Source organism: Micromys minutus (assembly GCF_963924665.1).
Source record: "Micromys minutus genome assembly, chromosome: 25".
Lineage (NCBI taxonomy): Eukaryota > Metazoa > Chordata > Mammalia > Rodentia > Muridae > Micromys > Micromys minutus.
The window spans coordinates 16,672,046-16,816,224 of NC_137960.1; the positions used below are offsets into that span (position 1 = coordinate 16,672,046).

The window sequence follows — 144,179 nt, forward strand, 5'->3', positions numbered from 1 at the left end:
TATTTGGTATCCTTAATGTTAACTATCAACTTCACAGAATCAAGAATCACCTGGGAAACGGGCCTTGGGACACTCCTTGATGATTTTCATTATAGCAGGAAGTCCTGCCCACTGTGGGTGGAACCATTTCCTGGCTCAGAACTGGAGCTGCACATGTCCCCTCACTGCTTCTGGACTCTGGATTCCATGCATCCAGCAGCTTTAAGCCCCTGCCTGCTTTGACCTACCATCATGAAGAACTGTAACTTGAACTACGAGGTAAAATAAACCTTTTGCCCTGAAGTTGCCAGAGTATTTTAACTGAAGAAATGAGAAAAACCAAAGTTACCTTTAATGTTTCAGTTTGTAAATCATTTCTTTTGGGATGTCCCCCACCCAAATCATCTTGAAAAAATTAATTAAAGCATGCAATAAATTAAAGCAACTATTTTATCTGTGTACACCGACTGCCTCCCCCAAGTTGGAGTTTGAGAAGTCTGCATTGGATGGATCAGAAGGGCCGATAAAAGCTCAGGGGTAGGGGGTTTCCAAATGGGAAATTTTGTGTGCAAAATAGGCAGGGCTTCAGGAGCAGAACGTAAGCATAAGGAATTAGTCCTACACAGACTCCGGAAACAAAGGCATGGTTGCAAGGTGGGCATAATCATAGTCACAGCAGCGGGCAGTGATAACTAGGTAATCATAATTGATCCTATAACCTTTTGAAACCAAGGTAGGCTTGCAAAATGGTTATAAATAATTTTTAAAACAAAGGTATGATTGCCATTCCTAGAACAGGCAGTACAGAACCATTTGAGGTTTAGGTTACAGGTCAGGCATAGCCTAATCCTCAAAAACAGAGGTTTAGTCATAACCAGGAAAGAACTTAGGTTGTCTCTCCCATAAGATTGCTTTTAAGCCTAAGGCAGAAGCAAGCTGGTTCTTCACTAGTCCAGGACCATCATGCCAGGGAAGTTGACAGTGGGCAGGCTGGCATGGTGCTAGCAGACTGAGAACTCACATCTGATTCATAAGATGGATGGGTGGAAGGATGGATGGATGGATGGTTGGATGGATGGATGGATGGATGGATGGGTAGATAGATAGATATTATATTTAATCCATAAGATAGATATGTAGATAGGTAGGTAGGTAGGTAGGTAGATAGATAGATAGATAGATAGATAGATAGATAGATAGATAGATAGATAGATAGATAGATAGATAGATAGTATATATTCAAATGCTAAATTCTGTATCCCAAACCTGGTTGCTCCCAAGACTAGCAGAGATCCTCACATATACCAGTTTTTGTTATGTAAGCCTTGCTCCCCCCAAGTTTGGTTAATAAGCCTCAAAGTACTAGAGCTGAGCAGATATCAACCCTTGATGTTAGTCTACTTCCCTGTCAATAACCCTGAGATATCACTTGCTGTGTTCCAACTGGGCCACTTCTATTCCACCAGGCTGGCCCTCACGGCTCCTCACAATCTATCTACCCCATGCCAGCTTCCTTCTTCCTCTTCTTCTCCATCTTATTCCCATGGTCCCTGCCTGAAATCTCAAGCCTGGGCTTCCCAGCCCTGCCTACCTCTCTTCTGCCCAGTGTGAGGCATCTTTATTAATCAACCAGGAATAACTTGAAAGGGGGAAGAGAAGGTTTACACAATAAAGGCTAGTATATGAGAGAATCTGCTCATCTTGAAGCAATCAGGTTTGGGACACAGAATTTAACATTCAAATATATAGCAGCACCAGACCAACCCACTATGATAGATAGATAGATAGATAGATAGATAGATAGATAGATAGATAGATAGATAGATGGATGGATGGATGGATGGATGGATGGATAGATGATAGACAGACAGACAGACAGATAGATAAATAGATAGAGAGAGAGAGAGACAGACAGACAGACAGACAGACAAATAGATTAAGCTAGCAAGACAGGGGCTAGCATTGGCTGTTGAAACCTCCAAACATTCCTCAGAGACACACAAGGCTACACCCCCTAATCATTCTTAAATCGCCCATCAACCAGGAAGAAAACCAAACATGCAAATGTGTAAGCCTAATTGGGCAGGCATGTGAGATCTTTTTATCTACTGATACCATCTCCAATTTCTTTCTTCAGTGCCTTAAAGTTTTTACCACACTAGTCTTTCACTTGCATAACCACCCCAAAATATTTTATATTATTTGAGTTTATGGTGAAAGGTGGCTCCCTGATTTCTTTCTTCGACAATATATCATTTGTATATAAGAGGCCTAGTGATTTTTATGGGTTAATTTTTATACCCAGTCACTTTGCTGAAAGTGTTTATCAACTGTAAGAGTTTCCCAATGGAGTATTGAGAGTCACTCATGTAGATTACATTGTCTACAAACACATAATTTGACCTTTTTCTTTTCAAGTTATAATCCCTTGATCTACTTCAGAGGTCTTTGTGCTCTAGGTAAGATTTTAAGTAGTATTTTGAGTAGGTATGAAGAAAGTGGACAACCTTGTCTTGTTCCCAAGTTTAGTAGGATATGTATGTGTGTGTGTGTGTGTGTGTGTGTGTGTGTGTGTGTGTGTTCAAGAGAACACATGTGCATACAAACATACACACACACATATTTAGGCACATATGTTCATTTGCATTTGTCCTAAATCAGGTCTTAGCTCATAAAACTTCCAAGCAGCTCAAATGTAAAGGGATTGAATTGGGTGTGTATCTCCGTAACAAGTTCAAGCCCCCACGGAGTCATTGAGAATTCATTAACAAGAAAACCTATGACATGTGCATATGGTATTCTAAGAAAGTCCCCCTAGTGCTGCCTATGCTGTTAACTTAGATAGTATTACTGTGTGCATATATAGCTGGTCATCAGAGGCAATCTCCAATGTCATCCTCAGTTATTCTCAGCTTAGAGTTTTTAAACAGACTTTCTCACTGAACCTGGAGTGGCACTCACCAATTTGGCTCAACTTGGCTTCAACTCCTAGAGAGCCTCCTGTTTCTGTTGTCCCATCAACAGAATTACAGATGTTCCCCAGAGCTCTCAGTCGTGTATGCTGGTGATGGAGATCTAGATTTATGTTCTCCCACTTGCATGCCAAGCTCCATATCTGCTGTGCCATCTCCCTTGTCTCATGACTCTGTTTCATTAAAAAAAAAATTGAAACATTCATACATTTTTCAAAGGCAAGGAGATTGGATTTTTAAAAATTACATACAAGCAAAAACATCCCTAACATTCAATTTAACAGATGGAGGCCCTCCAGTATGATCATGTGTGGATAATAGTAAATTTCAAGTACATGCTTTTAATTACAAATTGAAAACATGACTAACAATAGGTGCTTTTAAAAATGCGTATCAAGTTAAATATTAGTAGAACATCGAAATACTGCTTGCAGACTATTGCTCTGAGACACAATGCAGTGTATTGTAACATGGGCTCTTAATTTGATGGTCTTGAGTTTAAATTCTATCACCTCCACTAAATAGCTCTGTAATGCCGGGTAAATAATTAACTCCTTTAAGCCCCAGTGATCACATCTGTTGTGAGGTTTAAGGAAGACAGCGCACAAAAAGCAGTTAGCCAGAATGCTGGCTATGATAACAGCAGCGATAAGCTGTATTTGATTGATATTCTTTTTCCTCTCAGGCTTACCCTATGTGACTGAAAACTGCAGCATGCCCGATTCTCCCAGCCCCACACCCCTGATTCTCTGCAGCAAGTTCTTCTAGCTTTTGTACGAAAACTGCATTAGTCATCGGTGAATACAGTTTCCCGTTTCTTAAATGCTGCCCTTTGTGGATTTTTACTTCTCAGGTACCGACAAAGCGCTTCCCAAAATAATAATTAGTGATTGGCTTCCATCTTGAAATCGTGCGAGGCTTACAAACTCACAGAACAGGCATTTCTAGGAGGACAAAGGTTCAGGATTTTTTTTTTTTTTTTTTTTTTTTGGTGGTGACGGGGTGTCTAGTTTGCAACAATGTCACCTAGCCACTGGACCTTGTGATTTGCTGGATATTTGACAGTAAGGCTGAGTGTTCAGTGACTGCCTAGTCAACAAAGCAAGTTCAAGGTCAAGGTTAGCCTGGACAAATTAAGGAAACACCTTGCTGCACAATGTCAGGTACACATGTTCCATTGTCTCAAATAGGGAAGGATGGTTCTTTTACTGGTGTTTCACTTCTAGAACTTTCTATGATAGTATCCCTAAGCACCTATCCGTGGTTGTTGAATTAAAGCTGAGCTTTAACTGTCCCTGAATCTGTTGCCTGTGGACCCAGTTCTCCTAACATGGCTGCCTTGCTGGGCCTCAGTGGGAGAAGATGCCCCTAGTGATGCAGTGATTTGATGTGCCAATGTTGGAAGATATCCAGTGGTGGCCTCCTGCTTCTCAGAGAAGAAGGGGAGCGGGAGAGGGAGAAGGGGTGTGTATGTGAGGGTGGGGGCCCATAATTGGTATATAAAGTTAATAATAGATAAGTTAATGGAAACATTAGCCTAAATATTGATTTTATCACTGCATATTGAAGCAGCTCAAAAGTTGGCTGTCACTGCAGCCCTCCTGACTTTGGCCCCAGCAGAGAGAAAGCTCCCTGGACACTGAGGGAAGAAAAGGCTTGTCTTACTCATGCGGAGTCTGACACACCCGGCTACCTGAAAATAGGCACTGCCCCCAACAATCGTGTGGCTAGAGGAAAAAAAAAATGGACTTTCTTGCACGTTCAAAGGAGGGGCATGGTATCTGCCAATGGTCTCAGGGGACACACCAGCAAGAAGACACCAGAGCATATCATGTCTTCTCTTCAGTTGTCCTTGACTTCCAGACGTAAGCCCATGGTGTCTGAGTGGTGATGGAGACCCCTGAGCGCCATGGTTTTCCTGAGACAGGTAAGAAGAATATCACATCCCAAACATCCATCAGGCGATCCATCAGGAGTGGACTAGCCATCTAAGGAGCTCCCTTGGTCATTTAAAGTCTCTCTGCTTTCTCTGCTTTATTCGGCAGCTGAAATACAACCAAGTTGTACCAATCAGCTCTGTCCACATGAGACCAATTATTGTCAGAGGGTCTAAGGACCGAAAGAGACAGAAGAGGCTATATCTTACCACTGTTCAGAAAGACAAAGATTACACGTGGTCTCAGCAACCTTCCAACTAATCACTGGGGTGACTTCAGAACAGAACAGAACCTACCAGAACTCTCTCACCCCACATATCAAGTTTCTATGGCAGAAGTGTTGTCAGAGGTCAGGATGGTCCCAGATCATTCCACTGAATTCCCAACACCCTTCCCTCTGTCGTCCAGCGTTTCTTTATTTATTTTTCTCCCAATCTTCAACTCTTGAGTTTTATTTTTTATTCTCAGTCTAAATTTACAATTCGTCTAGAGTAATGAATTATTTAAAGATTTTTCTAAAATATGTTTCTACATGAGAAATAAAGATATTTTTTTTCCTTAGGGTCACCTAACTGGTCAAATACATCATGTGACTAAAGTTACTATACTATATTGTACCCAAGCCATCCCTGGATCCTGGTACCCACAAGTTGGAAGGGCATGATGTGGTCGCTGTCAAATCATACGTTGGAAACAGTTGTCAATCATCCATTGAGTATAACCTATGTGAAGCATCAGTCCCATCTCATTTGTGGATCTGGCCTCTCGGCACACAGAAACAACCACCATCATCCTAAATAGAGATTCACATTTTTGTCAGGTAACATGAAAAACAGCGCCAGGAGCCTCAGGAAGGTTGAAATCATCAAAAAGATGCACAAGAACATCTTCACCACCTGCAGTGCAAATGAACAGCCCACCTTGAAGGCATTTAAAAATGCATCTCATCTGGAAAGGACCCACACAAGTGTTCAATAAAATTAGTATGTGAAGTTCGATATCATACTGAGACTGGTTGTAAGCCTACCTGCAAGAACAGTTTCTATGGATTAATTATATTTCTCATCGCTACACTTCAAATATTTATTGGAACATACAGCAGGCACTGGAACCAACCACAGTTTCAGCCCCAGACTTGAGTATATAGAATGAAGTATATACGATAAGGCCTAAGTAGGGTCGTCCTGTTTACATTGTGTAAACCCCAGTTTGGCAACCCTCTGTTAGAACTCATTCCTTGAGCTACAGAAATTTCCATCTTCAAAGGTCTCCTAGTAAAATGTAAAGACCCCAGTAGGTGTTGGGTTATATCATCTCAATCTAGGGTTGCTAACCTAGCAAGAGAAATATGCTAGCTGAGTTAGCGTGTATTATAAAAGTGCCGGGGCAGGCAGAGGGATGAGCAGTCTCGACGTGATGGATGGGTCCAGATAAAAATTCCATGAACCCATCTCTACTCCAGAGCGTTCCAAGATGATGAGATGAGGTGAGACAGTGGGTGAGCCTCTCTTTCCAAAATCCCTCCAACTCATTTCCAGTGCATCTGCATGTCCCTTCTGTCCCCATGAGACACCGGGTCAGTTTGCCCACACCCTGGGAGGTTCAGCAGCCACACCTGTTACAGTGATTCTGGTGAGCAGCTGAGCCGCTGAGGTAACTTCTCTTCCCCAGATTCATAAACATGTGTGCACACCAGAAATGCTCAATAACAATCACAGTGTGTATTTGCTGCGGGGAATAGCTCAAGCAATGGATGCTTGGGGAAATTATATGCTAATAGAATTTTCGGAGATGAAGCTTCCTTAGAGATTATCTGGTGGTTTTCGAAACTTTTTAAAGCTCAAAATCCTTCCTTGAAAAATTTGCATGAAAGCTATTATGTAAAACAGATAAAACAAGAATATATATATATATATATATATATATATATATATATGTATATATATATATATATATATATATACATATATATATATGTATGTATATATACACATAAATGGAATGAGTTGAAAGGTTCCATAGTAAAGGGGACAATTCTTGCTCAGTCAAGGTACTCGCTGGATTTACAAGAGGACAGTAGCTCAGAAAATGTATCTGAAGAACAGATGCTCTTACAGGCTGAGCCATCTCTCCAGCCCCTGAAACCATCTGGACATATATAACTTGCTAATTTAAAGCAATCTATAACTGTGTCAATATTTATGAAGGAAGAAGTCAAGAAAGGCTGGGGCTATCTGCAGGAAGAAGCCAATATTCTTAGTTCTAAATTGATCAAGGTTACCCACACTCCAAGAGATTTGTAACCATGGACGGACTGAGGGATAAGCTATTGCCTTCAATATCTTTGCTATAAAAACCCAATTATTGCTAATCTGTTGTCCAGCAGGAAGGGACCTGAAATAATTCTCTGACCTTATTTGTGACCCTTCCTTGTCAAATAATCTGGGCTTTCAATGGCCAATTCCAACGATAAGCCACAAGGCAAGAGCAATGGTAGTCCCATTTTTTGGAGCCTAGAGAGTTACACCTCTAGTACACAGGTCTATTGGACAAAGCTAGAGTGGGCACAAAAGGCAAGTGGGAAATGTCCACATACTACAAAAGGCAGAACCAGTGGTAACCCTTGAAGACACAGATGCCAGACAGCAAAGGAGGTAGGGCCTGCTGAACTTGGTGTGGCTAGGGAGGAGTGACGAAAGAGGAACAACTATTTCAATAAATGGAGCAGAAAGGGAACACCTTACAGAACCATCTTTTAAATATCTCCAGGGACAGGAAAAGATCATGAGTCCTGATTTAGAGAAAAAGACAGAATATTTATCTGAGGATCAGAAGAATCCAGCACAAAGGGAGAATGGAGGTGAGCAGATCAACCCCAATCCAGGAAAGTTGAGCATTTTGAAGAGGAGAATTATCTATGGGACCTCACTTCCACAGCCACCCTCAGTCCTGGGAAGCTACTCTTAGAATGTATGCCATGACAGCAAGGTCAGCCTCTGCATTAAGCCACTGTATTTTCATGGTGATGCCATACCCGACAGAACAACTTACTAAGGACGGTGCCTTTCAGATCACCGTTTCAAGGGGCTCTGTCATGGCTCAGAGGGCATAACTACAAAGAGCTAATCAGATGACGGCAGACAGGGATGCAGGATAAAGGGAACACTGGTCTGTAGCTGGTATTCTTTATATTTTTCTTTTGTGTTTATCTAGACCCTCAACCCAAGGGATGGCAACTCTCATATTCAGATGGGTTTTCCCCCTCAGTTAACTCTCTCCAGAAACACCTTCATACATACATACCAAAAAGTGTGCCTCATGAATCTCCTAAGGGATTTACACCCAGCCAAGCTGATAATGAGGGTTAGCTACCATAGGTGACTGCTTTTCAGTCTAATATCTAAAATGCAACACTCAAAGGCATATTTGACTTCTAGCTTCGAAAAGGGTCCTGGTGTCTCCTAGTCAAAATAGTAATATTCAGGGTAAGTCCCAGTGGTCTTGATGGTTCTAATATTGTTCAAAAATCTCTTTGAGACTTAAACCAAGCTTTTGGATTCAAAGCCTTCAAAAAAAAGTCAAGTAACAACTGACATGATTCCAATAAGCAAAGGCACAGAGTAGCCATCCCATCCAAAAGGGAGGGCATAGGAAGGAGGACCATACCTCGCCACATGCCCTGAATGCCTTTCATGAACCAAAAGCATCATCTAGTCATGGAGCTCAACATCTGGTACACATAGCGTGTGGCATAGTGATGTGCACACCAAGGGACCCTGCTTGTTCTTCCTCTGGAGTCTAGCTCTGTTCGTTTCACGGAGATGTCCACGCCACACGGTCTACAATCTTGGAGTTGACAACATCTTGAAGTTTCCATCACACTTTAGACTTCTGCTCGACAGCTTCACACACTGACTCTCTGCTATCAGTCACTGCCTGGATGGGCAGGCATTCTATAAATCTTCATGGACGAACCCATGACTCTTGAACATTTGTGTCACCAGTTCCTACAAAATCACCACGCTTATAATGCCAAGGTCTCCTATCGGCTCAAACCGTAGCCGGATTTCCCTGGACCCCAGCCACAGCAGGCTCTGAGTGCCTGGGAAAATTTAGAAAACACTTTTCCTGGGCATCTCGTTAGGAGCAAAGTGCTTGTCACCAGGGAAGGTATTTTAACGACGTTTACATTTCATACTCTGAAACAGGTGATGAGTGGGGTGTAGTATCTTCCTACCCACCTAGTGTGAAGCCCTCTGCTTCTCCGTAATGCTGTGACTCTCTTGTTGGTCTATACCCTTCTTACTTGCCAAAATTCTGGTTATTTAAATCCTCAGACTTTGCTGTTGGCTCCTAATTCTCAAGGGTAAATATGGCTCCAAGTGTCCACCAATGACCATTCCAGTGTCTACATGCTAGGCTGCTCTGAAACGTGTTATTTTTTTTTTTCTGCCTGAGTACTGTGTCTCTCAACTCTGAAGCCAGTCTTCCACAGAGTTTCAAGACAAAGATAAATTGCAGACAAAATATTTCCTGGAATATGCCACGAATGGCCTCCAGTCCCATTTGGATCAGATTACAGGGACTAGTTCTCAAAGCCTGCAGAGCACAGAGGATGTGGTCACATTCAGGCAAGGAAACCGCTTCTCAGTTGATTCAACGCATCAGTTATGTTTACTGTTTTGGTGACCACGATAACCGATTCTAGCAATTTAAGGAGGGAATTATATACTTCAGCTCATGATTTCAGAGGGGTAAGGACAGGGAACTGGCTTCTGGGTGCTTAGACTGAACATCACGGCAGAAGGAACATGGGGCAGTGGAGAGCTATGTAGTACTCATCAGCTTTTATTATTGATTGATTGATTGGTTGGTTGGTTGGTTGGTTGGTTGGTTGGTTGATTGGTTGATTGTCATCTTCTAAGCATGTTTTAGAATAAGATCTCATCAGGTCTCCACCAGAAAGCTATCTACTTAAGTTAAGACACTTTGGTGAAAGCAAAGGGTTAGCTAGAGATTGTAAAAACTTTAAATATGTTTCATAGTCGTTTGACTATTCTGTACTGGTTAGTCTTCACTGCTGACTTATTACAGTTGAGAGCTGTCCGGAAAGAATGAATCTCAACTGTAGACTTGCCCAGGTCAGACAGACCTGTGATCTCCTCTCTGGAGAATTGTCTTGGTGGATGGTTGATATGGGAGAGCCCAGCCCATTGTGGGTGACACCATGTCCCAGCAGGTGGTTCTGGGATGTGTATGTCAGAAGAAAGCAGACGCCAGAGGGAAAGCCAGCAAGCAGAGTCCCTCCATGTCTTTTTGCTTAAGGTCCTGCCCTGACTCACCTCAGAGATGAGCTGTACACAAGCAGTGTAAACCAATGAACCCATTACTCCCTTACCTTGCTTTGTTCACAGAGTTCTTTTTAACATAGCAATAAAATGCAAACTTGAATGTTTTCCTTGCTAAAAACTAAACAGATGAGTAAGGGAAACTACTTACCGATTAAATAGCTTTGTAGGTATTTTCCCTTTTATATCAAACAGCCTTGTATTATTTCAAAGCCCCGCTACAGCGTGCTGTTTAAATACAAGCTCCAGAATTCTGGATCCTCTCACTGCCACTAAAGGATGAATGTGAGAATTTCTGGCCCAATCGTCTAAAGAAGTTTGCTAGTATCAACTGATCAGTTGAAAACCTCGGGAATGACGGTGTTTGAAGGCTTAAGACCCCGTGGGTCTCATTTGTCCCATTATTTTGTGGATTGTTGAGGAACCTGTCTGATATTTAACATGAACCAGGGAGAGCAGACTCATAAAGAGTGAAGTGGAAATGTTTCTTTCTAAGAAGAAACCTCGAGGACTCAGGATCACCATGTTTGGTCACTTAGTACTCTACAAAACAATCAATATTCATCACCAGATTATCTTCTTCCTGAGCCCTTGCATGTTTCTCTGGGGTTTCAAAGCACACCCTTTCTTCAAGAGACAACCTATACTCAATACAGAACCTTCTGAAAACACTCCTCACCACAGGTATGGAGACTGGGGCACTTTCATCACAGCAAGGGCTTGGCTCATCCCACATTTTATAAATATGCCAAAGGTCAGGGAATGTTTGATGGTCTCCCTCCCTTTACAGTACTAAACCAACAATGTAAAGCCAAGATGGAGCGAACTGCAGCCTTCACTTAGAGGTTTGTAAGTTCAAGACGGGGCTGAGCAGGACGCCTTAGGTGAGCCAGCCTGGTGAGATGTCTTCCTCACTGGCCTGTCTCTCCCCCAAAAGTGGGTGCCTGATGTCAGTCCAGACATCTGAAGTTAAAGAAGTCTTTGGGCTAATGGGTTTCCAAAATTATTCTCTATCGAGTGTGGGAGGGTGGGGGGTATATTCTGTCCTATAAAATTAACTGGCTGCCTCCAAAGTCACTTCTCAATAAATTATAACACTGAATGTATTAAGGGGAACATTTGGAATTTCATGTTTCCTGAGGTACCACGCCCATCACTGACTCCCTCTTAGTGCAAAGTCCTGGGGTCCAAAGATAGAAATAACGTTGTGAAGTTGCTAAAGAGAGGGCAAATCAGCTGAGGGGCAGCTAAATCTGTTCCATCGTTGAGGAAACCACAAACAACTCTTAGGAGAAATAAATATGTTTGCAGTTTAGCAAGCACTCGATTGCAGGAATGTGAGCCGTTCTAACTTCACAGAAGGTGGCTAGTTACATTCCATTTCTTTGGAGTAAAGATCAAAAGGAAAAAAAGAGAAAAAAAAATATTAAACACTTTAATGAGTTTGGAAGTTGGTGGCTCATATTAAGTCTGGCAATAACTATGAATTGACTGTTTTTTTTTTTTTTTTTTTTTTTTTTTTTCTCACTAATTGAACACATTCTAAAAATCCTTTTAAAATGGGGTTAGAAGTCACAGCAGTGTTGTTAAGTTAATACTTTGTACTAAGGACTCAGCCAGTCTTGAGTAAAAATTCAAAAAAAATGGGGGGACATTACATCTGCTTAAAGAGATAGGGCATATTTGAACTAAGCTAGAAAAGACTCTTGAATGCAGGTGGGTTATACCAGGATTTGGGTTGTTTAAACCATGAAAAGGAAAGAAAAAACCCACTTGAGGGAGAGACATTACTATGAAGCTAAGTAAAGCAACATGTTAAATTTCCTCTGAAGGGTAATGGGAGAGAAGCCTAGTGATTTGGTAAAACTGGTTGATTTGCACAGCATGAATCCACCCCGAAAAGTTTTATACAAACACCAGCACTCTGAACACTAGGAGGTGCCAAGATCCTCTGAACATTCCTAATGCAATAATCCATTCAATCTCTCTGCAATGCTTTGACGCTGTTTTTGGTTGTGGTTTGCCTTTACACATGGGGGAAACTGACCCCCTAGTGTCTGGATTTTACAGTAAGCATCTTTGGTAGCAGCCTCCAGGCAGGTAAATGCATGGCACATCCCACAGCCAAAGGAAGCACCGAATAACCAGAAAACTCTAAATATGTAGGGTCAGGCTTGTTGCTCAGTGGTTAGGGTGTTTGCCCAGTACACAGGGGACCCCGGGTTCAATCTGCGCATGCGTAAAGTGGGTGTGGTACCCTTGATTGTAAACTCTTAGGAGGTGGAGGCAGGAGGCTCTGCAATTCAGAGTCAGATTCAGCCTGGGCTACAAATACAGTATGCATGGTGGTTCTTCATACTCCTAATAACCTGCTGTTTCCAGTCTTTTTATTATGGAAATTTCAATCACTAGCGAGAGGAGACACAGTACTAACCCCACCTCTTCCGCGATTTTAATTCACAAGTCCCGGAGCCTCCCTGGGTCTTTTGGAGTAAGCTGCAGATTTTTACTTTCATTACTAGCTAAATATGCACCTCTAAAATTAGAGTCAGTTTTTCCTCCCAAAGACCACAACACCACGATCAGACTTTTAAACGGAACAAAGAAATTGCCGAAGATCAACCATCAAGAGTCAAAGCCCCAACTCGCTCATCATCTCCCTTTTAGAGTTAGCCTTCGCTGTCAACCCCGGAATTGCTACTTAAGCAAATTTCTCAGTTTCCACTGTAATTCGAGCAGCAGGTGGCCTCGTGGTCGGTGAGTGGGCGGGGCCTGAGCTCCGGTTAGGCGTCACCCCCCCTCCGGTTGCCTTGACAATGAGGGCTGCTTCGTCTAAAGAAAACATGCTAGGGTCTTCCACTGGATTGACCTCCTGGGGAATGACCACCCCAGGGGTGACGCCAGCAGGCAGCACGACTGATTCTGAGGTATGCACCCCTTTCCAGGCACTCCAGGACTGGGTGCTCGGCTAATACCAGGGTCACTCAAGGTCAAGGCCAGAGTCACCTAGGAATTTAACCTGTAATGGCCTGCAAGCTAGTGCTTGGAGCAGGGGTCCCCAGAACCCCTAAAGCTCATCCCAAACCCGGGAGCATACTCTGGAAATGCTTCCAACAGCCTGACAAATATGCAAATCTTCAACTGGGGGGGAGTAATCTCTGATCTTAAAGGGGACCAGTCCCTTTTTGCAAGTGACACAGATTTACTGTAAAGATCAATAACCTTTCAAAAGGTGTTAAAAGATTGCAGAGATATGAGTGAATCAGGCTTAGTTTCTGTTGTCACCTATCCCAGGAACTGAGAGTCTGTTCTCTGACCCTGGCCTCCTGGCTTACAGTGAATTTGTTCCTGGTACTCCAGGGACCTCTCTTGGGTAACACAAGGTCACCTTTTAAAACCCCCACCTAGCTCCAGCTATCAGTGAGTGGGAGACATGAAGTCAGTTTGCCCCTAGACTTAACAGTTGAACGTTTATTATTATTTCACTTATTTGTGGGTGGGTGGATGAAAGCCCCAGTACCAGGGCTTGGTGTGGAGTTCCGAGGACCACTTGATGGTCGTCCATTTGGGTCCCAGTGATGAAGGTCAGGTGTTCAGCTTTGGCAGAAGGAGCCACACTCCTTGCTAAGATTTTGACCACAAGTGCATCAGCTAAGGCATCTGCTTTGTTTTGGTTTGGTTTTATATTTAAATCTCGGTGAGTCTACCAAATACGGTTTCTTAGATGTTATTTCTTCTTCCTTTTTTTTTTTTTTAAAGACTCTGAAGAGTGAATAATGAAGTGTTAATTAACACGGCTTTGTTCAGCCTCCATATTAGTCTAAACAACAGTCTTTGTGAAGAAGTAAGTGTTCGCTGCAGACTCAGCATTCAGGAAGCACAAAGCCAATAATTTCATGCCTTCCTCTCCAACAAGGAAGCAAGCCATTCCCAGCCCACCCCCTCTGGGTCCTGCAGTACTGCAGGCAGACCGCTAAGCCTGCAGGCTCTCCCATGAGCCTTTCTAAATAAAATTAGCATACATTAAATGCACATTTTAACATGATAAACTGGATTCTAAGCTCATTCCTCCCTTGTGATCACTAATGTAAGTTAACATAATTTTTAAACGAGCGTAGAAAACTTTCCAATTAAATTCTGTGTCGTTTAAACATATACAAAATCTTGTGTGACTCTATGTCCCCGTGTGCTCACAAGCTAACTTTGCAGTGGATGCAATGCTCTTTCTAAGAACACTTAGTGATTTGAAGCTTAATGAATCAGGAGAGAGAGAGAGAGAGAGAGAGAGAGAGAGAGAGTTTAATAAAAGACTGAGCTAATATGCATACATGTACACAAATATACATATATCTATATTTCAATTTTATTAGCACAGCCTTTTTATTAACAAGAAACTGAAGAAATCCAGTTGTATCATGGGCTCACTTAGCAGTACTCCTTAGCCAAGGATGATCGTTAATATTCAGAGATGGGCTCTTCATTTTCCAGCCCTGTAAAACTGAGTCCTTTCTAGTCCACCATCTGGGCTGTCTTCGGACACTGAGTTTGGCAGGAAAACATGGCAAATGACCCTTGTAGACCAGGGCCAGTGCTCCTCTGGGGAAAGATCCTTGGGTCAGATTTCTTGCAGAGGTGACCCCCCCCCCCTTAATAATGATCCAATTTAGGGTTTCTTGTAAATTTCATATCTCAATTGATTCGGCAAGAAGACCATCTAGTCATCTGAGGCATGCAAGAATAAATTATTTATTTTCTGACCAAGTCTATCAAAAATATAAAGCACAAGCTTCAATTCCTGTGGTTTTCCATATATTGGTGTTGGGCAACATCAATAATAAAAATGGTTGCCTGATTCACGTAGTAGGTCCTCAAGCAATCATGTTAGCACATTGATATCACAGCCAGCCTGTCATGAGCCTGATCATGCAGACACCAGAAACTGCAGTCTATGCTAGGATACCTTGAGCAGAGGGCATGGGGCACAGAATCAAGAAAGGAGATTTGGGGGGTGGGGGGTTATCCTATGAGCTCTGCTTGCTAATATCTGAACTATGAAGTCCAGTTTCTTCAGAAATATTGGACAAAAATCCCCCCTTTTGAAACGTGAGACTCAACTTTTAGCCTTTATTTGTATGAATGTGAAAGGACAAAAGGAAAAAAAAACCAACAAATATGGAAAATAAAGGACAGCTAGTATAGGTCTTGTGAAAATATAAATAATCATCCAGTTCAAATTCTGCAGCCTCATGGTCAGTTAGTTCATAAATCGTATCCTCAAAAATGCTGATTCTTCAAAGGGATATGGCTTAGCTGATGTCAGAGAGCTATAGGGAATTCTGTTGCTGAATATGAGTCCTAGCATGTCCACGACAGGGGGTGTGAGCCTGCTCCCTCTGGTAAGTCACCAGAATGCAGACATGATCTTACAGGGGAAAATGCTGAGCCTTGCCTTAGAGATTGTCAGTATGTCTGGTGGGGATTTGTGGGCACTTTTATCTACACTCTGATGGTCCTCTGGAATGTTAGAGGTGCTCCTCCCACCCCCTCACCCCACCCCACCCCCATTGGGCTCAACTTGAATAGCAAACCTTCGAATTTCCACATCTTCAATATCATCCTGGAAACCTCTTATTTAAAGGACGATGCTTCAATGTGAATGAACCGTTGTACGACACAAGTCAACCTGGGCACACTGTGTGATCGTGAAAAAAAAAAGATAACATAAATAGACCTCAAATGTCACCATCTGTATTAGCGTGTGGATGCGGGGCCACAGCCTGGCTCGTTTCTCCCTGTGCCTGCTACAGACCCCTTTAAACCATTCTGTTCTCCCTTGTCAGGCGAGCCCGGCTCATTTTCAATCTTCTTATATTAAAAGATCTAGGCTCTAAGAACACGTCTTTAAGAAGTCCAAATTGTTATGTTTTGGCAGGGGAGGCTCTTGCATAAGCCACGGGGCACATGTGAAGGTCAGGGGGCAATACTGAGGAGTCAGTTCCTTCCTTCCACTGTGAGCACCAAGGATCAAACTCTACTTGTTAGGCCTGAGCTACAAGCTACCAGCCCACTGATCCATCTCGCAGGCCCAATATATATATTTAATAATATATGATATTATATTATACAAATATAATATATTGTATATAATTATATATGTATGTGTATGTATATGTTTACAATTATATATGTATGTGTATGTATGTGTTTATATGTGTGTGTATATGTATGTATATGTGAGGATTCTTATATATATATGAAATAAGGATTCTTCCTGCATAGTATACCAGCCTGTCTTTTCCCATCACACATAGAACAGGTAGAGGTAATATGAATGTACCAACCAAAAAAGCAGAATGCAGGTTTTCTATTGTGTGTAAAGTATGCATTTTAAATTGCTCTCCTCGTCCACTGACTAGTCTGTCTCTGTGTGTGATTCTGTGTGTCTATGTGTGTGTGTTGTGCTTACATGTACATAAGTGAAGCCACTTCCTCCTCAGTTTGTGAGACAGGACCTCTTCTTACTGGGAAGTTGACCTTGATTCCCCAAGACCAGTGGCCCTCAACCTTCCTAAAGCTGTGACCCTTTGAGACAGTTCCTCCTGCTGTGCTGACCCTGAACCGTAAAGTTATATCCACTGCTACTTCCTAAGTGTGATTTTGCCATTGTTAGGAATCATAGTGTAAGCATCCCTGAAGACAGAGCACTGGAACAGGGGTCCTGAGCCACAGGTTGGGAACTGCCGCTTTAGACTCTCTGGCTGTGGCATTCCCGGAATCTGCCTGTCTCAGACACTGTAGTACTGGGATTATTAATGCATGTATGTATGTATATATATGAGTTCAGGAGATCTGAACTCAGGTCCTGGTGATTTCATAGCAGGCACTGTAACCCACTGAGCCATCTCCCTAGACTGTGGAGTCTGTCCATTCTTTATCAATGTTACATTATTTTTATATTGAATGTTTGAATGTTTACATCCAGTTTGGGAAGACTCCACCCACCATCTTAACGCCTTCCAAGGGTCTGTATCCCCTCCTAAGAATTTAAGAGTTATCTCGTAATGTTCTGGGAAAATCCCACTGGAGTTTAGGATCGTCTTTGCTCTACATTTATGATGTGAGAGGAATTTTATTCCTTGAATCTGAAGGAGTCTCTGCTATATTTCTTTTATCAATTCTTATCCCTCAAGTTCTGTCCAAGTTTTAGGATTTTGCTACAATTCTTATGCCTTTATTATACTCAGAACAAAGCACAATTCAGAAACTTTGGACATTTCCATTTCTAATTAGTTTCTCAAATGGAGAAGAGAAACCGGCTTTGTGTATTTACGTTCTGTATAACCATCTTACCCTGCTTCCTAGCTGTTAGTACAATGTCAGGCTTCTTAAGGACACTATGATGTCATCTTCACATAAAGGCCTTTTTGTTCCTTTGTGTCTAAGGCTTAGCCGAATATTTCTTTTTCTTATCTTCTTACCATAATGGAGAAGAATGACTCTAATGTTGAATTACAGTAAAGTTGTTCGTCTGGATCCCATTACCAGCCCTTGGTTCGACATCTCTGACTACTGTCCCCATGTTCCGTATGATGGTAGCTGTTAGTTTTGGCAAATAGTCTCTGGCCTGTCTCTGGTTTCTTTTTCCATTTAATTTTGCCAAGTGCTTTGCGGCAGAGTTTAGAAGGTACCTGGTCAGTGTTTCTGTAACATTCATGGAATCCATGTTGAATTTGACATAAACTTATGTTCCCTACCATAGGTTCTGTCCATACGGTACATCATCTTTTAATCACAAGTGGGATCCACTCTTTCGAGATCAATTTTAAACTCAGATGACAGGCCAAGTTCATTAGTGATTTGGGTTTCTCTCTTCTCTTTGCTCTCCTTTGGGCTCTTCTATTTACATGGGCAGCCTATAAACACTGAACTCCTAAAAGCCTAAAAGTATTACCATAGCTTTTGATTAACCTAGGTTCTGACCAAGTGTAATACCAGATGGGCATGGTGACTTTACAAAAGGTAAAACCCAGTTTGTGTCCCATTTGGTCAGATAAATTTTCTTCTTTATCCCTACTAAGTATTTTCTTCATTAATCTCTGTATTTGTGCACTTTATGTTCCAATCGAAGCCACTTTCTCCCAGTCCCCTACCATGTCACACAGCCCATCCCCTACTTTCCTCACCTCTGGGAAAGGCTTAACAGGATGGCACTCCTTAGTTTAAAATCCAGCATTTGTAAACAAGCCCATGGTCCTTCTGACTGGGACAGCCCTCTTTCCTCATCTGACGTATCTGATGTTTTTCCTTTAATGAGGCTTTTTAGAGACTCTCCTATATGAATCACCATCAATGATGGGTGGGTGCATAGGTACAAATATGGGGTGCTTAGTTGACACCGGAAAAGAAGAAATGAGACATAAGGTTATCTGGCAACTAACCCAAAGGCTTAACGTGTTGACTTTGGAATAGAGGCTAAGACCAAAAGGTGGTGGGAATGTAGGTGTTAACAGTGCAGTGTAAACGTGGACCTTCCAATATGGAAACACAGGGGCATAGGGAGCCAGAAACAGGTGGGCAAGTTTAGCCTGTTTATGAATCGCTGCTGTGTCTTCTGACTATGCAGATCTGGATGTGTGCACTATAAGACCAAAGATTCTCAGTCACCTAATACTCTTTCTAGTGCAAGACAGCATAAATATATATATATATATATATATATAATGTATATATGTATATATATATATAAATCTATTACATATAATAGAATACATATATATATATATATATTGTGTATATGATTATGTATATAAGAAAGAAGGAGGGTAAGAGGCCTCATTTAAAATAGGTTCAGAAATATAGGTATTTGTTTAAATGCTGCTATTACTAACACTAAAACTAACAAGAGAGGCAAACTCGCTGAAAGATGACTATCCTAAACCCACACATTTTAGTAGAACAGAGGCTCTGGTATCAGGTATCATTGCTTCAGCTCTGACTATCAAAGGGTTGATATGACTAGATTGTCTTTGTATCTATATAACTTTATACCTATATGAACTTCATACAGCTCTCTCTATGCGACCCAATTTTCTTTCTATTCTGAATTTTCCTCTCCAAGTATATGGCTCTGTATGTCTGTGTCTTGCATTTTCCTCCTACTTCTCTCTTGCCCTGACTCATCATGACCATCCGTGATTATTCAAAACACAGAAAATTTTTTTTAAAAAATTCTAATTCTAAATTTAAGATCAAATGAGTTGGCTCAGCTTATAAAATTAATCAGCAACCAAACCATCACCTTGTCTGCAGTTCGTCTAAAATCCCAGTTCCTCAACTCGGTAAAAGCACACCATCCTGGAATGGAGATGAAACTCAACAGTCCCTCATAACCCATGCTAACCCTGCAGGGCTTGCAAAATTTCAAACAGACGGGAAGATAGGAGGATCGTGTAAGAGAATGATCGGTATAAGAAAGAGTATCCTTTCTGTTAAAGGATGTGTTATGGTATGCTCAGCCAAGGAAGTGGCACAATTAGGTGTGGCCCTGTGGTAGTAGACGTGGCCTTGTTGGATGGAGTATGTGTATCATTGTAAGTGTGGGCTTTAAGATTCTCATGCTAGCTGTCTCCAAGCCAGTATTCTGCTAGCAGCCTTCAGATGAAGATTTACAAGTCTCAGCTCCTGCACTAAACCTGCATGGATGCTGCCATGCTCTTGCCTTGATGATAATGGACTGAACCTCTGAACCTGTAATTCAGCTTCAATTAAATGTTGTCCTTATAAAACTTGTCTTGGTCATGGTGTCTGTTCACAGCTATAAAACCCTAACTAAGACAGAAGTTGGTACCAAGGACTGGGGTATTACTGTGATAGGCCTGACCATGCTTTTGTTTGGAAGAATGTGAATTTAGGACTTTGGATTTGGAAAGCCATAGAATGCTTTACGTGGGGTTTGATGGGCCATCTAAATAGGAATATGGAAGACTTTTTTGCTGAGGGTAATTTGAACTGTGGGAGCCTGGCTCTAGAAGTTTCAGAGAATTTTGATAGGTGGTAGAGAGACTGTTTTTGTAAAGTTTTGGTAAAGAATGTGGCTGCTTTTTGCCCATGTTTGAAGAGACTATCTGAGGGTAAGGATAAGAGATTTATATTATCTTCCATTGACAAAGGAAGCCTCAAAATATCACAGCAGAGACTTTGTTCTCTGGTTAAGTCTCATGAAGAACATTTGAACAAGCATAGCAAGCTGAGAGAGGAAAATATAAAACATATTAAAGGGGCACCAGGAAATAAAATGGAACTGAATCCTCTGTTCAAGGATACTAAGTTGAATTAAGAAAGTAATGACCTTGTGGCAAGATTAAGGGAGTTATGACTTTGGGGTAAGATCTTACCCAGCTAAATTTAGGTCCAGGCATATGTGGTACACACCTTTAATCCCAGGAGATAAAGCCAAACAGATCTCTGAGTTCAAGGCCAGCCTGAGACAGAGATTTAAATCCAGATATACTATGTCAAACTACAGAGAAAGTTTTAGGACAGCCAAGCCCAGGCAGTGAGGGAGACAGAAAACAGAAAGCTGGTGACAATGTAATAGGACAAGTAGCCATGTCGCAGCCCCAGCAAGCAGCAGAACTTGGCAGCTTTGGCCATGTGATTCTGACTTCAGAGTCCAGAATAAAAGGAACCAATGGGAAAACTTATGCTGGTTAGCTGGAGCTAAGAAATTAGCAGTGACTAAGAAGAGATCAGCATCATCAAAGTAAAATCTTCTAGGAAGTATTTTCTGGGAGCACAAAGAAGCTGTGTTTCAGAGATAGCCAAGGTTGGACCTTGTGCTACAGCTGTACTTGGTAATGTGTAAGAGTCACACAAGTGGTACTAGTTTTGAAGGCATGCAGACATCATGAAGAACAGCTGAGGCTTGGCACTGTGAGAGGCCATGGGGCCATTGGTGAAGGTGCATTTGTAGTTGACAGCCCAGGACTGAAGGGGTCATGAAAAAGAGTAGAGGCTTGGCACCATGAATAGAATATATGAAAGACTATTGGCGAAACCTAATTGCATAGGAAGATCCCAGTGTATTGGAGATTCGAGTACCATGGGATCATCACCAAGAACAGCAGTGGTAATAGATCAACCTGAGCTTAGAGTGCTACAGAGGGAAGAGCTGGAGAAGTGACGCCAGCCCTTTGGAGGAGCCCAGAAGATCATGTGTGGATCCCAGACATTGAAACCAGAAGCTGTACCATTGAAGTTGCTTTGGAGACCCCAAGATGTTTGAGATGCCAGAGCCATGGGCTGTCTGCTGAGGAAAGCTGCTAACAGGGAGTGCAACCAGCTGGGGAGAAAGAAGCTTGTTGCAGTCAACAAAGATGAGAAAGGTGTTGGAGACCTGAAGGCTGCTTTGACATCAGCCATGGAGGTGCAGAGTTTGAAGTTTGCCCAGATGGTTGACAGACTTGCTTTGGGGATTTCAGTTATGTGATTGGCTGGATGAATCTCCAAAGAGAACTTGAACTTCGGACTTTTAACACTGTTGTATGGGGACTTTGGAAGTTGGACTAATGTATTTTGCACTATGCTATGATTAAGTATGCTCCCTCCGTAGACTCATATGTTTGAATATGCCTATGGGGACCAGGGAATGGACTGTTATGGTTTGTATATGCTCAGCTATGGGAGTGGCACTATTAGAAGATGTGACCCTGTTGGAGTAGTTGTGACTATGTTAAAATAAATGTGGCCTTGTTGGAGTAGCTGTGGCCTTGTTGGAATAGGTGTGACCTTGTTAGAGTAGATGTGGCCTGGCTGGAATAGGTGCGTCATTGTAAGTGTGGGCTTTAAGACTCTCTTGCTAACTACCTGGAAGCCAGTCTTCCAGTAGCAGCCTTTAGATGAAGATGTAGAACTCTCAGCCCCTCCTGCACCATGCCTGCTTGGATGCTGCCATGCTTCTGCTTTGATGATAATGGACTGAACCTCTGAACCTGTAAGCCAGCCCCAAGTAAATGTTGTCCTTATAAGAGTTGCCTTGGTCATGGTGTTTGTTCATGGCAATAAAACCCTAACTAAGACAGGATGTTTATAACCAAAACACATTCAAGCAAATGGAACACCGTGCGTCTGACTGAAATACTATCCTCTACCCAAACTCATCGATTTGATTGGACTTTGAAGTATCTGAGAGACCAGCAGGTGCCAAGTATATGCTAGCAGGTGCTAAAATATCAGATCCAAGCAATCCTATGACCTACTCATGTTTAATTTATTCATAGTTAATAGCACAGCCTCAGTGTAACTATCTAAATAGTAAGTTATAAGAGTAGCGTTAGCTTTGGGATTCTCCGTTAGGAAGCAGTGGTGCTGATGCTGTAGCTCAGTGGGCGGGGTGATCGTGTAATGGGTGGGAAGGGCTGGCTTTATCTCCAGCACTGCATGAACTAGCTATGGCAGTGCATACTTGGAATCCCAGCATCAGTTTGTGTGCAGCTGCCACCATCCTGGCTGCATGCCACCTCCTCTCTGTCTTGATCCCCAACCCTTCTCTTCTTACTGTGAACTGGAGCCATCTCATGCACTAACTGACATCCTTAAACTTGACCTTCCTGACGCCGCCCTTTCTAAGTAACTTTCTAAATATTTGTCCCTCGCTTTGTACAACTCACAGCAACTCTGCTGCGAGGGGCCCGGTACCACCTGCTTTAGAAACACCAGCTCTCCATGAAAAGTGTTTTAACACTCTTTTCTCTAATCCTTTCTCCTACTTCCTGACATTACCCATTTTCTCTGCATCTTCCACGGGTCCCAGTCGCGTCCAAGCATTTCCCTACTCAGAAATTCCATATATCCCCATCTTCTGTGTTGGTGAGAAAAAACCCCATGTCTCACCATTTCTCCACGGGCCGGGGTCTAAAGCATCTCTGATCCCACATATATCTGTTCTATTTTGTAAGCATTTAGGAAGTACCAATGGTCTCCTTAAACTCAGGCCCTCCCACAGCATCCTGCAGTGAGCACAGCCCACCTGATGACAACTCATCCCTGGTACCTGTCCTACGCACTACTGGGAATCTTTTGTGCAGGCTTCTGTCTATTCTGGTCCTGAAGGGTCATTCACAGATTCCCTTTCTGTGAAGTTTAGCCATGTTCCTGTCCTTGCCTTTGCTTAGGGACCAAACACCTCACTTAGTACATACAGCTCATGTCTCATGTTCACCTTTCTCTGAGATATTCCTTCCAGCTGTTTGAGAACCGAGTCCATGTACATGATGTGTTCTGATGAACTCCACGTCGACCCCTGCCCCCACCGTGCTGGGCCCACATTTTGTTACTCTGTGGTCCCCTTTCATGACTGGGCATTGAACTCTTTGGAGTGTGCAAGCCTCTCTCCTCACTTCCCCTCTCTTGAGCCTGCAGTTCAACTGGAAATATGTAGAATTTATATACATAACATGTAGGAATAGCCAGTTGGTGTCTGATGAATTGTAAAGCAGCCCTCAGCTCTGTATTTACCTAAGGATAGGCTGTCTAGCCATCTAACTGTGTGACTCCTTGGAGGTGAGCCACTACCATGTAACAACAGAAAAGGAAAACAACGAAGGTGCTGTTTTTAATATCATTGTGGTCAGTACACAAAATATCTGATTCAGATACCTCCTTCTTCTTTGATTTGCTTTAATAGAAAAATATTGAATTCCAGGAGAATGAAAGGATTCTGTCTCCAGATATACTCTCCAATGACCAGATCGTTGAGCTGCTGGGAGAAGAGGACGTGAATAGAATTCAAGAGTAAGTTACTCCAGAGTCTCAGTCAAGTAGAGATCAGTTCTAGGCCTTCGTTGCTAAGTGACCACACAGTGCATTATTTACTCATGTTAAGCTTTTAATTCAAACTATGTGCTATTATAGTATCTAACAAAATACACCAAGTCTTGAATACACACACACACACACACACACACACACACACACACACACACACACACATGCAAGAGTAATTGACTCCGTACAGCTCAGGAGCCTTTGCTGGTGTATCACATGCATTGGCAATGTATCTGTCAGTCTTGACCAAGAGAACCTGTATCTAGCCTTTGCCCTGTTCTCTTGTATGCATGAAACTCTCACTATGTCCAATAATCTAAAGGGCATCCCTTCCTAACATTAACTATGTTATATATGATACAGTACATATGTTACTAGCATTAATAGTTAAGTAGGTTATTATCTTAGTTTGGGTCACTGTTACTGTGATCCAACATCATGACCAAGGTAACTTTGGGGGAGGGGTTATTCAGTTATTCAGCCAATTCAACACTACTGTCCATTGTTCAAGAAGACACTCAAACAGGGGGGAACCTGGAAGTGAGAGCTGCTGCAGTTGCCTTAGAGATTCAGTTGCTGCTGACTGACTTGTTCCCATGCCTTGCTCAGCCGGCTTTCTTATAGAGCCCAGGTCTACCCGCTCAGGGGTGGCCCCACCCACATCGGGCTTGGTTCTCCCCCATCAATCATTAATTAAGAATATTTCCTATTGGCTTGACTGCAGCCTGACCTTATGGAGGTATTTTCTACATCGGGATTCCCTCTTCTCCAATGACTCTAGCTTGTGTCAAGTTGACATAAAACTAATCCATCACGCTTAGGATTTTGAAAATTCTACACACTAGCCATTTACCAATGATAATTACTGAAAAATAATGCTGTTCTCCAGACACTTCCAGCATGTGTTATTTTAAAATATAGCTGAGACAGAATTTGACAGTGATCCTAATGTTGCACTCTCTTAGGTATAGAATACTAAATAAATATGTCATTTGTTTAGAATATTAGCCAGATAGATCAATCAACATGATTTCCTTAAAAACATCTATTAGTGGCTAGAAAGGTGTCTCAGGGACTAAGAACATGTAATGGTTTTGATTGGGGCCGTGTTTTATTTCCTGTACCCACATTAAGAAGTCTGCAACTAACTGCCTATAACTTTAACTCCAGAGAACACAAAACTCTTTCTTGCCCCATGTGGACACCCGACTCATTTGCACATAATCCTCCAGACAGACAGACACACATGCAAGTCACTTAAAGAAAACAAAAAGATGTTTTAGTCATCCCACCTTGAAACCTGCTTGGCTACAGAGAGCAGTCCTGGGTTGGTGTGATGCATTAACCTGTACCCGAGTCCTGGACTTTGCAAGCCAGTACGCAGGATACTAGCAAGGTGTCACAGACCGTAACGGCACATAGAAAATGCCTCCATCACTGGTGGCCACAGACAGACTTTACAAGTACTGTGTGGCCCTGAGTCCATCTCCTCCGGAGAAGGAGCTAGGACATCCATCCTGGATGGCAGGGGGATCGGAGAAGACAAAGCTAATCAAGAGAAGCAAGTAACGCTGAAGGGTTTTTCTCAAGATGCACTTCACCCCCAACACTAGCAGACTCTTGTGGGAAGTGATGGCAGTGACTGGACCCAACTCCTGCATCTGCAGCCTCCGGAGAGGTGGTCAGAGAAGTAAAATTCCCACCAGAATTTACTGATTTCTTGTAACACTTTTACCATTTTTTTAAAATAAATATTTACTGAGTATTCTGATTCTGATTCTTAGGTGAGGGATGTTTAAAAAGCAAAATATACACACACATGCATACACACACATACACACACATGCATATACACATGCACACACATACACATACATACATACACATACATGCACACACATATACACACATGCACACACATACTCACACATACACACATATGCATACACACATACACACAGATGTACACACACATACACACATGCATACACACATACACACACATACACACACATGCATACACACATGCACACACATACTCACACATACACACATATGCATACACACATACACACAGACGTACACACACATACACACATGCATACACACATACACACACATACACACACATACACACACATGCATACACACATATACACACATGCACACACATACTCACACATACACACATATGCATACACATATACACACAGACGTACACACATACACACATGCATTCACACATACACACACATACACACACATACACACATGCATACACACATATACACACATACACACATGCATACACACATGCACACACATACACACATGCATACACACATGCACACACATACACACATGCATACACATACATACACATGCATACACACATATACAAACATGCATACTCACACATGCACATGCATACATACATGCACACACATACATACATGCATATACACATACACATGCATACATACATACACACATGCACATGCATACACACATGCACACACATACACACACATGTATACATACACATAACACATACACACATACACAACCTATACATACAAGTAACAAATACATACAAAACAATTTTTTAAATTGATTTCAAGTGATTACAGTATTAATAATACACATTGTGATATTATGTAAAATGCTTCCTCCACTTGAAGGCCACTATATGAAAGCGGTCTCTGTCATTGTCATATACTCAATACTAAGTGAGAATAAATCAGGGAAAGTGACAGATTTTTAATCCAGCTTCCAATTTACTTGTAATGAATAGTAAGTAAAATGTCAACATTAAAAATACCAAACATCTATTATTTAATAGTAAGCAATATTAAATAAAATGGTAGGTTTTTTTCTTAGAATCCTGGTTTTTCCCACATCGTGGCTTATGCTGTGGTTATAGATCTTACCTTATAGAAGGCTTTTTTTTCTCACTTATTGACTGTCCTTTGCTGTGATATATCCACATTCAGAAAATACTTTTGAGCATCAGGGTGCTTCTGTGGAATGAGGCACAGGACGCAGCAGGTGTCACGGCTGTCGGGGAGGGACAGGGCAGAGCAGCTCGCTCAGAGTCCAAAGCACAAGCTCAGCCCCAGTTCACAGCCAGCCTGGTTTTCAAAACACTGCAGAACAGCCAGGGCCACCTGGCCCTAGCCTAAAGATGCAACACACAACACAACGTAAAACTTAGCCACATAGGCCGTATGTACAACCACCATGTCAAAGTCAGGTTGACATTGCTAGTGTCCCGAATGTAGAGGTCACACAAAGGGATGTCAAATTTTAGGACAGGCTTATCTTGGGAGTCATTTTTTTTTTAATTTTCTTGTGTTTTTAAATATGATTTCTGTAACAATCTACATGTGTTTGCAATCATTTTCAATTTAAAACAGCGTTCTTGTAAGTGATAGTTATATATTTTTCAAAAAGACAGTAGTATAATTTAATTACCCTCTCTTGGGTGACCAAAATAGTCCAAGATTATGCAGTTTGAAAAGCTATAAACCTACTTAAATAAATTACAACAAATCACCATATTTCCCTACATTTCCCAATTATGAGTTTTCCTCTATACCAACAGGCAACCCAAGAGACATAAAGGATTATTCAAAATACATTCTGAAATAGACTTCACATGTCTGGTGTTCTCATGACTTCTAGCTGCTACCAATATTTTATTTATATGTTAACTTGGCAACACTTACAAATCTACTCCAAAGTTTCGTTGTAAAAAACAAAACAAACAAACAAAAAACAGAGGTATCTACAAAAATCAGTTAAGAGCACCAGAGATCCCGGGTTTGATTCCCAGCACCCACATGGTGGGTGTACTAGAGTCACAAAATTTATGGGTAGTCTCTACATAGCAACAGTTTTGTCGGTGACTTTACAGTCTGTAGTTCAACTCCCTAACAATGGTCGGCAGCAGCTGTGAAGTCCAAGGATCTAGCAGATGCTCAGTCCCACAAGACAAGCAGGCAAAGAGCCAGCCTTCCTCCGTACAATGTCCTTATGTAGATCTCCAACAGAAGATGTGTCCAAGATTAACGATGTGTACCTCCACATCCAGGTCTTGCACTTGCTTTGTCCCAGATGACCTTGAGCTCAACGATCTCCTTGCTTTAATTTTCTAAGATCCACAGCCTCTATGCCTCAAGATCAGGTTCACAGGTGAGCCTCCCAATTCTGGACTGTTCATTCCAGATATAGTCAAGTTGACAACCAGAAATAGCCACAAAAGTGAGTAACCACCCTCTGTAAGTCCAGTTCCAGGGAACGGGGATCAAATGTCATCCTCTGGCCTCCTTGGGTACCACACTTACCAGAGGCACCCAGACAAACATGCAAGTCAAACACCCACACACATAAAATAAAAATTAAAAACAATTTAAAAAATCTTTTTTAAACGGTAGAGGCTAGTTAAGAATAACGTCATAAACACGGAAGTAACACTGAACCTTGGTTTTGTTTAACTGTGTTTTTGGAAACTGAGCCTTAACTCTGCCACCCAGGCTGGATTCAAGCTCAAGAGAACACCCCTGCCTCACCACCACACCAGGTCTACCAAGATCCCTTCAAATAACCATCTGCGGGGCAGAACCGCTCTGAGTTGCTTAAACGCTCTGCAGAGGTGGCTTCTGTGGTGATGCACTTCAGAAGAGAAAGGTGTTCCGAGTTCCAAAGCATGAAGGATCTACAAAGTCGTTTTGATAACCCTCTCTATGCAACAGAGCAGGTGGCCTCTGGCCACATCACAGTTCCTTTCACTTCCTGAGCATCAGCCCACAGTGTCTGTAGCTCTCCATCCCTCCTGCCTCTCCGACTCCGTCCTCCCCTGCGACCAAACTGGTCAGTAGAATGCAGAAGACCTGTGTTCCAGCTGTGGCCATGGCTTGCTCTGCATGGCTCTCTGAATCTCCTTTGGAGTGAAAGAAAACACTTTATTGTAAAAAAAATAATAAATAAATAAAGCAGCCAACACTAAGTCCTGAGGATCAACCAAGGGCAGGAATTCACTGGTACTAGGAAATTGGAAGGAGGGAGGGAGGGAGAAAGGGAGAAAGAAAGGGAGGGAGAGAGGAAGGGGAAATAGAATGGGGGTGAGAATGGGCCAGAGCCGGGGTGGAGAGAGGTCTGAGAGTAGTCACCCAAACAAACTTGAAAACATCATCGTTGAGTTTATTCAAATACAAGAGCTGAAAAAAAAAAAAAAAAAAAAAAAAAAAAAAAAAAAAAAAAAAAAAACAGGAAGCAAAGAGCACAGCAAGGTATTTGGGTCAGATATTTACTGAAGAATATACAGAAAGCAGAGGGCAGATGAAGAGAATGTGGGGTCCTGGGAGGACCAAGAGAAGTGAGAAGAAACGTTAACTACAAGTCATGATTAAAGACTGATTCCACAGGCAGGAGATTAAAGAGCGGATAAGATATGCACATAAAGGAGCTGTTAAAGCTAAAAGAAGTCACTAAGCATAGGCAAGGAAGTTAATGTGGAATCTGCTTTGCCAAAAATGAAGTCAGTGGTAAGCTAAATGTAGGAGAATTCACAGCAACGAGTGTGTCACAGTTCATTGGGGGGGTATTGGGTTGCACACACTATGAAACGAACAGGAAGAGGATTACCCTTCATGGAATATACATGCTCCGGGTCTCCTGTTTCATCGGGATGAAGCTTCAGACGTCTCTTTATGTCCAGGATGAGGTGACCCCGGATGAACAATGAGCAGGCAGGCCTTGCACAGTTTCCTGTCAAGGCTGGACAGCAGCTGTCTGGGAGAACAGACGCGTCATCAGAACCTGGTTTGTGGAAAGAACAGGAATTGAGAAGCAAATTCTAGCAGAGACTGTCCAGAACGTTTTTATACAAGAAACTCAAAAACTAGGGTGTGTCCTGTGGTTTAATTGAAAAATCGACCTATCGCCTCGGGCAAGATTAATCAATTCATTATGGATCTAACATAACAAAATCCGGCAAGATTAATCAATTCATTATGCATCTAACATAACAATAATAAGAAAACTGCCACAGAGAAATTGTGATTTAAAATAAAATAAATCTCTGTCAGTAAGCACAGGACTCATTTGAAATTAAAATAAAGGCAAACAGGATAATTATAAACTAGAACAACCATTCTAGAACATTTTGGTAAAAATAAGTACGTGTGTGAGGGAGAAATAACCCAATTTCTTCCTTTCACATAAATAAGATTGGCTTTCAGAATGCTTTGTAAGCACTGTATCTAAAATATGAAGGGTCAATAGTCCTTGTTTTACACACACGCACACACACAGACACACACACACACACACACACACACACAGTGGGGTTGGAAGACATGCTGGGTGTGCCAAGGGCACCTACACTGAGATGAGGAAGCCCCAGTCACCGCCATGTTAAAGTTGGGCATCATACAACTGATCCCAGCGCAAGCTGGCAAGTTATCACCTGGTTTCTGCACACACACATATACCTAATACACGCTAAACATTTTTAAATGGATTCATATATGAAAATACTGCATGTATGTATACACATGAATATGCATAAACACAGGCCTATATTATATATGATATCTCCATAAACTCAATTTTGATGTCAAACTGCCTTCTAAGTTTCCTGACGTGGGAGATTGCATATTAGGACTACACGATGATTACCAGTAACAAAGCTACTCCTTAATTCATTTCTGGTTGTCGCATGATGGAAGAAAGCTATGTCGTCGTCGTCATGGTCATTGTCATTATGAATTAACAAAACAGTCAGATAACTGCAGCAAACCTGTCCTCTTAGACCAGTTTCATTGGCTGAACGGCATTGTGTGGCATGGGGGGGGGAAGAGGAGGGGACAAAACCGTCGCTTAAAACCATCAGACTTTATGTCGGGTGTGCAGCGTCCCCGATAGGGCTGCACCTGTGCGTAATGATCAATTTAAAAAGCTCTGCAAGAAGGCTTGGGGTTCAGTCTACTGAGGCTGCTCCTCATGCTCTTCGAGGCTTCACATTCTCTGCTGCCGCTCTCTCTGCAGTCGCCACACATTGCTCGGATTACCAGCACTTGAGCAGGACAGTGATTTGTTACATAAAAAAAAATATATATATTAACTTCTAAACTTGTTTCCCTTATCATGATTTGAATATAGTGAGGGACAAAGACCCCCCCTTTGGAAAATGGTAGGGTAAATTTGTCTCAAGTACCATCAGCCAGCTTGTCGCAAGAAACCACATGCAAGCAACAAGGTAAAGCAATCAAGGTGAAGGTCCCAGCCTTGAGCTTGGAAGATGAACCCCCATGGTTATCACAGATCATCTGGACAGGCCGGAAACAGTTTAAGGGAGATACAGCGACAGGTCTTAGAAGGAAGGCAAGATACAGGACACTTCCTGGACGGGGAAAAACAAACAAAACCACCCTAAATACTGTGCCACAAAGCCCTGTTGGCAGCGTAGGACAAGGGTGAGCAGAGACAGAGCACACATATCTATTTATGCTGAAGAAAAATGAGCCTATTTTTTTTTTTACTTCTTTTACCTCACTTACCAAAACAGCAAGAAGTGTTCCAAGCATCGGCAGAAAGTTACACCACACAGGAAATGCCCAGGAGTTTATTATCAAAGCACAGGAAGTACTTTGTATCATGACACAGGAAGTAACTAATTGTTTGTATCATAGCCAGGTCTTCACATCCATTTTATTTCCCACAATCGGCTGTCCGCAGACATCAACTACGTTCATTCAAAGATAATTAACCCATGGGGAATACGCAAGCAGAGACGTGTATGCATAACACACAGTCAGAGAAGGGACAGGACAAAGGCACCACCAAAAAGAAGTGAGCAGGAACACAGAAAAAATACAGGCAAATGTTGTGCCACAAGTTTTTAAAACCACAAGAGCATAAAACAGCCTTCGAGAAGCTGGAGGGAGAGATCGTGAAGAAGATTGTAAGTGTCAACAGAAAAATGTAGGAAAAGAAAGTCGAACAGCAGCTCAGGAAAGGACCACATGCTGAACACATCCTGGGAGAGAAGAAATAAGAAATAGACTAGAAGAAAGGAAGTACTTAGGGGGAAAGGGTACCCAACATAAAACAAGCAAAATAGTAGGGATCCCTGGAGAGAGAATACGGGAGAGAGAACAGAAATGGGGGTTGGGGAATCTCTAGGACAGAGGCTGATAGGTGGGGGGAGCCCCAGGAGGTTGACTCTAGCTGAGACTCCTAGCAGAAGGGGATATGGATCCTGAAGGGGCCATTTCCTGTAGTCAGGTAGGACTCTCAGTGGAGAGATAAGGAGCAACCTGTGCACAAAACCTTCAGCCAAAGATGTGCCCTGCCTACAAGATGTTCAGGGACAAAGATGGAGCATAGACAGAGGCAATGGCCAATCAATGACTGCCCCAAATTGAGACTCATCCCATGGGCAAGAACCAAACCCTGACCCTGTTAATGATACTGTTATGCTTGCAGACAGGAGCCTAACAATAACTGTCCTCTGAGAGGCTTCATCCAACAGTCAATGGAAAGAGATGTAGAGACCCCAGCCAAACATTAGATGGAGCTCAGAAAGTCTTGTGGAAGAGCTGGGGGGAAAAATTGAGCAAACCAAAAAGAACAGGGACTCCACAGGAAGACCAATAGGGTCAACTAACTTGACCCTTCAGGACTCCCAAAGACTGAATTATCAACCAAAGAATGAATGAGCATGGGCTGGGCCTAGGCCCCTGTAGATTTTTAGCAGATATGCAACTCAGTATTCATGCAGGACCCCCAACAACTGGAACTGTTGCCTGCCTGTGGGTCATTCCCCTAACTGGGCTGCCTTGTCTGGCCTCTGTGGGAGAGGATATGCCTAGGCCTAGTCCTACAGTGACTTGATGTTCAGAAGGTTGGGTAGTATATGGGGGGAGGGCAGTGATACCCAGAGGGGAGTATCACCTATTCTCAGAGGGGAAGTGGAAAGAGGAAGGGGGAGGATCTATGTGAGGAAGTAGAGGGAAGATGATATTTGGATGTAAAGCAAATAAATTAGTTAAAATTAAAAAGTTAGTGGAGATGTGGCTCGGTTGGTGGGGAAGTCTCTGGGAAGGGCCGTCCTCGGAGCCCCACTTGTCAGGACTGTCTCTAATCCCAGCCATAGCAACTGGACTGAGGCTGGGGCATCACCTCAAGGTCAACTTCACGACAGTCGGTACAGACTGTTGAATTTCAGGCAGAAAATGACCAAGTATTGAAGGCATAAAAAGTGGAAACAGGAAAAAAGAAGAGAGGGGGGGCAGAGACAGAGGCAAAGGCAGAGACAGAGGCAAAGGCAGAGACAGAGTCAGAGACAGAGAGAGACAGGGACAAAGGCAGAGACAGAGGCAGAGGCAGAAACAGAGGCAGAGGCAGAGAGAGAGACAGAGGCGGAGACAGAGAGAGCTCTACCCCATTCTTTTCCTTGCTCCCTTTCTTTCCTATCTCCCTCTCATCTTTGGGCCTCTGATATGTTGGAGTACTTTAAGATGAGAAGCACTCTAAGAACTTTCATTGAAATACTTGCTTTCAAAACTTCTGGAAACTGTTCACTATTCTAGTCAATCTCGTATAACATCTGCACTTTTTTTCTTTCTTGTTACAGAAAAATGGGAGTATTTCTGAATTTTAAAAATCTCCAGACTTGCCTACGAGACGCCATTCTCTTGGACTACTATGTGTCTGGGTTCTGTTGGGCCAAAGAAATGAATTTTTCTGTCGACCAGTATTCAAAATTTATGACTTTGCTGGACATGTTACTTCATAATCTTCAAAGTAAGTGTAACCCCTCACTGTCACTTTAAGGGGAGAAAAATGTAGCGTGTATAAATTAATATTCAAAAGCCAAGATGCTTGCTTCATAGTGATTTCTTTAATAAGGACTGTAGCTTGTTTCCTAGATACACAGGGCCAGCTCACTTCTCTCTGAATGGTAAATCCTCAAAGAATTCTCATTGAGACTAAACTTTTCTTTGTTGATTTGCCAAAGATAATCTAATTGGCATTCCTCACAACACAGATAACTTTGGATATGCTGATATTTTGGCCAAGTTCTGTATAACCGGAACTACTTTGAAATCCAAATAATTTGGTCTGTCTTTAAGCTGGAATACTATGTAGTTAGATAAAGGAAAAATAGAGATGGTCTCTGCATGCTGTATGCATCTCATTGGAGTGAAAGAACAGAAAACATTATCCACTTTTGTTTATAAAAATAAAAATCTGAGTATGTGTTCAGGAAGGCAGAAAGAATATGGGGGGAAAAAAATCAAAATTGTCTGTGAAGCCAGACACAGAGGCACACACTGGAATGCTGGTACTTGATAGCAGAGAGGGGGCTTGAGAGTCTAAGATGCACCTAAGACACACAAAGAATGAGTTTTTAAATTAAAAATAAGCTGCTGGGGAGGATGTGGAAAACAAGGTGTGAGCAGCATGGGCTGGAAGAAGCCTCTTTTGAGGCCTGATCTACATACAAAGTAACCCTTGACTAAGTCATTCATAAGAGAACTAAAGTGTCAAAGAACGTTTGATGTGGCTGTCACAAGCTTTGCAACTCCTGGGCAGAGTATTCTTAGTCTGAAGAGGGCAGAAAGTAAACCTTTTTGTTCTTCTCCCCAAGAGCTTCATGTTCCAAATGTGAGTATTTTCGGTTTACACCTTCCCCCCACTTCCCCTCTGTCTCCAGATGGCCTTTCGTTGAGCTTCCTTGAGCTTCACGTGGCCAGTGTTAGTTTGAACCTGGATGTTTGACCCTCTAAGAGGTCTTGTCCAGCAAAGACATGGGAGTGGAAATGTAAACGACAAATGGGGGGAAAGCAAACACATTCATTTTATTTTTTTCCTTTGGTAAGAAAACATCTTCTCCAACCCTTGGGCATAATTAGACTGTGAACCAAGAGTGCAGCTTTGGTTGGTTTCAAGGAGGTGAAGGTTTACAGTTAAACCAGGGGACAATGGGGTCTTGACCACAAAGTCACCAGTTCCCACTCTGCCATGGCTCCAGCCTGGAAGGATGACCTACTTTGTGTTTGTCAAGTGGCCCAGCCTACGTAAGACCCACTTTTGAACAGCCAAGGTTCTGCTCTGATCCTTGTCCTAAGCCTGTGTTGCATGCGTATAAGCCAGTCTGCAGAGAGCCAGCTCAAACCTAAACAGATCCTCTCAAAGATATGAAGGACAGTACTGAGACTTAGCTGAAGACCACATTTTTGTGGGTTGTACCCACTGAGGGCTGAAAATATTTCTGAAAAAAAAAAAATCACGTCTTCTCACTGGGCTCAGACTTCATCCTTGTCAGCATTTCTTGCACAATAGATAACAGCAAATAATTTATATGTTATTATTCAGAGAGAGACGAGTCAGGGTCCGTGCTCAGTGGGTTCAATTGCTTTCTAACTGCTATAGATAGAAGAAAAGTTGAACCAAATAAATCGTAAGCTAGTGTTTGCCTGTCACACCTTTCTAAAAATCATCATCAGTGATTTTTTTAGATCTGGTGCATGTTGAATGTGCATTGCAGAGAAGGGGAGGGGGAAGGGTAGATGCCTGGCTCAGCTGCTCTAGATGTGGCTGGGGCCATTCATCTCCATCTCCATTCCCGTCCTCCAACATTCCATTCTAATGCGGGAAGGTGGGTGTTTTCTCAATGGTTTCTTAAGAGATCTTCAACTCTGGGATCTTTCACAGATAATCCCCTTGGATACCTGAGCCTGGTAGTACATCTGGGAGTCACCTCTCCCGACTTTCAGCCCATACGCATTTCCCCAAGACCTTTCAACTCTGCCTTGTATGTGCTGGGGTCCAGGAACTGCCTCACAAACCACACAAATGCTGATCGCAGTCAGACGGGGATAGCTTATTGAGCATACACCCCAGGACTGGTGGACCAGAGCCATGGCCCCAGGTCTGGGAACTGAACCATGACCCCAAGTTAAGATCCTACATGGCTTTTAAGTGCCAAATCCACAAGCACCTGTGTCAAGTTATTTCACCAATCAGAGTTCAGGGACAGGGGATTTCCTTGGGGACATATCTTTGTTGTACACTTACCCTGCTCCCACTGGCTAGATTATTCAACTGTGGCAGGGGACTTGCCTTGTCTAATAGTCATGTCTTCCCTTGTTTGCCAGGATGGGACTTGTGTGACAGCCATGTTTTAAGTCGCCAACCAGGGTGTTAGTTACCCACATACATGTCTCTTTCTGCCCAATGGGATGTCAGTTCTCAGTGAGGTCTTGGGAACTTAAACTTTACTAGACCACTCCTTGAAATGGAGATTTTACTTTAAATAGTTTCTTATATTGGTGTAGATGTCTTCCTGATGTTGTGGTCCAACCCAAGGGAGGTTTATACCATAAAAGCTTATACACAGGTGCAAGAAGTGATGTTGGGTGGTTGGTTCGGGTCCAAGGTTATTATGGGTAACTATACAAAGCAGTTCTACTGACTTCTATCATGATTGGTTTCCCAGGACACAGAACATAACAGATGACACAATCCATCTTAGTATTAGAAAGTCTTCTAGTGACAGCAGAAACACATGAGAAAATTTCCTTACAATGGTGGGCTAGCCAGGCAACGGTGACCTAGGCCTTACCATTCTATCTAGGCCTAATATTTAACCTAGGCCTTTACCTTGTGCATGCCTACCCACCCGTGACAGAAAAGACCTTCTGGATGCTCCAGTTGTCAGCATCCAACCACCAAGGTGAGAGGTGAGAGGGCATGCAGATTACAGATGATATTCTACCTGCCACAAGGAGAAAAAAAAAAACCACACTCAACCATTCAGAACAAGCTGTACACATTTATATTTTCACCAAAGACAGAGGTTATTAATGTTGTTTGTTTTCCATTGAACAAGTATCACAGGAAAGAACCTGTGCAGCCCTGTTGCAGTCTGGCTGTGTGCACATGTGTTTTGCTGTTGCATATTTGTAGTTTTCTGAGAATCTTCTAGAACCACCAAGCTGCTCATTGTGGGTCATGGTGAGGAAGTTGTATCATTTCTTTCCAGGCCTGACAGTCTCACCAAGGCCCATTCTACAAACAGATTACATGACTTTGAAGTCTGTAGTGGCGGAAGTACGTTATACAAAAAAAATTCTATTTTTAATATAAATACGTAAAGGGTTTTCCAGATGGCTCAGCAGGTAAAGGCCTCTGCCACCAAGGCTGATAACCCAAGTTCAGTCCTTGGGAAACACTGGTGAAAGGAGATAGCCAAATCAATGAAATTTTACTTTACCCTGTACACAGTATATGTATGTGTATACACACATACCCAGAGACACAAAATAAATAAAAATGCAAAAATAGGTATATAAAGTTTGAAAACATCCATATGTTTTATTCCTATCAAAAAAATCTTTAGGCCAAGTTTTCACATGGTAATACCCAGTTCTAGCCAAGGGAGAAGGGGGTTTCTTATTGGCCTTCTTTCCTGAGTTCAGCACTGACTTCCACAGTGGCTGAACCTATTATCTGGGTCTCCTAGCCACCATGACAGCTGGCTTTTCTTTAAGTTTTCTATGCCTTTCTCTATCCCTTAAGCATCTGTTTTAAAATTCCCCCTTACCATTTAGAAGTGGTATTTAGACAGATACTTGGTGATTTTGCTTTTTAAAATGGAAGTGAACTGTTCAGACAGCCACGTGTATATGTGACCACCGTGATAACAAGACCAACCACTGCTGACTCATCTAAAGATCAACGATAACTTTGTCATAAAGAAACAAGATGTTTGCCCTTTCTCCCCACGAATGCGGGACAGGGTAAACTGGGGCACAGTTCGGTCCTCACAGGTACTAGTCCAGCACCCCCACTAGAGCTCTCGGGATAACGGAAACTCTCCCCTCCCCCTGGTTTCAGCACTACATATGTCCTTGGAGGACAGCATTAAGTGGCTCGGGGAAGTGATGGCGGAAATCGGACCAAACCATTCTCGGAAGAATGAGAACTTCCACATCTTCAACGTCAAGGAAGCCAATGCCATCATCGATTACTTAAGAATCAGGTAGGACCTGTGCTCGTCCCATGGACCTACTGTTCTGTGTCTCTGACCTCCTTAGAGATCTTAGATTGTGCCAATCCAGATAGCCACGGAATCTGTGCAGTAACTACTCAATAAGCAGATAACACACGGGCTCAGGAGATGGCTCAGCAAATGAAGGCGCTTGCCACCCAGCCCAGGTGACAGGTGTTCTATCCCTGAGAGTCACGTAACAGAGGGAGAGAATCAACCAACCCCTCTGAGCTGTCCCTCAGAGGCACAGAAGTGTTGCAGTAAATATTAAAAATTAAAAATAGTTTATCTCTTTACTGGCCCTGAGGTCTCACTCCTCAGGCCTGGTTCTAGTACGGAGCCCCACGCACCTCTGTTGCCCAGTCTGAGCCGCCCTCACGGCCCAAGCCTGTCTGCACAACTCCCTTCCCTGGTGGTTTTCTACCACCAGTTCTTTGCTCGGTCCTGGGGTGTTTCTCTACCCCAAAATCCCATATAGATACAACTCTACAGCCTGATAGCTTTTCATACGGGTTTATATATTCAACTCTCAATCCACAAACCCACTGCACAACAAGATTGCATCAAATAGACAAAGATACAAACTGCCCTTCTATATGAGTTATTAGACCTATAAAATCCTTAATGCTCATAGCTGTTTAATGCCAATCAATTCCATCTGTGTCTGCCTGGTCCTTGGGAAACTCCATGTTGTGACGACCTTCACCTTCTGTCCTCTGACCTCTTAGACCTCCCTTCTCTCCACCTCCCTCAACCAGCCCAGTCACTGGCTTTCCTTTATTTTACTAATGAAAATGGGAAGGTTCAGTTGGAGTCACGTGACTAGGTCGGCCTTCTTGGTCAAGTGGAATTAACATTAAAGTTATTTAACAAACAGCTTCAGGACAATCTACACAGAAGCATCCACACATCTACCTGAACACAAAGGTGATGTTTGGAAAGGAGAGAATACTCAACTTTTCCATCTAACAAATGAAAGTGGGGACCCGAGCATCCCTCCTGCTCTGTGTCCCTAAATGATTCCCGGGTGGCACCATGGTTGCATCTGTCCTGTAATCACCACTGCGAACAAACTTTCATCCCTGACTCTGTACCTAACAGCAGTTTATTTACAGAACTGAATACAGCTGTAATGGATCTGTAGTTTAGGCGGCTGGGTTTTAACCAAGGAGCCACATTTCCATTTTAAACATTCATTTCCACTTAAAAGTTGATTTTTACACAATCTGTCTTTGAAACACAAGAGTTATGGTAGAGGCCTGTAACCCCAGGTAGGGCAGGCTCAAGTATTATTAAAATATGAGTTCAATAAGCAAATTAGTGAGATCTTATCTCAACAGCATTTGCAAAGAGGGCAAGTGTCTGACTCCTTTGTAGAATATTTGCTCCTGTATGCTCAATCCTCAGTATGGAAAAAAGCTAAAAAGACGAGATTCACAGATTTCATCAAATTTGTTAAACACCCTAAGATATTTTGAAGCAATAGCCAGTTTACCTCATTGTAAAGTCATGCTCTCTACTTAGAAAATGATAGTTTATGGCATGCAAGTATTTTTACAACCCTGTTCCTGGAGCAAGACATCCATCCCATGTTTTGCCTGTCTTTGTGTAGCATGCATGCACATGCGTGGAAATGTGTTTGGAGACTCAAGTTGAGCTCAAGTATCTTCTCCACTTGCGCCTCTCTTCATTTATGGAGACTGAATCTCTCACTTGGGTGAAGAGCTCTCTGATTCAGCGTATCTTCAACCAGCCAGCTTGTCCTGGGGAAACCCTGTCTCCACCTCCTGAGCAATGGGATATATGTGATCTACCATGTTCATCCAGCATCTACATGGGTTCTGGGGACCTGTGTGTCGGTCCTCAGGTGACATTTGTCTGTATGGAGCTTATCACAGAGTGTGTGAGCGAGGCATGCTGTGCCTCTCACCAAAGACACACCTAGACTCGGCAGATACCGGAGAAGCAGATGAAAGTTACATCTCTCCACACAGTGTCCTTGCTCTCTCTTTTCAACTGGGTCTCTATTTCCCAACATCACCTTTAGCATCTTTCAACACAGAGGCCTACCCAATGTCCTACACAGCTTCAAGATTCACATGGCGAAGATCCTGATTGTCATCTGGAAGCTTCATAAACATTTCTGTGTTTAATATAATAAAGCTTACACACTGATTTCCGGTGGGGCTTACCAATGGCATATAACACACTGCTTTTTATAAGATAGCATTTAATACAGCATGATTTGATTTTATTGTTTTACTACAAAGCACGTCTCCTAATGTGCTACTCTCACTGAAAGGCATAGTTTCTCCAATAAAGAGAAAGAAATAGACAGGAGCCTGCCCCCAGGGCTGGGCAGGTGATGGTTCTATGGTAAAATGCTCACTACATAAGGCTGAGGTCCTGAGTTCCAATCCCTAAATCCACAATAAAACCCAGAAGAACCGGACAAACACATAGGGAGACAGCAGGTAGTGCCGGGAGAATTGCTAGGCGCTTCTGGAGCAGTCAGACTCCCTACGGCACAGTGAACAAGAGAGAGCACGTCCCAAACAAGGTGAAAAGCAAAAGTGAAGACCAACACCTAAAGACCAATGACGCTGTCTTCTCATCTCTAACTCTCACCATGGATTGCACACACCTGAACTTGCACAAGCATACATACTCACAGACACATGCACACACATTGACACACACATACACATGCACACACACATGTCCCAACATGTATATACAAGTTTACACAATGTATTTATACAAGCACACACATGGACACACATACACACACATTCACACATGTACACACAATGCATACCCACATAAACATGAAGACATATGCATGCACACTCACATGCCCACACATGTATACAGACTTACACCTACACAGGCACATGCACACACACACTTAAGCACACATGTGCCATGTGTACACTCGTGAGAATCCATGCCCTGAGGTCCTTCTGCCCCTTAGGGTTTGAGATACTCCAGACAGTATTTTGACCATGAATATTTGCACTGCCTTCCTTCTTCATCTATACATGCCATCTGTCTGGCAGGATACACTTTTACAGCTGAGCCCTAAGCTCAGCATTAAAGCCGGCATGTGTACCATGATGACCATTGCCTGACAATGTGGAACAAGCTGCCTTCCTTGTTTCAACTCATCCCCCCACCCAGGCAATGTTCCTCTGCACCCATCTTAACAGCTCCGCATGCCCAATCTTAGATCTCATAATGAAGACTATTTAAAGAGATTAGTCAAATCCAGAAAATCCAAATGTAATGCTGCTAAATCTCCACATTGTGATCTATGCATTTAAATATAGTTATTACACAAAAGATAAAATATCAGTTATTAGGATATCTGGAATCCATAATGGAGTTGCACGAAGCAGTGTGAGTCTTTCCAGAATGGTTAAGAATCCCTCATGGGTCCACAAATAGAAATTTAGTAGGAGTGAAATCACACGACATGTTCAATTCAACAATTATTAAGTTTTATAAATATGCTGATGACTAAACTATCAAAACTATGTGTGCTTCAGTTCAGCCTGATTTTCTGTTGATCAGACCACTGAAAGCCATACTCAAGAGATGGAGTTTTTCCACTACAGCCCATGGCAGGTGCATCCCACGATCACTACGTGAACAAATGCCTGTTCACCCCAGAGAGCGAAGAGACAAACAAAAGAGACAGTTCTGCCCAAGTCTAGCTTAGTGAAAAAAAAAAAAAAATGTGTTTATTAGAACTTCTTACAGGAACATGGAGGACTCAAAGACAGCTGAATCACCCCCACCCCCACCACCAGGATGGAGGACAACTGTGAAAGCCACATCCTTCGGGATCCTTGTACAATGTCACAGGTAGTTTAACCTGTGGCTCTCTCCAGTGACTGCCTAATGCTTATCTAGCCTTGGAATGGGGCCTCAGGATCTTATTTTCTGGATTTCTCGAGCCCCTGGTTTTAGGATCTTTTTGGCCTTGAGTGATTTGTTGTCAACCTGAGTCTTGTAGATAGTGCAGTTTAGAGGAAAGAGTCACACAGTGGTGCAAAACAAACCTTGTTAGTAAATTTGAATTTCTTTAGACACTCTCACTTTAGTCCAAATGATGTCTGTTTAACCTGTGCTCTGGAAATATTGCTCCTAAAATTTCTTCTCCACATGACTGTGGGCATTACTTCTATCTGCTTAGACAATCTACACAAGATCACACACTGAAGCCCCAGTGGATCAAAGACCTCCACATAAAACTCAATACACTAAAACTAATAGAGAAAGTGGGGAAGATCCTCAAACACATAGGCACAGGGGAAATATCCTGAATATAGAACAACAATGGTTTATGCTCTAAGATAGAGACTCGACAAATGGGAACTTATAAAATAGCTAAGGACACTGTCAAGAGGACAAAATGGCAACCAACAGATTGGGAAAAGACCTTTACCAATCCTACATCTGATAGAGGGCTAATATCCAATATATACAAAGAACTCAAGAAGTTAGACTCCAGAGAATCAAATAACCCTATTTAAAAAGTGGGGTACAGAGTTAAATAATTCTCATATGAAGAATACCAAATGACTTAAAGGAAGTACCTAAAGAGATGTTCAATATCCCTAGTTATTAGGGAAATGCAAATCAAAACAGCCCTGGGATTCCACCTCACACCAGTAGGAATGGCTAAGATCAAAAACTCAGGTGACTGCAGATGCCAGCGAGGATGTGGAGAAAGAAGAATACTCCTCCATTTTGGTGGTGTTTCAAGCTGGTACAACCACTCTGGAAATCAGTCTGGTGGTTTCTTAGAAAATTGGACATAGTACTACCTGAAGACCCAGCTAAACCACTCCTGGGCATATGCCCAAATGATGCTCCAACATATAACAAGAACACATGCTCCACTATGTTCATAGCAGCCTTATTTATAATAGCCAGAAGCTGGAAAAAACCCAAATGTCCTTCACATAGGAATGGATACAGAAAATGTGGTACATTTACACAATGGAGTACTACTCAGCTATTAAAAATAATAACTTCATGAAATTCTTAGGCAAATGGATAGAACTAGAAAATATCATCCTGAGTGAGGTAACCCAGTCACAAAAGAACACACATGGTATGCACTCACGAATAAGCAGATAGTAGCCCCAAAGCTCAGAATACCAAAGATACAATTTACAGACCACATGAAGCTCAAGAAGATGGACAACCAAAGAGTGGATGCTTCAGACTTTCTTAGAAGGAGAAACAAAATACTCACAGGAGGAAATACAGAGACCAAGTGTGAAGCAGAGACCGAAGGAAAGGCCATCCAGAGACTGCCCCACCTGGGGGTCTATCCCATACACAGTTTCCAGACCCAGGCAATATTGTGGATGCTAAGAAGTGCTTGCTGACATGAGTCTAATATAGCTGTCTCCTGAGAGTCTCTGCCAGAGCCTGACAAATACAGAGTCGGATGCTCTCAGCCAACCACTGGACTGAGAATGGGGTCCCCAATGGAGGAGTTAGAGAAAGGGCTGAAGGAGATGAAGGAGTTTTCAACCCCATAGAAAGAACAACAATATCAACTAACCAGAACCCCCAGATATCCCAGAGACTAAATCACCAACCAAAGAGCACAAATGGAGGGACCCATGGCCCTAGCCATATATGTAGCAGAGGATGGCCTTATTGGGCATCAAGGAGAAGAGAGTCCCTTGGCCCTTTGAAGGTTCAATGCACCAGTGTAGGGGAATGCCAGGGAGGGAAGGTAAGAGGGAGAAGGTGGATGGGGGGATACTCTAATAGAGGAATGGGGAGGGAGGATGGGATGGGGGATTCCAGAGGTGAAACTAGGAAAGGGGATAACATTTAAAATCTAAGTAAAGAAAATATCCAGTGAAATAAAAGAACACACACATACACACACACTATGTATATTATACATGCAATTAAAAATGCAGATGTTTACCCTTTATTCATTGAGTGTTTTTCCCCCAAGAAGCAAATCTATCCCAGTGTAAGAAAGCCATCCTCTTCCCCAGTTTGTGCCTAACAATGCATGACACTGGCCAGAGAGCTTAGACAACACTATCTAGAACCCTGAGTCAGAGAGATGCCCAATGGGAGTGATAGAAAATACCTTCCCACTGCTGAACTGCCCCTCAGTCTTCAGGCGAGGCCCCTATTTGCTCTCTGGAGAAGCTGAAGGGTGCAGAAAAGTAGAGAGGGGATGGTCCTTCAGGAAATGTCCCTTTGAATATCTTCCCTTGGGGACACATCCTGGTCCTGTTCCAGGCCCTGCCTCCTTACTGCATCATTGACCATCATATCCAACTTATGGATGCTGTTTCCATGACATCCTCTCAGCACACATGGGGCAGCCCCATTCCTATATGCATCAAGGACAGAGAGACTGAAAGATTATGTCATTTCAGAGAGGAAATTTCTTATCCTATGATCCGTGTCTAGCACAAGATGGCCAAGATGGAAAAAAAAAAATAGAATTTTCTTCTAGTTCGTTTAGAGCAGCAGTCCTCAACCTATGGGTCAGGACCTTTTTGGTAAACCCTCTGTCTCAAGAACATTTACATTACAATTGTAGCAGTAGCAAACTTACAGTTCCAAAGTAGCAATAGAAAGATGGTGGATTTGAATTTATTTTGCTGACAATTTTTTGTTGTTGTTCTTAGACATTTTGCTGTATTATGAGTCTATTAATTTTCCCAACCAGCAGAAAGAGAATTAGAAATAGAATTAGAAAAATTCAAATATTATCACAAACAGAATGTTAGAAGCTAGCTCTTCAGTAACATTTTTAACTCTCAACGATACATTGCCAAGCTCTGAACTTCCTAGAAATATTTATTTGCAAACTTGTGACTTTGAGCTCTTCGTAGTCCTCAGTCACTGACTACCTAAGCTTTCCAGTGAGAAGAAAAGGAAATGGCCTTCCTTAACGTGTGCCTGCCTTTGATGCACACAGCCCACAGGGAGGCCAGTCATCTCAGAAACAAACTTCAGACCTTGCCTGGCCATTTATTTCCTTGTGTTCTCAGAGACCAATTTACTCATGGTCCATTTTGGCAGTGGGAGACATTTTGCATAGAAAAACACATCCCAGTGTGTGCCAGGACTGAGTCAGGTCTAGCGCTAAATACAGCTAAATTTGTGAAGTTGGCCACTGCCTAAGAGGGTGCTAGGTTTCAACCTAGAAAAGACACTAGATCAGTAGTCCTCAGACTTCCTAACACTGTGACCCTCAATACACTGTCTCGTGTTGAAGTGACCTCCAACCATAAGATTATGTTGTTGCTACTTCATAGTTGTGATTTTGCTACTGTTTGTAATGCAATATCTGATATTTGAGCTATATGGTATATGACCCCCCCCCACACACACAAGAAATGGAAACCCACAGGCTGAGAATAGCTATCGTGGATGCTTCTCTACCCTAGAGACACATCCCATGTCACAGATGGATCTGCTGACACTTTCTAAGACCTACGTTATCCTGTGGGTGTCTTAAAAAAAAAAAAAAACAGAACTCAAGTCTCCCAGCATGCCAAGCAGCTTCGTTTTAGAATGAAAGATGTCTGTACTGCGGTTAACTCTCCACCTTGGCCAAAGCCCTTTTCCTTTACCCCAGATATTTTCCTCCCACTGCCAAGGGATTCTAGCTGCATGTGTGTTTCCTGTTTCAGCCTATTCCAGCACTACAGGCTCTACGAGTTTTTGTTCTACTCGGCCAGGGAAGAGATTGTCATCGGGACTGAGGTGAGTGAAGGTGGGGGAGAACTCAGCTGGGCTATTGACCCTACCTGAATCCAGAACTGCACAACACAACTCCAGGACATGCTGTTGACTCATTAATACAACCAAGCAGCAGTGAAACAAGAATACGCATGCCAGGTGAGACTCTGGTTAAGAAAATAAGCTGCCTTTTGAGTGTTGAGAAAACCGTTAGGTGCGTGTTTGACTATCTATGGATTGTTGGACAAACCGCTGTCGAATAGGATTCTCATGTCTCCTCCCAGATAAAGTCAGGATGCTCTGAGGTGGACCAGTCCTGCTCTCTCAGGCTTCTGGTTTTGTGTTCTTTTCCTCTGCTCCTTAAGGCCCGCTCCAAACCTCACTTCTTCCCTAGAGCAAGCCTGGTTTGTGGTATTGTGTTTCTAACAAAGAATTTGGGCTCATTCACGACACACAGCCTTTATGGGTTTTTCTTTTTTCCTTTTCTCTTTTTTTAAATTTTTTTTCTTCTCAGTTTCAACTGACCTTCTCTTGCAAAATTTTGGCTCCCATTAAACAAACATCCATCATCCTGTGAAATTCTCTGGCATCTCCTATGGGTTCATACAATCAAGCAACTCAACAGGAATGGTCCCCCAAGGAGAAGGTCACATGCTGCTCTTCTCTAACATGTGACAGCCTGTTAGTACCATACAGGACACAGTCCTCCTTAAATTAACCCTAAATAATCATATCAGGTGACAAACGGGAGAAGGGGGGTTATACAGTAAGTACTCTATGACAAGCCAGGGAAGCATCCTCAGAGACGTCCTAGCTGCCTCATTGCTGGGAAAGATCCCTGAGTGGGGTTCATCTCAGTGAAACAAGGCTAGCAATAGAACTGCCCAACAGTTCTTCATGTCCCTAAACAGCTCCTCTGCCTCCTAGAAGGATCAGTGACAGGCACAGTCATTGTCATGAACATCGGAGAGGGAACCCCACCATCTGCCCGCCTTTCCTCAGAATAAGCACCAAATCAAACCCTGTACTTCGGGAGCCGTGGGTTGTGACAGTGCCTCCACATTAGCAGAAGCGGGTATCTGGAAACGAGATAGAGCGTGTCACCGAGTTTGTCTCTCTCGTGTGCCCCTCTGCACTGCAAGACCAAGGTCTGATGACATCCAGGAGCAGGGAAAAGTCACACAGACGAAGTGGACCAGCTTGTTTATTGTCGGCTGTGCTCTCTCCAAGCCGGCCAGAGTGAAAGATGGTGCTTAATGGAAGGACGTTGGGTCTTCCAGAGCTACAACATGAGTGTGTCCATCAAAGATCCGTGTTTGGTTCCCAATCCCCAGTGTGACACTGTGGGGCTGAGGGGACCCTGAAGAGGGCAGAGCCTGGCAAGAGGATATGTCATCAGAGGAGCTTCCTCAGAAGGGGTTTCGGAGCCTAATGTCTCACTGATGTCCTGATGGAAGACAAGAGCTCTTCCTCCCAGATATCCTTGCCACCATGTCCCTGTCTACCTTTAGGGTCTCACGCCCAAGAGAGCAACCTACAATTGAATATCTAGAACTAAGAAACAAATATACTACCTTCTTCATAAAGTTAGTCTGCCCTGTGTATTCTATAATAATAATAATAATTATTATTATTATTATTATTATTATTACTATTATCATTATTATTATTATAGTCAGGTCAGTTTGCCCTTGTTCAAACAACCAGGGAAACAGCCTAAGTGTGTGCTCAGCTTGGCTGAGAGACCATCAGGCATTCAAACGCTAGTAGTGACTGCGTGCTAATCCATGTAACTTGTAAAACCATTATTTACGTCTCAAGGTTTGGGAATTTGACTAAGTGGAGGAACTTGAGAGGGGGTAGAATTATTCTGGGTTGCTCAGGTGGGCTCAGAAAGGATCACTTATTACCTCAGAAAAGAAAGGCGAAAGAAAGAGGTCGAGGGGAGAGATTTACTTAACGCATGCGTAGTCCTGGAGGCCCACACTCAGTCAGCTGTCCTGGCATCTGTCATGGGACGGCCTGTGACTTCTCAATGATTGTTTGTTATCGTCATTCCAAAATGCAGATACAAACTTAATGGATGTGTAGAATTCTAGCACACGGCATGGGCATGTATGAGCATTCAGAAAACAGTGTTTAGTTTCAACTTGGGTAACCCGTGCTAGACTTCACCTTATATAAAATCTTAAACCCAGTTCAACTCACTAAAGGCCTCTTTACCCATGGCAGAAACATACAGCATCAGCAGACTGTAATTCGCCCTGCCCTAACCTTTCCTCCAAGAACTAGGAAAACAGGGCAAGACGTTTTGTTTGTTTGTTTTTTTTTTTTTTTTTCAAAAAAATTAAGTATTCGAGATCTCAGCTATCAGCTCAAAAAACATTATGAATCCGGGGCTGAAGAGATGGCTCAGCAGTTAAGAGCACATTGCTTCTGCAAAGAACATTGGGGTCACAGCACCCACATCAGACAGCACCCACATCAGACAGCACCCACATCAGACAGCTCACTAGCCGTCTTACTTCAGCTCCGAGGGACTCTGGTGCCCTCTTCTGGTTACCCCAGGCACCTGCATTCATCTCGCAGGCACACGCCCCCCCACGCATATTTAGCAACAATAAATATATCTTTTTAAAAAATGTATTAATCTCAGAGGTAAGCCTGGCAGTTGGTGATGCTTTTAATCTAAGTATCTGGCTTTTTTTTAAGGAGGCGAAGACACTTAGAAAATAAGAACCAGGTCTCTAATAAATAGGAAAACGGAGTTAGAAAAGAAAGTATTAGGTGACCCCCAAGATCTGTGTGCTGCACCCCAAAGGATTACCATTGGGTAAATCAGTCCTCGTATGGATTGAATTCAAGTTAAAGATTCTCTCTAGAGTATTAAAGATTCTCTCTGGAGCATTTTAATCAACAATGTATAATTCTAACCTTCTCTAAACCAAAATGTAACCGCACTGCCGCCACTTTCCCATAACCAGAACTTGGTGGTGCACATGAAAGTCACCCATCACTGAAAATACCAAGAGACTGCAGGAGGCCCCTCTAATAGAGCAGTCACATGCAAAGCACTATCCTAAAGGAAATGGCGTTCTTCAAAAACCCCAGGATATTGTATTCAACCTTCAAGACAGGGCTGCTGGCTGACCTAGATCTCACTGATTAGGCTAGGTTGGATGACCAGCAAGCCTTGGCGTTCCGCATATCCACCCTCAGCATTGAAAGCATGTGTCATCATGCCCAGCTTCTGATGCGCTTGCTCTGAGGCTAAAACTGGGGTCCTCGGGCTTGGGCAGCAAGCCACCAGGGAGCAGGGTGTAAGTGGGAACAGGCTGGGGGATGGGGAGGGGCGTTTGCCCTGTCTGCTCCAGATTGATGCTTAACAATGTGAATGCCTTCATGTATGGCTTGAACAAGAGGACAGGGACCCCAGCCGATTTCTCAGAAGGGATGCTTTGTAAATCAAGGGCAGGTGACTGCTTACACTCCCTGTCTCCCCCCCCCCCCACCACATCCTGACAGATAGACAGCTGCTGGGCTGAGGGACATCACCTGGAGTTTTACAAGAGAAAGAATAAATGGAAAACAACTGGTACATTCTTGAGCTTCTGAATTTAAATGCTTTACAACTGTTCCACCGTATTTACCTTGTAACTACAACACTGAGTCTAGCTGAAGAGTCTCACACAGAGCAAGAAGCCGGCATCTTTTGCTATTACACACCAAATCCACCTCCACAAAGATAAAACTGTCTCCATGAACTGTGAGCTGTGTATCTCATCTTAAAATTATTCAGTTGAAGTTCGGAGGAGCGACGACACAGAAGACATTGAACCCCAGGCACACACAAAGGTCGCCATGCGTGGGCACGCACACAATCGCGCATGCACGTGTGAGCATGCTTAAACACATCCATAATGCGTGCATTTGAGAAGTAAAAGTTTTCATCAGATTCGGTCTATTTCAATACTTCTCGAAACTTCTGAACCAAGACAAGGAGGGCCAGCAGGGCCACCGCTCTGCAGGGGACGCTCTGCCATGAGTGCCACCGGGGCCCTGGTGTAGCCCCATGGAGGCCGTTCCCACTGTAACATGTGTGGTCACCGTGCAGGCCACAGCACATCCCATGTAGCCATTGGCAGAAACCCGGCTTTAAGGAGAACTGTGCCTGGATATGACCATTATACACGTGATAGATGTGCGAAGACATTTTAAAAGAGTAAAAATACACCTAAGTGCTCGCCTGAGGTTATACTTAGGAAGACTTTCAAATCCCAAAATAATACCACTTCAGGCCAGCAAATACAGGAGTTCAGGTCTTTTCCAGCTCAGCGATGTCAGTGGGATATGATTTCATGCTCTGAGTCCATGCCATTAAGTAAACACAAAATCAAGAAAACATTTCCCCCACTCTGATTTCAAAAGCCACCCAGATTATGGGTGTTAATGACAGTGTAGTTTGAGGTTGAAAATACCAAGATAGAAATGTAAAATTGTCTTCTATTCATTTAACGTATGAAGTTGGACAAAGAAAACAGGAAAGTTCTTAACATCCACTGTAGCCACTGTCTTGTGGCTAAGAAAGCAATGCAAACAGCATTTAAGTCTGAAGAGATCTGGAAAAGAAGAGTAGCTATTAGTATCTTCCCCCTCCCCCTTGAGTCTACCCTTAAAATGTACCCATTAAAAATCACAATACCTTGTAACTCCAACTCCAGGCCATCCAGCGCCCCCTTGTGGCCACCTCCAGCACCTACACTCACATACATATACCCACACAGAGACATAAACATGCATACAATTAAAAATAAAATAAATCTTTAAAACTAATACCCAAACTTACACTGATGATTTTCTTTATCTTGAAAGAGATTTCTGTCTTGAATTAGCTCATTAGCAAGCATCTGAAAAGGAATATCACACAGCATGTAATTTGTGGTTTGACCCAGTGGAATTGGGAGGAGGGGGAGGGTACTGAGAAAAATCCATCAGAAATTGTTGTGTTGAAATAACTTTATCTTCCCTGCCTGGCTCGAATGACAAAATGACTGGAGAATGTGTCACTTTAAAAAAGTGGTCGATGCTTCAGCCTACAATTCATCAAACCTCACTCTCGCCCTTTTCCCTCCAAGCTGTGAAAAAACAATCACTCTCCCCTTAAATATCAATCTCCTCCAAGAAATGTGGGCAAATTTGTCTCCAGACAAACAAATGACAAATGGCAGGTGCATAGTTTAAAGATGGTTCCCATAACAGTTCACCTGGCACCTCAGCTGGAAAGAGCCTGCCACCCAAGTGTCCCTACCCTCCAGGATGACTGTAGCATCTCAGAGGCTCTGGTCATTGCATGAATGAGGCTGGGGTTTGGGTAACCGCACCCCACCCTCTCCTCTGCTTGGATGTATAAGTTGGAGAGCAGCCTTTCTTAGCCAATCCAAAGTGATTATTCCTTCAATGTGCAGTGCTAGAGGCACTTCTTCCTGAAGGAAGGAGGAACAGAGGGAGAGAGGGAGGGAAGTCAGAAAGAGCATTGTTAACACGGCTGAGTCTCTGCCCTCAGCACTGACTCTCTTGATGGAGACCAGCAACCCCCTGTTCTGCCTCAGAAGCTAACTCCTAAGCTCTACATCTCTGCCGTGGAACTCATTACAGACCAACCATTCTCACCTCTCTCAATCTGTTCCATGTGAGCCCATCTCCATCCAACCGGTGCTCCACATTTTACCAAGTTCAGTGGTGAAGAATAAGGAAGGCAGAGTTTCATTTTAGTGTTTGGAAAATACCACCTTTTCGAAATATGATTTTCTTTGTCCGATGAGAAACCCATGATGGTCTTTAAATTATAAAGGTTCGTCCCCCCCCCCCAAATTCTTTACCGAGGGCTCAGAAGCCGCCCTTAAAAGCAAATCTGTTTCTCCTGTTCTTGTGTAATCATGATTTTTTTTTCTTTTATATGGAACACCTTTTGAAATGTCAAGATCCCAGATGTCCTCGCCTACCTCAGAATTTTAACTTGCATCTGGGGGTAGAAGGTTACTCGAGACAAATATAAAAACTGAACTTCTAAAGCAAAATCCGTTGGCATAAAGAAGTGACAATGGGAGTGACTGTGTTGCTATTGTCTGGAATTCCATGTTGCAAATTAATACAGAACCTTGTTTATGGGGCTGCAGAGATGGCCCTGCACCTAAGAGCCCACACTGCTGTTTCAGAGGACCTGAGTTCCGTTCATAGGAACTGTGTCCAGCAGCTCAGGTACCTGTAACTCTAGATCCAGGGTATCTGATGCCCTCTGACCTCTGCAAGGTATCTGATGCCCTCTGACCTCTGCAGACACCCGCATGCATGTGCTCACACGCGAACACAGACATGGGCACATACATACGATTTAAAAATGATCATTTTTTAAAGCGTATCTGTACAAGAAGACACTTAAATCACCAATAAACTCATGCAAAGGTTTTCAACATTTTCAGTTCTCAAGGAAACGCAAAGCCCCATTTGGTGGGTGTGGTGTTACAAGCTTTCGGGACTGTCACAGTTTGAAAGGCCAGCCTGGATACATGTAGGTTCACAGTGAGCCAAGGTGATAGACGGACCCCATCTCAAATCTCCCGCCCCAGGAGAGAAAGAAACGCCAGTCGAAACAGCTACATTCAGAAAAGTTTAATCTGTGGCACTCTCTCTTGTGAAAGTATGGTAAAAATCAAAAACAAAACAAAACCCACCCCCATGCTAGACTGGCATGAACAGAAATGAGTTAGCAGTCCACTGACAGCTGGGCGGTTTTGAAACATGGTTGCCTTTCATCTTTCATCTAGGTCTGTACTTTCCTGAGTTTATCTCAAACATGTAGTAAGACAAGGCGCAGAAGTAAGTGTATGTATTTGCCTGCAATATTGAAAAAGCAACATAGAATGTGACATGCTTAAATGCTCTTTATTAGAAGGACTTTGAGTGTGTGGGGGGGAGGGGTACATATGTATGTACTCAGGGGCTTGGAAGGGTCTGTATATGGGTGTGTGCACCTGTGAGCAGAGGCCAGTGAAAGCCAGAAAAGTGTGTTGGATGCCCTGAATTTAGAATTACGGAAGAAAGGAAGGGAGGAAGGAAGGAAGGAAGGAAGGAAGGAAGGAAGGAAGGAAGGAACAGAGGGAGGGAGGGAGGGAGGGAGGGAGGGAGGAAGGAAGGAAGGGAGGGAGGGAGGGAGGGAGGAAAAGAGGGAGGGAGAGAGGAAGGGAGAAGGGAGGAAGGAAGGAAAAGAGGGGAGAGGGAGGGAAGAAGAAAAACATTTCTATTTATTTTTATTTTGTGTGCATATAGACAAGGATATGTGTGGCTGCATTATCATGGAGGTCAGAGGACAAATTGCCAGAGCCAATGGGTCCCAGGGTTAGAACTTGGGTACCCAAGCTTGGCAGCAGGTGTCTTACCTTCTGAACCATCCCCTCTGCCACCTGCCATATTTTTAATATTCAAAACAGGGTCTTGTGCATCCTAGGCAGAACTGGAACTCACTCTTTAGCTGTGGATTATCTTGAACTCCCGTTCTTCCCATCTCTGCCTCCTAAATGGTACCCACAAAGAACTCTGTGGTGATTAGGAAGTGTCCGGGGCATGGGTCATATTAGTCATCTAATAAGACAATCGGTGAGACATGCCTATTGGAACTGCAGTTCCTGGTTCATCTCACACCTCCGTGTAGCATTGTAATTACCCGCTGGTGGGACAAGACTCTCTGGCCTTCAGGAAGCTGGTTGGCACCATATTTGACTACCAATTCTTTCTTTGGGAACTCTGACTTAACAGGAATCGTGGCCACCTTTGTCTTTGCCTAAGCCAGACAGAGCTCTCCCTTTGCTTTACTGTTTGCTCGTCTGCTATACAGTGGACTCTCTTCACACTAGTCTAAATCAATAAGGCTGCCAAAGACTTTCCAAATTAGGAGGATCGTGCCCCACTGAAGGGCTCAGCAAAGCTGTTAAAACTCTGCATCAGCCTTGAGGTCCCTGCTGGCTCAGCCTTTCCTTAAACCCCTCTGTAAACAGTTCTCTGGCCCAGTGACCCTGGCTTCAACCACAGCGTCTCTTATTCTGTTCTCTTTCTTATCAGCTCCCACCACAGCACCTCCTTTATGGTCCTCCAGACCCTCCTACTCGTGGGAACCTCGGATGAGGATAACCAAGCATCCCTAACAGCTAGATAAGCTGGTCTTCACTCACAGTGTCTCGGGCTACACTGCCTTTGCCCTAAGGGGAAGGGTGGGAAGTTACATGGCTTGGGTTATTTCTGCCTTCACAGTGTTCAGGCTGATCCCATCTCTTCCATCCGCTATGCCCTCACAAGCCAGGCTGCAGTGGGCTTTCTCATTTCTTGCCTACAATACCTTCCCCAATTTCAGCAGCTCAAGTGCTGACCACTTCCTGACCACCCTGGGTTCTTGGACAGGATCACTGTTAAGGCTGCCATCTTTATGTTGGGTTGTGAATATAATTTTTTCTTTTCCTTTTAAAGATCAGAGCCTCGGGGTATCATCAACTGATTTTTACTATGTTCTCCTCTCGAACCTGTGTTCTTTCTGAAGGGCTAGGGCTGCATTTCATGACCATGGGATCAGGCAGTGTGCTTGTCCCCAAAGCCAAAGGTTCTGTCGCAGATGAGGGTTCCCTGGCTATCGGGGTAGGAGAATCACGTCAGTAGTTTCAAGCTGTATAAATTACACAACACAACGAGTAGCCAGGGCAATAAAAGTAAGATCTGGAAAATAAGGGCTCTGGCCACAGCATTTTGCTCCTTAAAATGTTATCTGGTCAATAGATGGAAGGCCATAGAGGGATGAATGCCATTTGGGGGAAAAATAAAAAGAGCCACCTTGTCTCTTGTTCTGTGATCACAGGCCCACAGAATCCATTAATAACCCCAGATTTAGTTTCCAGATAAAGCAGCCTCTGCTGTGTTGTCTGGGGTGTCCAGACATGCCTCCAGCTAATCAGTCCAAGAGCTGAAAAAGGAACATTTCAAATGCTTGAGAGAAAGCAACATGGATTTTCTCTGGCCCAGAAGCCTCTGAACAATAAGAGGCTCCCGGGCCAATGCAGTCGCCACCTTCAGACCTGAAGGACAAGGAGAGGAACACGCAGAAGGGAACAGTCCAGACCGCAGAACTCCCAAGGACAAACCTGGAGCGGCGGGTCATTCTGGGGGAGGGTCTGGGCTAAATAAATGCTATCTCCTTTTAAATAATAAAATTATCGAAAAATGGAGACCTGAAGTCTTACACAGAAGGCCTTAGCAGGTAGTAATTGATCACCTGTGGACCAGATCTGAAGCGTTACAATGTTATTCTTGCTGCCATACTTTGTAGCGTTGTTCAAGGACCCGGCTACAAATTGAGCTCCTTGATTTACTTGCAAGTATGACATCATCTATCCCAGATTTGCCTAGGCAGTTGAAGCTGGGCCGTCCTGTTCTCCCCATGAGTCAATCTCCAAGTGTTCTTGTTAATAAGGCTCAGAATGTGCATTGATCCTCTCCTAGTCAAGGTAGCGAGACAGATAGGAAGGTCTGGAGTTCATCTGGGCTCTGGAGCTGGGAGCAGAGAGAGACGGCCGTTTTCATGGGCACAGCACGGCCAGCTCTAAGCCGGGGGTCCATATTCACAAACGCAGCTAGATGCAAGATCCTCCGATCTGGGATGACCCATTTTTATTTGATTGTTTTCTTACAAAGGGCTCAGTCATGCCCCTCTGGTATGTTTCCTGGTGTCCACAACTGACGGCTACCGCTGACAGGGTTTGGTGGATACTTTACAGGCGCCGGCGAACAGGCACTGAAGACCGCTAGGTCCAGAAGGTGCGGATGATGAACTGGTGGCTGTGGGACAGCAAACACACAGGAAGAGGCTGCTGGACTCTCTGGTGCTCCCGCTGTGAGCTCCAGCAACTTTCCAACAGCTGCTGTGATCAGGGGTGGAAATGATTCAGGGGCACAGGGGACAGACGGATACTTGAGTTTTGGACCCGGCACCCCTTATTCTTTCGGTTGAAACTCTAATGACAGCAGCAGGAGAAGCAAGGCTCGCTGACGGGTGTGGAGGGTTGGAGTTGTCCCCTGCCAGCTTTGGCATGATGGCATCACAGGAGGCAGGGGCAGCTTCACACCCACACTGCCAGATGTGCATACCTGGGACACCAAAAGGGCGTTTCATTCATACTTTTCTCTCCTTCTCTCCCTCTCTCCTTCTCTCCCTCTCTCTCTCCTTCTCTCCTCCTCCTCCTCCTCCTCTTCCCTCTCTCCCTCTCTCCTTCTCTCCCTCTCTCTCTCCTTCTCTCCTCCTCCTCCTCTTCCCTCTCTCCCTCTCTCCTTCTCTCTCTCCCTCTCTCCTTCTCTCTCTCTCTCTCTCCTTCTCTCCTCCTCCTCCTCTTCCCTCTCTCCCTCTCTCCTTCTCTCCCTCTCTCTCTCCTTCTCTCCTCCTCCTCCTCTTCCCTCTCTCCCTCCCTCCCTCCCTACCTCTCTTCCCCCCCTCACTTTCTCAATAGTAGTCATCTATGACTTAAACAGTTTCTTTAGCCCTTAGTAAAGGCAGATAACATAAATCAAGGACCTTTAACTGAAGAGATGGAGAATTTTGATGGGAACTGTATCCATGCTGACGTTTTCAGGGTTGGAAATGCAGAGCAAAATGGGTCTATTCCTAAATGAAAATCAGACCACATCAAGTAAACACTGTATGTTAATATTAAGTCTGGAAAGTCAGGTGTCTTCTCTGTCTTCCCAACTCCAGCAACCTGCACTGAGGCCACACGGCCTCTACAGGCCACTGCTGTTACGTGACCAGGATGTTGTCCCTTACAGGATTAGCTTATGTGTAATCTGACCGGAGCCTAATTCTGCTACACACACATGCACACACATACACACACACACACACACAGACACATACACACACACACTCAGACATACACACACTCATACATGCACACATGTGCCTCAGTGAGGTGTGTTTATGCTTTAGAATTATATCCTGGAAAAAATATAGGAGACAATGATTAGTTGAGAAGAGAGAGAGAGAGAGAGAGAGAGAGAGAGAGAGGAAGGAAGGGAGGGAGGGAAGTAGGGAGGGAGGGAGGGAGGAGAGAGCAACTTTCTTTAGGGAAAGTAGTTGTCCTTTCCTGGATGCATCCTTTACATTATTTTTAAGTGTACATTAAAGGGGGGTCTCCCACAGGGTTTAGCCTTGGCCCAGGTTTCCTATGCTAGATTCAAAAGTTCTCTGTACCCTGCCTTTGGGAGGCAGAGCTCACGTTTCTGGCTCCTAGGGTCAGGTGGAAGGGATGGGATGCTTCCTCCAAAGTTAGTCTATAGAGAAACTGCGATTCCCTCCTGGATGTTCTCTCTTTGTCCCTCTCATTTGTGTGTATTAATTGTGAAGCTTATACATTTTGTCAGGATATTTTATGTAGAAATTATGTAATGTCATTATATTCACCCTCTGTCTCCCCTTATGCGAGTCCTCATTTTCTCAAACAGTGGCCCTCTATTTTCATGTCTTCTCTTAAACCCTAAGCTACATGTGAAAGAGGAAATGTACAATGCATTGTCTCCCGGAGCCTGGATTTTCCCTCTTAACATGAGGGACTCTGGACCCAGGCCCTTTCTTAGAAAATGCATGGTCCTAATTCTTTGTCGTGGTTGGCTAGAATACCACAGTCTTGTCACATGACAGGGCATTTCCAGGTGTGGGGTTTGTAATATAAACAGATAACAACCCAGGATGACCAGAGTACAGATACCACCAAAGTCCAACTTAGTGAGCCCGTGAGCCCTATTGGGACTAGTTACTGGAATATGGCTGAGCAGTTACCTAAAGGAACAGGAGAGACTAAAGACAGCTGCATCAACAAAGCCCACCCCAGCATGGGTGACAGCTCACAAAGCTGGGAACCTGGAGCACAATGACAGCCAAGCCGGCAGCTCAACAGGCTGTGGAGTGTTGCTTTCGGGTGACTCAGTTGACCTACACCGTTGCCAGGCAAATGGACTGGTTCCTGCTGCTTTCTGGCAGCTGCTCTGGTGTCAAGAATCTTTGTTGCAGCCTCTTTTGTCTGAGAGTGACCCTCAGAAATCTTTATTGCTTACTCTGGGAACGAGAGGCCTTGTGAATCCGGTCAGTTTTAAAGACTTCGTGTAGCTACTTTGAGTTGTCTTCTCTGTCTTAAGGAGCTTCCTTGAGATGAAAGGTGCCTGTCTTAGAGGAAACTGCTACACACAAAAGTATGCATGGCTACTTTCTTGACATCTGTGCGTTGGGGACATTCAGGAACCTCTGCAGAGGTCCCATGGCATCTCAGTGTCATGTGCATGGGCTTGGAAGGGATCCCTCCTGGATGAGCCTAGTTAGGGATATAGGTCTTGTTGGTCACTTGATCACAGCCTTAAGAGTCTTTGAGGCAGGGCCCTGGTAGACCCATCCTGCAGTGCCTGTGACACAGGACTTTATGTCTCTAAACATCTATTGAAGTGGTCAGGTTTAGGGTAATTTGTTGTGGAGGCCCAGATAACATATGTCTGCCCCCTTCATGTGTGAAGCATCCCAGCTGTAAATGCTCCATCTCTGTGTCCCTACTGTCTATTCCTGTCCAGACTGCCTTGGATACTTAAATACTTGGATACCTGCCTATCACTCTTAAAACAATGGCTATGATACCAGTTCAACACCACTGCACATAACAGATGCTCAGCAAACATCTATGTGCAGCCTGACTGCCCATCCCTTTGGCTTTATGTGAAGACACCACCATCCCTTGATTGGCTGATTGATTGGTACCTTAATGACTCGCACTGAAGACCGGAGAGACATACCTAAGTGTCCAGAGCTAATTTTTCTATAAACAAGGCTTTGACCTGACAAAGCACTTCCCCTTATATCTGAGCCTTTAGACACCAGGCTGAGCTGCACAGACCTTTGCTTCTACCATGGGAGCTGGCAGACACCTCTGTTCCCACACAGGCATGGCTATGGCACAAGGAAAACCTCGCAAGGGCCTTAATGTAAGAACAGTCCCCAGCTGACAGGTATTTCCAAGTCTGGGTGTTTCATGCAGTCCTGTGCTACATGGTTGTCACATTTACTAAGCAAATGTGACAACCATCCTTAGAAATGCATGTGCTTTGGAGTTTGGGGTTTTGGTATGGTCCTTAATTTCCGGTAAAGATACTTTGACTACAATTCTCTGATGCCAGCTTGTCCTACAGCCCTGGTGGCTTGCCTTGAGAACACTGGCAGCAGAAGCTGACATCCATCTGCTAAACCCATGAGAATGTCATCACAGATGTAGGGAAGATTCAGGTTAGTAGAACAAGCTGAACCAGAAGGCTTTCTGCTCTAGGACCGGGGGATGGAGGGAATCCACTCGAGCCCAGAGATCAGAGGATAAAGTGCAAAACTGGGCACAAATACAAGCTAAGGCAAGTTATCAGAGCATTTGCCTGGTACTTCCAGATATGTTACCTCTCAAGCCACGCACACTTGCATGCAGCCAGAGGAGGTAGGCACCACTTTAAAGACCATGGAGCCCAGGAAGGTGTCTGCACACTTAACCACTGTCCCAGATGGTTGCTGGGTAGGTGATGAAGTCACTCTGGAATGAAGAGCAGTGGTACCCACTTGTAGGGTCAACCTTAAATGACATGTTGATAACCCTCAGAAGTGTCAATGGTTAAAGCACAAAATAAGCCATAGTTTGCTTTTATTGCCTTCCAAACATACACTACCTAAAAAATTAAATATTGCATAAATAACGTAGTAACAAAGTTATTTTAAATATTCATCACATTTACAATCCTTTCAACTTCTTTGTTTTCCACCCAAGAGCCTCCCAATGGTCTCGTTCACACAGTAAATAATGCTAATCTATTACGTGTGCTTCCTTGAACATAAAGTGTGTGAAAATGGACACGCTACATGTATTAAATTACAGCCAAAGCTAAGGAAAGAAAGGGGAATGTGGTTCATTAGCCCCTGATAAATAATGAATGTATTTGAAATAATATGATCATTAAGCACAAATTAGCATAACTGCTAGAAATGCAATTTTTTTCAAAAGTTAAACATTTCCTTCAGATAAACTCTTTGGCTAAAGTTTTGAATATTTAATTGTTCTGTTTTTATTAAACAAATGCAGACCAGCAGTGATTCAACATAGTGAATTGTCTACATTAGAAAAAGAAAAAAAAAAAGAATAAATGTAACAGAACATCACTTGGCCATTTTCTACTTATTTTTCTGGATTCATTCCTATCTCTCTCCTGCCTTGCCATGTTCCTCAGCTCCATACTGCATGGAAACCCTTATTAAACAGGATTCTTTCTCCTCCTCTTCTTCTCCTCTTTCTCCTCTTGTTCCCCCTCCTCTTCCTCATCCTTCTCTTCCTCTTTTTTCTCCTCTTCCTCCTCAGGCATTTCTCTGGGTCACTGGGGACATAAACCAGGACAGTGGGGGGGAAAGTGGTTTTACTCTTAGCTGCCTTGCTGCTGAAGTCACTGTCTTTTGAAATTCCACCACAGGCAACCACAATACCTATTCAGATCTCTTCTCTCTGGAAAATGGAACCTGGTCCATTCCTGACCCTGATAACCCCAGGGATTAGCAGAGGCACATAATAACCATTATTTTCCCCCAACCATTCTTCTACAAAAGGTAGCTTTACTCAGCCATCCTTTATTACTGTTGTTCACTGTGTTAAGATTTTTCTTCTTTCTTAGAAGTTTGGGAGAGAGGGGTGGGGAGAGAAGAAGAGGGAGAGAGAGAGAGAGAGAGAGAGAGAGAGAGAGAGAGCTATCCAGATAACACTGTTCAGGAGTGAAAGAAAGGCTGGCATGGAACCAAGATCTATAAACGGAGAGAGCTGAGTAGAACCTTGGGCAGGTACCAGTGTGTTCATGTGGAACCTGAGAATGCGTCTATATCACTCAGAAAGGGAACCAGCCACTAGTCTGCTCAGTTGGCTGATGAGCCCTAAGGTTGAAGGAATGATCCTAGCAGCTCAAGAAGTTAAATGCACATATAAACAGTTTACTATTTCCTGACTATTACCCTAACAATTCCCTCATAAAGATGTGAAAAATGCCTGGGAGGCAGACTCCACCATCACTGGTCACCAGGCCATCTTAAGACAACTCTGGAGTCTGAGATGCTTGAAACCATGTTTGTGACATGCTAAGGGCAGCGGTCCCCACCCATGCATTGACCAATTTTTATTTTCCTAATTCCTGAGTAAAATCCCACACTATTAATAAAAAAGAATTACTGGGATGGAATACTTGTGTGTGTACAGGTGTTCATTTGTGTGCAGGTACATACACAGAGTAGAAGGCAACATCTGATGTCATTCTTCAGGTTCAGTCCACAGAGTCTTTACTGAAAGAGTAGCTCTTACTAGGTTGGAACTTGCTGATTAGGCTAGTCCCTAGACCAGAAAGCCCCAGATATTTACCTCCCTGTGCCTTGATTACAGGTACTCTCCCAATTGCCTAAACTTTTATGATTTGGGGAAAACTCAGATCCTCATTTTTGCATGACAAACTCTTTATCACTTGATCTATCTCACTACCTCATATTTTTTAAAAGGGAAATTTTTAGCAAAAATTGGACACCAATCATCAATGCCTGTGCCCTGCACACATGATGTGAAAATCAAGGCATAATCCCTAAATCAGGTACAAGGCACACACAAAAGGTGATGGAAAGGCTTGGGTCAAAGGTCAACACACTCCTCACACATCCACAGGGGTAATTTCTCTAACATCTGCAATCCCTTTACCTCTTCTACAAAGAAAGAGAAATTCTATCCATCTCCCAGCCTTCCATCTTCACAAGCATAAACAAGATGGCACCCGACAGGGGAGAGTGACTCAGTTAACTCAGTAAGTTAACTTACCCATCATCTTTTTTTATACTCTGGTTCCTGACCTAGAGAAGCACAAAGCAGACACTTCTCACCATGTGAGCTGATTGAATTCATGACTGTGTTTGAGGAGACTACAGTGGGAATGATTACTCTATCTTCTTCTTTCCTCTGACCAAACATCATCATGGATCTCCTCCTCCTTGGGACAAGCCCATGCATGCTGCTGAGACAAAAGTGCCATCCACTGGGTGGCTTAGAAACAGCACAAATATTTCCCAAAGTCACAGAGGCTTGGAAGTCCATGATTAAAGGAACAAGCTAACTTAGTATCTTCAGAGGGCTCACTTTCTTAGGTGACACCTCCTTCCTGTGTCCTCACTAGAAAGAAAAGCTTCTTTCTGCTTCCACTGATGAGGCACTAATTTATCTGGGCAGGAGCCCTGCCCTCCGGACCTGTTTTCCTGGAAAGACCTCACCCCCAGTATTGCACACTTGAGTTAGATTTCAATGTTCATATAAGACCACAGCAAAGTTCACCCTGGAAGGAGTATTACAAGGCATAAATTACACAGGGATGAAATATGTAGAAATACAGAATACTCCATCAATCTGTTTCTCTTCCTCTCGTGCCTTTGGTATTTCAGATGCTGAACACATTACAGGCTCTGAAACAACAGCTGCAATATGCTGCTGGACGAAGCTCTCACTCCGAGAGGCCACACGCTAGCCGTTCCTTTGATGAAACTCCTAAATATCATATTACTGCCCATGGGGTTGCAAAATATTTCTATGCCTTTTATGGTTAAAATGCTCCAAGAATTTGGACTAGATCCCACTTGTGAAAGTTATTACAATAAATCTGAAATGAACAGACTCAGAAAATAGTTAACATCCAGCCGTTAAAACTTTGAAGAAGCAAGGTACACAGCTAATTCTATGCCTTATGTCTCTGCAAATTGTAATAGACAGTTTAAAGTGTTTACCCCAAAGAGGCTCAGCTAGTCATATCTAAAGGAGCATGTCAACTCATGTCACCCAAGGATTATTCTTTAAAAATGCACACATTGTCTGACTTTACTTTGAATAAACAAAAAGCTTAAATTAGATTATTGCTTAGACATGGGGCCATTAAAATTAAAATAAGGGCAGACATTTGGAATTAACTCCATTTAAAAGAGTCACCTTGCATTAAATCACGACTACAATATTTGCATTGTTTTTTAACCTTTATGCCCCAATCATAAAAACCCAGTAAAAAGTTGCATAATACACACACACAGTAGGTGCACATGCTTTTACCCAAATTCCTAAAACCAGACAGAGCCTTCAAAGGTGTCTATTTTATATCCAACAGTCAATTCGAACACCCACTGAGCCATTAAAGACAAAAACTCTAAGGTTCTAAAGGTCATTAACATCTCTAGTGCCCTGATTTCTTTCAAATTAAAACAAATGAACAGTAGACATCCCCACAAGAGCAGTTCTGTGACATCGCCCTGCCCGCCTCTCCCCTGGAACTCTGGTGTACAGCAACCCCGAGCTGATGTGGTCATGGGGGATGGGGGCGGGACATACTTTATTTATAGATGTCTGTGTGTTCAGCGGCTTTTGCAAAAACCCACATTTTTCAGACGAAGGGAAATATTTGTGGGGGAAGGATGAAAAGCTCTCCTCGCCATTCCAAAATAAGGAAGTAAGTTAGGCAGCGGCAGGCATTCCTCAGCCCGTGGGACTTGACAAGCACCCTGCAGTTTAGAAAGTGGGGCTTCTGCACCCCAGACACAGGCAAGGCGTCTTAAATATGTAGTGTGCTTATTTGCTGAAAATGAGAAGATATTTGCCTGGTCCACTGTTTTTCCACTGAGCTCTTTGTGTGCAGTTGGCTGGTGCAAAGTTTGTTGTGTGCTACAGACTTCTAATTCTAACACAGCTGTGACTGGAGATCTGAGAGGCTGCATCTGTGTGTGTGCATGTTTACACGTGTGCCGGAGTATGTGTATCCTCGTGTGTACATCCCATCGATATGTGTGTATATACATATGTACATATATGTGTGTGTGGCAGTTTATTTGTGTGTGTGTGCTTGTCTCCATATGTGCATGTTTGTATGTCTGTGCATATGTGTCTATGTGTAAATGTGTGATCATGTCTGTTTGTATGCATATGTCTTTGGGTGTTTCTGTATGCCTATGTGTCTATGTCTGCTTGTATCTATGTCTGTGTATCTGTGTATTTGTGTCTGTGTGTCTCTGGGGACACTGAGACAGTAATGACCACCTTGTGATGGTTGGCTCCCTTAGAGTCTCAGAGGTCCTCTCAGAGAAAACTGGAGGCCTACCGATGTATATATTTATGTCTATGTGCTATAGACCTAGTGTGTCAGGTGTGTGTGTGTGTGTGTGTGTGTGTGTGCTATGTGTGTGTGCTGTGTGCACATGTGTGTGTGTGGCTATGTATTGCTATGTGTGTGTGTTTGTGCTATATGTGTGCTGTGTGTGTCTGCATACTGTCTGTGTCAAATATGTTGTATGTGTGCAGGTTGCCTATGTGTGTCTATGTCTGTATACTTTCCACCTATGTGCATGTCTATATGGTGTGTCATCTGCATACGTATTCTGCCTGTCTCTGTATATGTGCTATCTGGCTATGTGTCTGTGTGCATGCCGTCTGCTTATGTGCGTGTCTGTGTGTATGTTTTTGTGTGCATGCTGTCTGACTATGTGCAGGTCTGTGCAGCCAATGTCCTGTGACAGTGACGGAAGCCTTGTGATTGCCTCTTTAGGGAGCCCTCTGAGCTCAGTGGAGAGACTGCACATCTCCAGCTGCACAGTCCAGACCTCATGTACATAAGATATTACATAATATGTAACGTTCATATTTGTTGAACGCCCTCACTCTTCCAAACAGTAGGAATAAGTTAACGTTAGAGCATAAAACTATACAAATAATTCCATATTTTTCTAGTGTAAAAAAAATACTTCCTTCAAAACCTGATCATTTTGCTTTGTGTGTGTCTTATTAGTCGGATGGTGTAGCTAGCCCAGAATACTCTCTAATCAGGGAAAAGAGAATGGGATGGCTCCCAAAGTCCATCTCAAGGCCTTGAATGTTACACAACAGTCATCCTCCTGAACTGATTTCGTCCTCCGGTTCCGTGGGTCTCTAGTAGCTGGGGTCCCAAGTCTCACCCCCAACCATGGCAGCACCAATACCAAAGGCGGGAATAGAGACTATGGCAATGGGTGGTTGGACAAGAGCAGGGGGCATTAGCAGGGATGGCAGGGGCATGAGCCCAGCCTGCCAGGCAGATCTAAGGTCCAGCAATGAATGCTTTGGGAGAGAGAACTCTTCCCCAAAGGGTTACAGCTCAGTTAAACAGCCAGTCTCAGATAATTCTCGGTGAAATAACAGGTGAACGTTATTCTGTGTGGACAGCGACTTTATAAACATGGGGGAGTAGGGTGGGGTCCAGGGGTAGATGCTTCCCATTGGCTCGGTGTGAGATGCTAGTGATGCTCTGTGTGCACGGGGAAGGACTTTGGGTGTTTCCCCTACGTGACTGATTGTCACGGTCCTCTCGGTGGGGTGTCATGGTTACATGTTCCAGAGCCAGCAGAGTTGGGCAGGAAGTTGTTCCCATGCCTACCATACTCAGTTCTGAGTTTCATGGGGTTTGGGCTCACTCAGCCTTACCAGTTCTTTTATCTGGTGGTGCGATCCACATGCCCCACAAAATTCTGTCTTAGGTTGGGTTTCTGTGGTGATGATAAACCACCCATGACCAAAAATTAAGTTGTAGAGGAAAAAAAAAGGCCTTATTTGACTTACACTTCCACCTCATGGTTCATCATCAAAAGAAGCCAGGACAGAAACTCAGACAGGATAGGAACCTGGAGGCAGGAGCTGATGCAGAGGCCATGGAGGGATGCTGCTTATTGGCTTATTCCTGCTCGCCCTACATTCTCATAGAATCCAGGACCACCAGCCCAGGGAGGGCACCAAACAACATGGGCTGGACCCTTCCTCATCATTCTCTAATTAAGAAAATGTCCTACCAGCTTCATAATCTCATGAAGGCATTCTCTCAGTGGAGGTTCCCTGCTCTCAAATGGCTTGAACTTATATCGAGTTGACATAAAGCTATTTGGCACAGGCTCCAAAATCTCAGATAGAAGCAGCGATTTCTGAGTGACTCTTACCTCTCGGTGCTACCTTACCCCTGTGCACTTAGAGGGCTCTAGCCAGGACCTAGAAAAACAGGGTACCATCCCTACAAAGCAGAGAAGCAGATAGAATGATTGGCAAGATTCCTGAGACCAGAAGAGTAGCGTGCAGGCTTACCGAAGCAGACAGGATCAAGGTGACAGGGAGGCAGGAAAAGGCTGCATTGGCAGAAGCGAAGTCACACAGCAGAAATACTCCATTCCAGGCACTGGCAGGTCCTGAGTTGTGACCAACAACTTGCTCGTGGTGAAAAGAACATCAATACAGTGGAGCAGAGAGCATAGTTAATGTTCGGAAACCAGAGGAAAGCCGGTCAGTGGGCATGATCCTGGAGCACTACCTTGAGGGTCAAGGGTGAGCAGTCAGCAGATCACCTCAGCAATTTTGAGACACAACCCAAGACAACCCAATGCATGGCCATAGAAGTGATCTCCTCTTGTTCCTGCCTGTCTAAGAGAGATAACAAGTCAGGGAGCCACAGACAACTTCAACTGGAGAGATGTTTGTGACTGGACTCAAGCAAGGAAAGAAGAGGAGGGAAAGACATTTGAAGAGATTCATATCCGAGCTTCTGAGAAGCACTCACTCACAAATCCAAGAAGTCAAACAAACTCCAAGCACTACACACTTCAGAGGAACCAAGCCACAGCATCTAATGCTAAAAACCACCAACAAGGAGAAACCGTAAAAAAAAAAAAAAGCCCAGAGAATAAGGCCACGCTGGACCAGTGATGGGGAGGAGATCAGAGCTATTGCTGAAGGCAGTGGACCACAGAAGGGGAACCAGCTGCCGGTCCAGAACTGTGTGTGCCGTGAAGGTTTTCTGAGATGGAGGCAAGTCACTTTCCTGATGTACCAAAGCTTGAAAGTTCATCATGGGCAGATTCACACTCCAGGAAATGTCCGGGCGGGTTCCTCACGCAGGAGACACGGTAGTCATGACAGCCGGCTACTGGTACAAGAAGAAATGGAAGCAACACAAACAGGCCCCGGTGTGGTTCAATTTTTAACTAACGATAAGGTATTGTCAAAAGGAAAAATGAGAGCAGTGTATGTTTTGGATTTATATCCTACAGAAAATAAAATGTGAGAGAGTCTTAGTACAGGAGCCGGCCGGAAAGATATGAGAAAAAAAAAATGCCGTTCACAAGTGGCTTCGCATAAGCTTGCAGACTATCATTTAAAGTAGACTGGATCAAATTAAGGGCGTACCATGTCCCCACATAAATAATTACCCAAAACCTACAGTCAAGAAGCAAACAGAAAAGAACAGATGAGATATGATTCTTCTCAGTCCTAAAGAAGGCAGGAAAACAGGCCAGGGGGAGACAGAAGCAGTGACATCGTGGATTCAAGCCCAACTTAATCAGCTGTCACATTAGATGCACCAACCCATTCAGCAGTGCTAAGCAGGTGATCCAACTACACCAAGCGATCGTGACACGTACTTCAAATATAAGGTCACAGGCACACAGAAGCAAAACACTTGGGGATGTGTCTGTCTCTTTTCCTGTCACTGTGATAAGACACCCTGTCAAATGCAACTTGACTAAACAAGCAAGTGTTTATTCTGACTCAGAACTCAAGGCTACAGTGTATCATAATGGGGAGCCCAAGAAAGCAGGAGCTCTAAGCTATCGGTTATATCAGGAAGAGGACAGCAATGAAGGCTCCCTATTGGACTCCCTCTCCCCATCTGTGTAATTCAAGATCTCAAGCCAGGGAATGGTGCCACCCACAGTGGGCAGGTCCTCCCAGCTCAATTAACATAATCAAGACATTCTCTCACAGAAAATCTCAGAGACCATCTTTAATCTAGATAATCCCTCTTGGATTTGCCCAGAGGCCAAACTCCAGATATTCTAGTTTCTGGCAAATTGACAATTAATACTAACTCTAACACCCAGGTAACAGTTTAAAAAAAGAAAGAAAGAAAGAAAGAAAGTAGCAACGATTTTGTAATCATCGGTTGCTGTCATGCCTAGGAAATTGCTAGTGAGAAAATTATTCCTTAATGACAGAAGACAATTCAACAAGAATATACAACAATCTTCTACACTCGTGTACATTGCAAATTGGATAAAGTAAAAGCTCAGTAGAACAACAAGAAGTGGATAAATCCACAATTGAACAGATTTCAACACCTCCTCTCAATAATTGATAGACTAGTGAGATAAAATTAGCCAAGACATAAACAATTCGATTAATAACCCAACACAATGAACATTCATAGAACAACACAGTCTACCCATTCAACTAAGCAAACAAAAGATCCTGAGAAAGCAGCCCACATCCTGGACTCTGACACAGGCCCTGAATTAATCCCATATTCCTAACAGAAACAAAGAGTGGTTTGTAATCACAACCACATCAAGTTAAAAGTCCAGTAATAGAAACCAAACGTGTACAACCAACAGCTCCCAACAGCGTAATGATACAAGAAATAAAGATAGGAATCTTGAAAGATATGAAAACAAGAGCAAAACAAAAGTTACACCATAAATAAACAGAAGAGTCAAGTCGATTTTTGTGGTGGGTGTGGCCACAAGTTGACCACCCCCTACTGGATGCCTCACCCCCATGTGCTTTTAGACAGTACCTATTAGAGTTGGTGGGTTATGGAAAGAAGAAACAAGAAGAAAGAAAGAAAGAGAGAGAGAGGGAGGGAGGGAGGGAGGGAGGGAGGGAGGGAGGGAGGGAGGAAGGAAGGAAGGAAGGAAGGAAGGAAGGAAGGGAGGGAGGGGAAAAAGGAGGGAGATAAAAAAGAAGAAAAAGAGGGAGACAGAAAGCTGGGAGGAGAATCCAGGGATCTGGGAAGAAAAGTGGATGTGATCAGAATACACAAAGAATAAATAAAACTATTATATTTTTTAAAAAATCTTAACTCTATGGCCTCACCTCTTTTACCTCATTTCCAACTTGAAATTCTAGCAAATAAGAGATTAAATGCTACTCAACAGAAGACATAAAAACAGAGATCAATTTTCAAATAAGAAGAGGCTTTAAAAAAAACTCATTAAATGTGGTATTACTATTAATGTGTGAGCAGGAAGAAGATGACAGGAGAAGAAGCCACCAAGGAAATGAGAGACGTGGCTACAGCTGAACCTCTGCAGATGTAAATATAAATATATAATATAAATAATAATACAATTAAATATAGTTTTAAAAAGCAAAAAAAAAAATGTCATATTGAACTTGAAGGAGGGGCTGTGAAAGGTAGTGAAAGATGTAAGAGCAGAAATTAAATAAATGCCATACAATAGTAACAGTAGTAAGTGGTAGGGTGGTTCTGCAGAAAATGTAATGAATCAGGAAAGCTCCTAATAAAGTTTTTAAAATATAAAGACGACAAAGACTATAATATTAGTAACAAAACCAGGTGTCTTCAGACAGCAGACGTACAACTATAAACATTACCACTGATTTTCACACTATGTAAAAGTGATAAAATTTGGAAAGTTTTAATAGCTGCGTATCAAAGAAATTAAACCAATGTTTTGCTCACAAAGAAACCTCCAAAATCCCTATTACCAGGAAAGAAATGAAATCAATATTGAAAGTTCTTGCAGGGTGTGTAAAAAGAGATCACAATGATGCTATAGCCAAACCTGACCAGGACAGTAAAAAAACAAAAAGAAAAAGCAAATATTCTCTAAGCTCCTTCCTTTATGAGAATGCATTAAAAAAGAAAAGAGAAAGAAAAAAATCACCATAAACAAAATATTAAGAGATCAAACCTGGAGCTGATTCTTTGAGAAAATCAACAAGATTGATAAACCCTTACCCAGACTAACTAGAGGGCACAGAGAGTATCCAAATTAACAAAATTAGAAATGAAAGGGGAGACATAACAACAGAAACTGAGGAAATTCAAAAAATCATCTGATCCTAGTACAAAAGCCTATACTCAACAAAACTGGAAAATCTAGAGGAAGTGGACAATTTTCTAGACAGATACCAGGTACCAAAGTTAAATCAGGATCAGAAAAACCATTTAAGCAGTCCCATAACCCCTAAAGAAATAGAAGCAGTCATCAAAAGCCTCCCAACCAAAAGAAGCCCAGGACCAGATGGGTTTAGTGGAGAATTCTATTAGACCTTTATAGAAGACCTAATACCAATACTCCAAACTATTCCACATAATAGAAACAGGAGGAACACTACCCAACTCATTCTTCGAAGCCACAATCATGTTCATACCTAAACCACACAAAGACCCTACAAAGAAAGAGATCTTCAGATCAATTTTCCTCATGAACATTGATACAAAAATATTCAATAAAATTCTTGCAAACTGAATCCAAGAACACATCAAAACAATCATTCACCATAACAAAGTAGGCTTCATCCTAGGGATGCAGGGATGGTTCAATATAAAAGTAATCCACTATATAAACAAACACAAAGGGGGGAAAAACACATGATCATCTCATTAGATGATGAGAAAGCATTTGACAAGATGTAACACCCCTTCAAGTTAAAAGTCTTAGAAACATCAGGAATTCAAGGCCCATACCTAAACATAGCAAAAAGCAATATACAGCAAACCAGCAGTCAACATCAAACTAAATGGTGAGAAACTTGAAGCAACACCACTTAAATCAGGGACTAGACAAGGCTGCCCACCCTCCCCCTACTCATTTAATATAGTACTGGAAGTCCTAGCCAGAGCAATCAGACAGCAAAAGAAAGTCAAAGGGATACAAATTGGAAAGGAAGAAGTCAAAATATCATTATTTGCAGATGATATGATAGTATCCAATATATACAAAGAACTAAAAAGTTAGACTCCAGAGAATCAAATAATCCTTTTTAAAAATGGGGTACAATGACTAAGATCAGATGACAGCAGATGCTGGCAAGGATGTGGAAAAAGAGGAACATTCCTCCATTGTTGGTGGGATTGCAAGGTGGTGCAATCAGTCTGGCAGTTCCTCAGAAAATTGGACAAAGGACTATCTGAGGACCTAGTTATACCACTCTTGGGGATATACCGAAAAGACACTCTAACATATAAAAAGGACACATGCTCTACCATGTTCATAGCAGCCTTATTTATAATAGCCAGAAGTTGGAAAGAACCCAGATGTCCTTCAACAAAGGAATGGACACAGAAATTCTTGTACATTTACACAATGGAGTACTATTTAGTTATTAGAAACAATGACTTCATGAAATTCTTATGCAATTATATGGTACTAGAAACTATCATCCTGAGTGTGATAAACCAGTCACAGAAGAACACACTTGTTATGCACTCATTGATAATCAGATAGTAGCCCCAAAAGCTCAGGATACCCAAGAAACAATTCACAGACCTTATGAAGCTCAAAAAAGAAGGAAGGCCAGAATGTGGATGCCTCAGTCCTTCTTAGAAGGGTGAAAAAAACACTCACAGAAGGAAATACAGAGACAAATAGATGAGCAGGAATTGGAGAAAAGATCATCCAGAGACTGCTTCCTGGGGATGCACCCCATACGCAGTCACCAAAACCAAGCACTATTGCTGATGCCAAGAAATGCTTACAGGCAGGAGTCAGATATGGATAGCCCTGCAGAGGCTCTGCCAGAATCATATTGATACAGAGGAGGATACTTTCAGCTAACCATTGGACTGAACATGGAGACCTCAATGAAGGAGCTAGAGAAAGGACTGAAGGAGCTGAAGGGGTTTGCAACCTCATGGGAAGAACAACATTATCAACCAATCAAACACTCCAGAGCTCCCAGGGACTAAAACACCAACCAATGAGCACACATGGAGAGACCCATGGCTCCAGTCGGAAATTCAGCAGAGGATAGCTTTTCCTGGCATCAATGAGAGAAAAGACCTTTTGTCCAATGAAGGCTCATTTTCCCTGTGTAGGGAAATGCCAAGGGACTGAGGTGGAGAGGATGGTTGGGAGAGGGAGGACCTTCATGGAAGCAAGGGGAGGGGTGGGGTGATCGGAGTGGGAATAAAGGGGATAACATTTGAAACATAAATACAGAGAATATCCAATAAAAAAAGAGAGAGAGATCAAACCCAAGAAACTACCATGACTGTAGTTTCTTCCCAGAACGCAAGGACGATCAGTCCAAACAGCTGCACATGCTAACAATGAGGGATTGTGTCATTTTCCTCAGGAGCTGCAGAGCAGTTGTCCCACAAACCCAACACCCAGTCAGTAGAAAGTATCTTAGCAAACCTGGACGGAGAGGGAAATGACTTGCTGGATGAGTAGACCTTAAAGTTTGCTGCAATGACCACGTCGAGCACTATCATCAATGGCCCAGTGCTGAAGCCAAGCTTCCTAAGAGTTAGAGAGAAGCTGTCGGCCAACGCTCACTCTGTTTCCTATACACTGGCAGCCCTGCCCAGGCTTGCAGGATGGAAGAAGCCTAGGAGTATAAAATGGAAAAGAGGGAACTGAACCCCATGCTTGTTACGCATGACACTACCCTCTATGTAGGACAGAGAGTAATGTGCAGAAAAATTACGAAACCCGTTGAGAGCATGGTAGATATACAGAATACCTCTTCAATATGCCGGGCAGAAGCAACGAGAAATAAAACTGTAAGGTGGCTTTAGAATAACATAAGAAAACATAAAATGTCGAACTGCCAGTGTCCGAGGCATACATGCAGACGACCAAGCATTATGAGCAAAACTGAATCATCACCTTGGCATTGGTATGTTTATAAATGTAAAGAATTGGGGGAGGTTGTTAGAGTTTGATCAGTGATTGGGAGTGAGTACCGCTCTAGCAGAGGACCCTAGTTCAGTTCCCAGCACCCACATTTGTCCCATAACTCCTGTTCCAGGGACTCCAACACCCTCTTCTGATGTCCATGGGCAACTGGACTCATGTGTATATACTCCTACCCAAACAAGTACACAATTAAAAATAAAAACAAATAGTTAAAAGTAAGTGAGTAAAAATAATTTAAAGAAAGGCAAAGAATAGATTTTAAAAAAACCAAAACAATGCTGGACTTAAATTAGAGGCCTTATTTTACTGACCCGTGATTTACAAATTAATAGCAATTTCGGAACCCTGATGAGTTCATACTGGCACAAATATGGGTGGATAAGCAAAAGGAAATCAAAGAGAAAAATGAACCCATACTAACATAGGTTCATTTTTTTCCCCAAGCACAGTTCCCATTAGGCTGTCTTCCTTTGAATGGGTGTTTTCAAGATTTGCTATATGATGCTATATTGAAGAGGGCACGAAGTGATATTTCTGGGAAATTATTAAGGGTCTTAAGAATACTTCTTGAGGAAAATAATGAATTTGAAATTTTAACTCATGGTATAAGAAAATATCCTTTCCATAGGAATTATAAATTTCAACATGAGGCTAAACGGCTCAAGCTTCTGGAAGACAGCAACACACCTTCAACAATCACAGACACACACACACACACACACACACACACACACGTGTGCTCGTAAATGCACAAACACTCACACCACAGCACAGTACTGGGGCTGGAGAAAGGCCCAGTGGCTAAGAACTCACACTGCTCTTGCAGAAAGAAGACCTAACTTCTAGCTCCAGGGAATCCAGCGTCCTCTTCTGGTCTCCGTAGGAACCTGAACTCACATGCACGTACAAGCGCACACACACACATCTCATAATTTAAAACGAATGGTTTTGTTAACAAGCTGTTAAGCTGAACTTGATATATGAAGGAATTCTTGTCAACAGAAGGGTCCACGAGGAGAACAGATCACGAAGTAGCTCAGAGATGACATATGTGAACAGACCCTTCCAGTACGATGTCTCTCGGAATGTTCCATTCGCCTCCACCTTCTCTGGGACCCTTATCGTTTTGGGACTCATGTCCTCTATTTTAAATAACCTTAACTACAGGCTAGTGAACAGAGATGCTCTGCTCAGAGGAGTTAGCTGAGGATCTGCATGTGTGCTGCTCACTCAAACCCAAACTAAGTATGTTTCCTCTCAAGGTTACTTGGCTCACTGGTCTCTCCTTTATACTCAATCATATTTCTTAGCCATGGGTACACAAAACAATGCTAAGTATTTTCCAGGCATAAATTGAAGGCGGGGGGGGGGGGCAGGGGGAATAGCCCTACTTAATAAGGAAAATAGCCCGGTCACAGCCACTTACCGAGTTAAGTATGGCTGGGCTCCGTTAGAGCACTTACCTGCCTGCAAGGTTGGAAAGGAAAATAACCAAAATCAACAACAAAAGAACCAGAAAGAGAAATGTGTCCTGTAGGCTCTGAACAACTCCAAGACAGGACATTCTGACGCACAGTGGCTCAAAGGGGTGGAAATGCAGGCTTCAGGAACAAACGCAGGTAGGGCTGGTGCCGGCTCCCCTCTGAATTACAGTCTACCCTTCCCACATTACCCACCCCACGGAACTATGTAGTTCATGGATTCCGTTTAAAAAAAAAAAAAAGTGCGTCAGCTTTTAGCCTGTGAGGATTTTGCAGGATTCATTTTATTTTCATTTTTATGATGCTAAAAATCTTGAAAACACCCATTCAAAGGAAGAGAGCCTAATGGGAACTGTGCTTGGGGAAAAAAAAAATGTGTTCTCCATGGGGCACACTATTATTGTATACTATTATTAGTAGTAGGGAAAAGGAATCGAATTTATGATACTTTCGTTGAGCAACCAAATCTATCGGGTGTTCTGTCCAATACCCGATGATGCTGAAATGGGAAAGCCGGGAGGGGGAATGGCAGAATGCGGATCTTGGGAGGAGCGAACTCTGTGAGGCGTTTGGGAAAAAATATAATCAAATATTTAGGTGCTTAACAGCCTCGATTGGGGTCATGAAACAAAGCTAAGGAGGGTAGGGAAGGGAGGAATCCACATGCAACCGCCAAGTAAAATCGCAATCGCGTTAGAGGAGCTGAGCGCGGAAGTGACGAAATTTAGACAGGCTACCCCGGTACTTTCCGGTGGAGATGGTGACATCATAAACCACGACTTGGAAGCCGGAAAAGCGAGCCATGACCTTTCAACCCGGCAGCCGGGAAGAGACTGCGCATGCTCATCATGCCTGCTTTGGAGAAACTGAGGACTCAGTCTAAGGACACAAGGTAGCAAGCGCTTGCAGAGCTTAAACTAACTTTTGCTCATCAGCAGGGCTCGGGCTTAGCGCAATGCGCAGGCTGAAGCCTTTGACTATGGGAATAGAGATGACAACGGTAAAGGGGACATCACTGAGGTTTATTTGTTTTGATATTTCGAACGATCTCATACATTGTTGTTCTTCATTTTTGAGACTGTATTTCAGGGACATTTCTCCCTTTCTTTTCCTCCCTCCGAGGCTTCTCACATATACCACCTCCAGCTCCTCTTCAAATCCATGGCCTCTTTTGAACTGAGTTCTGACACTGGAACGATTTTTCTTGAAGTGTGCCTAGAATGAAAGCTCCCCGCTTGTTTTCCATGGAATCAGCATGATTTGCCACAAAGGGAGTACTCTTTTTGACACAAAGCAAAGGTTCAACTCCGGAGTGTGTGTGTGTGCATCCGCCACAGGATGATGTGTTTGTGCATTTTAATTTCCAAGGTCAGGGTCAAAAGGCAGGTTATAACGAATATACAGTTATGGCAACCAGTCAAGCTGCACCCTGCAGTTCAAAACATTTTCCAAACAGGCAGTTTTCGGGTAAAATATTTGCCCAACTGCATTTAAAAATAAGTTATGAGTTACTTCATGAAGAAGTTATTCCTAAAACAAAATCAAAGGGCAGGGTCTGGGTAGATGACTTGGAAGTAAAGAGCCTTTATTGTTCCTGGAGGGGGCCGGAGTTCCATTCTCGGCACCAAGATCTGGTAGCTGCAACCACAGCTGTAGGGAATCTGATGCCTCAGGCAGGCAACTGAACCCCAATGCACGTAGCTACACACACACACACACACACACACACACACACACACACACACACACACACCGGTACACATAACTAAAACTAATTTAAAAAATAAACAGAGGTGTGTGTGTGTGTGTGTGTGTGTGTGTGTGTGTACTGGGAGGATTACTTACTTTCCTAGGCAGATTATATGACAACAGGGTTAAAAAAAATCAACTTGTCAAATTGCTGCTCCATCCCCCCATGAAGGAAAGTCACTAGAAAACTCTCAAGCAACTAAACTTAAGAGTTAATATTTGCCAGTTAATTGTGAAAAGCCACCAAGCCTCTAATGAATGTCCAGAGTCTTTCTCTATGTTTAAGAACTGGAAACTTTGCCACACCCAACTAAGTTTGACAAAATGTCTGGGACTATTTCTCACAAACACATGTTCACTTCTGCCCATGCCTCCTAGGTCCTTAGAAATTGATTTCCAATTAATCAATTAATCCTATTATTAATAATAATAATAATAATAATAATAATAATAATAATAATAATAATAATAGCTCAACGGAACAGGCAGATGAAAGGCTGGGGAATGACTTATTTCATTAAAACGCTTCAAAAACAGTTTTAGAGAAAGCCACTAGGCGAAAGAAGCCCCATTTGGAACACTCACTCATGGTCCGGAGTTATTCCAGGACATAGTTTCAGGAACCATTTCTATGACTGTGATTTCCTGAGTCATAAACCAAACACCGAATCTCATCATTGCTTCCCTGTGTCTCAGAAAGCTGACTTAGAACAGTCAGGGTGGTCCATCCTGGGAGAGTAATGATGTGAGGGTGTTTACAAAATGACTTCGTTTGACTTTCAACTTAAACTGAGGCAGTGACGCTATGTAAATGGAGCTGAGGGAGGGAGCCGAGAAGCAAGCTGATAGGACGCACCATGGCATCGCCAATGACACAGCGGAAGATCCAGGGAGCACTTGGCTTGGATGAAGTGTGCGAAGGTCTCTGTTCTTCCCCTCCTGAGGACCAGGATCTGAGTTTCATCCTGTAGAATTTAGGTGGTGGCCCTGAGGCCACCAGTTGGGAGTCACTTCATTAAAAAGAAGTAGTGTTTTTTAAAGTAGATGTACTCCGGGTTGCAAACTTGGTTTCCCACAATCAGATGTCAAGATGGGTGGAGTTCAGAAGCCATCGATGTGAAGGGAACGGGGTGGGGGAGCGGGGCAGTGGACAGAGAAAGATGCTGACACACAAAGTAGACGACGAACTACAAATTCAAACATGTCTACGGAATATCCCCGGAGCAAGGGTTAGCCATCAGAGTGACCACATGGGTCCAAATGGTCACCCTCGTGCCGTGACACAGCCCCAAGAAAGCTGATAGAGACCGCTCATTAATGGCAACAGATCGGGCCATTTTGTCCACTTGCTGTGCTTTGACGGCCTTTAACATGGGATGCTCACACATGCGTACAAACAGCCTTTATGTTCATCTCTTGGCCTACAGAAAAGGCATCATTTTCAGTAGTTTAGGAGCTCCTTAAATGCTGTACTTTTAGCTCATGAAGGACTCCTCAGTAAGTTCCGATACTCGTAGTACATTGAAAACCATCTGAGAGCAATGCTTACAATTAGGAATGAGAAGCACGCTTGCAGAGTCGTCGCACTAGGAGCAACTTGGAAGCATCTGAATTTCCTCGGGTCCACTCAGTAGCCAAAAAGTGGGTCTGAAGCAGCACCACTCGGGAAAAGTGACCTGTGCACAGAGGGTGGCACTTACATAAATAACTGAGTGTGGTCTTTGACTCACTGCCTTCACTTAGATGATAAGCTTCCTAAAGGTGGGGCTATTTATTATTGATTTGACACCTCTACAGATCTAAACATAGGAAAGCACTCATTAAACATTTATTGAATCAAACCGATCGCCTTCGAGAAACTGATGAAAAAAATAACCATCATTTTAATGCAGCTGGAATTTATAAACACTTTACATTTTCAAAGCTCTTTAGTTGCGATGAGGAAGATCCATAAATTTTCTGCTACATAAATCTCTAGGATAATTTTAACAATGGTGAGATTTCTCGGCAATGTTCTCTGAATACTGAAGAAAGCTATTTAAACTACCTCAGGTTAATTACCACATAGCTCAGAATGTTCTAGAGCTCAAAAAGGAATATACATCTAAACCCTTGCACACAGCATCCTTACAATGTAATAATAATCATAAGAATAATAATTATGTATGTTTCACACTCTCTTCAAACAAATGAGGCTGTTTTTAAAATGATCTTCCATGCATCTAAAATACAAGCAAAATGGAAATATTTTCCTGATTATTCTATTGTTATCTCCTGTAGGGTGCCTCTTTGTTAAGCAAGAACATATTCTGATTTTTCAGATGATCAGAATGGTTCAATTTAAAAATAAAGTCTAAAGTAATTCTGAGTGCCTAACCAGTGATAATTTAAAACATCCTCGGGGATGAAATAATTAGATGGTTGAACTCTGGATGCTGATACAGGAACATATCTCCCTGTTCCGCATTCATCCCTCCATACAAAGTATCTAAGTCCTGCTGTAATTATGAAAAACATTAATAGCAGGCGGGCAAAGTGTTTGGTCGAGTCCTGCGCGCATCTTTTACATTGGTATCTGGTATAGACTTACATCGAGATTTTCTTGCTAGAACCTTGAAGTCAGTGTGTGCCCCAGTATCGGTGTTTTTTAGATTATGTGGTACTAAGTCTGAACAGTTTTGAAACTCCCTTTGTTCCAAGACCGTTTTGGGTATCTCTAAAAATATGAGTTGCTTTTCTGATGCTTTAAAGTCTTCCTTTACGGTGTCCTCCATCCCTTTCTACACGGGAAGCTTTTTAGTGTGTCATCAGTTTTTTTTTTTTTTCTGCTATTCTTGTTTGTTTTTGTTGTAAATATACAATGTTAGTTCTGACCTGTGTTTGTGTACACATCCTTAATACTTGGCATGTCAATTTTCAGATGTTTGACAACAAAAATTTTCTTTCCTGGACACACGGACAGTACCAGAGTCGGCCCTTCAGAATCACTAAGCAGTATCACAAGTCGCCAGGCAATGGCAGATCTTCAGGAAAACCTATAGCACTGGGGTCTAGGATCATAATCAAGACCATTTGCAAATCCCTTGTCAATTCATGAAAAGAAATAATAGTCCCATATTCTTATCACATCTTTAAAGAAAACCCACAACAGGTTTTGAGCCCTGGGGATTATGAGGGGAGGAATTTGGACAATGTCGGGTTCTCTTTGTGCTTACACAGTTAACCTGATGACATCTTCAGAAAGTGGATTTTCAGGAGATGTAGCTAGGTTTCATCTGCCTACCTGTCAGGGACCTGGATCAATGGTGATTTCTCCGCCCCAGCTGGGCCCCCCAGACATTAGAACATCCAGCAGTAGTCCTGGGACTCGAGAGGCCAGAGTCAGGGATGCTGAGGCAATTTCCTCTCTCTTTTCTTCCTTTCTTCTCCTTCTTGGAGATCGGACCAGGTGAAGAGAGAAGATGAATGGGAACATGTATCTAGGTACTGGGCACAGCTTTAAAATGCAGTTACATATTGCCAAAAGCGAGCAAATAAATACGTAAAGCAAAGTGGGGGGCTTTGGTCTATATACAGAAGGAGTCCTAAATGTAGGTGAGGACATTAAACTCTGTAGCACTGGTAACAATGGTATAAACTAAGAAGTATTAGGGTGTAGTCCATAAATCGTGGATTCATGATATTTACATCGGTGGATATTAGATCAATGATAGATACACAGCAGTTTTTAGATAAATAACAAATGGGTAGGGAGATAGGTAGGTAATAGATGTGTTGGTAGATTGATGATAGATAGTATGGGAGAACAGAACGGATGACAAATAGGCAATGATAGATAGATATATAGGTATGCTGGTAGGTAGATATATGGTATGTAGGTAAAGAGATGGCTCTATTATATGTGATATATAGAGGATAGATAGATCTATGATTAATAGATAACAGATTAGATAGATGACAGATGGATAGATGGATAGATAGATAGATGATAGATAGATAGATGATAGACAGACAGATAGATAGATGATAAATAGATTGATTGATAGATAAATAGATTGATTGATAGATAAATAGATAGATAGATAGATAGATAGATAGATAGATAGATAGATAGATAGATAGAATATACTGGACCATCTCCCCATGTTTGTCATCTAAGAAAGTAAAGAATAACACATCTGTACAACAGCATTCTTATGTGTCAAGCTTTACCTGGAAGTCCTAAGGACTATGACTCAGCACAGCACAGCACGGTCTACTGAACTGATTACTATAATTGTTGCTGTCTTTTTCAAAATCTTGTTCAAGACACTTCTCCAATGAAAGCTCAAGTAGACAGAGGATACATGAGAAAATGCTGTCTGTCACAAATCACAACCAAAACACACATCAGAACTACAATGACACATCACTTCACACATGTTGCATGCTGTTGGCCACAGTCGAAAATGGTTCCAACTGCCACCGGAAGCAATATGAAGGTTTCTGACGTTGTAAAAAATAGAACTACCAGACAAACCAGAACCCTACTTGCAGTATTTATCCAAAATAACAGAATCTGAATCTCAAAGGCGTTTTATCCTCCCTTTCCTGCTCAGTCCAGCTACAACATTTAAGATAAGAGGAGAGCTAAACATCCGCCAGTAGATGGGTGAATAAGGAACGTGGGGCAGGCATACACCACCCATGTAATCTTTAAAAAGAAAGCCCTCTACACCAGAGATGAACCTTAAGGACATTTCGATAAGTGAAATAAACCAATCACAGCACAACACTCTCTTCCTTAAGTTGCTTTTATCGATTTTAGTTAAATCACAAGAAGGTAACTAAGACATTGCCACAAAAGAAGCACATTCTACACCTAGCTCTTGACTTCTAAATGCCAGACAAAGCCCAACCAATGTCATCTCTTCCAACTAATAAAAATAAACGACACAAATAGCATTGTAAGGACTTGAATTCTAAGACAAAGCAGGGGGTTAACAGCAGCCTGCAGCTTGTCCTCTTGGGGGTGGTTCAGAACATGAGATATTATTTGGACAAGTTAAAGTTACCAAGAAAGGGGGGAGAAGCAAATTAAAAATGTTGACCACAATACAATATGAGATTTTTAAATCCCAAGTTCGGCGTCATGGGTACAGGGGGCAGTTCATGCCAACCACTGAGGGGACGGGTTACTGCAAACGCATGGTGGTGCCATTTCCTTCCCCAGAGAGGAAGCCAAGGTACAATTCAGGACTATGACGTTCTGTGTTTGTTTGTTTCTTTCTTTTTCCCTCATGTTAAAAGAAAAGCAGTAATTGCCCCTTAAAGTACTGATTGTTTGAAATAAGTCAAACTTAGAAATTAAATGTATTTTTACACCAATGGTGTTTAAGAAATGGAGCACTTTGCTGCACTATAATTTGATTTTACTTAGACTTTTTTTCCAAAAAAGAAAGAAAGAAAGAAAGAAAGAAAGAAAGAAAGAAAGAAAGAAAGGAGGAAGGAAGGAAGGAAGGAAGGAAGGAAGGAAGGAAGGAACGGAGGGAGGAAAGATGAAGGAAACCCCAGAGGACTGTGTGTCCACATGGCACCAACACCCTCACAGGGCTGGTCAGTTCAACTGTGATCACAGTTGCTAAGGTATGAGACCAACCCAGATGCTCAACAGTAGGGAGATAAAGAAACTGACCTGTGTGTGCACGATGGATGGGAACATTTCGTTTTCCTGCAAGGAAAATGGAATCACATCATTTGCAGAAAGGTAGATGAACTGGGGACAGACTCAGTATCATGGCGTTAAGGGAGGTAAGCCAGAATCGGTAAGACAAATATGTTCCTTTTAATGGGTCCTAGATTTTACAGTGATATATAAATCATATGTGTATATATGACATACAAGGAGATGTGTCACTGTCTAGGGGAATGAAAAAGACCAGGTACAATATGGTCAAACTATACTGTGCACTGGCATCAAATGTCCTTATGAAATACATTACTAAGGATAATGGCTCTATGCCATTTTTTAAAAAGTAAGAAAATACAGGAGAAGAAAGTCATTGAAGCCAATTCTGATGCTACTGATCTGCCAAGCAAGATGTGCCCACCTGTGCAATAATGATGTGGAGGTTAGCAGGTAACCAACCACTGTGGGACTGGACCAGAGGCCTGCTTGACAAGAAGCAATTCACACCTCGTCATGTAAACAGGATCTAAACCCACAGTTTGGAAAGTCGCAGGCGAAGGGAGATGCTATTTCAGATTGTGTGTCAAATAGACATGTTGTCAAACTGCCTTCTATGGATTTATGATTATAGTCATAGATTAGTGTAGCTCTCAGGCTTAGTGGTACTCCACAAACACACACACACATACACACACATACACACACACACACACACATACACACACACACACATACACACACATACATACACACACACACACACACACACACACACACAAATAATAACAATGACAGAAGTTTTGAAAAGAAAAAAAGGGATAAAGAGAGAAAAAAGGCAAAGCAAACTAAAATGTCATCAATAAAACATTTTTGCATGCAAGAACTATTTTGAAACCACACAATGGTATGAAATCTAGTGGAAGCTGACTCAGAAGTTGAGTTAGTTTGACTTCCTGATGTCAAGACATTTCATAACAATGAATCTCTTAAGAATTTAAAGAAAGAACTTGTCTCATAAAGTTCCTGATGAACTAGATTCTGGGTAAAGGGGAAGGAGGCGCTTCCCAGCCCCCAGCATTGCACAATAATAAAATACCATAAGACATAAAATAGCATGAGTTTATACAATAAAAATCCAAAAACAACTGGTTAAATGAGGTTGAATTATTAAAGTATCTGACTACATAAGTTGCCAAATTTACATAACAATGTTTTAGATAATATGATGTGTAAGTACATATCCAAGTCTTTTTGTATTTTTAAATCTACCTTCTGAATTATTTATTGACATAAAGGTCTGTCAGTGGGAACTAAAAAGAAAAGATAAATTTAGACAGTGTGTCAAGATTCCCTGGGAAAGTTGTGAGCTAGCATTTTAATTACTAACAAATTTAATTTTTCAAACCAGATGTGAATTATCAAAAGTCAACCATTATCTCTACTTAAGCAAGTGTTTTCATGTGTATGGTATTTTTAATTTTTAAAAAATTATTTATTATATGTTTGATGTCTACATGTGTCAAATATGAGTGTGTGTGTGTGGGTAAGTGTGTGTGTGTGGGTGAATGTGTGTGTGCTTGGGGGGAGGCATGTCCATATGTGTTTGAGTGTGTATGTGTATACAACTTGTGTGTGTATTTTTGGCGTGTGTGCATGTATGTGTATTTTGTATGTGTGTGCATGTACACCTTGTGTTTATATCTGAGTGTATTTTTGTATGTGTGTGTGCGTGTGTGTGTGTTATATGTGTCTGTATGTACACCTTGTTTGTGTATGTGAGTGTATTTGTGTGTGTGTGTGTGTGTGTGTGTGTGTGTGTGTGTGTGTGTGTTTGGGGGGAGGCATGTCCACATGTGTTTGAGTGTGTGTGTGTGTGTGTACACCTTGTGTGTGAACATATTTTTGTATGTGTGTGTGAGTGTATGTGTATATATGTGTATATGTTGTGTGTGTGCATGTACACCTTGTGTTTATATATGAGTGTGTTTTTGTATATGTGTGTGAATGTGTGCGTATGTTGTATGTGTGTATATGTACAATTTGTGAGTATATGTGAATGTATTTGTGTGTGTGTGTGTGTGTGTGTGTGTGTGTGTGTGTGTTTAGGCCAGAGGACAATTTTTAGAAGTCAGTTCCATTCACCATGTGTTCTGAGGTTAACTTCAGGGTTCTGAGTGGTAAGTGCTTTTATCCACGGAGACATTTCTGCAGGCTCATGTGTGTGGAGTCTTGACAGCACCGGTTTCTAATAAGGAACACAGACCCTGAAAGTTGTCTGACTTATACTGCACTTACGCTATTCTGTTTCAACTACAAATCCCTAGACTATCAAAACTACCCACGTCTGACTGTAAGGCAGTTACGTCCCTACCACGGAGGTTCTCAGAAGACCCACGGCCCCTCCCTCCCTGCCCCTCCATTGTTAGGATTAGTCCACATGACATTTTTTGAGCAAAATCCATAATGAGATGAATAGTTTTCTTACTGGAAATGTGTATGTTATATAAACAGTTATTGAAACCATATAATCTGTATCGATATCCAGCAGGCCTGTTCCTTCTCAGATTTAATGAAGCTGTCTTTTCAGGGCGGCTGTCTCAGACTTACAAGGGTCTGTTTGTCCTCAAAATAGTAAGGCCAGGCTCACAAAGACGCATGGCAACTGCCAAGATTATAATTACTTTTATATCGATTTAAATCTAGTAAAATATTAACATTTCTTATCTCTGGGAGGACGGTTTGAAAATACAGTAGTGAAATTGTGAGTTAGGAAAAGGCACCTTTTTTTTTTTTAATCTGTATTTTGGGCCAAATATCTACAAGCATTGTAGTGGATGTTTCCTGAATCTTTATGACATTAGAGAGAACCACTCTAGCATTTCTATTTTGATTCTGTTTCTGTATTTGCTAAGATTGATTTACCTGTCTACCATCTAGTTAGCTAAATATGCCATTATAAGAAATGTATATCATTTAAAAATAATGTAATCTATGCAAACAGCTTATAAACACATCCTAATTGTAAGTAATAAGGGTACTTTTGTAAAGTCTTCCGTTTTGATTAATTAGCTTGTCCTAACACACACCAGCCATTCTAAAGCATGCCGTGGTTTTGACCTGTTTAGATTTGCTTCATTTAAAGTGAGCATCGCACCCACTTTAAAACTGTGTTTTAAGATAAAATGTACAATGACCACAGGCCTCCCAAAGAAAGATTAAATTACTTCCAGTCGTTTTAAACCGGCAGAGAAAAGCAAACTCACATGAAACCTATCATCCTGAGTTTTGACAACATAGAATTTTCCAGCTTGGGAGGGGGATGCACACTCTGTCTGAGAAGCTCCATCAAAACCGGGATAAGGGCAGGAAGGGGCCTCTGTGGCTGCAGTTGACAGCTGAGTCACACTATGGTGCCCTCCTGTGGAGGTTTCCTTAAAGCTTTATCTGCCTGCCCTTAAGAAAGATTTCCCCCCATCTGCAAAAATCAAGGCATGCAGACCTATGGAAATCCTATCTGGTGAATCACTTCATCCATTTGTAACTGGACAGGGATCTGCTTTGCAAATCCAAAAAGCATTTATGCTTCCTAGGAATTTGCAGATCAACATACAGGAGAGGGAGACAAGCTTTTCGTTTTGTTTTTTTTTTTTTTAATAAAGTCTGATTAACTTTATTTTTATTTTTTTCCTTGATCAGTTAACATATATTCATTTTATTTTTTTAACTTTATTTTAAAAAACAAAGATAAAAGAAAAAAATTTTAAACATTTTTGCATAAATGTATACAAATACATTTTTGTCAGTGCTTGGCTTTTTTTTTCTTTCTTTTTTTTTTTTCAAGGTTTGATACTCTGCATTAAGGTCTTACTAATTACAATGAGCAAAGAGTACATGTAAAACAGGATGTAACCCGGAATTAGTCAACGTTTTCTTGGTGTGTAAGGATTGAGCATAATGGTTTTTTTTTTTTGTTTCTTTTTGGTTTTTTTTTTTTTGTTTTGTTTTCTTTTTTTCTTGAACTTCACACTTCGTATTTATGTCTTAATTATTTCAGTGAAATAGCGTCCCCCTTGATTTTAACTTAAATAATGAAGTGCAAAAGGGGGCAGCCAGAAAACTCAGACCCTGAAGCAGGAAGATAAATTCTTCAGTAAAGATATTTTTTCGAATATGTTCAGTGAAAACTGTCTTAGAGTTAGAAGCATAAAGACTTGTAATCACAACAAAGCCAAGAGCCAGGAAGTTTAATTTAATTCAATTATGTACTTATTTATGTCCCTTAAATGTACAAAAGGCAACGTGACATTTTCAAACCACTTTTAGATCCACTAGGAAACTTACCCTTTTCACCCAGAATAAATCAATGCCATTTATTAGCTCTTTGTCTCAAAATTATTGGTTTGTTATTATTTTCCTACCAAAACTGAACCTCCTCTTAGGTTCTGTGATTCAGGGTATGGAAATGTGACTTGCGTCGCATGAGACAGATACACACATGTGTCCTCAGATTCACAGATAACCCAGTAACACTTCCCTCTGTGTACACATTTCTGAATAGATTTCAATCTATGCCAAATCCCCCAGTGGGCGAACTCACCCTGTTTCCTGTTGCTTCTTCTCTTTTCCTGCTTCCCTGTGCAACCTTTTCACACTTATTAATGCCAAAGGTTCCCTAATAACTATTCAAAACTCAAAGCCCACCTTCTCCTCCATAGGTGTTAAGAACCACTAGGGTATGTTGGGGTCACCCCCAATCATAAAATTATTTTCATTGATACTTCAAACTGTGATTTTTGCTACTGTTATGAATCATAATGTAAATGCCTGGTGTGCAGATTGTCTTAGTTAACCCCCTATAGAAAGGTCAAAAGAGCCCTAAAGAGGGTTGCGACCCATGGGTTGAGAAGCCCCCACCACCCTGGCTGTCTTCCAGGGGTTGGATTGACTAAAGAGAGTTCGGAGGAAAACAAGAAAGCTATCAGCAGTGTGCTACTTTCAAATACAATGAATGTTTTTGTCTCTTCGTGTAAATCTCTTTAAATCTGTCTCCTGTGGATGGAAATGGGAAAACACGGGATTTTCAAAGTCTACATGTCTGTAATTACAGACTATTAGGTAAGAGCCGAGCTCATAACTTGAGAAGTGAGTTCAGCTCTGTCTGATGCCGTAGCCATGATCAAGAGATTTTGAGTAAGCGCGTCCGTGCTAGAAGTGTAGGACCAAAAATCTTCAAAACAAAAATAACATGAGAAAATGTGAGGCGAAGTGGGGGACGGTGTCAGCTCCCTTCAGTAAAAAATAGCTTAATTAGCAGGGCCAGTTTAGATCAGAAGCGCAATTGAGAAAGTCAACCTACCTAAAGAGTCACCAAATGAAAAAAAAGAATCTGAGTAAAAGAAGGTTAGGGGCCTGGGGGAGGGGCAGAGAGGAGATGTTCAATGCGTAATATGTACTTGTATGAAGATATTGTTGTATAAACCAGTGCTGTGTATATTGAATATATATAATGAAACTTAAATAAATACTAGGGCTAAATAAATTTTAGTGCTGGGCATCTTTTGCCTTCTGGGTTTAAAAATTATATATATATATATATATATATATATATATATATATATATATATATATATATATATATATATATTCTAAGGGCTGCAGAGATGGTGATGCAGTTAAGAGCACTGACTGCTCTTCCAGAGGTCGTGAGTTCAAATCCCAGCAAGCACATGGTGGCTCACAACCATCTGAAATGGAGTCCGATGTCCTCTTCTGGTGTGTCTGAAGACAGCTACAGTGTACTTATATACATAACATAAATAAATGATTCTTTTAATAAATAAATAAATAAACCTAGAAAAATGAGATTTGCCATCAAGAAATAAGAGTGATATCCAAAGTGCTTAGAAGACTAGACTTAAAAGACATAAGATAACATTGGCTCACAGTTAGATGTCTCTCAAATAGATTCAGGATGAAGCGCACGGCATCCGGTATTTCAGGGCGTGCCCTCTCCAGAAAGCTTAGGAGCGTTAGAGAGACTGCAACCTTTCTAGACCCCAGGATAATAGGACATTTTCTGTCAGTTAGCTTGGACATCGTCACACAAGCGAAATCTTCAGCATCAGATAGCTACGACCCTTAAATATAGAGTCCACGTTTCCCACCAAGAGACTCGAGGCAAGCCAGCCTCAGAGAGCCGCAAACTCTAATTCAGATAGCCCTTGTCTCCGCGGCCCCCTTCCAGGGCATCCCTCTGTCCCAGAGGGGTCCTCTCCAAAAAGCGAAGGCCTTCCTTCCACCGCACAAGATTCAGCTGGGAATTTGAAAGTTGTTTTAGCACCGAAGTCCCTTGGGGGGAAATTTGTTTATTCCCAAATGACTCTTCTCTCTGCGTTTCCTGTCACGTGAGCGAGAACAAAGCCGGAATGAGCGAGTAAGAAAAGCAGGAGAGAGAAAAAGAAGGTGCGGGAAGACAGAGCAGACTTGAGTGGGGAAGCACTTTCCCTGAATGCGTGGGAAGTTTTGTGGTTTGAGGTTCCTGTGGTACCTGCAAAAACCTGGTCATTGGGATGAGTCACATGGAGCACGATGAAAAAGAAAGTATTGACCCCCCCAACTTCCCCCCACAGTACTTCCTGTAGGTAGCGGCTTAACACCCTTAGCTTTTGGGTAAAAACAGTCAATTAACTATATTTAAGTTGTAATTTGCTGCAACTGCATGTGACTGGCTAACATTCCCTTCTCTGGTGACACAGGAATATGGGCCCTACGGTTTATTATTTCTCAGCTGGGGCACAGAGGACAGACAGGATCTGGTAGTGGAGGCTAGGTAAATCTGAACTCAGACCTGCTTGTCTGCATAGAAAGCGCCCTTACCTTCTGAGCCATTTCTTGTGTCGCCATAGTTTTCAATATTTTATTATTTTAATTTTTTTGTTCGAGTATCAGAATCAAAACATCAATTAAATGTTCTCCTTCAAAATATCTTTTTTTTTTTTTTTTTTTTTTTTTTTTTTTTTTTTTTTTTCTGGCGTGATGGGCTTAACTCAACGACATCCATTAAATCCTGGCTATAATCTCCAGCATCTCCTACAACCGCCAGAAGAGGAGACATTTTTGTATTACCCTATCGGAAGAATTATTCTAACATATGCTCTATTTTATCTTAACTACTACACTGGAAAATAAATTATGTAGTAGTTGAGACCTTCTTTCAAATTACATACAGTACAACGCTATTAATTTAAATCCAAATCATTTTCAATTTCAGGCAATCAGTCTGACTGCAGGGGTAATAAACTCCAATCTATAAAACAATAAAGACACTTACAATTTTGATACTATTACTTAGAGCAGTTTATTTTCAGGAGTATGGAAAAACAAACTGTGTCATATGTGGCACACACACACACACACACACACACACACACACACACAGGACCTCTGTTCTCCGTTCTCTTAGATTCTTACTTCCTTAATAAGGTGGAATTTAAATGTAGCAACATTGCTGTTTATACGCGAATGGACATTGCTAATTATAAGTGGTGTTTGTTTCTGTTCTGCCTTCTAAGTCATTAAGGCAGCCCCAGAATATTCACTTGTAACATTTTGCTAGTAATTATAGTTACTCTAGCAAGCTTTTCCAACAGAGGTTCCACAAGAAATGGAGTCCTTCTGAAAACCGGTAACAATTTTGAATTCTCTGCAGGATAATATGTATAAATAGACAACAGATGCATGAGAGAGAAGTTAATTCACGACAAGTAGTGGGTGCTTGGCTTTTGCAAAATCTTGCTTGAGGCTCCTATGCGCCCCCTTGAAAACGTACATTGTCTGTTTAGAAAACATCCTACAATCCAGATGTCATCAAATTATAACCGACTCGGCAGGCCAACTCCCCTAACTAAATCTACTTAGTAAGTATAAAAGTAGCCTGAGATTTTAGGAAAGGTGAAATCATTTTAAAATTCTGTCTGTGCTAAGAGCCCTGATCTACATGTAACTGACAGCAATTTGGCTTGCAGATTTTTGAGCATGAGACTGTTATAAAAGGAGTATTTTGAGGACTGGAACTTGGCTCTGGTGCACACAGCATTTTGAAGTGAAAGCCATTGGGGACAGAGAGACTAATTAGGAAGATAAAAAAAGGAGGAATTACCAAACACGACTAGGAGATGGCAATAAAGAGGAAGAGGAAGGGGCAGCTATTACACCATGAAGAAAATTTGATGCCAAAGTTTACAACCACTTGGATGTGAAACTAAGACAGTGGTTCTCAACCTGAGGGTCAAGACTCCATTTAAGGTGGAATGATCCTTTCACGGGGGTCACCTAAGATGGTCAAAAATTATCAGATGTTTACATTATGATTCATAACCGTAGCAAAATCGCAGTTGTGAAGTGGTAATGAAATGATATTATGGTGTAGGAAGGGTCACCACAATAAGAGGAACTGTATTAAGGGGTCACAGCATCCGGAAGGTTGAAGACCACTGCTCTAGAGCATCGAGATGAATCAAAATTGGCACAGATCTAAGGAAGGGTCCAGAAGGGTCATTTCATAGAAGAGAGGATATACCGTCAACAGGATTAGTAAAACTGCGTTTTTCATAACGCTGAGCAAAGTCGCGATGATGAGTTTAGTGTTAACTGTGTCAAAATCTACACACAGAGGAAAAGCACAGCACACAGGGAGCACGGTGTCCTTCCAGTGATGACAGGGAGCACGGTGCCCTGCCAGTGATGACAGGAAGCGGGCTGGAGCAGCACAGTGGAAAGGCCATTGATTCACCTGGGAATCAGGGTAACCTTTCACAGTCGTCTTTGTGCAGGCTCCTCCTACCTTCCGCCCGCCATGACATCAGCTCACAAAGGTGCCAGATCCAAGGTCACGCTGCAGTGTGACTGTATCCTTTGTGGCCGGGCTCTGGCCACACACTGACAGCGCGGGAGAAACCAGCTCCAAGAAATATGCATGAAACTAGAAGCGAGGCTGTGGAAAATTCTTTCAAACATCGAGTGTGTGAAAAGCTATTCAAGTCTTGCCATGAGCTAAATGACATTTTAAGAACTCTAAAATATATTTTTCGAAGACTCGGAGTAAAAAAACCAAAGTGCAAATGAAATACAAACATTTGATTCAATACGTTTTGAATTTACCATTTCAACCGTAATTTGGACAGACTCTTGGAATGTTTTAGTTCAACAAGTGAGAAACGACATCTTCTGACTTGATCTCTGTGCAAGGCATTTCTTTTGTCATCTGAAAATTGGTTTATTAAGAGAGAGAGAGAGAGAGAGAGAGAGAGAGAGAGAGAGAGAGAGAGAGAGAGAGAGAGAGAGAGAGAACAACATATAATGAAAGAGGAAGCAAGAGTAATATAAATCACCAGAAGTTGTTCCAACAGCAGAAACTAAAGTATGATTTCCCCCAGACTCCTATGTTGGGAGAAACTGTAAAATCGGTAAGAGATGCTTAGAAGAGAGCCAGTGGGCGGCCTTCCTGATCCATTTACGGTCATTAACAGAGGAGAGTGGCTCATAAGGCAGTACTGGAGAAGCCATTTAACTTTCTTCGTCTTAGTGAAAAGAGTCCTACTATCTACGAGGATCACTTGACATGCATGGCTGGCCTGAACAAGGAGGGCATCCGAGGCACAAAATTGGATAATAGCTGTCACTCACTCAAGAATACAGAACATCTCAAATTGTCCCTCACATAAAAGAAACCGATCAGAACCTTCAATCCCTGGCCCCCATCTGAAGACAGCTCACTAATGTCTGCTGATGTTTTGCGTCCGTCCTAAAATGCAGTGGTAATTACCAGTGAAGACTCCTGAGGCTGATGTCCTTATACGATCAGTGGTTAAGAATGTCCCCTTTAGCCAAGATACAGGAAAGATGGAATATTTGGTCTCTGGGAAATATTTCAATACTGCTGAGTATGATCAGGGTCTGAAGCTAAAAAGCTGCAGGGATGGAGTATTAGGAGTAGACAGGGACATTGGTATGTTTAATGTAATTCACAGTTTGGTATTTTTAAAATTGGTTAGCTTTATAATGACATAAGTCATCACTGAACCACCAACCAAAGAACATACACCGAAGGCCCCCTCCCCTCAGCACATATGTGCAGCTTGGTCTTCATGTGGGTCTCGATCAACTTGAGTAGGGGCTATCCCAAAAGCTGTTGCCTGTACATGGGACAAGAGCCTAGTCTCACAGAGACTTGATAAGCCAGGGTGGGGCACCCCGACCCACTCAGAGGAGAGAAGAGGGGATTGGGGAAAAGGACTGTGGAAGGGCATCACCAAGAGAAAGGCAGTGAGTGGGATGTAGAATTAATAATAATAATAATAATAATAATAATAATAATAATAATAATAGACTTTAAAAAAACGTAAAGACACAGCATGCTATGAACCAAATGATGTCTACCTCAAATATGTTCAAATATTTTTTCCTGAAAAAAATGGAATACATCAATTCTTTCAATACTCTGTGTACTCAGATTTGTAAATTTTACATACTATGACTTGAATAAGAGTCTCTCAAGGGTCTAAATGACAAAGTTTTTGTCCCTGGAATGCTGTTACTGGGATTTGGTGGATCCTTCAGGAAGAGGGGTCTGTGGGAGATTCTTCAGCAAGAGGGGGGTTTATGAGACAACATTAGTCAGGAACAATGGCATACACTTGATTGGACCTGTGTGATCCTGGTTCGTTTTTCTATGTTTGCATCTTGGCCAAGAGGTGGATAACTCCCCTCCCCATGATGAGCCAGACCACCTTATTACAGGCCCAAGGCAATTACAGTGCCACTTGTCAATCATGAACCAGAACCTTCACACCAGTGAGCTGAAATAAATATGCACACACATGCATGCACACACACATAAATATATACAAGCGCCCAGCAACACACATACCACACATTCATACAGGCACACACACAATACACATGTATACTCACATATATGTATACACGCATACGCACATGTGCACACGTACAACATACCCACATATATATACACATACACACATAAGCTCACACACATGCATACACATGCATGCACATATGTGCACACACATTTTTGCACACACATGAACACATGCACACATGCATGCACATTCACACTCACACAGACACATACACACATTTACACACAAACACAACATTACTATCGTGCACATTTCAATGACAATCTTGTTGTGGTCCTAGCACTGTCTGCTCCGGGTGTTCTTGTCCACGGGTAAGTGAGGGAACTCAGAAGAGCAAATGCTTTGGGTGACCTCAGAACAGAGTGGACGCATAAAAGGTTGAAAGGAGTGGTTTTTTAGATACAGTCCAAAGCAGTTCTGGAAGGACTCTCTGACAGCTGGTGCAAAGGAGAAGAAAAAGGAGGGATCAAAGAAGCTTCTCGGGGTTCAGTTTGACAACTGGATAGATATCAACACTTTGACTTGGAGCGATGAGATGGACATGCTTAGCCGAAGCAGGGCAGGTTGCTTTGTCACGTGCTTCCTCCGCGTCGCCTCACCTCCCACACTGCTTGCCCAGAATACACCGGAGTCCACACCGCATTAGACCATAAATGAAGGCGACAACGGACTAATTCGCACTTACTAAGCACAAGGCTTTTTTACAGTTGAAATTAAACACATGTAAGGAATCAACTGCACAACAAGATGCTCTACTAAAACTAGATTCGAATCTCTCTAATAGATAAACTATAATGGATAAGAGCCCAGGTCAAGGGCTAAAGAGCCTTAGTTCTGTCTCTCGTAATCTGGGAGACTTGGAACAGCACCATAGCTTCTTAGAGCGTCTGATTCTGCTTTCGAGAATGAGAATGGCTACACACCTAAGATTCTCATAAGGCTAAAAAATAAAATAAAGCAACCAAAAACGCATTAGAATTTTTTATCAAGATGTCCGGCATGCTCCGGCACTTAATAAACCCCGGGGCACACCAGTGTTTGGTGCCCCGCCTACTACATGTAATACCTTCAGTATGGACACCACAAAATCAGTGTAGTGGAAAGCGTGGGGTGAGAGAAGACATATTTTGAGCATAAGATCATATCTTGGATAATTTCAGGACAAGATAATAGGTTTCTTCACTCTCGCAGCCCTAAAGGGAAGAGGGAAGGACTGAAAGGCACTGTGGCAAAAATAGAACGAATTTACCCAATTCCTCACTGCGCTACTTAACCTCTGCTTTCTTAATCATATGCGCAGCAGGGGAAAGGATGTGCTAAAACAATTCATGTGTCATGAGCAAAGCAGCCACAGATTTGAGCTCAAAAATCACACTAGGAAAACCACCAGTTGGAAGTAGAGTAATAAGGCCAAATTTATTTTCTTAATTGAGTCTTGAGTTACAAGCCACCCTTTAATTACATTAATCAAGCGGCTTCCTCTCAGCAAATAATGAGGGAGCTGCATTGTTCGAACTTTTGCTAAATTCATTTCTAAAAATTGCTGGATATTATTCAAACATATGGAAAATAGGCCTCTTGGTTTATTTTTCGTCTTCTTTTTTTTTTTTTTTTTTTTTTTTGTTCTATCTTTTCATCGTAGCCATAACAAAAGGCAAGCACACGCTAACTTCTAGACACATCTGTAAGTCCCATTTGAGGCATTTGAAACATTTACGTTTACGCTTTTTTAAACGTTAGCGGGCCTTGACTGGACTAAATTACTTTGTTCTTGTTAAACCCTAACAGCATTTTTTTTTTTTTAAATATTTTTTGTTGTTCTAATTTTGGAACTTCTGATGTATTTCCAAGAAAATTGGTTCCGTTGATTACATGACTGTCAACCAGAAGACTGTTTACCTGTGTAAGAGTCTTTGGGGAGATCAAATGAATTTTCCCAAAGGTCATGTGACCATTAGATGTCCAAGCTAGGCCTGGCCTTGGGCCCGCTGGCTTCATCTCTTTGCAGACTCCAGGTATATATTTTGCTCTGGGAGGTTCTATTCTTTAATGTGGTATCACTTTCCAGGTTGTCCATCTTTCAGCCCTGCTGGCACTCTCTTAACCCACCCTGACTCACACTGTCCACTAGGCTTCCCGGAACCTTTGGCTCTCTTCCCTCCTCTGCAAGTAAACAGCCGTGTTTCTAGGATTCTCTCCATACACGTTGAATAGTTATTTCTCCTGTCATCCTAACCTCACTGTAAACCCACACACTGTGACCTCTTTGAAAGTAAGAACACTGATGAGCCCCAGACTCACAGCACATGGCTAAAGACACCCAGGGAACGATGAAGTGAATGAGAAACTTCGTTTGAGTGAGGACCTCGCTTTGTAGCCTAAACTAGCCTCAGACTTGCAATCCTCCTGTCTCAGACTCCTCAGAGATTGCATTATGGATATATGGTGACATATCTAGTCATAAGTCAGTTTGAAAAATAGGGAGGTCCTTGCTTTTTCTGTAAAAGGAGAAACTATATAGCAAAACCTTAAGCAAATGCTTAGTGTTACACTTAACTTTTGAAGGTACATGGGAGCTACAGTGGTGGGCAAGGGGAATGTTAAAAATTTTAAACCAGTTATTTGAAATAAGCCCTGAATCAAAATGTCCAAATTTTAATACCATTACAGGAAACATAAAAAAAATCATATTTTATATTTCTGTCACTGACAGTCACACTTTGAGAGTGTAATAAAAGACAATATTTTACGGTAATGACCTTAAGCATGTACATGAAACATTTTCTATTTTCCAGCCTTTAAAAATTATCGTTGCCATATCATTTACATAGTTTGCAGCCAAGCCTGAGAAATAGAGTGTCGCATTAGCAATGTCATCAAGCAACTCAGAAATAATTTCTTTGATCAAATATTTTATAAACAAAGCTGAGACAGGTGTCCTTTCCCAGATAACCACAAGCATCCTTAGTTCAAGATGAAATAGTCTTCTGCAGATGGTAGGGCAGTACTATACCTGCAAATCAGCCTTTTGCACAGTAGGAGGCGCTAAAGAGCCAGAGCCACTGTCTTTTTAGAGGAGGAACCATTATTCCACTTTAACACACCTCCACAGCAACCCTTGATCACCTGGGAGATCATGCGAAAAAGCAAAAACGTACACAGAGCATGGGTCTGAGGAAGACAATAGAGGTAGGTGTGATCAATATATCAAAGAAATTGGAAAGTTGTATTCTAAGTAATTTGTTTATTTCAGGCTTTTTTGTTTCTCTAAGATTATTAGTCCTTTAAAAGTTTAGCAACCTTCCAGTGCTATTCCTATGTATATATAGTCCATAATTTATTGTCAAGGGCTGCTTGGGGGAAGGACTAACCACATACAGTGTCAATAGTTACCAGTATTTGGATTTTTTAAAAAAAATATTTAGTTATCAAATGTGTTTTCCATAATCTATCACCATTCTCACTAAGTATAAGCATTTTAAGAAAAAATAATCATTGGCTAACGCAGTATTTCTTCTGTTCTCTATAATCAAAGCAATGTGTATCTGAAATGATCAGTTCTACACAAATTTCTCAAGAGCCGAATCTATTGACATGGTTTTTGATTTTCTAAGTTTTTGGCATTCATTTCTCTGGCTTAGGGTCACTTGATGATAAAAAGCTGGCTGACAGAGGTGTCCCCAGGCCCTTCCTTCCTTCTCCGTGGCTGCCCCTAACTGGCACGTTGCTCCCTTGTCCCGTGCATAGAGAGGGAATAACCCGGTGGCCACCAACTGCAGCCCTTTTGCGCAGCATCGTAACTGACCATCCACACGTTTGCTTCTCCAGCCTTCTAACGACATCTCTAGACCTCTGCACTACAGCCCACCGTGTAAGGACAGAAAGCATGCTTATATCATACCTAATACACAACAGATGCCCAGATCATATGGAAATACTACACAAGAGGCAAAACTGTGTAAGACACAGGGTAGAACTTACTAGGAGAGTTGCAAAGAACCTAGCAACAGTTTGATTTGATTTGATTTGACATCAATATGTAGGTGCACATGCACACTCACACAGACACACACACCGGGGGTGGGGGGGGAGCAGAAGTGGGGAAAAGCTTGAAGGAACACTACAGGGCTGGTGAGATGGCTCAGTGGTCAAGAGTGATTGCTGCTCAATTGGATCTTAGAAACTGCAATGCACAACTCATAAATTCCTGTAATTCCACCTCCAAGAGATCTAAGAGGCCCTCTTTTGGCCACTTTGGGCATTGCACTCAAATGCTCATATACACAGAGAGACACTGACCTATACAAACACAGATAAAATAAATCTTAAAATAAAAATGCGGGAGCAGTGGGCACTGTCTGTTAGTGGATGCTCTAAAAACCATTCAGACGCCTCTGTCTCAAGCGCGCATGCGTAAGAATAAAACCAGGTCACGATACCCTGCAGAGCTACAGGAAGAAGTCTACAGAAGCTAGGCCTGAATTCCACACCTCACACCAACGGCGTTAACCCTTCACTTCTATCAACCCTATGTTTCACTCCAGCTTAATAATCATAGCAGAAAATATGATCGTAAAGCCTTGCTTATCAAAGCCTTGCTTGTCTTGTTAGGGCGCTAAGGCCATCGGGGCTTTATAGGGTTCAACTTGCACTCTCTTTAGTGATATAAACATGATAACTACATATGTGATTCACTGTCATGTAGGCCTGAGTTCTAATAATCTGACTCAGGAGTTTTCCATTTCTTAGGGAAGCAACTTGGTTAAACCCTTCCCAGTACTTCTAACTGGGGTCACATGAACTACAGTTTTCAGACCATGTGTGAAAGGGGCGTGTGTGCCTTCTGTGCAGGAAACAGTTGTAATCTATCATGGCTGGTACTGGGTCCATGGATTAGCTGCTTACAGTGTCAGACGGTGAACTAAAGCTCTGCTGTAGACCAGCTTGCAACACAATTATTTCTCATTCGCATCCCATAATCAGGCTTGATCTCCGGCAACCTGAAAGTTCCACACAGCATGTAAAGCACTTAGGTTTTGTATTAATTGTGCTGTGTGGCGCAATACCTAGAACAGTATGCCATCACTGATGCCCACAGCTTGGAAAGTAAATTTCCTGTCACTAGAACCTATTTAAGGGATAGTCTATGTTTTCACACGTGTGCGTGCGTGCGCAAGTAGCTCTTCGGTATTTATCTTGAAATAATAGGAAACGAATCTAAATAGAAACACTTCTCATATCTTATCTCTCTACAAACAACAAGAAAACCATAATTTATAATAAATTATCACCGTAGTTGTTGGTGCAACCAGCTTTGTTTTGTGATCTCACACCTAAGCTCAAGAGATGGCACTTCAGAGAAGGTACCGGTATAAGGTACCTCTGGAGGTGATGAAATCTGACAGATGCTGGGGGAATGGTGGAGTTCAGAGGCACACCAGCAGACACCTTAGAAAATTCCTGTTAAAATAATAAACCCTCTTACATAGTGATAGGAAAAAAAAAAGGGCCCCTGCTAAAGGAACAGATTGGTTACAATGTTATATACACTTATGTCTGAGACCAAGGAGAGACTATTCTTTAATAAGTGAATAGATGAACCGTTTGCTTAACAGTCGACTGTGCAGAGGAATAGGGGCTTAGGAATGTGGAGGATTGGCTTCCCAGTGTCCTTCCTTACACATCACCATCAAACCCACGGAGAATAAGGGCATGCTACACACAGAGGCCAGAGAAACCAAGTGTGTTCTCACAGCACTTTGATAGGCTCCTTACTCTTCAAAACACACCTTCAGCACCAGATCCTTGGAAGTCTTTTCCTGCCTCCCCACCCCAGGCAGAGATGGAGATCGGGTGGCTGGTGCCTACAAGACACACAATCACATATATGTTAAAGCTTAACGGCAAACTGTATAATTAGATTATCCAATTAATGAGATAGCTCGGTCTCACAATGCACCCTTATGATTTGAATCGTTTGTCTGTCCCAGTTTGGTTTTGAGTGCCACGGCACTGTTAGCTTTCTCCAGATTGATGGGGCAATGCTTGGAAGCAGCGTAGCATACGGTAGGCTGTTCTCCGGCATTCTCGAGTAACTGCGAGTGCCTGGTGCTCAGTGTTGATTTATAAATATCAGCAATTTCCTCGAAAGGAGTGAACTGACATGGAACATAGCCCGTTGCCATGCTAGCAAACTTCCGTACCGCCACCATGTTCACACAAGGGTCAAAACCAGAAAGAGCCTTCACGGGTCTTCCAGAGTTCTAAGTCCCTCACTACAGAGCAAGCGCCATCATCCTAAAGTTCCAGGTTCCTGCCAGCGTATCTTCATTTTATTTAACTCTATATAGTGTAAGACAACCGTCCGAAGAATCAAATCACGAGAAGAAATTTTTTAAATGAGTGAGCATCACCAGATACTCAAATAAGGAACAGCCTGGCTTCAGGGCGCAGATACCATACAGGGGGAGAACCTCAAAACTCTGATTCAATGTCTGTCAGGGACAATGGAGACTTATTGGCCATATGAGCTCACCCAGTGTGTTCTTAAATTTAGTTATCATACAGATACCATTACTGTCCCACTACCAGACACTTGTGTGTGCAAATACGTGAATGCTTTTAAATGTTCCTACACACCAGACATGGTGCAGGTACTTTTTACACACTGACCTAAACCTCACTTAAAACCCATGGGTGCTGGACAGTCATTGCATCTCCATCTTACAGACTGTCCCTGGCCCTAGAATCAGTGATGACCAGGCACTCCCCAGCTGCTGTCTGCCCCCTCACTTGTGACCGTGACACCTGTGTCATCACAGCAGATGACACACAGTCTGCGGTGCCAGAGCATTACATATAGTCTGTGGAATGTTGTAAACTTTTCTCCACTGTTCCCCGCTTGGGGCCAGGGGAAAATGATTTGATAAGTGAAAACTGGGAGTAGAAAATCCACAGGACAAAGTCAATACCACAGTTCCCATGGGACAACTGATACAATGCCAGGACACCCCAGAGACCTCAGCTAGAAGAGCAGCTCCATGCCATCTTGGGACCTCTTGCATCAGGGCTGGAGAGATGGCTCAGTGGTTAAGAGCACTGGCTGCTCTTCCCGAGGTCCTGAGTTCAAATCCTAGCAACCACATGGTGGCTCACAGCCATCTGTAATGGGATCTAATGGCCTCTTCTGGTGTGTCTGAAGACAGCTATAGTGTATATAAAATAAATACATCTGTAAAAAGAAAACATGGATCAGACCTAGAATTGGGGGCCAGATGGACAAGGAAACTTACTTACAACGGAATTAATATCTCATTCACCCATGCTTGACCTAAAAAATCCTATCCAGCCATGAAAAATAAAAGAAGCTATTTTCCCACTGTCTTCAGTCCTGAGTCAGTGGGCCATATTTAATTTTAATCATTAATATGTAAAAATCGTTTTTTTAAAAATTCACCAAGAAAAATCCTCAGTCAATTTTCTGATAAAGTAAAATTAGCTACCCCCTCCACCAACAGTTGTGATTTGCATGGCCTTCAGGAAGTTTTTTCTTGAAACTAAATGTTCGTTTAAAATATTGAAATAGATTTTAAGCCGTATTAGAGAGCAGGGTAGGAGAGACCAGCTCACACAACTGTACCCACTCCTTTAAAAGGAGGTTTGAACTGTCTAGGTTATTGGTTGGTTTTCCATATTTCTCTTCCTAGAGAAAACTGTGATCTTGGTTAAAACAACAACAAAACAAAACAAAACAAAAAAACAACAATGAAAACAAAGAAACAAGAATTGTCATGGCAATGGCTAGGGGGGCAAAGTGTGCCTTCCGATCACCAATGGTGTCTCTCACCTATTACACCGAGGATTTTTCCTGTTCTCAGACATCGGGATCACCCCAAAGCTTTTTATGCAGTGCCTGGTTTAAAAGAAAATTCAATCCCTCATGCCTTACTTAGGCTTAGCGCTTAATCTGGGGACAAGTTCTCTTTCTGAATATACGTGAGAACTTTCTTTTCCTGATCCTCTGTGTATGTGTGTTCTTCTAAGCTTCCATTTTCTCACCCCTAAACTACAGACAATTGTTTCAGCCAACCCAGAGTGTAGTGTTGATCCAAGGACTAGATAGTGCTGGGTTTACTATCAAACACATGTAGATTCAAGTTCTCATGAGCATTCACCATTTCCTACCTGTGCAGCTGTGGCTCAATTATCTAACATCTTCAGGTTTGGGGGGGACTGGTTAAAAAAAAAAAGATGTCACCAAAACCTCCAGAGCATGTATGTAATGTGTTTTGTAAAGCAAGCAGAACCCTGTTATCATAAGCAAGTGCTTTGCCTCCTCAGCATTTCTTTGCTGGGCAGTGGGTGGCACTGTAGTGTGTTGTGGTAAATATTAAAAAGTTGCTACCTTTTATCCTGCACTATTACTGGCACCTGGTTGGGTAGGGCATAAGGTACTGCAGAGATCTCTAGCATGGCACTCCATGCCACCTCTAGGAACTCAGGCATGGCTCACACCCCTCCCCACCCCCATGTTGCTTTCACTCACTTTCCTTCATCATCTGGTAGAAATATAACTCTACAGTGATTACCTTATAACAAACAGGTTTATGTGTTAAATTCTCAATCCACAAATTCTCTATACATTAAGCTCACAACCAGCAGACAAAGATATAAACTGCCCTTCTATATGAGATAAAAGGCTATTCCCTCTGCCCAGCCAATCAGTCAGGAAGCTCTTTGGGAACAGCTCCAGGGTGTGTTGATGACTTACTTTGACCATTTGTCTTTCTTGACCCTGCTCATTTACACCTGTGAGACCCTTGTTCCAGGGTTTTAACTTGTTTTAAAGGCAGAGGGAATAACCACTCTGCTTTGGGTCCAGTAGATGTGAAACTACTGATATCAATAAAGTAGAGAAGCAGGAAAGAGTAGGAGGCTTGAGAAGACAGTAAAACAGTGTAAGAGGACAAGCTCAGGCCTGCCCATTAAAACTCCAACAAGCACAGAACGTACAGTCAAGATATGCTACGTGACTACAGGAAAACACTGGGTCTGGCAACTTCTGCCTTGTGTACACAGAGCTAAAGTCTATTTGAAATTCAGGGAATGTGCCTTCTATAACTGGAACAGAGAGGACCTAAAGCAGCTCAGAGGACTTCACAAAGAAAGGGCTCTGGGTCTCAACAGAAGCAGGAGGAGCCAGTCTGGGATTTCAATATACATTAGGCTGGGGTGGGGGTGGGGTGGGGTGAGGGTAGCCCAGATTTCTAGAACATTCCACCCCAGAGTCTATCACCGAAATACTTCAGAGCTCTGTTTAAGACTAAACTGGCTACTAAATATAGGCAAAAGGTCTTCTTAGAGAACTTTGTGTGTATAAACAGCATTGCCCAAAGCCTGGCTTCAACTTAATTTCTCATTTGATGGGAAACTCCAGAACCTCAGATTTCCCTCACTGCTTGCCACACAGACAAACCCTCTATATAGAATAAAGAGCTGACTACGAAAGAGGAAGGACCCAGGCTCCTCCGAAGCGAGTCTGCCTTTACAGTAACAAGTTCCAGAAGTGACCTGCAGTGGCAGCTCCGTCTCCAACACAGGAAGCCCTTTCCCTGCCAGCCTGAAGACTGCACCTAATACAATTAAAGAATTAACTAGCAAAGATTAAAACAGGGAGCAGGGGGACCAAGGAGAGCTGACCAGAGAGGGAGATATTTATAACTATGACAACATGTTTCCTAGTAATAATTTATGTGCCTACCAGAGAAGAGAGAAGCACACAAACTATGAGTAAGAAAAAAGAAAGAAAGAAATCTGAAAGCTAAACACCATGCCTTTGGCAAACTTTCTTTAGTTGAAAAGGACGGCTGAGGTTGACTCAAGCAAATAGCTGTGTTTCCATGGTCTCTTGCTTCCTCGATGCTAAGGGTTATGGGCTGATTTACAACTTCCTGTGTTGTTTTTCAAATCTATATTTGTCAGCACATTTTTAATGTCAGATTACTTAAAATAGATACGTTGGGCCTTCAAAGTCAGAGACAATCACTGCTTGGATTTCTCTAAAAGTTTCTTAGCACTTTATAAACATCCTAAACGTTTTGCTTCCCGAACACTAGATTTCTAAATGACACTCATTTCACTCTGGTTTTAAGAAGGAATAACTCAAGAGCTAAGAAGATAGCCATGCGGCAATTTTTGGTAGTTAAAAATCATTATGTTTAATCTTTACACACCAAAAAAACTTTGTCTATTTCCATGTTATGTTTTGTTTTACATATACTTTATGATCTTTGTAAATAGTGAGATTTCAATGCATACTATCAAACCTTAAAAAAATCAAGCACTGACAAAAATATATTAATATATATTTATGCTAAAATGCTTTTCATAAAAAAGAAATTATGAACAATAAAATTTTTTTAAAAAGTCTCTCCCAATTTTCCAGTTTTCCTAATGATTCTAGGACTGATGTATAGTTCAACCAGAACTTTTTGAAGTTACGTTAACTGCTTTCTCGAAATAAACTCTACCTCAGCCTCATCTCACACAGGGACTTCATGCTGTCAAAATAACAGAGACGATTCTTGATCATCCCACTGCCCCTCCCCCAAGAAGAATAGAAAAATTAATTAGTATTTTCCAATGGTAATTCCATCTCTAACCACCATGCTGTGTTGTCTCCAGAAATTTCTAAAACCCACCAGTAGGTAGGTGTTCAGGAAAAGAGAAACTATTCTCCAATTTGAAAACTACAAGGTAGCACCACCTGAATGCAAGCCCTCCTCAGGGCCAATGGACATGCAAAAGAAGAAAGGGTAAAGCTCACAGATTAAGTTTTTATCTGATGATTCAAAACAGGCTTTTTGCTACGATAATATCTTACCTCATCTTGCTGTCTTTAACAGTACTGTTCAAGCTCAAACCCTTAAAAAAAAAGAAAAAGATAATCTAACATACTTAATTTTTTTTAAAAAAAGACTTATTTATTTTACTTTTATGAATACACTGTCTTCAGACACAACAGAAGAGGGCATCAGATCCCATTACAGATGGTTGTGAGCTACCATGTGGTTGTTGGGAATTGAACTCAGGACCTCTGGAAGAGCAATCAGTGCTCTAACCACTGAACCATCTCTGCAGCCCAGGTACTTCAATTTTTAATACTAAAACACTCAGAAGTAACACAACATCATAAATGAAAGCAAATGATAATGACTTTTTAAAAAAAAACCGTCATATTGTTCCCCGTGTAGAATATAACATGGTTGGGTAAACAAGCATGCTGCAGGTGGTCCAAAAAAAAAAAAATTCTAAAAAATTATTTGGTGTTTCCCAGTTATTTATAACCATGTTTTCCACTCCCGCCCTGAGAAAGTTGCCAAATAGCCACTGTAAGAATCAAAAGTACAAATCCAAATTTAGTACTTTCAAAATCGCTGATGCTCCACACTCAACAGAAAGACCTTGCACTTTTTGATTTAAAAAAAAAAAATGTGTTAAAAAGAGTGGGTGAGAGCTAGACCCTCAGAGGCCACATTTGGCACAGAAAAACAAAAGATAGACTGATAAATCAGGCAAGGGAGAGAGCAAATATCCCCTCGCCTTCGAAGCGAACAAGTTGCTTAACGTCTGATAAGGTGACACAGTTACGAAACATTCGGTGATAGCAAGGAGGATGTTCTTTGGGTCCAGGGAACTCATCCAATGAGGTGGCACTGGGTGTGTTTGACATTTGAGAGACTGTCACTGAATAGATGTCACCGTGATAACACATTGTACCGAGGGTATCAGTCGGCCCACGCAACATTACCGAACACAGACACCAGAGACCCATGTTGACAAATGTAGCTGCTGTGCTCTGTCTTCCAGTGACCCCCATCCTTCGAATAATAACAGTAATTATAAATAATAATAAGGTTTAATAATACCTCTCCCTTTGAAGGACGCCCAGCAGTTTTATCTGCATTATCTAATTTGTGCCCGAAACAATTCGATGTAGCAGCCAGGTAGCAATTACCATTACCCTTGTTTTATAGATAAATAAACCGAGGCCTGGGGGTTGTCTTCGAATCACCCAATGAGGAACGGAGCCAAGCCTAGAGCCTGTAATTCAGCTCCCCGGCTTCCAGATTATTGCGTCCTCTGAAAACTATTTGGGCATCAGAAGAACAGTCTACCCTTCAGGAAACGCTTGTACCAGAGCCAGACCTAAACATCTTTTGCTTCTAAATTTCATGACACCCAGAGAAGAGGTAGGATTCACTAGCAAGGGTCTGTCGGTCCTGATGAGAGCACACCCAGGATCTATCAGGCAGTGTCACCGTCCCCATCACCAACAGAAGAACTCTTGCAAATCCAGAAGGTGTCTAAAGACTCTAGAATCGGTTTGTTTAATTATCCAACTTTACATATATATCAAGCCTAAGATTAACATGATCAAGTCAAGATACATTTATTTAAAAAAAAAAATGGACCCAAGGTGTTAACTGGTACACCCCAAGCCAGATTGCAAATTGGTTTTCTGGGGCTTGCCAATTTAAATTCTTCCCTGCAGCTTCAGCTAGAGCAGGGCGTCTTCATTTCCCGTCCCAGCTTGTTGTGCCGTGTAACCTGGTCCCCGTTTAGGTGATTAGCATGTGTGTGGATCTGGTCTCGATGCTCTGTTAAGTTATAAATGTTCAAACGACCAGCGCGCCGTGGGTAAAAATAGCGCTCCGTATTAGATGTCAATTCGTAGCCTGCAGGAGCCTGGCAACGTTTGGAACCTTTTCAAAATGTAAATACTGCATATTAAGCATAGGAGAGAAAAATTAATCTGCTGCTTTTGCATTCCCAAGTCAAAAACCTACAGGGGGAGGAGGAGGAGATGTTATCTGTGGCAATGGGTATAGAGATACGTTTGTAATGGGGGCAATCACCAAGGGAAAGCTACTCCAGAAGTGAACTGAGTGGTTTCTCCAGTCATTGCCCATTTTGAATCTTCTCTTTTCCTGTTCTGTTCCGCCTCTCTTGTGACCTTGCAGGTGCCACTGAGATGCTGCTACCTTTGATGTAGTGTATCCTGGGCGACAGTACCCGTTCCTCGTTGCTGTTAAAAGTGTTTTATAAGCACACAAGTACTTCTTCATTAGACTTGTAAACCGAGGCGTGCCTCTCCTCTGGGGCGGGACGGGGGGGGGGGGGGGGGGGGAGTGATGAGGGGTTGGAGGAAGGGGGCGGGGGTGGGGTTGGGGGTAGACAGTTAAAACTTTACAGGAATTTTTCTGTGTCTTTTCCCTTTCACTAATAGTGGGGAAAGTTGGCAATCAAGTTCGCTTTCTGAAACTTTTGACATATTTTAGTAAGTTCTGATTTACATATGAAGTCATCCTCCAACAATTCCAAACAAATGTCTTTTCAAAGCAAGCCCACTTTTTTTTTTTTTTTTTGGTCTCTGGCTCACAACAGAACTGAGTAGATTTTTTTTTTCCTTTTGCTCTTGCTTTTTTCTACTACTCAAAATAAAAATAATAAAGAGTTGTCATCTCCTTAGGTTCTTTAATATCACAGATGATCTAATAATGGATCTGCAAATTTACTACCTTAAGAATGTGCTAATGGTACAAATGTAACCCACAAATCTTTTGTGGTTCACCCATTCTTCAAAGAGAGTCCGTGGATGGGTTGGGTAATGTTAGTTCACAAAGTCTAGGACAAAGAAGGGAGTATCACAGCACGTACCGTGTGACATTGTCACAGGACTGCTCAGGCACACGAAGATCTGGAAAAGGAGTCTGATTTCCTATAAGAATATTTTCAGAGCCAAACTGACCCTCCAGAAGAGGTCGAAATTCCTAGCATTTATTCCCATGGTAGATTTCCAATTCATATTGAAAACACAACATTTCAAAAGATTTCCAGTGATTTCATCTGGCTCGTAAGTAAAGGGCTTACATTAAAAAAAAAAAAAAAAAAAAAAAAAAAAAAGACACAATATTTGATGGTGGAGTTTTGTACTGATGAGCATTAAATTATGCCAAAATGCCATTCATTTGCTAGTCCTTAAATACCGTAGCACAAGTCAAGTTAAGCACAGATTACAAACCATCTTAAATAACATGAATGTAATACACACAGAGAGAACAGTATAGCCAACTTCAGGTAATTTCTGTGTAACAGATAACATCTGGGGGAAATGCAGAAAGTAAGTTATGCAAAACTAATTTGCAAGTGACCACATCTGTGGATATTATTTATTGCATGTTCGCTTAATAGTCCATTATTCTGTTTAGAAATCTCTTCTTTTTATTAGAGCTTTTTAATATACCCACCTTGGTTCAAATGGCCTGCTCATATATATATATATATATGGAGTTCACATGAAGCAAAGTGGTTGTTTTTATTAAATCTGTTTGTGTGCAAGCATCCAGAAACGGCAAGAAAAACACACTGATTGCTTTACATCTACAGTAATATTTAGGGGGTATTTGAAAGTCAAGCAAAACCAGTCATTTAGCCAAATGGATAACTGTGTATTGTGTATATATTAGAGAGTCCTACCTTTTAAGCTCAGCGTTATGCCTGAGGCAAATCAGTCCAAGTGTTTCTGTTCAGTTTTTGGTCTGAATATCATGGGTGCTTCAGTGGAAAGGCAGTGGGCTTAGGAGATGGATAAATTCAGACGAAATAGATTAGGGTTCATGTCTTGTTTTGTTTTGTTTTTTAAATAAGATACTTTCCCCTTTTTCTGGTTTTCTTTTTCCAGATTTAAAAGGTAACATATTAGGCTTTTGAGGGGGGAAAATATGAGAAAATTGCCATCCAAAAGGAATGTATAAAAATGGTTATAAAACTGGCTTTATTTAATTTGCTTCAACTATTCATAGACTTGAGGAAATTATAATGTTCTCCCAGAAAAATCTAACTCAATAAAGCTGACCATGTCTCTCTGTTTTAAATAGATTTTATTACAGAGCCAGTAATGTTGTAAAACATGAGGTTTTGTTAAAAAAAAAAAAAATACAAAGGCCTAATTGTATTTTCTTTAAAGAAAGTATTGCATCAGACGGCTTCATTTAAGTATGTTTGCTGGCTTCGTGTGCCCACCACAATTATTGATTCTAATTTCCCTTGGACTTGTTTTTTAAGGAAGGCGACCACTTTCCATAAGGAAAAACTCACTGTGATACTTGGGAGCCCTTTGTTTATTTCAAACTCTGTATTTAAAACTGCACCTTCGTCTACTGCCTAACACAGCTAAATTTAATTCTTCGTGAAAGAGAGAAACAGCTGTGGTTTGCTTCATTAACAGTATGCAGAGCATGCAAAGAAAAGAAATTCTCACCCCCCACTCCTGTGCATGAATTGAATCAATTTAATAGTTGTATGAACTACACACATTTAAAAAATCAAGAGAAAGAAAACCTCAACTGTCAGCCATAATTTCAGCTTCTGGGAATAAATGCAAGCCTCGATCTATCAAAGAAAGGAAGTGTGAAACCAGAGAGATCCAAGTCTCCACACGTGTGCGAGGGGTACACTCATGCCCATTAACACACACATTCACACACACACACATTCACACACATATATCCGCACACATATAATTATATATGTATGCACTGATACACACATGCACATTATGCATACATGCCTACAAATGTATACATATATATATATATATAAATTCATTTGTATAAATACATACACATAGGCATGCATACAGTTACACATACACATTTACACATATACAAGACACATATACATACACACATATACAGTCACACATGCACTCTTACATATACACACATATACACAGAAAGAGACAGAGACAACAACAAAAGAAAATGGTGGGGCAGTATTGCTCAGTGGTTACGGTTCTGGAGGATCTGAGTTCCAACCTCCCTGTAACTACAGCTCTATAGGGATATGATGCCCTCTTTCACTCAAGACACCTTAGTGTGTATACACACACACACACACACACACACACACACACACATCTTTTAAAAGGAAGTCAGTCGATGAATCCAGACCACAGAGGTGTGGGAAAGAAAACGTAGGACTTGAACACAAACATCTGTTTGCAGTTAACGGCAGAATCTGAGGACGACCAGGACAGCAAAGGGCAGATCGTGGGCTCAGCTTCACCAAGCAGAGAGGCTGTCTGTAAAGAATGTCAGTAGATGACCCCAGCCTGTGTGCCCAGAGCACAGCAGGAACACGGTGACATTAAACAAGACAGCACTCAACCGGCTGGAAACACAAAACATTTTTAATCCATCCATCAGCGCATGCTCAATGCCAGCAGCCAATCCAGTGAGCCCAGATTCTTCTTTTTCAGCGTCTACTTGGTCACTGTCACCCCCAAACACACCCTGCACTGCGTATACTCAGTGTTTCTCACAAGTTAAAGTCTATACCCCCATTTCCTTCCCAGGTCTCCAATTCCCTCAGGCAACTTCTGCATTTTACCTGTAAAGCATGGTTGGCCTCTTGATCTTGTCTGGGGAAAATGGAGACCAACAGAAGTCTTGGGAGTTGCCAAGCCAAGCATGATTGGGGGGGCGCTGGGGGCTGTTGCACATAACAGTAAAGAGACACAGATCCTTGACCCCTCACTTGGCAAAAAGTAACGAGAAAACCCCGCTGTCCTGACATCTCCTCAATATTCTGATGATCACTACTCTACCCAAGATAAACAGCAGGAATGAATCATCCAACAGAATAAAAATTGAACGCCTAGCACTGCCAATAATGTCCCAGGGTGTCCACGTGATGATAAATTACAGTTTACTGAAAAAGGCCAAAGCTTAGGGCCACTGCCGTGGGACTCTAATGTGACTGCAGTCACTAAATACCTCTCCATCGCCGTCTACAACCAAACAGCAACTTCCGGTATGCTCACGGAAAAAATTAACGATAGAAATTCCGTCCCAATCCATACACACTGGTAAGCCCACCGAACAAGTCCTCCTCCAGCACTATCCAAAACCTATAAAGGCAAAGAGTTAATATTTCAACGATGGCGTGAGACACAGAGAGCTTAGAAATGACTGTACAGTTCTCTCCTGATTTTCCCCTCCAAACAGTAACAGTACTTTTAAGATGGTATCGGGATAGGGAACGCTCCCCTATAGTTCTGAAGACTCTAGTGCTGAGGTTGTTAGCACAGAGAGAGGGACTAATTAAAAGATTCTGAGGCTTGATGCCTTTAGTAACCTCATCTCCTCTTCCACGCTAGGCCAAGGTAGCTGGACGGACCCTGCTAAAGTTGGCGTCCAGGGTTCTCTGTATCTTTCCATGGTGTTTCTGACAGTCTCCCCTCCACCAATTCTGTACCCTGTTAGCCAAGTTTCAGCTGCCCCCAGGGAAGGGTCACACTGCTGTGAGTTTTCGGTGGGTCCCTCTGATGCTTCCGTGTTCTGGTCTTATATACACACTAAACTTCAGAAATTCTAGTGTATCTACCGCTGGATTCTCTCTGTCTGTCTCTCTGTCTCACTCTTGTGTCTCTCTGTCTATCTCTGTCTATCTGTTTCTGTGTGTGTGTGTGTGTGTGTGCATCCACACACACACACACACACACACACAGCCGTGTGCATATGAAAGCCAAAGGTTAACTTTGCATGTGACACACTGTCTTTTATCTTTTCTGACACTGGAGCTTCCCAAGGCTCTTCAGGGACCCTCCGGCCGGCCTCTGCTTCCTCAGATCTAGGACCACAACCCCCACCACTATGCTTGGCTTTGGTTTTTTTTTTTTTTTTTTTTTTCATTCCAGGCTGGTGACAGTCACTCGAAAACCCCAAGAGCATGGACATCCCGCTAAACTGTGTCAACTAGTCATTACTGTAGTCAGGACCAAACCTTCTGCTGAAAATGGGGGAGACAGACAGACAGGGGGCCTGAGGCTTGACACTCTCCCTACAAAGACCTAGGACACAGGAGTGCAAGACAGGCTATGGTACAGAGGTCGAGGCAAATGAATGAGCCCTCAACCACCGTTCAGAAACAACGAGAAAGCAATGCTAGCTGTGAGAGCGAGAGGCACCGCACAGAAAGCCGCAGGCTACAAGGGCCACAACAGTATCTGTGGCCTGAAGCAGATGGTACTTAAATAAGATACCAGATTGTATAGATTGTATGCTGCGGTCTGGTGAGGGAAGTGGCTAAGACAGAGCCCCTCACCAAAAGCTCTTCTCTTCCAGCAAACCATAGAGGTTGTCAAGCCTGCAGACTACCCTTTCCCAGCCCCCCTGGAAGAAGGAATCTCGTCGGACATGTATTCAACCTTCATAGAGCCGTTGCCAAAGCCGGACACTGAACAGAAGGTAGGCTTGGGAGCGCCTTTCCTCGTCCTCCTGAAAGCAATATCGCGGTGCAAGATGGGAAAGCTCATGTCCCCACATTGTCTCGGCCCCTGTTGTTTTCCTGGCCAATATTCCTTAGACTTGATTCACACACAGGCCAGCTCATGGTGGTCAGAGGGTTGTCTTTTTCTTTTTATCCTTCTCCTCCTCCTCCTTCTTCTTTTTCTTTTCCTCCTCCTTTTCGTCTTCCTCCCCCATCCCCATATCCTATGCATACTTCACCACTGAGATCCCCCCAAACTCTCTTGTAATTCCTAAGATGCATGGTAACATAAAATCAGAGCCTCCTTCCAATTCGATACTGCCCCTGGTGGTGCCACACAGAGTAAAAGTTAGGGGTTGTCCATAAATTCCGAGCACAAAAGTGCTGCCCTGAATGGTCCTTACTTTCAATACCTGACTGTGTTTACTTCCACTGTCTTAGATGCTGGATCAAGAGCAAGGGCTTCAGGAACCCCTGCCGGAGAGTGAGACGGGAGAAGAGGATCCCTTGGGTAGTTTCACCATTGATGACGTAAAATCAGCCCTGGAGCGAGTGACAGACGAGGTTTTGATGAGCATTCAGGTACTGAGTGAGAAAGGACAGTGAGGTCCCCCTTATGCTTGGCAAATTAGGCAGCATCAGCCTCAGCATCTGTAAACACTGCTCTGCTCCGGGCCAAGCCAGCTCGAAGCTTAGGGTTCGCACACCATCTCACAAGGCTACATAATCCTCCGCTGAGTCCTCTGGAATCAGCGAGATTCCCCAAAAGGGCTGTGTGTTATCAGCCTGCAAAACCTTTTGACACGAAAACAGCCCTGGTGAAAACTTTGAGCCACACCACACTGTAAACGCACCTTATGCAAGACTTAAGTGACCCCGGGCTCCTGAAAACTAATTGTTGCCAATCAACCACCATTGCTGGACTAAGTCACCTCACCCAGCTTCAGGTTTGAAATTTTCTCCGGTACTTCCTGTCTTCATATATCGCTGATTGCTAAGCCACTTGCACCAAGGGTGCCCTGCCAATGGGTAGTAGAGACCGCCTCTGGGCAGCTGACCATCATCTCTCGGAGAGTTATTTTGTGTTGAATACTTTGCCGTTCTGTCCAAGAAACAAATACCAACTACTACCTTCATGTAACGACTTCCAGGAACCCACATAGTTTCCTAAGCAAGATGCTTAAACAAAGTGAATTGCCGATTTTGAGAAATAACCATAAATCACAGCAACACTTATGCATCTGAGGAGATTTTTTTTTTCATCTGCACTTGGGGCCATATATACAAAGCACACTATATTAATAACTAATTTGGGAAGAGCGAAAACTTAGGTTGTCTTAAGCATACCTTGTTACTCGTTTAATCGCCAAATGTTATTGCAATATTTACACGAGCATTTAATGACCTGGTGCCAACAGAATCAGCCAAAGTCCCCAGCTTAATAAGGGGTGCTTAGTGTTTACCAGAAATAGTGGAAGAACACGTTTTACACAAAGGCCTATTGTTAACGGCCTTGTGAACTTAATAACTAGTTACTGTGCACAAGGGCAGAGTACAGCTGAATTAAGCTGAGTTCAGAGCATACCTCCCTTTTAGATTTGATAACATTTCCTCTAAATATAGTTTATGTATAATCATGGCCTGGGGCTTCTTTGCAATCCCACAGCTCTGAAATTATCGCCGAGGAACTACCAGACAAGCAGGAGAATTGCTTGCAGGACCCACAATTGAAACCATCTTTACTAAAGCTGTGCTCCAGGAAGGGAGCTGTGTGTTTTTAAACTATCCGCTGATGATTTTCTTTTGGAGTGTTAGGGTCAGCAGCATCAGTACCCCTTAACAGAAGGAACAGGATCCGTCTGTGTGTCTGTTCTCTCCCCATTAGCAGGGAGCCACCCTGGAAGTTCAACAACTTCTACACCTAAATGCAGTTATGCCCAGAGGGAGAACGTGGGCCAGAAGGGAGACTCACAGACCCTGTAGGTACTGTGAGCATCTCCTACAGGGTGGATCTAATCAGCGTGGGCCAAATTACTGCTTCTTCTTTTTTCAATGAGATAGAAAAATGATAATGGATTTCTACAACATCTCCAGGTAACAAACCACTGTGTACTTTTTCTCTGAAATTCTGCTAAACTTCACACAAGCAAAGAAGGCACTTCCAAAGACAAATCAAAAGGGGGGGGGAGCAGATTGCCATTTGTCTATAGTTTCCAGGCTCTGCAGGTTTAGCAGGGGCTGTGAGCCTGGCCCCAGCTGCAACTCCAGGGCCTATCCAAGGAGCCCACACAGCTAAGGGCGACACCAGACGACTCTGATAATACATCTGTGGCTCTGTGCTTTCCCCTCACCTACCTTCCTCTTGGATGAATCCCAAGTTGGGCAATGGCCCTGAGCCTTGTTTAAGTTTTGTTCTGTATCAGATGGGCTGAGCTACTTTCCACTTTTAAGTGATTCTAGTGCTAAAACCTGCCACGTCCCCTTTCAAAACTAAGTGTCAGCGGACATTGGATATATGCATCTGCCGTATACACTCAGTGAATGCATTTTCTGCTCTCAAGAGTTTGTGATTGCTCCGTGGTTTGTTTGTTTGTTTGTTTTCCTCCTTATTTAAAAGCCACATTGTTTCTGCAGTTTCTGCAGAAAAGGCCAGTAGAAAATTCATGTTTCAGGATGTTCTCTCAGAGCTCGCTCTCTATTGGGATTCTAAGCCAGTATCCACTTCCCTAACATAGAACCTCCTAAAAATGCAGGATGAGCCCTTAATTTTTTATGTTCACTCACTTATTTTTCCCATAATTCACTTTGCAGCTTTAGAGATTTATTAAGAATGAAGTTCTCTTGGCCCTCAGATGTCAATTAAAATTACATGCAATAGACCAAACATTCTAAGCCAAGGTAGTCTAGATATTTTCATTTTAAAGATACATTTGAAATGAAATTAGTTTGGCCCCAAACTGCATGATAAAAAATAAGACCCGATGGAAGCAACTTTGATATATTTAAAGAATCATATTTTAGAGAATTGGGAACAAGAATGCTGGGCTCTTGCAGTGAAGGTTGGCTGTTGGCCCTGACACAGCAAGCGAATAAAATAATGTGGGAAAAGGTGACCATAAGTTACCACCCTGTGGTTTATGAAGTCTTACCTCACGTTACCTTACATTATGTTTGCTGTGTAAGTTACGTTATGACAGCTTTGAACTGTATGCATTAGAAAAGTCATCCGAGGTTGTGGTCAGTGAAAGCTACTGAACACAGGGCAGGGGGTTCAGAACACTTCCTAAAGGAGCTAAAAAGACCGAGCCCCAAGTTGAAGGTAACACATCTGTCTATTCAGCAGCATTTTGAAGAGCAGCAAGGGGACAGCAAACCAGCGGATTTGGGTAGACATGGATTCCTCTTCATTCTGGCTCTGCTAGTTGTAGCTGAACTGAAGCACGAATCCCCAAGGTCTGAAGATCTGTGAGTTGTCTCTCCTCCTGTTAGGTACATGCAAACTTCAGGAACCTTTTGTCCAAAGCCCACACACAGCGTGAGAAGCTATCTCAGGGAAGCACAGGAAGCGTTTCCAGAATCTTTCGAAAGCCTTAGTGAGAGGAAGCTGGTAAATGGAAGCCCAGCCATTCTTCCCCGAAAAACACGAAATGATGGGTGGACACAGAAATGCCTTCCTGAAAAGAGAAGCCAGCCACTTTTCTAGAGCTCATGGTCCCTATCCTTTTGAACAATGTCGAAATCATTTCTTCAATCCGTTTCAACACCAACATGGTGCAATATCCAATAAATTTATGTCGATTCATAAAGCGTGGTAATTTTTAATATTTCATGATCATACCTCAGTGAACTATGCCGTTAGTGAAGAATATTGTGAAATTGGGAGATGGGATTACGAACACAAAGCTGAGGTACAGTGTTAACTATTGCTTCATGTCCCTTATGAAGACTAAAAGTGGCTTGTCCAAAGTGTCATAGACTAGTTAGTTGATGGTTCATAAGACACGATTTAGTTCTGCAAAAGTACTGCATGGAAGTATCTGTATAAAACAAAAACAACAACAACAACAACAAAAAGGTAACTAGGGGACCATTTTATCCATTCCCCTGCCTCATCCTCTCAACCATCTCAACCACTAACAAAGAAAAAAAAATGCAGAAACCAGAAGTCAAAAGCTAATCGAAGGAGGAAGAGAAAGGAGAGGGAAGAGAAGGAGGAGGAAGAAGAAGAGAAGGAGGAGGAAGAAGAAGAGAAGGAGGAGAAGGAAGAAGAAGAGGAGGGGAGGGGGAGGGAAGGGAGGGGGAGGGGAGGGAGGGGGAGGGGGGAGTAGGAGGAGAGGAACCACCACCACCACCTTAAAAGCCCTGCCCTATACTCATATAAATCCTGAGTCTACAGCTGTTGACTCCAATGTGACCTGTCAGAAATATCAACTCTTCCCATGATGTGAAATTCAAACATGTAAAAATATTTTTAATCATACCTGCTCACGAAACTGCTTTTCCCCCTATTTAAAACATAGTTGCCACGAAGATTACAAATTGCGTCACCCACTTAAATGTGGTAGATTTGACTCATTGACACACAGGGGTCTATAGGGCTCTCCATAGTCTTGCATTCTTGAGTCACTCGGGCAATAACAAGCCTCCCAGCTGCCACGGTCCCCGTACGCAAGTGTGCCATTCATCCTTGATAAAACAAAAGCGTTCCCTGAGCCCCGGGTGTTGAGATGACGCGCAAATGCAGTGAGGTGCACGCCTGCAGTCACAGAGGTGGCGATGTCAGTGTGCACAGTATTACCGCCGGACACTGCCATGATCCTAAAACCTGTCACCAACTGCTTACGAGAGGTGCGTTTTGTTTTGTTTCGTTTTTCCCTGTATCAACTCTATGTTACACAGTGGCATGCATGCCTGAATTGTAATGTATGATGTATGATGAATACTCTTAATTATGAGAACTGTCCAAATTGTGAGATTCCTTGCGTTATTATTTCACGCACGGAAGATTCCAGGAATCCCATTTAGATTTGCAGTAGAGGGCAAGCCAAAACAAAGGGGTGGAGGGACCCCACAACACCGCGCCGACTGAGCCCACAGCAGTTTCTCTGATTCAGCCTTCATTGGCAAGCGTGTCTGGAAATGCAGATCAGTTATCCTGTCTTCCACCATGAGGCTGTGTGAAAAATGGCTGTCCAAATACCACTTCCTGTCCGCGGTAGACACGCTATACAACGGGAATGTGCAGAGAAATTCGATAAAGTGTTATCGAATCACCACAGGCTGGAACACGGTACTGTCTGCAAAACAGGAAGGTGTGTGCGAGGGATAATGTCTGTCTTTAGGCACTATAGAATGTCAAAACCACAAGGACAATGTGCAGCCAAAGATAGCTCCATCATAACCACTTTTTTTTTTCTTTTTAATGATTGTTTCCACAGAACGAGATAAACGAAAAACTGAAAGTACAGGAAGAGGCCTTCAACACGCGAATAGAAAAGCTGAAAACAGCCTGAGGACGCAGGACAAGCAGAGCGGTGCTGAACTTCAGAGAAACAAACAAAACCAGTCAGAGTAGTGTCTCTAGGGCACTGGAAGGAAAGCCCACTTCCTGCTATCCTGACTGATTGGCAGCGCTTTGTCCCACCCCCTCCCGTCCCACACCCACCTCTGAGTTTACAGTGCCAAATGCAAGAGCATTGCTTTGTAGGATTTTGGAGAGTTCTATACGAAGGTACAATTAATGTTAGGATGGCGTTTTGACTAATAAATACTTTTCCTCTTTCACGGGAATGAAACAAATGAAACCAACCTTCTGAAATAACAACCGAAAAGAATGTAGAAAAATAATAGTAGTTTTAGCCATTATGGTGTTGTGAGGAGAGGCCAGACATCCTCACTCTAAGGTCAAACTTGCTAAACAATGGTTATTCTGCTGTGCACTGAGGGGTGGGGGATTTGACTTTTTTTTTTTTTTTTCTTATTTAACTCATTTGGTTTTCTTATTTAAACGTTTCAGTGTGAAACCAATTTTCTGAAATTATATAATGCAGTTTGGAGCATTTTAATTTATTCTGTGCTGTATTTGTTCCCCTCCCAGGAGAACACATGACCTATATAAAAAGAAGCAATGTATAAATGATTATTAAAGGCCAACCTATATATAGATTGTAAAAATCTTAAATACAAATCAAACTCAGAGCTCCTAAAATTAACCATTATGCTGCACAGGGATGATGAGGCACTCATGGCAGGAAAAAAAAATCCTCAAGCCTTTAAATACCCTTATGAAAATACAATTTCAAGATGAAAATAGCTATGTGCCAATGGTTTGTCCATAATTAGGAAGATTAATTAAATCACTACCTAAGTGCCATTTCTTTCTTCTTTTTTCATTGGATATTTTATGTATTTACATTTCAAATGTTATCGCTTTTCCAGGTTCTCCCCTCTCCATCCCCCTCCCCCTCCTTCTCTGAGGATGCTCCCCCTCCCTCCCACCCACTCCCACCTCACCAGGCTGGCATTCCTCTACACGGGGGGGGGGGGGGGGGGGGGAAGGAGCCTAGGCTCTTTTCTATATCCATATTCTAAAAAGGGGGATGCAAACTTGCTAGAGGGACAGAAGTCCCTCGGGAATCATTGAGGTACACCTTCCTCATTCTGGGTGGTATTTGGTTGGCTGTAGGTGACGGCCTTACTGTCTCAGTCAGGACCCAAGGAACCACTGAGAACATGTCCTTGTGGGACAGAGATGAAGCTGACAGCATTGTTAAATGCCCAACTCCAGAGGTGTAAGGGTTTCCTAAGATAAAGGCATTGCTTCCTTCTCATGCAAGAGACCTGGGACTGCCTTCTTTCTCCCAGCTCCTCTTTCTGTAGAAAACAGAAGAAGCTGTAGGAGAATCGCCTGCATTCCCTTAGCTGTCCTTTCACCAAGGCAGCAGTGACCCTGGAGAAACCAAGGACAGTTAATAAGGAAGCTTCTAGAAATGACTAAGCAAAGTTTCAACAGCAAGCGGACCCAAAAGACTGTGTCCTTGAGCAAGGATTGCAGGCATGGGAGCCCAATAAAAATGCACAGGATATAGATAAATAGATAATGGATGGATAGATGATGGATGGATGGATAGATACATAGATGATAGATAAATCAATAGATCAATAGATACAATGAAAGATTAGATAGGTAGGTAGGTAGGTAGGTAGGTAGGTAGGTAGGTAGATAGATAGATAGATAGATAGATAGATAGATAGATAGATAGATAGATAGATAGATAGATAGATAGATAGATAGATAAGAGAGATAGTTGGATGGATGGATGGATGGATGGATGGATGGATGGATGGATGGATGGATGGATGGATAGATAGACAAACATTTAATATTCTTTGTAGCCATGAGAGGCCTTTGTAGGTATTATGAGCTTTATCTTATAGTGCTGGTTGGAGCCTAAATCATGGACATAATTTAAGAATTAGTGGGCCAAGGGCTGGAGAGCTGGCCCATGCAGAAGATGCAGATTTTGGTTCTCAGCATGGATATGTTAGCTCACTTCTGCCCATAAGTCAATTTCCAGGCATATACTCCACTTTCCTGGCCTTGGCAGAAACCAGGCATGTGGGCAGTTCACATACACAGGTACAGACAAAACACCCACATACATAAATAAATATAAAAATAATTATTTAAAAAATAATTAGTGGGCCACAGCTTCAAATCCAGTTGCACATAATTTGCAGAAGACAAGAGTGGAATGTGGGGGATTTTGCAGTAATTTTCCCATTATTGCACATCTGACAATAAATAAATAAATAAATAAATAAATAAATAAATAAATAAATAAATAAATAACAGGGTTTTGAACCTGAACTCACATAATCATAAAGCTCATATAGTCAGCCCCTGTCTTTATCTATCTCGTGGTGAAAATTAATTAGAATAAAAACTTACCCCCCCCCCATATTTAAAGTTGTGACATTGAAACACCTACATACATGACCAGCATTTAGGAAACTTATGAGAGGACCAGATGTTTAACCCACATAATTCTTCTGAATCTGGAATTCCAGAGTCTTAGAAAGCTATCTTTCACTTGACCAAAAAGTCAAGGGTTTTTTTTTTTTTTTCCTTAGTGTTTAAAAATAACTAAGTTAGATCTCTTTTATGGCAGGCAGATTATCTATTAATTTAAGTTTCCTAAGAAAAGTCGATCTAAATCAGAATGAGCATGTCTTGTTGGGATTTACAGATGCCCAAAGAGAGATCAGATGCTAATAATACAATTTGCTTTCAAAATTCTCCCTCTCTATTGAAGTGCAGCCATTGGCATGGGTGGCTCTTCACACTTGCTCGGAGTTGTCAAAGGGCTTTTACATCCATATTAATTTGTAGATTTAGAGAACATTCCACGGAATTGTCCTCAATGGTCAGCCTAATGTCTGTATCTTCTTTAGAATCTAATCTAATTCATCTTGGGGCAGTTTCTTGGTATTAGGATGGATAAGAAAAAATCACCCAATGGGAGTACACGTGGACAAGAAGGGTGAGTTAACGTAACATCAATGACATTAGTGAAGGACGGAAATCCATGAGACAGAAACGGTAAAGGAACCTGAGTCTACTCAACCAAAGATGCTCTGAAGGTGGTGACTTAGAGGCAGTGATCTTAGAACAAAGAGAAGGGGACAGAGTCAAGATCCATGCAGGAAGGATGCAAACAGAGCGATCTTTCTGCTGCACTGCCAAGTAGAACCTCTTGTCACTCAAGTAGCTTTGAGAGACAGGACCAGGGGAATATGCAGGACCATGCCCCTGATAAAATGTCTGTGCTGGGGGCTAGAGAGATAGCACAGTGGCCAAGAGCACTGACTGCTTGCTCTTCCAGAGGTCCTAAGTTCAATAACTAGCAACCACATGTTGGCTAACAACCATCTGTAATAGAATCTGATGCCCTCTTCTGGTGTCTCTGAAGACAGCTACAGTGTACTCATATAAATAAAATAAAATCTTTAAAATAAATAAGTAAATAAAATGTCTGTGCCGGCTTCCAATCTGAAACCCAATCAAGTGTTCTTTTTAGTGCTTCTACCAGCATGGCAATTTGACTCTATTCGTTCCAAAAAACATGACGATGTTTAACCCCAAAACGGCCAGCATGTGGATACCAGTAAGTGGAATAGGCCCTTCTACTTACAAAATCATAAATGAAATTTCTCATGTAGAAGAATCACACATAAATTATGCAGGTAAACCCATCACTGTAAAGATGGTGCCATATTCACCCCACTTGGGTAAGGAAGGGCCAAGTGAGTTGCTTCCAAAGAACAAGATGTGTAAAAGAGAGAGATGGAAATCAAACCCTCACAGTGGACATGCATGATCAACACTGATGGGTGGTCAGGTCCATAAGAGTCATCGCAACTCATGCTTGTAACAACTGAAAATAATGTTCTGTCTCCATCACCTTCCTCCTCAGATAAGAAGTATCATGAGAAAAATGCAAGAAAATTCCACTGGGAGAGCTACTCTACCTCGGTGATACTACCCGATGCTCTCAAAGAGCATCGGAAATAACGAAGGGATAAGAAAATATCACTTCCAAGAGTCGTTTAAGGAGACAGGATGGCCTTGTGTGTTTTCACTGAATGAGGGTTGGAACACAGAGGACGTGCCGAAGCTATGAGTAAATAATGGGTCTGTGCAAGAAAATCCTTCATCACCAGTTAATTAATTGACCCAAATGCATCATATTATTTATTGTATGGTTAGTGACAGTTGTTAATAATTAGTAGTCACTGGGAAGGATGGAGGGGGAGACTGCATGAGTCTGGGACACCTGCCCAATTTGTCTACAGATCTAGAACAGTTCTACAAAAAACTTAAGATCTAATAATTAATGAAAATAGGGAATATTGAACTGAATAAAACAAGGTAATTAGAAAGAAAAATGATCCTGGCCTCATTTTGTCATTAATGAAATACCTTATAAATGGTACAAAGAAATTAAATGTAGTCATCTTGCAGAGTAAAGAGTAACGGCTCTTAGAGAACACAGTGATGAGAGCGCCTACCCTATTGGGGGCGGGGCAGATGTCTCAAATTCCACGATCTCCCCCACGCCTTTCTCAATTCTATGGAAGAGCTCAAAACTTTCTGAAAATATACTCACTTTATAAATAGTATATTGAGTTATTTTAGAACTAAAACTTCAGTGCTAGAGAAATGGCTCAGTGGTGAAGAGCAGAGAACCCATATTTGTTTTCCAGCACCTGTAATGCAAACCGTCTCTTTTATTTCCTCAGATGAAGTGATGAGAGCCATAATCTAGCTGTAAGAATTCATGGCTTGGACTAAGACCAGAAGTGTTTCCTCCCCTTTTTAAACTATTCTTAGGCTTAGGTCTGGAACCTTCTATCCTCAGTACAATCCAATCTTCTGCAAGACAGAAACTTGAAGGGCTCAGCTTCCAGCCTCCGTCTACTGATCTAAGCCTAAAATGTTTTGGCCTCTGAGATTACTGCTGAAAAAACTGACCTTTCCAGCTTTTTCTGAACTCTGGCTGGCTGGTTCAACTCAGATGTTCTAACTCAAACTCCTCTCCAAGCTGACTGATTCAAACTGGCTTCTCTTGGCTTCTGACAGAATTGCTTTGCTTGGAAAGTCTACCTCTGACCTCCATGAGCTGGACTGCTCCAAACTGAACTGAACTGAATTTAATTGAATCAAATTGACTTTGCTTTTCCTCAATCCTTTTAAAAGCCCCTCTTTCCTGTCTGTTCATGTGTGAGTTGAGCATATCCTATCTCTGACTCATTCTGTCAAATCTTTCTCTGATTCTTCACTTTGTCTACCCCTCAATTAGACTTCATTTTGGGGGACCAAATGTATGTATTAATGGCACTTTTGTGTTCCATCCAGAGGGGTTAAAGATGTGTACCACATCTGCATTAAAGATGGATCATATCTTTGGATGTGCCCTTTTCAGAGCAGCCATGTTGTTGGATTAAAATTCCTCGACAAGCACCCATACCAGGCAGCTCATATCCCACCTGTAATTCCAGTTCTAGGTGATCCAATGTTCTCTTCTGGCCACTGCAGGCTTCTGTAAACACTTGGTGCACACATACAGGCAAACATGCATAAACACAAATACAAATAATGAGTACTAAAATGAAATGAAATTTCTACAGATAGCACCATAATAGTCAGTCAATTACCTGGTCTTGAATGAAGAGGTCACCCTTCCATCAAGTGGTCCCAGACTCTCAGCTGCTCCTTGTACCTGAAATGATTTTCTTTCCTGGTATTTTCGGGTGTTATAATTTGGTCTGTTATTTGTCGTTAACTCTTCGGTGTCCTTTGTAGCTGTATGAGACCTCCGGGACAGGAGAAAGCAAATCAGTCACAGTAAATATTTAATAGCCAGGATTCACGAAAAGGAAAAGTGTTCACTCTACTTTGACAGACTCATAACTGCTTCTGTCTTCTAGAGAAGCAGAACTGGCTGTAACGAACCCATGGATGTGGGACACAGGACTCAGTTTCAAGAAGGCCATGTGTTTTCAGGGAGGTAAGCTCTCGGCATGGCTGATCTTGGTCCCTTGACCATCAGCTTGAGAATCCGATATTTCCGCAGACACTGCTCTGGGCAAGTCTACAAGGACATTTCTAGGAAGCACTATCTGCTGCTGCTGCTGCTACTGATGATGATGATGATGATGATGATGATGATGATGATGATGATGCTACTGATGATGATGATGATGATGATGATGATGATGATGATGATGATGCAGTCTCTCAGTGACACCAGTATCTAGTCTTTTAGTTTTTTGGTGTAATAGGTACTGAAGACCTGAGACTTTCCAATAAGCCTTCAAGCATTGAGCAGCAGGTTGAGATTACTAAGGCATCCAGCTTTGCACTCTAAGCAGCTGATGAGGTTCTCAGCCCCTCTAGTGACCAGACCATTGGACTGCCCTGTCAATACAGCTCAAATGTCACCCTGCCATGATGGAAAAAAAAAAAAAAAACAAGGTCTAGAAAAGCCAAACTGCTCTGCATACAGTGAGGGTTGGTCCCTAGAGATACCATTCTGTTGCCTTCACCTAACCTGACTGGACTGGTTCAGGGTGCTCATCTCTGTGGGAACCTGCACAGCACGTCTCCTACTCGTCTGTGAGATGTAACACCTGACCAATCCACTAGTTAGAAGCCCGTGTGGTTTTGTAGCGTGTGAGGGAAGTGCCTCTTCACTCATGTTAGTCTGAGCTTGCCACGCTGGCCATCTATGACATGATTGACACAGTCCCACAAGTATGATGAGTTCAACATCTAGAAATCTTCTGACCCGGGCTCACCTACCATCATACCGCATTTTGTCTCTGCCTGCACACAGGCACGACGGAGAAAGGAGAAAATGCCCGAGTAGAGAGTCCATGGCCCATGTCTCCCTTCTGAACAGAACACTCCAGCCGGAAGGAGAGGAGGACCCTGGGAAGAAAGCTGTGGTTTGTAGTCTCTTCTCGGGTACACAGCTGCCACCAATGTACCGATTGGAGAAGAAGTCAGGAATGGGGGTTCGAGACTGGAGGAAGCAACTCTACCCCTGACATTCTCATGTCTCTGAGGTTCTGGGGTCTGAGCTCACTCAACCTTACCACACCTATCCGGTGGCACAACCCACTTGCTCTATGACCTTCCACCTATCCTCCTGCAAGCAAGACTAGTATTTCTCTAGTATAACCAAAATATAACTAAGATCCTAAATTACCCACTTGCTAACATTCTTTACCCCTGGCTAAGGACTTTTTTTTAATTGATGAACTAGTTAGCTCACTAAAATTACACACTAAAGATACTCTGGGTCTCTGTGCAAGGCCTTTACTAAAGCAAGCATTGATATGTTGGCTGCCCCAGAACGTACTTAGAAGACTGACACATACTTCTGAAACATCATTCTGCTTTGCAAGTTGGCAGCTGTCACTTAGTGGAAAGGGCAGTATGCTCAGAGTTAGATAGAAAAAAAATGATATTTTTCCTCCCTCCAACACACCCAATAACCAGTTGTCTACCTATTGTGACCATAAAAGTCACACAGAACACTTCTAGCAGTGAAATCCAATCTTGAAATGGCTTAAATGTTGACCAAGATGTGGCATCTTACATAACCAGAAGAAAGAAAGTTGAACACCAAGAGCTTCGGGGGACACCCTTGAGAACCCTGATTGCCTCTTGCTGTGGTTGCACACAGTTCAGATTCCTGGTTTAATCCTTGGGGCTGTCCCTTATTATCCAGGGGTGACAATAACATCCTTGTATACTCAAATAAAAAGATATTTCCCTTTGTTGGCCTCTCTCATTTTAATTTAAATTCCATATTTTGAAATAATTATAATCATATGTAATTATAAAAGCAGTACACAAGAACTGCCTAATTGCATCTTATGAGACAATAGTACAAAGTTAAAACCACAATATTAACATAGAATGCATCTTATACATGTAGGCAAATGCCAAGGAACAAATGTAATTAATATCAATGATGGAAATGAAAACATTACCCCAACTGTGTCTTTCTCTTTTTTTTAATAACACATTTTATTTGTATATGTGTGCATGCAAGTGTGTTTCTCAGGGTCTGGGGGTGCTGAGGAGCCAGAAGAGGACAATGGAGCACCTGTACTAGAGTTGAAGATGGTTGTAACCTGGTCTAGTTACAGGGAATCGGACTCTGGCCCTCTGGAAGAACAGTACATATTATCAAGCACTGAGCCATCTCCCTAGCCCCCTATGTGCCTTTTTAAGAACAAAACTAACTTTTCCCACAGCCCCCTGTACTCCTTTGGCCAAACTACCTCACACGGGCAGAGATAGACAAGTCCCACGCCCACGCTTCCCGCCACTAGGAACAGGCGTGCAACAAACGAACAGCTTCTTCTGCGGAATAACCTTTATTCTACAGCATTTTGAGCAGGGGCTTCATGAGCAGGAAACTTCTCTCTGAGCCGGGGACTCCCTACCGAGTTCTACTGTCTAGACGGCCTCTCACGCGCAGTCCCCCACGAACGATCTTTCTGTCCAGTCTCTGTCCACGCGGGACCTCCCGCAATCTATTTTACCAAGTCTCTCTCCACGTGGTCCTCTCCGCCATCCCTCCACGTGGGGTCTCTCCGTCTTCTTCTCCTTCTTCTTCTCCACGTGGGGAAAGAAATGCACTGCTATATATGCCTAGGAGACTTGTGTCGCTACCTCATTGGTGCGCCCTCCTGTAACTCAATAGTATGCCCCGAGAGTGGGCTGATGACATATGTGGCGCATGCGCATTAAGTCTCTTGGCTGGGCAGCAGCTCTGTTTGCTGAGCTCTCGGCGGGAAGCCGGCACCACGTTTGGGTGCAGCACAAACGGCTCCCTACAGGAAGAAAGTGACCAGTGACTTTGGTGAGGCAGGATTCATCAGCTGGGGCTGAAGTTGGCTTCCTAATACTTGGTCAAGCCAGTCCCTTCTGTTATACGGGTGGGCAGTGATCACATCCACCATTCCAGATAATCTCCTTCTACATCATTGGCGCTGGGAATATCTTAGCACTCTGGGTGTTCTTAGATGCAGACTTGGATGCAGAAGGGAGATACTTCAGTACTGCCCATAGACTGACATAGCTACAGCCTGCCCTTGCTTTCAGATATTCTGCTTCTGATGGTGATCATTATCTCTCTCTCTCTCTCTCTCTCTCTCTCTCTCTCTCTCTCTCTCTGTGTGTGTGTGTGTGTGTGTGTGTGTGTGTGTGTGTGTGTGTTTAAGTTCATCTTGGGAAGATACTGTTCCAACATATCTATGGAAGATAGAAACGAGAGTAAGCGATCTTCCTCCGTAGTTAGGGCACTGGTTTCATCCTGACTGGTGGCCAAGTACCTTCAATCGAGGGTTGGATGGCAGGGCCATCACTGCTTTTTATCCAGTATTCTGGGTTCAAATTAAGCTACTTTATTCAAGGCACCCTCAAAAGCCTCTGTTTTTCTTAGAATGTCCACAAAAGGATAGCCTAGTGACATTACAAAGCCACCAGTTCTGACCAGGACCAAAACTGAAGGGACAAGTGGATTTGGGACATTTCTTATGACCTAAAAAGACAAAAGGCAGAAGCTCTCACATGCCCTCAAAACATCAAACAAATAACAATAACAACAAAAAAAAGTATGCAGAACTCAAGGATAGCACCTGAGGTTGACCTCTGGCTTTCACATACATGCACATGCATGCATACACATATCCAAACATGTGTGTGCACACACGCACACATGCATGCATACAAATCAGTTGTCACAAAAAAAAAGCACACCATTAAAGAATCCCTCAAAGTGGCCTAAAATCTGAAAAGTAGTTGTATTCTAGTAGAGGCTGATATAAAAGCTACGGCAAGAGTTAACCATATGCTCATGTTTACCTCCAGTAAAGCCTAAAGCAGGGGTTCTCAGGCTTCTTAATTCAGCAACCCTTTAATACAGTACTCAGGTTGTGGTGACCCCCCCCCCAACCATAAAATGATTTTACTGCTACTTCCTAACTGTGATTTTGCTAGAGTTATGAATCGTGTTGTAAACATCAGGTCCAAGACCCACCTCCCATGGAGGTTGTGACCCAGAGGTTGAGAACCCCTAGTGGGAAGGTGGCACACTGTTCCCATCCTGTTAGATGCACTCTCTTCCCGGGGTAAGCACGGTGCCAGGCTCGGAGCTGGTACTTCATGAATATTTTGTGGAAGAAGTAGCAGATGGCAGACAGACTCGCTGGCTGGTTGACTACTCCCAGCTCCACTGTTTTGCTTTTCTTACGACTGCAATAAGACAACATGTAGAGATTAGAACTGTAATTAACCCGCAGCTGAAATCATTATTATGTGTAAATAATAAGATTACTTAACCGAAAACTCACAAGGAAAGCAACTCTGAAGACATCGTGAGGTGTAGGATGACACTGGAATCATTGAAATTTTATATAAATTAATAAGGGTGAGGAACAGAGTGGGAGAGGAAAACAAAAAAAAAAAAAAAAACCCTTACAATATTCTGAGATGACAGCAATATATATATATATGTCTGGAGAAAATAATATTCCTCCAACGGACACTCTATGAGGCGGTGTTTAAGTGTAGAAGAGAGACTGGGTTTTAAATTCAATGGCTGGAACCACATCAGGCAGTATTTATGTGTCTGCTGGTATTGGTCTGAGGTTGGTGTGAATAACGGGGCAGTAAAGGAAGAGAGAAGACATGAGAAAGAAAGCTTACCAGTGGCCAGGGGCAGCATTTTTTTTTCCAGAGGTGAGAACAGTATAAAATTCAAATTCTTAGAAGCATATCGCATAGAAATAGAAAGCAAGTTCTCGAATCACACGAGCTTTGGAATTGCCAAGGATTATGAACTTATGATAGCATTTCTTGCGGAAGACACGTCTATAATTTCAGAGCTATTCCAGGAAGATTGGGACCTAATGTTCCAGTCTATTATCAAACATACAACTTAATCCCCTAATGATAGTTAGCAATGAATCAGAGGGCAGGTATCCCATAAGGAATGATGCTAGAACAATTAGTTACATGGGGACAATGTTACCATTTGTGGGTTTGTGTGTGGAACTGTACAGAACATATAAAACAACAAAATAGCAATAAGGAAATCCGAGTGCTTCATTTTCTCATAGTGGGGGAGTGAACTGGAACAAAACTAGGGCAGCATTATTATTGCAAAGGAAAAGAAAAAAAGACAATTTCTTAATATTTATTTTATCTTCTTGGATGTGCGTACATGCATGTGTGTATGGGTACCCAGGGAAGCCAGAGGCAGGCCACTGTGAACTAACCAGAATGGATGTTAGGAACCATTAAACTCCAACCCCTGCTCTCTTCACTGCAGGCCATGCATGCTGGGACCTGAAACCGGATCCTCTGCAAGAGCAAAGAAGCTCTCTTAACTTCTGAGCCATCACTCCAGCCACCGTGGCTCAGGATGTAAGAGCACAGATGTATAGAGTTAGATGGCTCCCAGCATCTGCACCTCACAGCTCACAACTGTTGTAATTGTCACACCAGGGGACCTGATACCCTTTTCTGGCCTCTGTGGGGTCCTGTCTCTATGTGGTGCACATAAAGTCATGGAGGCTTAAGCACATACTCAAAAATAAAACAAAAAATGGATACCTTTAACCTTTTAGACATCTCTTCAGCCCTTGAAAATAAACTTCAATATTTATGTAAAAATTTTTAAACCTTTCCATGAGAAAGAATATTTACTGTAAACATGATATAAGTAAATTTTAGAAGACACCTCAGCATTAAAATTAGTGGTTTTAGCATAGAACAATGCTTTGAAATCAACACAGAGGATGTCAATAAGTCAACAGAAAATTGTCAAGGATTGAACAAAACACAAATTAAAAAAATCCAAATTATCAACAACAGCAAGGCATTTGATTTCAACAGTTCTTGACTCTCAGTGCACTACCATTGAAATCCTTTAAACACAAAGAAATCTCTAAAGAGGAAAACAGAAATAAAAGTATCTTTTCCACTGCCCTACAGGAACAAACACTGCCTCAGACACGGAAGAGCTATGCCTTCCCCATTTAACCTCTCCACGTTAAAGAGTGCTTTAAATTTCTGGCGAGATGTCGGGGCTCATTTTCGGTGAATTGCAATGTGCCACTCAGTCTTTCTGCCAGCCTGGATCCTTCTTTTCTAACGTGGCATGTGTGACTTTCACACCACTGATAATTTCCATGTCATAAATATCCATCGGGATGAGCGTAGATGAACGGGATAATGGAACAATTGCTGAGCAAAAATCCCAAGAGGTCTGGACCTGGGTACCAACCGTGCATTCTCTACATGCATAGGAACAGCATGATGGTTGTCTCTCACAGAGTCAGTGAAGCTCGCGTTCCCTCACCCACTTTTTTACCTCGTTGTGTGTTCCTCCACTGTGTGGGTATACACACATCTGCATATTTGTGTGAAAGCCTAGGTGGTTCCACTGGCACCATCTTCCTTTTCTATTATGCAGACAGAGGCTCTCACTGGCCTGGAACTTTTCAAGTAGGCGAAGCCAGGTGAGTTCCAGGCACCTGTGTGAAGATGACGGGTGAATGCCATCCATCACATGTGACTGTTTAGAACATGAGTTCTAGAAATCCTCCGTGGGGCTTGGGCTTCCAAGAGAAGCATTTTCACCAACTGGTCAATCTCTCTGGTACCTCCCCATTAATACTTAGGTGGCTTAATGTTTGAAAAATGACTGCCATGGCAGTCCACTAAATCTATAAAACTCAAGGACATTAGAGGGGAAAATGCAGGTAGAAGAGCAGCTTCACCGTACATGCAAGTGACCACCCCACCTTCTGCAGAGCTCTGTTCTAGGATCCCCGATACATCAGAGATAACAACTCACCAGGTTGCTCTCCCAAACTCCTGAATCAAATTCTACTCATCAGAGGTACCAGTCCTCAAAAGTACTTTCAGAAAGCATATAAATTCAATCCCTACGTCTGATGGTGCAGGTACTTAATCACACCATAAAGTTAATGGAATCCAATATAGATGGAGACACCTCAACAACCGCATTGCATCGAATTCACAGCCTTCATAAAATAACGGGTTTCCAAATGAATCACCAGCCTGATGGAAAATTCGAAGCAGAATGCTCTGCTCTCATTGGCTGCTGTGCAGACCCTCAGCTGCCAGGAAAGGACCAGAGCTGTGGACACAAAGTGGTATCCCAGACAACCGCCACACCACCGGGAACTTTTCAGTACTTGTAAAACTGCAAGTGGCAATCCACACATTCAGATGTCCTCTGGGCGGTTGGAAGAGCCTGTGGATTGTAGCCATGTGCATCCTTAAGGGGCAGTCTCTGCCTGTCGATCCACAACCCTCACATTTGAGGCCATAGAATGGGCTTTCTTGGTGAATCAGACTCAACCCAATTGTTATAAGACTTGTTATTCCAGGGGTGCCTGAACTCTGGGGTGTGAGGAAGGAGTTAACCAAGACCTCAAAAATCTAGTATGGAAACATCAGGAAAGGAAAACATCCCTGCCTTGCCCTTACAAGCATCCACTTCTGTTTTCCATGTTGATGATGCTGTTAACACTACCACATGATGCTCCCCAACACTGGCTGGCATCCTGCCCTTGAGGATATTTGATGTCCTTGAGGATGCTGAACTTCCCATCCAGATGTTCTACATGGTGGGAATGGAGCACTAAACTGAACCTGGGTGAGTTTGCTTGTGAAAGGGAGCTGTGTAACTGGGTTCCCTTAGGGGCATCTCTTCATGATCCATCTACCTCAGGCAGTAGCATGAAAGGACATTAGATTTCTGCAAAACTGCTTAGATGGACCATCCTTCATGTTCTTCAATGGTTTTAGTCATTTCTGAGACAAGTGGAAGGTAGAGAAAATCCTTTCTTAATTTCTTTAAATTTCTTTAAAGAGAGAGTAGCTGGAATCCAATCTTGCTTAATATTGCCCTCAAATAGTGGCCATGCATACAAAAAGGAGACAGGGCTTTCAAAGTGCCTTGTACACTTTTAGTTTAATGTGCTGAACTGCAGATTTAATCCACTGGAGTGGTTTGATGCAAATGCTCCTTTTCAAATTCCTTTTGCACAAAATCTTGATGCATAATGTCTAGCATTAGAAAGTGGATTAAACTGCATTTGGAGATGTTTTGAGTTTTATTTTTTAAGTAAGCAAAAATGGAGAGCCACGTGTTCTCTCTTCCTTTCTCCAACCGTGTGTGTGTGTGTGTGTGTGTGTGTGTGTGTGTGTGTGTGTGTGTTTTAACCTTTTTTACTCTCAAGTAAATCATACATGAGCCATGTGTTCACAATGTTGTCTTCCACTGAATCTCTCTCTCTCTCTCTCTCTCTCTCTCTCTCTCTCTCTCTCTCTCCCCTCTCTCTGTCCCTTCCTCCCTCCCTCCCTCTTTATGTGTGTGTGTGTGTGTGTGTGTGAAAAGCTTGAAATATACTGTCATGGTTGCTATTCTATTGTTGTGAACACACACTTTCTTTTTATAAATGAAATTGAAAGCATTTCATTGGAGCCTTGCTTACAATTTGAAGGTTATCATATCATCATGGCAGGAGGCAGACCGGTATGGTACTAGAGCAAAAGCTCAGTGCTTTTTATATTCCGATCCACAGAAAGCAGGCAAATAGAGAGACGTGGGTGTGGTATGGGCTTTTGGAATCTCAAAGCCCACTCCTAGTGACACACCTCTTCCAACAAGGCCACACCTCTTTCTATAAGGTCATATCTTCTCATCTTTTCCAAACAGTTCATCAACTGAGGACTAAGCATGCAAATTAGCTTATGGGGCCATTTTCACTCAAACCACCACGTGCACCAAGCTTTAATTAGGAATTTAGTGGTGAATTAACCTCATTTCTCCCAGATTTCCCAGGGATACAGGCAAATAGAATGATGTGGCTTTCTGGTTGATGTCTGGAAGATACTTCAGCAGTTGTGTAAGCAAATGAGGGAAATATTGCTGCTAAAAGTGCTTTCTGGTTCCTGCCATTTTAATTACCTTGATGATAGGGAAATGTGACCATGTACAGGGAAGCAAATGTAGTGAGCGTAGAGATACCCGTGTGCTGTAAGGGCCAGAAAGCAAAAAGAGAGTTGGCCAGGGGGAGCTGCCCCCTCCCACAAGGAAATCACAGGGGAATGTTTACAACGGATCAGCAAGCCTGTGGTGTTCTGTTTTCTCCCTTGCTTATATTTCCATATTATTAGAATATTAGTAAGTCATAAGGGGAAAGAGGATGCAACTCTAAGGAAAAGACTTAGACTCAGCCTTAAGTCAGGCTCTGCCTAGTCACATGACCTTGCCTACAGTGCAGGTTTCCAGTTGAACTTGTCAGGTGAGGAAGAACTGTTTCCTCTCTAGCTACCCTCTGCTGTGCTTTTCCTATTGCTGGGACAAAAATTAACCCAGGGAAGGAAGAGTCTATTTTGACTCATTGCCACAAGCAGCTGCTCCTGTTACATCCATGGTCAGGAAGCAGAATGCTAAGACCTGATGCTCTGCACCAGTCCTCCCTTTATGCAGCCCAGGACCCAAGCCAAGGGAATGGCACCACCCACTTTGAAGACAGGCTTTCGCAACTCAATTAGCCTAACCATCCCTCACAGGCATGCTCAGAGCTTGACTCCTAGGTGACTCTGGACTATGCCAAGCTACTAAGCAACAATAATCACCAGAGTCTCTGAATCCTAGGGCCTAATGAAGGAATCAAGGGAAAGTCTTCAGCTGATTCTTCACTATTCAATTCTCTTCTGCTTTGGGTTAACTATATTTCTGCCTGAAAGGAGAGGGCATAGTGGCTCTCCGCCTATGTATTTTATTCAGGGTCCCCAAACCATGGGTGGAGTAGACAAGTTGCCCTTAAGGACTCGCTTGTAGCTGACCACTTCTGATATGACCCAATACTTAGAGACACGGTTTTCACATATAACCAACCTTTTGACTTCATGGCATGATGCGGTCATCTACAGAGTGACTGGTGGAGAAATGTGCAATCAAGTCACCAAAAGAAAACTATAAAAGCAAAATCAAATGAAACTAAAAAGCAGAACATTGAACTTTTAAGTACATTTTGAATATTCTTTTAGGCTCTGGTCATAACTGTACTTGCCTGCAATAGCCTACATGTTGCAAAAATCCACTTTCCTGCCCACCCAGCTACTGACATTTGGGCTTCTTTTTCTTTCTTTCTTTCTTTTTTCATTTTCCTCACCATTCTGGCTTAACAGGTAGGTCCACAATTCTGTTTTGAACCTTTCGATTATCATTTCCATCATGATTCAAAGGATTCACTTCCCAATGCTTCTTATATTTTCTATATCTGGTCCCTAGATCTGAGATTAAGCCACAGACAAAAATGTTTTATAGGTAGTTAGTCATTTGCCAACTTTATGAGATCCAGAATTATCTGGAGAAACCTCTAAGGAACTATTTTGCTTAGGTAGGGAGATCCTATAGTGTCACCATTCCCCAGGCTGTTACCTAGACTGTATCAAAAAAGGAGATGGTAAGCTGGGCTCTCTGCTTGACTGTGGATACAGTGTGGCCAACTGCCTCTAGCGCCCTGATTTCCCATCTGTAATTAAGTACATGCTCTAACTATAGGCGGCCAAAGGGGTTGTTTCTTCCAGAAGTTTCCTTTGCCAGGTATTTTGTCACAGTAAGGAGGAAAAATAAGACTGCAGAAGTGCTTCTCAAAGAACCATGCAACAGATTTTCATAGCACTCTGACCCTAAAGACCAGGGACAACTGAGAAATTCCTAATTCTATGGGACAGGTATCTTGGGAGAAGATGATAAAGATGAGTAAGGCCAAGGACAAGGTACTAGCATCTTTGTTTCTGCCTTCATGTTTACCTTAAATACGGCCACACACCAGCAGTAGTCAAAAACCCAAAAGAAGAGCTGGAGAGATGTCTCAGTTGATAAAAATCTTTGCTTTGTACGTACAAGGACCTGAGTTCAATGTCCGGAGCCCATATTTCATTTTAAAAAAAGACAAATATGGAAGCATGTATTTTAAGTCCAGCAATGGGGAGGTAGAAAGATGTGGACCCTGTGATTCACTGGCCAGCCAGCCCAGTCTATCTGGCCAGGTCCAGACCAATGAGAGACCCTGATTCAAAGAAAAAAGTGAATAGTACCAAAGGGAAAATACCTTAGAATGCCCTGTGGCCTCTATTACTACCCCTCTATATGCACACACCCACACACACAAACACACACACACACACACACACACACACACACAGACACACACACCAGAGAGAAACTATTCTTCTCAGGCCTCTCCTCTCTAGGCTGTAATTCAATTCAGTATGTAGTCTTGAATGGACAGACAAGATTAATCCATACACTAATCTATTCCTTATAGATTTATAATTACATAGATATTTCCAAGTCCGTTGTTTTTATGTCCCCCACGGCACAGAGGGTGCAAATACTTACCAACAAGTCTGTAAGCCTTATAACAATCCTTAGCACACAGTCAGTATTTCAGATTCTTGTTTCCTATATAAAAGCGTAGTGGAGAAGGATTTATTTGAGAGACTGGATGACTTGGAGATCAAGCCCCAATACAACAGCTCACTAATACCTTCTAAAATGTGCTGATGCTCACAAATCCAAAATAAAGGACCTGAAAAATCACTTAAGAAGAAATAATACACATTTAATAGGGCTTCCAAAGGAAAGTCTGAAAAAAGAAACGGTATTTTTTATAGAATTATTAAATTCCTTCAAATTCGATTCCTCTTCCATCCCAAACACACTGCATGCCCTCTGCCTGAGGGTCTGTCACTTTAGGCAATCCTGTTCAGTCCTTCCTAACCAAGATCCTCCTACAGCCACCTCCAGAGCCTCAGGACAAGGATGGGCTGAAGGAGGTAGGTCCTCTTGCCAGTCTACCCAGTTGCCTCTTCCAGGTTTTTCGGGGAGATATTACATAAGTTCAACAGAGTACCCAAATACTCCAGCCAGCATCTTCAAAGGCTGACAGGTATGTAACTCCAGCTCCATGTTGCAAGAACTGTTCTATCATCAAATAAAATTCAAACCACTGCAGAATGCCAGTTTCTGCCTCAGCGGGACAAGCCTGTTAAAAGTTCCTGGGATTTAACAATGTTCTGATACCTTCTGCCCCATCCTGGATTTTCAGCTCTTTCCCCGCCACCAGTGAGAGTGACTTTACCTTTCCTAGAGTTTGATTAAGGTCCTGAGGGTGGTTGTAAAGTGGATGCCTGTATTTTGCTACAAATTCAATTAGCAGAAGTTGAAATTGCTCTCTTCAACAAAGTTAAATAAATTGTTAATGAGAAATTTACCTTCGCTTGATTCACCCGTTGCCTTATTAGCTTGGAGTCAACACTATTAAAGGAGAAGCTGTTTATTAAAGCTTAAGGTGTTTGGCTGAATTGAATGTTAAAAAGATGGTAAGAGGGAGAGCGTCACCAACTGCCAGCTTCCAAAATACCCAGAGGCTCCCAGGAACCACTAAAATTCAGCATCTTCAGGCTCTCTGCATCGGGAAAGTTACCTCGTGTATAAGAATGATGTGTGTACCCAGGGGCCATCCAAATATTTTCTTGCCACTCACTATTCTGAGGCGTTTGCTGAACTAAGCAGACCACAGCCTGATGTTGCAGGTAAGACCCAAAATGGAACAGGAAGGGTCGGTCCTTTTTTTATATGCTGAGGAATGAATTCAAATGTGCCACCACCACCACCACTGCCATCAATGCCAGGATGCAGGACATAGAGGAGAAATGTTAAACAAGTACATATGGAGACCTCAAGATCAACTATCCAAAAGAAATAATAATGACTACCTGCTGTGAAATTCCTAAAGTGCAGTTGCCTGAATAACCAGCCCTAGGCAACATCAAGAATCCAGTAACAAATGGCTTCCAATCAGCCCTTTTCTCATCTGTTTCTCCCATAAGAATGTTCTCCTGACAGCCCTGCTTATGTGATAGAATCTACAAGTGGTCCTTACTAGTCTATTTCTGGCTTCTCGTAGGCTGAGGGGAAAAAATGGCCACATCTCCCAGAATTCCCTGCATCTTAAATCCTACAAAGGACAGTCCTCTCCTTTTTTGACCCAGGAGTTTTACCATTGCAGGTTAGGACAGTGTTCAAGAGCATCATTAGTTTAAAGATGACCTCCTGGTTGTCCATCTTGAAAATGGTTAGGGGAATGACCTCTCATGGCTAGTCAGGTCTGAGGACTTCTGAAATAGGATTCCTGGAATATCTGACTGTAGCCCACTGTTCTCGCCCTTCCGTGTTTAAATTTTGAAAACTCCTTCAGCCGTCATAGGATCTAAACAAGCAAAAATCATCCCTTCTACTTAAGCCACCAGATGCCCTAATATGTGGGCCTGTGCCTTCTCCAAAATAAACAGTTAATAACCTACTTCGTAAGTAGCTAGTATCAACAAAGAGCTTCTTCCTAGAACCCTGTCCCAAGCAAACAGGTTGCAGTGATGGGTAGTCAGGGAAGAATGGTCTCCAGTGTTGATGGATACCTTTTTTCTTTTCTTTTTTTTTTTTTTTTTTTTTTTTTTTTTTTTTTTCTCAAACCAGAAGACAACAGTTTGGGTTTTTCAACTCTAAGGAAGTTAATGGCTCATGATGATGGTCATGGTTGCTGATGTTTAAGGCAGAAGAGAGCCATCCTAGTGTGTAAGGCTCAACAGTTAACTCCAGTACCCTAATACCTCACAACCCTGAAACATGGCTTTTTCATACTACAGACATCTCCTAGGGAGCTCCTGTGAAACCAGGACAACCTTCCTCCAAAAGAGAACAGCTTCAGTGGGTAGAAAGAGAGAATATGGTCCTGGGGGCCCTTGGAGATAAGAAATCAGGGGAACACAGGAAGAACATTGTCAACTAAGTGGATTATCCAGAGCTCCCGGACACTAAACCACCAACCAAAGAGTACACATGGAGGTATCCATGGCTCCAGATACATATGCAGTAGAGGGTGGCCTTATCTGGCATCAATGGGAGAGGAGGCCCTTGGAACAGTGGAGGTTTGGTGCCCCAGCATAGGGGGATGCTAGAATGGTGAGGCAGGAGTGGGTGAGTGGGTGGAGGAGCACCCTCATAGAGGCAAAGGGGAGGGGAGAGGGGGGATGGGATGAGGGGTTTGTGAAGGGGTAACAGGGAAGGAGAATATCATTTGAAATGTAATCGAACCCCATGGGAAGAACAACATTATCAACATATCAAACCCTCCAGAGCTCCCAGGGACTAAAGCACCAACCATTGAGCACTCATGGAGAGACCCATCCAGCTGCATGTGTAGCAGAGAATAGCACTGTCTGGCATCAATGGAAGGAGAGGCTTTTGGTCCAGGGAGGGCTCGTTTTTCCCAGTGTAGGGGAGTGCCAAGGTGCTGAGGTGGAGAGGGGGATTGGGAGAGGGTCCACCTTCGTGGTAGCAAGGGGAGAGGGAGGGGGGATGAGAGTGGGTGGAGAAGGAATAACATCTGAGATGTAAATACAGAGAATATCCAACAAAAAAATGTAATTGAATAAACTAATTAATTTTTTTTTAAAGAAAAAGAAGTCAGGAGAAGAAGGCAACTGGACATAGAGTAGTGATTAACAAGACTTATCGACATGTCAACTCACCCCAACTCCTGGGAGATCACAGGACGAGGGACGAGGAGGACCTGCTACTTCCACATCCACAACCATATGCGGGGTTTTATGGTTTTCATTCACTTCACCATTTTGTTCTTGTTTTCCTATAAGAAGCTGTTGTATATAACACCGGTTTCCTATTTCCCCACTCAGTTGAAGGAACATGGTGGCCCAAGTTGGAAGGAGCTAAGCCTCGTGCTTTGTTTATATCTGAAGCAATGGGGTGAGGTTAGGTAACCTCCCTCCTAAAGACATGCTGAATGCTTGGAGGTGTGGCCCAAGATGGTGGTCTTCCCTACGGCCTCCCTCGGTGGAACCTGCGAGAATAATCCCCAGGAGATCCTCTTGAGTCCAACATGGCTACCATGATCTCTTCCTAAAAAAAGCCCAGGACATATTTTCAGTTCTCCTTCTACTGGGACTCAGACTAAATTAATTAAAATGCTTGTTATTTCAGGTGCAAAAGTCCTGGAGAATGAAACCATCTTCTCTCTACCCCACGGCCTCCTGTACCATTATGGTGTGGTTCCCAAGGTATCAATGACAGGAACAAGCAGAGCTTTGCAGTGGAGGAGAGAGAGCTATTCAAACTGCTCCTGATTTCTATAAAGGAGAGTTCGTTTGATCTTTGAAACAGCCAAAGGGGCAGTTTGATCTTCCTCAAACTCATTTATTTTAGATTCTTGCAAATTTCTTTTCTGTGGGTTTATTTCCTTAGAAAAACTCAATATTCAATTGAACAGTGACTTTTATATATTGAAATGCAATATTGAATAGCCAGAGTCTAATAAATGCCGTGCTAGCTATATAAGATATTTTTAAAAAATCATAAAAGGGCCGACTGAGCCCAATCCAGACAGAGAGGACAAAGTGAATTCAATGCTCCTTTTGAAAATGAGTCATGGTCAGAAACACTTTGACCAAAAGCATTTCTTTGAATGCCAGGGGTAAATTTCCTCACTTTCATTTTTCTGCCTGAGTCTCAAATCAGCCCTGCAGAACAGAACAGAATCCACTCGGAGAGGCCCGGGCAGCTGTGGCAGATGTGAACAGCAAGGAGTGGGCTAGGTGGGGTCTCTTCCTTTCCCTCAGTTATTTTCAAATTATGGAGATAATATTTAGACAAAGGAGGCCTGACTGGACTTTGTATATTTTCTCAGAGAAGAGTAGATGGTTGCCGGGCTCTGCCACACTAACAGTCCCCAAGACCACCCTTCTTAGTACTTAGAAAAAAAAGCAAAGAAAAAACAGAAAGGACGTTTATTGTCCCAAGCTTCCAAATCACTGGCAATGAGAGAATCTGACATATGTTCAAGTTGGGGAAGGGAGGAAGACTCGAGGGAGGATGGGCGCAACATACTCAATCGATTAGCCAAAAGGAACAGCCTTTGATGTGAAGGGCACCTCTCCAACTTTCACTTAAGACCCAAACAATCTGTGGGAAATCAAAGTTCTCCAGCAAAACTTCTGCCCCACTCCCCGATTGCAACCGTGGCCCATGGCCCGGGAACTTTTTTGCTTTTAACCATATGTAGTAGATATTGCTCAGTTTGAGAACATGTTCCTCTCCGAGCCTTTTCAACAGTGGGCCTTTTAAGAAATAGGGTAACTCCTGTCTTCCGTTTTTATCTCTGCTGCATGAACACGTTCCCAGTTGTGGAGAGCCATAAGGTAGCAAGCCCTCCTTGACTTGACCTGCCAAGGGATGCTGATTTTTACAGTTTTGTGGGAACGGCTTTAATTGTGTACATTATGCTAAATGAACTGAGGTCTAGATTGGTATTGAGAGAAGGAACTGGGGCTGAGGAGCAGGGCAGTTAGTGGAGGAGAAATGAAAAGCTCTTGGGAAAAGGTGGCAGCTGAGATGTCATGAAGAAAGGAAGAGATGCCACCTTCAGAACAGAGGCATGAAGATGACACCAGGTGAGAAACCATGAGTTAGATTTTGGAAATCTGACTTCATGTGTGCCTTTGAATATCTAAGTGAACCTATGGAGTCATAGACATTGCCTAGGACCCTAGATCAATTTGGTGTTTATGGAGAGGAGTTTCTCCAATAACTACGAATGTGGGAACATTCTAGAAAGTACTTCCTTATCCCTTTGTCTGGTCTGCCCTAGTTACAGCATCTAAGATACAAACCATCCCACCCTGATCCTGGATCTGGACACTACCAGATCATTATGGTGCCTTCTGACAAAGATGCCCACACACAGCAGTAGCGTCTTCTACAGAGAGGTGGTCAAGACAATGGAATCTGCATAGCACTGAACACCCAAGGCTGAGCAGGCAAAATAACCAATGAGCTTTACCCAGAACCCACGTGTCAGAAAGAAATAACTTCTGCTATTTTTCTTCTGACCTACACACACACCACCACTCACTCACACTCACTGACTTCCACATACATGACATGTGTATGCTTACATATGTAATATTATATTATAATTTAGATATATATATAATTTATATATTATATATTTATTATATATTGTATATTTACTATATATTATATTATATATAAAATCAATTATCTAGAAGCATTACGCATTAAATTTTCATCATGTGAAACGTGACTCCATAAAAATTAGGAAGTAAGAGAGGTATTTGCCTGAGGGAAGTTAATATACATAATTACAGAAACCCCAAATTACCTGTACTGCTAATGGAACGAGTTCCCTAAATTGTAAATATCTGAGGTCCAAAAAGAATACCTTATGCATGAAACAGACATTGTAGAATCAATGATTCTGCATAATATTGGACGTGGAAAGACCTCCTTAGCATCCCACACACCAAATACGTAAGACACAGGACTCCTAGCCTTGAAGCTTGGGGCTGATTGCACCCCGGAAAGTAAGAACTTTCTATCAACATTCTCTGAAACTACGGAACAAGCGGCTCCGGTGTCTTAGAAGATCTGTTTGATTAAAGAGCCCTTTTCCATCTTGTAACCTTCAAAAAACGACTTCCATTTACGAAAGGGTGTCTTATGGGCTGGGAAGATGGTTTAATTGGCAAAGTGATTGTTAACGTGGAAAAGCATGATCATCTGAATTCTATCCGTATAGCCTACATGAAAATCCTTGGTGACAGCGCATGCGCAGACTGACAGCACGTGCTCAGAGCTAGACAGCAGAGCCAAATGGACATGAATGGTTACCAACCTACCTGATCCAGGTCAGAGGAAACAAACAGCCAGATAGCATGGTGATGGTTTGGATGAGGAAGGCCTCTCATTCACTTGGTCGCTCTACTGTGAGGGGAGGTTTAGTAACAATGATCTTGGTGGAAGAAGTCTGTCACTGGGGATAGATATTGAGATTACATGGCTTCATCATATTTCTAGGTAGCGGACTCTTTGCTTCATACTAATGGTAAAAGATGTAACCTCTCAGCTTCTTGCTCCTGCTTTTTGCTGTCACGCTTCCCTGCCACGGTGAATTCATATAGCTCTGGAAGTCATTTCTGGTCATAGTGTTCTATCATAGCAACAGAAAAGTAATTGACACATGCCTAAGAGACCCGAGATGGACCGATAGACTCCACAGTGCTCTGCACATGTGCATGTACATTCACACGTATGTATATGTGTGCACATACAAATAACTATGTGCAGATAAGCCTCTCTCTTTCTCCCTGCATTCCCAATATGTCAGTGGTTCTCAACCTGTGGGTCGAGAGACCTCTTTGGGAAATGCTTACAGATCTTAATTTTCACAGCATTAGGAAGGTTGAGAACCACTGCACTAGACCTAGAACTTTAAAAAGAACAGCTGCTGAAATCCATGAAATAACTCTTACCAGTAGATGCTGAGCATCTGAAGGCCGCAGCTCCAAGCTTGAAGGACAGAGCAGACCCCATCCCTGTCTCTAGGGTTCTTAGTTCTGCAGGAGGCCTTTAGGAAAGGAACTGTTCTTTTGTAGCTCAAAAACAATGGAGGTCTCTTTGTCTTTCCTTCAAGACTATTTAGAAAAACAATATCTGCATTCCTAGATACTCCCAAATTTACTGTGAAAGATAAATGGGTAGTAGGTAGTAGATAGAGATATATGTCATGGCCTGGAACATAACTGAATATGTTCCAAGAAGAGGGTAAGAAATGCAGAAGGTAATGCCATTCAAGACTGAGTAACAAAAATAGACAACATAACAGCAACACAGGAGCCTTGGAAAAAGCACGCTATCATTGCTTGATGACATTAGCAGCTCAGTGAATCTTGTCTCTATCCATTTTGCATGTTTTCCAGTTGTAGTTTTATCAGGAGACTGGATATGCTGCACATTTTGTTGTTGCTGTTATGGTTTGCGTGTCTGTGTGTTCGCTTTTTTAGGCCAAATTGCCCACGAGAGATTCAGCAACATCAGTGTGTGCGATGTTTTCAGTGTTGAGAACTTAAGAGATTGGTATCCACTAAGCATGTCCAATGTGTGACCTGAAAGGTAGAGAGAAGAGCCTGGCCTAGAGTTTGAGGACACACATTGTGACATGAGACACTCGCTACCAGCAGCAACCCTGTCCAAAAAGTCTTCAAATAAACAGAACCCAAGGGTTCTTCCCCAAGCCTGCCACAGTCTCCTGAAAGATGCACCTTCCTCCAAGGACACCATTAAATCTGCCACCAAACAGACTGGGGTTACTAGTCCATTTGTTTGTTGTGTTTATTAACTCTGCAACTGAGTTAAGAGAACCCTGGACAGACAGACAATAGCCTCAATGGCTTCTAACCTTTAACTACCCAAAGATCTTCTGAGTAACAAGACAAGAAATAGACACTGAAAGCCAAGGGGGTTCATAATTTCACAGAGAACATTCAGGAATGCAGCAAGAAAGGCTGGGGAAATACTGGCTGATCATAAACACAACTGTCCCCTCTTACTATTTCCTATCAGAAAAGCCATACCAAAACAAGCAAGCAAGGAAGAAAAAAAAAAAAAAAAGTACATTCCTATTTCAATTTCTATTTCAGCCCAAAGTGCGACTCTCAAAGTATTAGTTTCTTCTAGCTTAGCCTTTCGCAGAACATACACAGTTGAGTATCAGTGGACTGTGGTCTCAAGAGGATGCCCTTTAATTGAATTTTCAGGTTAGCTGGAAGGTAGATAGGAAACTGCCTGTTTTCACTTGTGGTAGCAGCCAGTGCAAGGTGTGGATGGATTAAAATGATGATGGCCTCCTACACAACCAGCATGTATGGGTACCTCCTTAGGAATTCATATGCAGAAAAAAATTCTGACCAAAGATAGCAAACTGTCTCATTATCAGCCATCCCTGTGTCCAAAACCCTAAAGTAGAACACTCGTCAGGTTCATTTCAGGAGTTCTGGGTCCTCTATCTGCCATCTCCCTAAATTCAAACCTTATGTTCATGAGAACACAACAACAGATCTCAACCAGGAGAAGAGGTTTTTGCTTAATGTCCCATGTGGGAGGAGGGGAGTTGGCCTCTTTCAATCTGTAAGGGTTTGATTGCTTCCATGTCTTGCCCCAGGACTGAACATCAAATGCTGGGACTCAAGTACTCTAGCTGAGTACTTGACAGTGAGTTGCAACCATAGCCCAGATTTTTATCTACTAGTTAAAAATATAGTTGACAGCAAAAATAGCTGTCACTTCATGGGTACTCTCATGCCTTTGTTGATTGAATTTTTCTAGGTAGTGATGACAATCTGTAGTCACTTCTATACATCTTAATGAAGTGTAAAGGGTGTGAATGTCACAATCACCATGTCAAGCATAACTATTGTCCAGTGCAGTTGTTTGTATGCTAAATCGGCACACCATTCAAGTAATGAAAAAGCAAAAGTGTAATGGTTAATGCATATTGTCAACTTTACAAGATGTAGCATCACTTAGGAAACAAACTTCTAGGCATAACTGAAGAAGTGAATCTAGATTAGCTTAATCCAGGTTAAAAGCACTTTACTTCTTGGGTTAAAGTCTCAGGTTGAACAAAGAAAGAGCATAGGAGCACCATTCACCAATCTCTACTTCCTGACTTTAGATACACTGTGACCAGTTGCATCAAGCTCTTGCTACCATGACTATTCCACCATGATAGACTGTGCCTTCTGACTGAGACCTAAAATAAACACCTTCTGCCTTAACTGCTATTTCTGGATGTTTTATCATAGCAACATGAAAACAGCTGTTACAGAAAACTCATTTGGAAGCAACTTGAAGAAGATCAAAACCAGTTTAAAAACCTTTATAAGCAAAAGAAATTTAATTTTTTCATGACACGTTTTATACCCAGCACAATGTACTTTCTGTTAACACGGTAATGGCCTGATGTATTATGGGACGTGGGAATTCTTCAAATATGGTTGAGGAGCTTAGATATAATGGGTATGGAATACATATCTGGATGTAAACTTGCCAATTTATAGTTTTACAAATTAATAGTAATTAGATACTAATCACATTCCCTTAGAATTCTGAACTTTGAATATTGGATTTGGTGAACATGAAGGGCACTTGTGATATTTTGAAGCTGTGGTTTTATTGGGAACTTAACTCCAAATTATCGCACTGAGTGGGGATGCTCTATCCCTGTGTAGAGATACACTTGGGAATTTTCCAGAAACATACTTTGGCAAAAGCAGAACAGACTCTGTATGAATAAAATGTCAGTTCCCCTCACATAAATAAATCAATGCAGGTATCAGAAAATAACGGATGAGTTCATAGACTGATAAGCAACCATAATAGCTAAAGTCAATGGCTCTTTGTAGGGACTTTTGAGAAAAACATGTTTCCAACATTCAGGCTTCTGGACAAAAAAAAAAAAAAAAAATGTGTCTCATGGAGTTACCACAGCCCTTACAGATCACAATCTACTAACCTCAAAAAACAGATGTGTCTGACTTCTTTTGCTTTCCCAGTCAGCTACTGGGACAGGCAGCTGTCTGCAGGGAGAATCTGAAGGTCTCTACTGACCAGGTATTAGCACAAAGCATGGTCAGGTTCACTTTGAGTCTATGGGTTCAGAAGATTTGCTAAATTATATGAGATCACAGGCACCTTCCCCAAGCCCAACACATGTTTCCTCTAGGGACATGTGGGTGTGCATGGAA

At 42.4% G+C, this 144,179-nt stretch overlaps 1 protein-coding gene across 1 annotated transcript; it reads left to right on the top strand.

The window, feature by feature from the left end:
- Positions 1-13,052: 13,052 nt before the first annotated feature.
- CABCOCO1 (ciliary associated calcium binding coiled-coil 1) lies at positions 13,053-116,376 on the top strand (the record flags this gene model as incomplete). Its single annotated transcript, XM_080937652.1, has 8 exons — positions 13,053-13,163; positions 23,939-24,027; positions 33,701-33,870; positions 37,969-38,113; positions 45,814-45,886; positions 110,719-110,841; positions 111,305-111,445; positions 116,302-116,376. 8 exons carry the CDS (start codon positions 13,053-13,055, stop codon positions 116,374-116,376), a joined length of 927 nt encoding a protein of 308 aa, XP_080793778.1.
- Between the last annotated feature and the right edge of the window lie 27,803 nt (positions 116,377-144,179).